Source organism: Liolophura sinensis, chromosome 10 (genome assembly GCF_032854445.1).
Source record: "Liolophura sinensis isolate JHLJ2023 chromosome 10, CUHK_Ljap_v2, whole genome shotgun sequence".
NCBI lineage: Eukaryota > Metazoa > Mollusca > Polyplacophora > Chitonida > Chitonidae > Liolophura > Liolophura sinensis.
In genome coordinates this window covers 12528821-12672999 of record NC_088304.1, presented here as the reverse complement: position 1 = coordinate 12672999, position 144179 = coordinate 12528821, and the positions used below count along the sequence as shown (strand labels likewise).

General features: G+C 40.5%; 3 protein-coding genes across 3 annotated transcripts; 1 reads left to right on the top strand and 2 right to left on the bottom strand.

Annotated features, from left to right (window-relative positions):
• Positions 1 to 44635: 44635 nt before the first annotated feature.
• Positions 44636 to 114442, bottom strand: LOC135476897 (intermembrane lipid transfer protein VPS13B-like). The gene is given in 61 exon segments (XM_064757041.1): positions 44636 to 49112; positions 49746 to 49998; positions 52438 to 52540; positions 53036 to 53212; positions 53850 to 54020; positions 55709 to 55885; positions 56483 to 57811; positions 58930 to 59347; positions 59894 to 60031; positions 60602 to 60775; positions 61226 to 61490; positions 66574 to 66738; positions 67851 to 68026; positions 69857 to 69940; positions 72288 to 72545; positions 73938 to 74090; positions 74648 to 74725; positions 75842 to 75937; positions 77786 to 77887; positions 78288 to 78398; positions 79123 to 79259; positions 80315 to 80496; positions 81148 to 81341; positions 82183 to 82361; positions 83219 to 83372; positions 83889 to 84148; positions 84511 to 84693; positions 85003 to 85080; positions 85927 to 86006; positions 86252 to 86258; positions 86684 to 86763; positions 87008 to 87014; positions 87224 to 87303; positions 87656 to 87662; positions 88196 to 88275; positions 88628 to 88634; positions 89169 to 89249; positions 89494 to 89634; positions 90379 to 90848; positions 90851 to 91176; positions 92242 to 92362; positions 92904 to 93018; positions 93329 to 94212; positions 94904 to 95018; positions 95634 to 95991; positions 97964 to 98181; positions 99478 to 99700; positions 100177 to 100436; positions 101415 to 101600; positions 102955 to 103122; positions 103580 to 103714; positions 105224 to 105402; positions 105999 to 106123; positions 106419 to 106610; positions 107019 to 107203; positions 107836 to 108018; positions 109410 to 109644; positions 110035 to 110241; positions 110666 to 110865; positions 111472 to 112420; positions 114385 to 114442. Coding segments are annotated over 60 exon segments (12609 nt in total). The 5' UTR covers positions 112388 to 112420; positions 114385 to 114442; the 3' UTR covers positions 44636 to 48869.
• A 589-nt stretch (positions 114443 to 115031) lies between these two features.
• On the top strand, positions 115032 to 126592 carry LOC135476141 (omega-amidase NIT2-B-like). The gene is made up of 9 exons (XM_064756062.1): positions 115032 to 115200; positions 115700 to 115818; positions 117029 to 117149; positions 118172 to 118260; positions 119251 to 119344; positions 122455 to 122529; positions 123256 to 123433; positions 124396 to 124451; positions 125075 to 126592. The coding sequence occupies exons 1-9, from the start codon at positions 115197 to 115199 to the stop codon at positions 125188 to 125190; spliced, it is 852 nt and encodes a 283-aa protein (XP_064612132.1). The 5' UTR covers positions 115032 to 115196; the 3' UTR covers positions 125191 to 126592.
• A 6224-nt stretch (positions 126593 to 132816) lies between these two features.
• Positions 132817 to 141796, bottom strand: LOC135476896 (gamma-glutamylcyclotransferase-like). The gene is made up of 3 exons (XM_064757040.1): positions 141680 to 141796; positions 133661 to 133794; positions 132817 to 133090 (listed from the first exon to the last, which is right to left on the bottom strand). The coding sequence occupies exons 1-3, from the start codon at positions 141794 to 141796 to the stop codon at positions 132817 to 132819; spliced, it is 525 nt and encodes a 174-aa protein (XP_064613110.1).
• Positions 141797 to 144179: the final 2383 nt, after the last annotated feature.

Sequence of the window (144179 nt, the reverse complement as noted above, 5' to 3'; positions counted from 1 at the left end):
TGTATAGACCAAGACTTGAGTGCATTGGTTGACGACAATATTGTCCAAAAACAATACATAGAGGAAGTGAGTGAGTGCCTGGGGTTTAAAGTCGTACAATTTTTCAGTCATATGACGACGAAAGAATTCTTAGAGTGCATGCAATGTGCCTCCTTGTTGCAGGACGGATTTCCACCCCTCTTTTATCTAGTGCTGCTTCACTGAGACGCCTTACCGAGGGCAAGTAAGCAGCCCCGACCGAGCCATTATACTGGTATGGGTCAACCTGTCGTTACACTATCGCATTCATGCTGAAAGCCAAGTTACAACTTCCTCTTTTAATGTCTTAGGTGTGACTCGACCCAGCATTGATCCTGGATCTACCACTCCCGAAACGGGCGCTCTACCAACTACGTTATCGGGGCCGGTCAATTCATATACATTAGGAGATACATACCCACTATAAAGGTATTGTTGGTAGTGAATTTGATTGATTTTATATATTTCTAAACCTAGGCAACAACTTGAAAGAGTGAGAATATAGTGAAAGTTTCTGGAGTACCAGTCAAAAAAATAAGAACGTTTTGGGTTTGAACTGAACAATGTAAAACAGACATCGGGAACCTCTCAAACAGAAATAACTTACATTGACGAAAATGTCATTGTTTAGGTCAGGATTCAGCCATCGGCCAGTCCGCGATCCCACATCGAGGTTATTGGAGATGAAGTTCTCCGGGTCCAGGCCGTTGTGGCCGTTCCATCGGTCCGTCTGAAACTGGGTCCGACCACCCTGGGACAGAATCTGCGGGTAGATCGTCACCGTGTAGGTAGAGGTACTGCGAGGGATAAACGCCGACAAGGGTGTAACAAGCAACAGAACGGCATCCATCTCTTCGAACATTTCTATATGTGAGTGCCGAGAGCTTACAGATAATCTACTTAATATATGTAGAACGATTGGAGATTAGTGTAGCTGGAACCAACCACATGGTTTGGGTTAAGATAACGACTTTAAAACGTGTCGTCGTCAAATGGTTCATGGTGCTTGCATCTCGATCGCAGAGAAACATCCAGGGAATTTCTAGATTCCTTTACATTCACTGTTCGTAGGGTGACAATAAACGTTTGTACCAAAAGACACAATGCTCGCGTGCGTTTGCGCAGTCATGTTCTGTAGACCACTTGTCTTCCATCAGTATGGTCTGCATATTTGTTCATCACTTCAGTAACTTGTCGAAGGTGGGTGATTTACGTCGGGCACTGTGGTTTTCTCCTCCCATCAAACTGACCGTAATCTATTGAGTGAAAATTGTTTGAATAAGCCTATGACATTAAGCAACAATCAAATTATCAAATAAATAAGTACATACTAACTTCTTCTTAGTTTAATGTTTTTGTGAGTACAACTTGCGATTCATACGACAACGTTATATTATTGATCGCCCGCATGGGTAACAACATATTTGACTGACTGATTGATGAATGGTTATGGTTTAACGCCACTTCTGCAATATTTACGATTGACTGATTGACTGCATGTTGCTAACGCTATACTGGCGAATTTTCCTCTCATACGATGGTGCAAACACTCCTGAATTACTACTGAAAAGCCTTGGGCCCATACGTAGTATACAATCATGAAGGTGATGACGGCAAAATACAATCCCGACACACCGAGTCATAATAAAGTCTTATCTTTTCGGGATTGTGGTGTATTATGGTAATTTGCATGGGTAGAAGAAAACCTAGTTTCGTGGGTAATCCACCGAACTTTTGGCAAGTCACTGACATACTTCCCTACCTACAGATAAATTTATACATGCACAACACAGTGTTGGAAACAAGCGGTTGTCAACGGGAGTTGGCCACAGGGGCGACATCGATCGAGTTGTTGTCACTAAGGTCCCTATCAACAGTGAGAGCGGGCAAATCTACAAATTCCCTGTTCAAGGCCCGTCAACCTAGTCAGTGGGAAAATGTCTTAATATGACATAAATAATATGGAAAGCCGCTTAAATCTATGCGTCAAAACAGACATTGGTAAGCTAACCATCAACTAAATTGGGCGTTCCAGGTCAATAACTACAAGCCCAGTTCTCAAAACAATGCTCAACAATAACCACTAAAGAAGTAAGAAGACATATGAAGTAAGAAATTAGGATTTATTCATGTAAAGAGAAGCTGTCACCAGTTTTTAATGATGACGGAAGGACACAAGGATCAGAGTGAGTCAGTAAGTGCTGGGGGTTTAACGTCATACTTAATAATTTTTCAGTCATATGACGATGAAGAAATCCATAGAGTGTATGTAATGTGCCTCCTTGTTGCAGGACGGATTTCCATCGCCCTTTTATATAGTGCTGCTTCACTGAGACCACTTACCGAAGTAAAGTAAGCTGCCCGCCGAGTCACTATACTGGCACAGATCAACCAGTTGTTGCGTTATCCCCTTAATGCTGAATGCCTGAATCTCTTAGGTACTGATTGGCCCTTGGGTCTACCCCGGACGCTCTACCAAATGTGCCTTCGGGACTGGCCACAATGACCAGTATTCAAATCGGTTATACATATTCTATGTTAGTTCGTAAGTTGCTAATCCAATTCTTTGTCTCAGTTTCACCAGCTGTTCATGTTTTAAACATGTCGCCTTGTTTCACTAAATGAAGATACGATCCCTAGTTCCAGTTTAAACGAAATTAGACACAGTAAAGAAGCAGAGATTCTGGATACTTTCTCCATATTTACACCAACAAAATCATTGTATAAACATAAGAAACATAGAACTAATCATGAAGCTGCAATGGCGTTTGACGGAATATCATTGACATATTACTTTTAACAGAAATAAGAAATGTCACGGCTGTGTTCACATCACAAAAAAGAACAGATGAATACGACTTATAAAGCCTATTATATGAGCAGCTTTAGACGACAATCTAAGCAAAGATTCATGAATATTGTTTCTGTGAAGCTCAACCAACTTTCCATTACTAGCTTATATATACAAAATAAAACGGATTATATTATTTTATAAATTATTGGAAGGATCAACAGACCTGCAGTGGTCTAAAGGCACATATATGTTTATTTACTTAATTTGATTGGTATTTTACGCCGTACTCAAGAATATTTCACTTATACGAAGGCAGCCAGCATTATGGTGGGAGGAAACCGGGTAGAGCCCGGGAAAACCCACGACCATCCGCAGGTTGCAGGCAGACCTTTCCACTTACGGCCGGAGAGGAAGACGCACATATGAGATACAATCATCATCTCAGCAAAGGTAGGTGCGGATATTTTCTTTTAATAACTCCAGAGATATGGTGATCGCAACGATGAGAACAGACGGCCACTCAGATTGACGCACAAACAAACCGACAATGTGATGACAATATGCCAGTCAAACAATAAAACTCCTTATCTTAGTTTGATTGTTTGATTGGGGTTTAAAGTAGCTTTCACCATTATTTCCGGTGTCTCCTTGGACTCAATTTCTACATATTTATAGTTCTGCCTCACTGCAACGCCTTGCCAAGGACACCAGACACGACGCCTCACGGAGTCACATTATACTGACACTTCGTATGATTCAATTCGGGATCGAACCCCGGATCTACCGTTTACAAGTAAGATGTTCTACTCACTCCGCCATTGCAGCCGGTCGGGCTTGGGAGTAAAAGACGCTTGCCATGACGTCACAAACCTCACCAAATACCACTAAGTCTAATTTGTACGACTAAGGGTTAATGACTGTGTATTATATGCATGTTGTATAATATTTACGTTCGTTAGCACGCCAACGCAGAGTAATGACCTAGGAAGCTCCCACTAATGCAGTCGCGGTGATTTCAAGTCCAGCTCATCATTGCTTCCTTTCTGATCGTAAGTGGGAAACTCTTCTAGCAACCTGCGGATGGTCGTGGACCTGCGGATTGACGTGAACTCACACCGACGGCATTGGTGAGAGGCTCTTGGGTCATTACGCTGCGGTGTGCTCTTACCAACTTAGCAGCTTCACCAAGCACTGAAGATTTTAAACACGGTACCCTAACATAATACGTCTTTATCAACTGTAGTCTTATGTACTAAAAAAAACAAGACGTATGTGAAAGTTCACAGACGAATTCGAGCCCATTCTCAGATATGTTCCAGGTTTTACTCTTTTTCGTAGCTTCGTATGCGCTTCTTGCAATCTGCACACAGATTCTGGCCCAGGGTGGCCGGACCCGGTTTGAGACGGACCGATGGAACAGTCAAAACGGACTGGACAAAGAACTTTACCTGGCCGGCAGTTAATGTAAACGCCAATGTAAACTAAATTTGCATTCTTTGTTGATGTGTTATACCTATGTTTGGTTGATAGAGGCCCATTACATGTCTAGTAGTAAAATGGGAAACCTTTCTGGTGAAAGGTAACTCTTCCATTAGTTGTATATATTTCTATCTATGCGTCTAAAACGACATTCATATATCAGCCGTCAACCACCGTAGACGTTGTTGGGAAATAATCACCAGTTTACAAAAGGACGTTTAACCCAAACCACCAAAGATCTAAAAAAAAAGTATATAAAGTGCAAAGTTAGAACGGAAACATGCAAAGAGAAACAGCCAACAGTTTTCAATGATGATGGGAAAACGCAGTGTACCGCATTGTTCTACCGTGCCGTTGCGATGACAATTTGTAGGCAAACTGGTAACCTGTAACCATGTATCAGAAGAGAACAATAATAAGTCCCGCTCTGACCCAAGACTTCATGGCGCGCAAAAGAGGTACCTCATAACTGAGTTTGTAGTTTTATTGCCCACCGTCCCAGCTAAATCGTACAATTCAACCATAGTTACTCTCATCAGTCAGAACGACCCAAGATTACTGTAACACAGGACGTGGATCGTTGTGGTGTGACAGGTGTGGGGATGGGTGTTACAGATGGAAGAAAACGGAGTGGCCGAGTAAATCGCCACACGTCGATAAAGGATAGAAATAATGTTGCACACATCAAAACACTGTCTTCATTAGTTAGTAATATGAATTCTCCAATAAAAAAAACCAAAAAAAAAAAAAAAACCCAGCTAGTCTACTAACTGACGAATGACGAACTAGGTCTTAAAAACTAAGAGTACAAGATTTAATTTTAGTGCGTGGGAAAGTCTGCCAACAACCTGCGGATGGTCGTGGGTTTCCTGCCATCATAATGCTGGTCGCTGTCGTGTAAGTGAAATATTCTTGAGTATAGCGTAAAACACCAACAAATTAAACAAATAAACAATCTTAGGGCACCGTTAAACCCCAAGCACCCACTCACTCACTCTACTTTCAGTATAACACACATTTGGAACTGACAGCAAGGAGGTAACAGCGAGTCAAACAGATAAATGACGAACGGGATCTTAAAAGTATCGCACACTAAAGGAATATTAGGCTCTGGTTCTAGTGCACAACTGAACAAGAGGTCCTAGAAAATGATAGCAGGTGTAATAAAGTATTCTTTACTTTCAGTATGAAACATATTTGGGACTGCGATAAAGGTATCTATCATACAGTACTTGTGATATTTACCTATTACCATACAGGCATAAAATGTGCTATCGCATATTATAATCTTACAGGCTACAGAATGTCCAAGCAGACCTGGCTATCCTAACCCCAGATATTTTCACAATTCAACAGAAACTCTCGTCGGAATACTTTATGCATGTAAATTTCTACGGCATAAATCGCAGTCATGGAACCAGGCGGTACGGAAAATCATTTAGACACCTGAGAAAGTTTATTCACCTGTTATAAAATCTTATAACTATCTTTATCAATCTTAGCAAACCTTACAAAATGTCTCAAGGTAGTTTTAACGAGATGAGAGAACGAGATCATCTGTCGGTTTTGGATCATTAAAATAGGCAATTATGGTATGTTTTCTTGTTCTTCTAGATTATACACTCAAAATATTAATCTGTGAAATTTAATCGAAAGTTTGTTGTCTGAGTGATGCTACAATGTGTTGTTTGGGAGCGGTACATCCAGGGCCAATCATGGGTCGAGTCACACCTAAGACATTAAAAGAGGAAGTTGTAACGTCCTCGCTTGGCGTTCAGCATGAAGGGGATAGTGCAACGACTGGTTGACCCATATCAGTATAATGGCTCGGGCGGAGCGGCTTACTTGCCTTCGGTAAAGCGTCTCAGGGAAGCAGCACTAGATAAAAGAACGGTGGAAATCCGTCCTGCAACAAGGAGATAATCCATGGACTCGGCCACACATGCATCTGTCCGCATTTAGGTTGATAAAGGTCATAACCTCAGGGTGTCTAAGTAAGGCAGCCCGATGGAGGTGGGCACACTATAACTGGTTTGGTATACGCTCAGGAAATGTGATTAGTTTTCATGAACAAACGGGATTGCCATGGACAGCTGTTGGTTCAGCGAGTTTCACAACAGGTTGGTTAATTTGGTTAGAACATTCGGCTGATATCGCTATATGCTAGCGAAGTTTTATAACGCGCGTGTGACCAGCAGTAAATGTTCCTTAACGTGCTTCCGACACATTTGAGGTTGTTTTACACCGTATCTGATGCAACTGTCTTGCTCAACAACAAAGCCAAATTGAGAAAGATGCTGCATTTCTCCGGTTTGGCCAAAAATAATAAAGACATTTTCCTTACCACCTGGTTCCATGACTATACTATTATTAAACCCATAGAAGTTTATATCCATAACGTGTTCCCAAGAGAGTTTCTGTTGGACTGCTGGACTGTGAAAATAGCTGGGGTTAGGATAGCCAGGTCTGTATGGATCTTCGGTAGCCTGTATAATAGAGATACGTCATCGGTTAAATAATTCATTTTAACTTTAGGCTTGGTGAGTGAAACGCCTATGATGTATAGGACAGATTCCTGTTTTGTCCAGCTCATGCCTTGCTACCTATTCGGCCGTGCATGGGTAGGACTGGCACCAACTTCCGGATGGTCGTGGGTCTCCTCCTCTATACACTGGATATTTATAAACAGAAACCCTGTTTAGATACCGTCCCGTTATGATTCGGGAACAATTCCACAATGATTGTCGCCATTGAGAGATATACCCATGAATGAATTTAATTTAAAACAATTACAATACCTTGACTATAAATAAGAGTGTGTTGACCTTTAATCTTCCTCTCTCTTTATTTTTATTTATTTTTTTGTTTTTTGCAAGATCATACTTGTCACTTTTTGTCCGACCCATTTTAGGTAAGTATTACTCTGAAACTAACTGTTTACCTCTAACGGATACACCGCAAGTGCTAATTCTTTTGCAGTTTTTAACATCTTTGACTATATTCGACCATTTCACCATGTGTATTTCACCCGACTGCTTAAAATTACTCCCGGCTGCTTAAGATTACTCATACATATAGACAACGCTGGGTCATGCTGAAAGATAAGTTATATTTCTGTTTTACAAACTATCGTATGCTAAGTTGAATGTAACTACCGCAGCAACACGCGTTGTAGGCATAAATAGTTATAATCGTAGTTACGATCAAGTATGTATGATTATTGTGACATGCAGGATCCTGCTGATGCTTTTCTTTGAAATACGTTGTACATTATTTGAAATTTCATAAAGACATTAAGTTAATTTAAAACTTACATTGGCAAATATACCATTGTAAAAATCGGGAAAAATCCACCGACCAGTCCTCGATCCAACAACTTTATTACCAGTCAGGTAAAGTTCTTTGTCCAGTCCGTTGTGGCTGTTCCATCGGTCCGTCTCAAACCCGGTCCGGCCACCCTGGGACAGAATCTGTGGGTAGATTGTTACCTGCACAGCTGACTTGTGTAGCCGGCACTGGGATTGTGCTAGGAAACAAGACACAATCGGGAGAAAGAGCCCAAATTGAAACATGTCTGTGAATGGTACACGACGGTCTAGCTGTGGCATTTTTGTTAAGTTGTAAACAAGGTCATTGTTGATAAAACCTGGCAGGTGGGTGCAGATAGATGAAAATCTTTACTTATCATCGGGCTCGTGTGGTAGCCTGTTAGTGCCATTCGAAACTTTTAACGTTTCTAAGGATTTACAGTTGTGTAAGGTTTTTTCTATTGAAAGCTTATTATTAAGGACAAAGAATTTAAAGCATGTGGAAAAAGGCAATTAACGCAAACACAAAAATATTTTGGAAAAGTTGCTAAATTCAGTTGTAAACTTCCAAAAAAAAACCAATGAAAAACGTTTTTTTTCGGCGATGTAATAAAAATTTCACACCGCGGAGAAAACGGTTAACATCCAGGAGAAAAGTTTCTCGGTGTTTATCGAGGTTCATGAATAAATTTAATATTGTCTAAAACGTGTTTTGTGTTTGTGCTAATTCGCAGTTGCACATACACTTTAAATTCTTGGGTTTTTTTAAATGATAAATTTACGTAGAAAATTGTGTGAATCATGTTAAGTTAGAAGAAAATGCTAAAAATGTTCGAATGGCACTAACAGGCCACCTTAGATTTGACACTTTGCACCATGCCTTTTGCGCATGGCCGTGGAGAGGAAAAATCTGATAAAGAGTGTTCAACATTTGATACTTTAAGCTATAAAGCCTTTGCCGCCATAATGCTTGCCGCCATCGTATAAGTGAAATGTTGTTCAGTGCAGCGTAAAACTCTAATCATATAAATAAATAAATTTTTTCACCTGAATTTTCAACTTAAAGACCAGTGATCAAGAGTAGAAAACAAGGAAAATGGCGCTTGAAAACGACTTACAGATATCTTAACTTCTGATTAATTAGACAGCACTCTTTCTAATTCGGCTGCGGCTTCTAGTCAGGACTGTGGGTAATATCGGTTTCGCCCATCCACGTTTATAGGGCACGAGTACTAAATAAAGTCAGTTATGATATTTTCATGTAATACGAAGTAATTCCAGCAATGGCCATATGTAAAACTCAAATGACCATCTTTTTTTCTTCTTCAAAGCATGCATGGGCAGAATGCCTTAACTTTGCACGGGTTTAAGGCTACTGGGTTTGGACTGTTTGCCATGCACAGAAATGGCCTCCCTTTGACAATCACTTGGCACCAACCTGCGTATATACGAGGTTAAGCGGTTGTTTTATTATCTTGTGAATGTGAGAAAACATTTACAGCTCATTTTTTTTTACTATTTTATTCAAATATAAAGTCGATTACATCGAAGTCTATTATACTTACACTTCATCTTATGAATAATTTAGCTAAAAAAAATCAAATCGAATTTTCTCAAGAATAAATAAAATTACGGCCTTTCAGTAATCACCACGCTCCTACACGGACCTGCACCATTTATTCTGTTAAAATGATTCTAAAGTTTGAAAACGTTATTTTTTCAAGCAAAATTTGACAAACATTAATATTTATTTTGAACGGTAACACGTGCACAGAAGGGTATTTTGTGCAGGGTAATTATGTACTATATTCCCAGAAAATACCAAAACTTTAATTGAATTTGGGCTGAACGATTTGTAGCTAAAACGTTGATCTTTCGACTCTTTATAAGCAATTTTGGATATAGTTTTGAATTATCTTACCATATACATATTTTATGCGTACTCCTTCACTTTAAACGTACATTATTTCAGTGATCTTATCTCTGATAAGATCTTTAAGCGGAGTCCAGACGACTTGTATAATCCAGGACTCGATCTAAATACAGGCCCACTTGATCTACATTTAGAGACCTATATACTCGCTGTCACGTGAGTTCACCTGTTTTTGTGGCGATATATGAACTCGATCATCGGAAGTCTTGGTCACAGGTGAAGACACGTCACAGAGATGTTTGCAATTCCAACAATTTTCGCCGTCTTGTTTTCGGTATTAGTTACACATGGAACCTGTCAGTCTACGGTAACGATCTACCCCCAGATTTTGGCTCAGGGTGGCCGCACCCAGTTTGAGACGGACCGATGGAACAGTCACAACGGACTGGATGCAGACATCTACATCGCCGGAAACAATGTGATCGGATCCCGAACTGGCCGATGGCTGAACCCAGACCTAAGGAATGATCTATTCCCCAATGTAAGATCGGAGTTGTTTTTCTCTCCACATGATTGCGAATCTTGAAATGATAACCATATTTTAGGATGTTTTTCACATGCCATATAGGCATTCATGTTCGTTCAGAAAACATTAACAGATCGAGAAAGCTTAAACTCCACAACTTATTTTATTCCTGCTGCGACTTGGAGATTTTTTGGCCACGCTGCTTGGCAGTCTGTCGGTCACTGAATTTGTTTTTCATTCTCTCCTTTGACGTGGGTCATTCATTTAAAAAAAAAAACCTAACTACAATGTGGCAAAAAATGTTTGCCACATGTCGCAGCTATCTATTGCAAATTTGCGCTTTTTTGTTGTTTTTTTTTCTTTTTGTACATAGCTATAACAATCCATTTGTTTGCATTTATAACCAATAATAACAGCAGATTGCATTTCTGACATTTTATTCATTTGATCTGGTTGAAATGTTTTTGAAAATGATGAAGTATGTAAACCGGGAAAAGCATCCTGATCAAAATTATTCCCGCTTTCACAGTAGCCGAAATCTTTGAAAAGTTAATTGAGCAGAGGCAACCTATACATCTTCAAAGTGGACCTTGTTTAACACAATGCATTATGTCCATAAAACGGGTTTAAATTTCCTCCCACCTAGTTTGATAGATTGTTATTGATTTCACCATAAATTCACTAAAAAATACTGTTGGCATGCATGACGTCCATCAAAATGCTCGTATATATCTTTCTTATTAACTGCCCTGAGCATCTTTGTGTCTGTTTCTGGAAATGCGCATGCGTTGCAGCTTATGACACCATATCGGTAATGTTTTCTATTTTTGTTTTGCCAGTGTACAGAGGATCCAGCCAGAAGAGGATATCCAGACCCAGTCTATTTCAACAACCCCGACATTCAGCAGACGCTTTGTTCCATGTATGTCATGGACCTGGATGGCTATGGAGGCATTCGCAAAATTGTCATGGAAACCAAAGGTATGTCGCATACGTTACTAAAGTACTGAAAACAATTTTACTATAAAAAATTTATTAAAGTTAATAAGGTATAAACACTAATCTAATTATTTTAGGCGGTACTGAAGCAAAGAAACAAATAAATCACTTTACATGTGATATGAACTTTGTTAATATAGAATGGTTTTCATGAGGCCCAGATGGTTTTATTCAGCAATGTACATGTATTTTAAGTTGTTAAGGAATGAATCAAGATTGATAGTTGAATTTGTTAATGGTTCTTACTGAATAATTTATTCGTTTGTATAACTTTCCAATAACATTTTTTATCGATTTTACCACACAAGTGTTGGTTAACACTGTCACGAATTTTCGATATAATGTTTGAACTACTTGCTAAAACCATATTCGGACTCTTTCATCATTTTACGTCATTGTATATCATGATTACATCTTTACTCTCTTGTGAGATTTATTTAGACTGAATAGCCATTTCCAACGATAGAACTTAGTTTTAGAATTTGTCTTAACTTTCGATATCCAAACATGTGATAATATCACATGATGTAACCATTTTTACCCATTACCACCAAAACCAATTTCTATTCATCTTTTCAATTCAATTTTGATGCTCAAATACATCCTACACGAAGAACTCCGAGAAGCGACAGAGACTCCATGTTGCAAATATATTTGGCTTTATTGAACTATCTTTAGAAATGATGAGCTATGACCGAAATATTGGCGTTGCGTTATAAATTGTAATCAATCATTAATCCATTTCTTCAGGAATGATGAAAATGGCTCAATAAATCGAATTAAAGAGGCAACATTCAGTGTTTCGTTCCACGTAATCCTCAGGAATGATGCGATTTGGCTACAATTTTATCGGTGTTGCGTTAAGCTATAATCATTCATTAATTCATTGGGAATGTTGAAAATAGTTCAATATAACAAATTAAAGATGTAGCATGCGGTGTGTTGTTGCATGGAACTATGACTTTGATCTAATATCCAACACCATTTTCACGTGATGATCCCGTTGCAGGGCAGTTCTGGCCAAAGTGGATGGACACCTCACAACATGGTGGTGTGTTTCCCAACAATCTGGATGCCGGGGCTGAAATGGTTCTGTTACTCGTAGACGCTGTCAATAATTACACTGGAGGTCGGATACCCGTTTATTTCGAAGTCATCAACGAACCGGACACTTTGTGGCAACATGTTACGTGGGATACGGTGATCGAATATCACAAGATCGTGGCCCAGAAGCTTCACGCCAAATACCCACTTCTCAAGGTTGGCGGACCAACGTACACTGGGGCCGTTGCGGATTTGGATCAGGAAGATTTCCTCATCTGGAAAGCCATACGAGATTTCATGAACATGTCGTTGGAGCACATGGACTTCTTTTCCTTCCATCCTTACAATAGCTTCTACGCTCGCCAGAACGAACATCGGATTAACGGTATCAACGAAGCTCGCCTGGTGGCTGTAATCGATATGGTTGAAAGCTACGCTCTTCTAACGAGAGGGAAGGTTGTCCCACTGATCACCAGTGAGTACGGTTTAAGTGGCGTAGACGTCGACCCGGCGACCCCGGCGTCTGTGGTTGAATGGGCGTACATTTTCTTGCACAATTCTCACATGTTTACGTACCTGAACCACCGTGAGGTGATGGAGCAAGCCGTGGCTTTCATACTCAGTCACAACACCTATAGTTCCAAAAACAGCAGCCTATTCTACCATAACGGGACGGAAAAATACGTAACGAAGGCTTATAGGCTGTGGAAGAATTTCACGACGACTGACCAATTTCTGAGAGTGGAAAGTCAGTACGATGGCCAAGAGAGACTGGTTCCTTCCTTAGCCATTGCAGACTCCACATTCAAAACAGTTACGGTTCTTTTGCATAACTACGCTCAAACATCAACAGGTGTGGAGTTAAACTTTTACCAGGATTGGATTAAAACCAAAACAGCAGAAGCCAAATGTTTGTATCTTGATCAGAACAAAATTCCCATCCTTGTCAATCAAACTGTTACATTCCGAAACTATCTATTCTATTTACCTCCACAAAGCACTTGCTTTCTGACATTTTCTGCAAACTTTCCCTTAGATAACGTTACATTCGTTAACGAATCAACCCTGTACTCTAGAGACATCGTCATATCGTTGGAAAGCAATGTGGCCCAAACCAGCATTAACTTACCCAGTAGCATTACCAGCCTTATTTACGCTCGATTGCGTTTCGCTGTCAGCACCAGCGACATGTCCACCCAAAGTCAACCCACATCAGTGACCATTAATGACCATTCGATCCAAGATTTCTACACCTTGTACGATCCAGACAGAGTCACCGGTGTAACCAAGTGGGAGGTGTATAACTACCAAGTCCCTATAACGGTACTTAAGCCTGGTAATAACACGATCGGGTTTGTGTTTGATCAGACTGAAGGTCGCGTTTCTACCGTGGCTCTTGTGGTTGGAAATACGAGAGATGATAAAATAACACATTAGTGGATGCCATATCTAGTCCATTTGAAAGCCTTTCCAGTGCTTGTACATAAATAAAAGTCTTCAAATTTCCCTTCTTTAATAATTTGTTGTAATTTTAAGATTTAGGTTTAAATCGAGATGTGGAACAAAGTAAGAAACTAATTTGGATAAAAACGTGTGTGTGTGTTTGTTAATATGTGTTAATATGTGTTAATCAGTATGTTAACACATACTGATTATTGTCATCTTTTATCTTAATTTTGAAATGAGGTACCCAATCCATGAGAAGGCAAATTGTTGTTTATGAAAAATCGAAGTTTTACATCAGATTCTTTTAGGATAAAAATTGCTGTATTTTCAACTATGAATCGCAAATCGAGGAAATCAAGAAATCAGCTGAAATACAGGTGCAGAAATGACTTACATGAATATTTAGTTGTCTTAACAGGTAGAGTGACATGTGGCCAAATTTCACCAGTAATATAAACTCTGTCAAAAAAGAAACGCATCCCCTGTCCTCGGATATCAAAAATTCTTTCGAATAAAGTTATTGCTTCCAAACTAAATTTTAGCCAAATGTATTGAAATTATACACGTTTTTAGTGAAGATTACCATCCAAACAACTGCCTTTTCTCTCCTAAGTGTATTTTATTGCTTATGACGTCACAACGCATGGACGCATGGTTATAATGTGGGGGTGTATAAAAGCCCATGTGCTTTCGTATTTTATTCATTTATTTGTCGACGAAAGGCAGTCGATAAAATGCCGCGATTGAGTGCTGCCGACCGAAATATCGCCATTGGTCGTCTTCAAGCAGCAGAAAGTTTTGGTACTATTGCACGACACCTAAATGTTCACAAAACAACGATATCCCGACTTTGGAGCCGTTACAACAACTTTAATTCGACCAACGATCGCCCGAGAAGTGGAAGGCCAAGAATCACGACCCCACTTCAAGATCGGTACATCCGGGTCCTTCACCTGCGTAATCGGCATGCCCTACCAACCGTGACTGCCACACAAATGCCAGGTTTGAGGAGAGTGTCGGCTCAAACGATTAGGAACCGTCTGAAATAAGCGGGTTCGCGTGCCTGTAGACCAGTTGTTGGACCTGTACTACGCTCCTTACATCGACGCCTACGACTACGAGGTGGTGCAACAACGTAAGGATATGGACTTTACAAAACTGGAGGCGCATCTGGTTTTCTGATGAATCCCGTTTCCTTTTGACACGTCACGACGGAAGACAGTGTGTGTCTAGGAGACGTCATGAACGCTTTGCGCCCATCTGCGTCCGGCAGGTGGACAGATTTGGCGGAGGCAGTGTTATGGTTTGGGGAGCCATCTCGTACAACCAGAAATCAGACTTGGTGATCGTTCCAGGGAACCTGACAGCCCAACGTTACATCAGCCACGTGTTACAGCCTCACCTTCTCCCGATTATTGACCGACAGGCACAGCTTTTTCAACAGGACAACGCCAGGCCTCATACTGCACGTGCAACAATGAACTTTCTGCAGGATTCCAACGTCAATGTCTTGCCGTGGCCCTCAAAATCACCAGACCTCAACCCTATTGAACACCTGTGGGATACTCTGGATCGACACGTGCGTCAACGTCAGCCACCGCTACAGACGCTTCAACAGCTTGCCGTTGCGTTACAGGAGGAGTGGAGGGTCATTCCCGAGGAGAGAATCCGGCGTCTTATCCGTTCTTGTCCAAAGAGATGCCGTGCAGTGATTGCAGCTCGTGGTGGTCATACGAGATACTGAGGAAGACGCCCCCTGGTGAGCAACTGGTGTCTGTGAGATGACTTTTGAAATTACAGTTTTTAACATGACCATTTTGATTATTATTCTGACAAATTTCTGACTTCTGTCTTCAATAAGAAAAAAGTTGTGCCGTCCTAAAACTAAATATTAAAATCTCTAAAATGCGGGTTTGAGTTTCTTTTTTGACAAAGTTTAGGTACCTTAACTGAAGTAAACTGACATTTGGCCGGACTTCACCAGTGATACATGTGACCATTTATCAACTAGCACGCTGTCGTCGCTCCACTCGTTTTGCTCTGTATGTTGTAGTGTTTCATATTGCGTTCCAACATAAACGGGGTTACACCCAGTGAACAAAGCATTCCCGACGCCTGTTCCCTTTGCATTGTCCCAACGTTATTGTGTGTTAAATGTAATGGCAATACAACATTTTTTAGTAATTCTAGACAAGTGACTGTCTAACAAATAGAGGCTATTGCACAGCGAAGGTTGAATACCATAAATGTTGTTGGAGTGAGAGGTGGAAATGATAACCCACACGACTCAAAGCTTTAAGGGGGTTATCATTTCTACCTTTCACGAGAACAATATATATAGTATTCAACCTTCACTGTGTAATATTCTATTCACTATTTCTATCCTGACATTTTCTCTACATGTATATAAATGCGTGAAAAAATAAGCAATGTGCCATCTTCGTCGTATTTCGGATTCTATTCATACGCGCTACAATTTCCTTCACGTCCACGCTCATAAAACTTTCACAGTTATAAACACTGTCTGTAAGTACTTATACATTCTACAAAGGTGCTTAATGCTAACGCAATATAGGTATTTACCTAAATTAAGCACATAAAGAATTTCTGCTTTTTTGTGAAATATATATTGCGCGGAATTGCAAAATGTAATAACAAAAGTGATATCGAACCAGTGGAGATATCATTTTTTATCAGTGAAGAAAACACTGGGAATTCACTGATGTATAAATAGTAACTTGAAATTACCATTAATGCATGTTTTTTTTACCTAATTCTACTTTGCTGTGATATTAGTGGCGTGTAATTTGCTACTATTTAAGCATTTGCATGAACAGTTACAGTAAAACCCTAAGTAAGGTGAATACTGACGAGAGGCTGTATTTCACTAATCATGTGGGACTATTTGCCAACTGCCACACTGTCTTAGCTGCTCTGGATTTACCCTCCATGCTGCAGTCTTTTGTATTGGACTCTGGGGCCTCCGTGGCCGAGGTGGTTAGCACGCCAGCACGGCGCATTGACTCAGAAGCCTCTTACCTCAATTTTTTCATCCTTTTTACAACAAGCAGTTGTAATAAACACAAGGTTACAAAACATAAAGTATCGGTGATGTACTTGTAGAAGTTTATTTTAATTTTTATCATTAAAGAGATAATAGGAGGCAAACAGAATGTAGTTGAATGTCATCACCCACCCAAAAACAATTTTCTCTAAGAGCTAAGGGTTCATTTTTCCAAAAATAAGAGCTACGGTTGACACTCTACCATCAGTCTGGGGAAACACAAATCTGATGGTGTTATTGCCTGTCTTTAGTACTGCAGTGGAGACTTGGTAGTTGTACACCTCCCACTGGGTAACACCTGTGACCCTGTCCGGATCATACATAGCGTACGTCGTGGGTCGGATGACCGTTGATGGTCACTGACGTGGGTTGAGTCGGTGCGGACATGTCGCTGGTACTGACTGCAAAGCGCAGATGAGCGTAAACCAGGTCGTTGATAACCCGTAAGTTGATGTTAGCTTGAGCGATATGATTTTCAAAGGAAATAACCATATCTTTGGAGTATACCGTAGATTCGTGAATAATTGCAATGTCACGTGATGCAAAGGTGGTCGATAAGGCAAAGAAGCACGTGCTTTCCGGTGGTACTTCCACGATATTGCCAAAAAGTTTAACGGTTTGGTTTGCGTGGTAAATTGGAATTCTGTTTGGACCTAGATACAAACAAGTAGATTGCGCAGTTGACGGAATGACCCAGTTCTTGTAAAAGTTTAATTCGACGTTTTGCGATTTCTGCATGTAATTGTTCAACAGAACATAAACGGAACCAATTTGGGAGTTGAACAGAGTTAACGGAGAAACCGTTCTTTCTTCGCCGTTGTACTGACTATCCACTCTCAGAAATTGGTTGTTGGCGTCGAAATTTTTCCAGAATCGATAAGACTTTGCTACGATCGTGTCGCTACCGTTGTGATAAAAAATGGTGGCGTTGACAGGCACGTCTGCGAGCAGGAACGCGACCGCTTGTTCCATCACTCCTCGATGGTTCAGGAAAGTGAACATGTAGGAATTGTGCATGAAGGCATATGCCCACCTCACGAGGGAGGTCGGAGTTTGCGAATCGACGAACCTGCGATCTATACCGTACTCGCTAGTGATGATAGGAACAGATTTCCCATCTTGCAAAAGACTGGCGTAGCTTTCTACCATGTCTATCACAGCGACCAAGCGAGCTTCGTTGATGCCATGAAACTCATGTGATTTCCCAGTAGAGTTTAGCGAATTGTAAGGATGGAAGGACAGGAAATCCAGATGTTCCAGCGACATGTTCATGAAATCGCGCATCTGTCGCCAGAGAAAGAAATCCTTCTGATCCAAATTGGAAACTTCCCCTGTCTTCGTCGGTCCACCGACTTTGAGAAGCGGGTGCTTTGTGTGAAGTTTTTCGGCGACGATTTTGTGGAACGCGATAACAGTGTCCCACGTGACGTATTGGTAAAGCGTGTCTGGCTCGTTAATGACCTCGAAAAACGCCGGGATTTGTCCTTTTGTGTAGTTGTACACGGCGTCTACCAGTAACGCGATCATTTCAGCTCCAGCGTTTAGGTTATTGGGAAACACGCCGCCATGTAAAGAGGTGTTCATCCATTTGGGCCAGAACTGACCTAAAAAGAAAAATAGATAATGGTGAATCATAAGTTATCGTAACTTATTAGTTCAGTTTTATTGGATGATGTTTTGGCTCATACATTAGATATATTTCTTACAAAAATCCAGATAACCATGCACCTGATAAGCCTAGGTGGGGGGCTCCTAGGCCGTTATTTATTTATTTGATTGGTGTTCACGCCGTACTCAAGAATATTTCACTTATACAGTGGCGACCAGCATTATGGTGGGAGAAAACCGGGCAGAGCCCGGTGAAAATCCATGGCCATTGGCAGATTTCCGGGGTCATTGCTTTATGCTGCTCTGCTGCAACCCGCCCCTTCCCCTTCCCGGAAAAATCCGAACAACACACTAACATATGATTTCCAGAATCTGTACAATACCACTTACAACGATATCGCTGCAATATTGCCTAGTGGCGTTAAAACTTCACTCATGTTATTTGATTTCAAGGGTCTAACGTTTCGGCCCTTCAGATGTTCGCAGAATTTTGGTAAAATATTTTAAGGTCTTTAAAAATGTTAATTTTTAAAACTTTTTATTACCTTTTATTTCCATGACAATGTTCCGATTGTTTCCATATCCAGCTAGATTGTTGAGGTAGGTTGAGCAAAGCCTCTCTTGTAACGATGGGTCGCTAAAGTAGCTCGGATCAGGATAACCCCTTTTGCTTGGATCCTCTGTTGACTTGAGTAACAAATGAAAATATAAAACGACATTAATGTACCTCGAGTCAGGATAATCCATTTTGCTTTAATCGTCTGTTGACTTGACTAACCAATGAAATGGTAAAACGACATAAAGTCTTCCACTATATATACAAAGAAAAAATAATATAGAACACAGTTATCAAAGAAAAAAAACTTAAATAAATTCTGTAAAGTTTTAAAAAACATGTTCAGCATTGGGGACATGGCACCAACGGACAATTCACTGCGAGTAGCCATGTTGAAAAGGCCCTCATGAGCTTGGCCAATCACCAGCGCTGTCATGTCAAAACAAATATGAACTCTGGTTGGTCAGTGTGGTTTCTTCTAGTGGAGAGACAGATTTCGATGCAATAAATTGCATATTGCGGTTAGTTTAAGTGTGAAACTAATGCATTTTGAACCACACATTTATGAGCAGGGAACTGAGAACGGCTGCCCGTGTCATAACGTGTACATGTTGGGCAGGATATCAGGGGGAGTAGGCAAGAAAACCACCTCGGGAGAGACATTGCTTGAAGAAAAATATTGTGAATTTGCAACACTTTTCCTTAGCAAAGTCAGATTTATTACGAAAATATCTTCCCAAAATCCAAACGAAAGGGTGTACTATCAATAAAATGGCCCTGCTTTGTTCGGAAATTCCTTAAATCGGTACAGCCAGCTGGGCTAAATGCTTACGCACGTGCAAGACGAAGACGAGCAGGGCAGCTGAAACGCGACGCTTGTGTCCACGAACATCGAATTGACTAATCGTCAAACTAAAAGAAACAATCGCCCTTTGAACACGGAAAACAGCTGACACACTTTGGTTAGGTATCAGAAATTTTTGCTTGTATTTTCCCATAGCCATACCTTGATTGTTTGCTATTTACTTTGTCGATTAGCGTGTAAACGTTTTAAAATAATTTTTAACATTTCTTGAACACTACTTTATCAATTAATTCAGGTTTAGTGGCTGAATGTATGCTCACTTTGCAGTATCTTGGATCAAGATAACACGTCTTGCGTGGGTCGTCTGTTAGCTCAAGTAGCCAATTAAATGGTATAATGACATAAAAGTTGTTCGGATCAGGATAACTCGTTTTGCTTGGGTCCTCTGTTGACTTGAGTAGCCAATAAATATGTAAAACGACATTTTGTGATAATTAAAATGTGCCACTATCAGCGAGATTTCCAAGGAAAGACGTTCGTTATCATGGATAAAAGCTTCAGCTATCCTATGGTCTTTGTGGGTTTTGGTTACCTGCCACACGTGTTATACCATAATAAGTCCTTGGTTTAAGCAATATATAGTTACGATGTTTATGTAGGTCTACATTGATTCCACGAAAATGTGGTTGGAATACTTTTTTCTAATTGATAGTGCTGAACACTGTTGTATAGACCAAGACTTGAGTGTATTGGTTGACGACAATATTGTCCAAAAACAATACATAGAGTAATTGAGTGAGTGCCTGGGGTTTAAAGTCGTACAATTTTTCAGTCATATGACGACGAAAGAATTCTTAGAGTGCATGCAATGTGCCTCCTTGTTGCAGGACGGATTTCCACCCCTCTTTTATCTAGTGCTGCTTCACTGAGACGCCTTACCGAAGGCAAGTAAGCAGCCCCGACCGAGCCATTATACTGATATGGGTCAACCTGTCGTTGCACTATCGCATTCATGCTGAACGCCAAGTTACAACTTCCTCTTTTAATGTCTTAGGTGTGACTCGACCCAGGATTGATCCTGGATCTACCGCTCCCGAGACGGGCGCTCTACCAACTATGTTATCGGGGCCGGTCAATTCATATACATTAGGAGATACATGCCCACTATAAAGGTATTGTTGGTAGTGAACATGATTGATTTTATATATTTCTGAACCTAGGCAACAACTTGAAAAAATGAGAATATGGTGAAAGTTTCTAGAGTGCCAGTCAAAAAAATAAAAATAAAAACGTTTTCAGTTTGAACTGAACAATGTAAAACAGACATCGGGAACCTCTCAAACAGAAATAACTTACATTGACAAAAATGTCATAGCGCAGGTCAGGATTCAGCCATCGGCCAGTCCGCGATCCCACATCGAGGTTATTGGAGATGAAGTTCTCCGGGTCCAGGCCGTTGTGGCCGTTCCATCGGTCCGTCTCAAACTGGGTCCGACCACCCTGGGACAGAATCTGCGGGTAGATCGTCACCGTGTAGGTAGAGGTACTGCGAGGGATAAACGCCGACAAGGCTGTAACAAGCAACAGAACGGCATTCATCTCTTGGAACATTTCTATATGTGAGTGCCGAGAGCTTACAGATAATCTACTTAATATATGTAGAACGATTGGAGATTAGTGTAGCTGGAACCAACCACATGGTTTGGGTTAAGATAACGATTTTAAAACGTGTCGTCGTCAAATGGTTCATGGTGCTTGCATCTCGATCGCAGTGAAACATCCAGGGAATTTCTAGATTCCTTTACATTCACTGTTCGTAGGGGCCTCGGTGACAATAAACGTTTGTACCAAAAGACACAATGCTCGCGTGCGTTTGCGCAGTCATGTTCTGTAGACCACTTGTCTTCCATCAGTATGGTCTGCATATTTGTTTATCACTTCAGTAACTTGTCCAAGGTGGGTGATTTACGTCGGGCACTCTGGTTTTCTCCTCCTATCAAACTGACCGTAATCTACTGAGTGAAAATTGTTTGAATAAGCCTATGACATTAAGCAACAATCAAATTATCAAATAAATAAGTACAAACTAACTTCTTCTTAGTTTAATGTTTTTGTGAGTACAACTTGCGATTCATACGACAACGTTGTATTATTGAACGCCCGCATGGGTAACAACATATTTGACTGACTGATTGATAAATGGTTATGGTTTAACGCCACTTCTGCAATATTTACGATTGACTGATTGACTGCATATTGTTAACGCTATACTGGCGAATTTTCCTCTCATACGATGGTGCAAACACTCCTGAATTACTACTGAAAAGCCTTGGCCCATACGTAGTCTACAATCAGGAAGGTGATGACGGCAAAATACAATCCCGACACACCGAGTCATAATAAAGTCTTATCTTTTCGGGATTGTGGTGTTTTATTTTAATTTGCATGGGTAGAAGAAAACCTAGTTTCGTGGGTAATCCACCGAACTTTTGGCAAGTCACTGACAAACTTCCCTACGTACAGATAAATTTATACATGCACAACACAGTGTTGGAAACAAGCGGTTGTCAACGGGAGTTGGCCACAGGGGCGACATCGATCGAGTTGTTGTCACTAAGGTCCCTATCAACAGTGAGAGCGGGCAAATCTACAAATTCCCTGTTCAAGGCCCGTCAACCTAGTCAGTGGGATAATGTCGTGATATGACCGAAATAATATGGAAAGCGGCTTAAATCTATGCGTCAAAACAGACATTGGTAAGCTAGCCGTCAACGAAATTGGGCGTTCCAGGTCAATAACTACAAGCCCAGTTCTCAAAACAATGCTCAACAGTAACCACTAAAGAAGTAAGAAGACATATGAAGTAAGATATTACGATTTATTCATGTAAAGAGAAGCTGTCACCAGTTTTCAATGATGACGGAAGGACACAAGGATCAGAGTGAGTCAGTAAGTACTTGGGGTTTAACGTCGTACTTAATAATTTTTCAGTCATATGACGATGAAGAAATCCATAGAGTGTATGTAATGTGCCTCCTTGTTGCAGGACGGATTTCCATCGCCCTTTTATATAGTGCTGCTTCACTGAGACCACTTACCGAAGTAAAGTAAGCTGCCCGCCGAGTCACTATACTGGCACAGGTCAACCAGTTGTTGCGTTATCCCCTTAATGCTGAATGCCTGAATCTCTTAGGTACTGATTGGCCCTGGATCTACCCCGGACGCTCTACCAACTGTGCTGTTGGGACCGGTCACAATGACCAGTATTCAAATCGGTTATACATATTCTATGTTAGTTCGTAAGTTGCTAATCCAATTCTTTGTCTCAGTTTCACCAGCTGTTCATATTTCAAACATGTCGCCTTGTTTAACTAAATAAAGATACGATCCCTAGTTCCAGCTTGAACGAAATTAGACACAGTAAAGAAGCAGAGATTCTGGATACTTTCTCCATATTTACACAAACAAAATCATTGTATAAACATAAGAAACATAGAACTAATCATGAAGGGGCAATGGCGTTTGACGGAATATCATTGACATATTACTTTTAACAGAAATAAGAAATGTCACGGCTGTGTTCACATCACAAAAAAGAACAGATGAATACGACTTTTAAAGCCTATTATATGAGCAGCTTTAGATGACAATCTAAGCAAAGATTCATGAGTATTGTTTCTGTGAAGCTCAACCAACTTTCCATTACTAGCTTATATATACAAAATAAAACGGATTATATTATTTTATAAATTATTGGAAGGATCGATAGACCTGCAGTGGTCTAAAGGCACATATATGTTTATTTACTTAATTTGATTGGTATTTTACGCCGTACTCAAGAATATTTCACTTATACGATGGCGGCCAGCATTATGGTGGGAGGAAACCGGGTAGAGCCCGGGAAAACCCACGACCATCTGCATGTTGCAGGCAGACCTTTCAACTTACGGCCGGAGAGGAAGACGCATATATGAGATACAATCATCATCTCAGCAAAGGTAGGTGCGGATATTTTCTTTTAATAACTCCAGAGATATGGTGATCGCAACGATGAGAACAGACGGCCACTCAGATTGACGCACAGACAAACCGACAATGTGATGACAATATGCCAGTCAAACAATAAAACTCCTTATCTTAGTTTGATTGTTTGATTGGGGTTTAAAGTAGCTTTCAACATTATTTCCGGTGTCTCCTTGGACTCAATTTCTACATATTTATAGTTCTGCCTCACTGCAACGGCTTGCCAAGGACACCAGACACGACGCCCCACGGAGTCACATTATACTGACACTTCGTATGATTCAATTCGGGATTGAACCCCCGGATCTACCGTTTACAAGTAAGAGGCTCTACTCACTCCGCCACCACAGCTGGTCGGGCTTGGGAGTAAAAGACGCTTGCCATGACGTCACAAACCTCACCAAATACCACTAAGTTTAATTTGTACGACTAAGGGTTAATGATTGTGTATTATATGCATGTTGTATAATATTTACGTTCGTTAGCACGCCAGCGCAGGGAAATGACCCAGGAGGCTCTCTCCAATGCAGTCGCGGTGATTTCAAGTCCAGCTCATCATTGCTTCCTTTCTGATCGTAAGTGGGAAAGTCTTCTAGCAACCTGCGGATGGTCGTGGACCTGGACGTGAACTCACACCGACCGCATTGGTGTGGTGAGAGGCTCTTGGGTCATTACGCTGCGGTGCGCGCTAACCAACTTAGCAGCTTCACCAAGCACGGAAGATTTTAAACACGATGCCCTACACTAACATAATACGTCTTTATCAACTGTAGTCTTATGTACTAAAAAAAACAAGACGTATGTGAAAGTTCACAGACGAATTCGAGCCCATTCTCAGATATGTTCCAGGTTTCACTCTTTTTCTTAGCTTCGTATGCGCTTCTTGCAATCTGCACACAGATTCTGGCCCAGGGTGGCCGAATCCGGTTTGAGACGGACCCATGGAACAGTCAAAACGGATTGGACATAGAACTTTACCTGGCCGGCAGTTAATGTAAACGCCAATGTAAACTAAATCTGCATTCTTTGTGGGTGTGTTATACCTATGTTTGGGTGATAATGGCCCATTACATGTCTAGTAGTAAAATGGGAAACCTTTTTGGTGAAAGGTAACTCTTCCATTAGTTGTATATATTTCTATCTATGCGTCAAAAACGACATTCATATATCAGCCCTCAACCACCGTGGACGTTGTTGGGAAATAATCACCAGTTTACAAAACGACGTTTAACCCAAACCACCAAAGATCTAAAGAAAAGTATAGAAAGTGCAAAGTTAGAACGGAAACATGCAAAGGGAAACAGCCAACAGTTTTCAATGATGTGTAGTGTAGTGTACCGCATTGTTCTACCGTGCCGTTGCGATGACAATTTGTAGCCAAACTGGTAACCTGTAACCATGTATCAGAAGAGAACAATAATAAGTCCCGCTCTGACCCAAGACTTCATGGCGCGCAAAAGTGGTACCTCATAACTTGTAGTTTTAGCTTGTAGTTTTATTGCCCACCGTCCCAGCTAAATCGTACAGTTCAACCATGGTTACTCTCATCAGTCAGAACGACTCAAGATTACTGTAACACAGGGCGTGGATCGTTGTGGTGTGACAGGTGTGGGGATGGGTGTTACAGATGGAAGAAAACGGAGTGACCGATTAAATCGCCACACGTCGATAAAGGATAGAAATAATGTTGCACACATCAAAACACTGTCTTCATTAGTTAGTGACATGAATTCTTCAATAAAAAAGACTGGCACCAACTTGGGCATTGTCGTGGGTCTCCTCCGCGCTCAGCTCTAGACTTGTGACGCTATACACTGGACATTTATAAATAGGAACCCTGTTTGTATACCGTGCAGTTATGATTCAGGAACAAAGTCACAATGATTTTCGCCATGGAGAGATACACCCATGAATAAATTTAATTTAAAACAATTACAATATCTTCAATATAAATAAGTGTGTGTTGAATTTTAATCTTTTTGGCAAGATCATACTTGTCACTTTTTGTTCGACCCATTTTAGGTAAGTATTTCTCTGAAACTAACTGTTTAGCTGTATCGGATACACCGTAAGTCTTAATTTTTCTGCAGTTTTTAACATCTTTGATTGTATTCGACCATTTCACCATGTGTATTTCATCAGTCTCCCGACTGCTTCAGATTACTCATGCGTATAGGCAACGCTCGGTTATGCTGAAAGATAAGTTATATTTCTCTTTCACAAACTATCGTATGCTAAGTTGAATGTAACTGCCGCAGCAACACGCGTTGTAGGCATAAATAGTTATAATCGTAGTTACGATCAAGTATGTATGATTATTGTGACATGCAGGATCGTGCTGATGCTTTTTCTTTGAAATACGTTGTACATTATTTGAAATTTCATAAACACATTAAGTTAATTTAAAACTTACATTGGCAAATATACCATTGTAAAAATCGGGAAAAATCCACCGACCAGTCCTCGATCCAACAACTTTATTACCAGTCAGGTAAAGTTCTTTGTCCAGTCCGTTGTGGCTGTTCCATCGGTCCGTTTCAAACCGGGTCCGGCCACCCTGGGAGAAAATCTGTGGGTAGATCGTTACCTGCACAGGTGACTTGTGTAGCCGGCACTGGGATTGTGCTAGCAAACCAGACACAATCGGGAGAAAGAGCGCAAATTGAAACATGTCTGTGAATGGTACACGACGGTCTAGCTGTGACATTTTCACGTTCTCTGGAACGTTTTGTTAAGTTTGTAAACAAGGTCATTGTTGATAAAACCTGGCAGGTGGGTGCAGATAGATGAAAATCTTTACTTATCATCGGGCTCGTGTGGTAGCCTGTTAGTGCCATTCGAAACTTTTAACGTTTCTAAGCATTTACAGTTGTGTAAGGCTTTTTCTATTGAAAGCTTATTATTAAGGACAAAGAATTTAAAGCATGTGGAAAAAGGCAATTAACGCAAACACAAAAATATTTTGGAAAAGTTGCTAAATTCAGTTGTAAACTTCCAAAACAAAAACCAATGAAAAACGTTTTTTTTCGGCAATGTAATAAAACCTTTACACCGTGAAGAAAACGGTTAACACCCAGGAGAATAGTTTCTCGGTGTTTATCGAAGTTTATGAATAAATTTATTGACACTGTCTGAAACGTGTTTTGCGTTTGTGCTAATTCGCAGTTGCAAATACACTTTAAATTCTTTGTTTTTTTTAAAGATAAATTTACGTAGAAAATTGTGTGAATCATGTTAAGTTAGAAGGAAATGCTAAAAATGTTCGAATGGCACTAACAGGCCACCTTAGGTTTGACACATTGCACCATGCCTTTCGCACATGGCCGTGCAGAGGAAAAATCTGATAAAAAGTGTTCAACATTTTGATACTTGAAACTATAAAGCCTTCGCATTTGTTTCTTCATTGTTTCCTCCCGCCATAATGCTTGCCAACATCATGTAAGTGAAATGTTCTTCAGTTCAGCGTAAAACTCTAATCATATAAATAAATAAATTTCTTCACGTGCATTCTCAACTTAAAGGCCAGTGATCAAGAGTAGAAAACAAGTGTAATGGCGCTGGAAAACCACTTACAGATATGTTCATTTCTAACTAATTACACAGCACTCTTTCTAATTCGGCTGCGGCTTCTAGTCAGGACTCTGGGTAATTCGGTTTCGCCCATCGAATTATATAGGGCACGAGTACTAAGTAAAGTCAGTTATGACATTTTCATGTAATACGAAGTAATTCCAGCAATGGCCATATGTAAAACTCAAATGACTATCTTTTTTTTTCTTCAAAGGATGCATGGGCAGAATGCCTTAACTTTGCACGGGTTTAAGGCTACTGAGTTAGGGCTGTTTGCCTCACACAGAAATGGCTTCGCTTTGACATTGGGTACCAACATACGTATATACGAGGTTAATCTATTGTTTTATTATCTTGTGAATGTCAGAAAACATCTACAGCTCATTTTACAGCCCAACAAATATAAAGTCGATTACATGGAAGTCCAGTATACTTATACTTCATCTTATAAATAATTTAGCTAAAAAAATCAAATCGAATTTTCTCAAGAATAACTAAAATTATGGCCTTTCAGTAAACACTACGCTCCTACACGTACCTGCACCATTTATACTGTTAAAATGATTCTAAAATTTTAAAAGTTTATTTTTCAAGCGAACTTTTACGAACGTTGATATTGATTTTGAACGGTAACATGTGCACAGAAAGGTATTTTTTAAAGGATTATTGTACCATATTCACAGAAAATAACAAAACAAACTGAATTTGAGCTGAACGATTTATAGCTAAAACGTTGATGTTTCGACTCTTTATATGTAATTTTGGATATAGTTTCGAATTATATTACCATATACGTATTTTACGCGTACTCTTTCACTTTAAACGTACATTATTTCAGTGATCTTATCTCTGGTAAGATCTTTAAGCGGAGTCCAGACGACTTGTATAATCCAGGACTCGACCTAAATACAGGCCCCACTTGATCTACATTTAGAGACCTATATACTCGCTGTCACGTGAGTTCACCTGTTTTTGTGGCGATATATGAACTCGATCATCGGAAGTCTTGGTCAGAGGTGAAGACACGTCACAGAGATGTTTGCAATTCCAACAATTTTCACCGTCTTGTTTTCGGTATTAGTTACACATGGAACCTGTCAGTCTACGGTAACGATCTACCCCCAGATTTTGGCTCAGGGTGGCCGCACCCAGTTTGAGACGGACCGATGGAACAGTCACAACGGACTGGATGCGGACATCTACATCGCCGGAAACAATGTGATCGGATCCCGAACTGGCCGATGGCTGAATCCAGACCTCAACGGTGATATATTCCCCAATGTAAGGTCGGAGTTGTTTTTCTCTCCACATGAATCTTGAAGTGATAACCATATTTTAGCATGCTTTTCACACGCCATATGGACATTCATGTGCGTTCAGAAAACATTAACTGATCAGGAAAGCTTAAACTCCACAACTTATTTTATTATAGCTGCGACGTGGAAATCTTTTGGCCACGGTGCCTGGCAGTCTGTCGGTCACTGATTTTGTTTTTCATTCATTCTCTCCTTTGACGTGGGTCATTCATTTAAGAAAAAACCTAACTACAATGTGGCAAAAAATGTTTGTCATATGTCTTAGCTATCTATTGCAAATTTGGGCTTTTTTGTTGTTGTTTTTTTTCTTTTTGTACATATCAATAACCATGGATTTGTTTGCATTTATAACCAATAATAACAGCAGATTGCATTTCTGACATTTTATTCATTTGATCTGGTTGAAATGTTTTTGAAAATGATAAAGTATGTAAATCGGGAAATGCACCCTGTTCAAAATTATACCCGCTTTCACAGTAGCCGAAATCTTTGAAAAGCTAATTGAGCAGAGGCAACCTATACATATTCAAAGTGGACCTTGTTTAACACAATGCATTATGTCCATAAAACGGGTTTAAATTTCCTCCCACCTAGTTCGATAGATTGTTATTGATTTCACCATAAATTTACTGAAAAATACTGTTGGCATGCATGACGTCCATCAAAATGCTCGTATATTTCTTTCTTATTAACTGCCCTGAGAATCTCTGTGTCTGTTTCTGGAAATGCGCATGCGTTGCAGCTTATGACAGCACATCGGTCATTTTTTCTATTTTTGTTTTGCCAGTGTACAGAGGATCCAGCCAGGAGAGGATATCCAGACCCAGTCTATTTCAACAACCCCGACATTCAGCAGACGCTTTGTTCCATGTATGTCATGGACCTGGACGGCTATGGAGGCATTCGCAAAATTGTCATGGAAACCAAAGGTATGTCGCATACGTTACTAAGGTACTGAAAACAATTTTACTATAAAAAAATTATTAAAGTTAATAAGGTGTAAACACTAATCTAATTATTTTATGCGGTACTGAAGTAAAGAAACAAATAAATCATTTTACATGTGATATGAACTTTGTTAATATAGAATGGTTTTCATGAGGCCCAAATGGTTTTATTCAGTAATGTACCTGTATTTTAAGTAGTGAAAGAATGAATCAAGATTGATAGTTGAATTTGTTAAAGGTTCTTACTGAATAGTTTATTTGTTTGTATAACTTTCCAATAACATTTTTTATCGATTTTACCACACAAGTGTTGGTTAACACTGTCACGAATTTTCGATATAATGTTTGAACTACTTGCTAAAACCATATTCGGACTCCTTCATCATTTTACGTCATTGTATTTCATGATTACATCTTTACTCTCTTGTGAGGTTTATTTAGACTGATAGCCATTTCCAACGATAGAACTTAGTTTTAGAATTTGTCTTAACTTTCGATATCCAAACATGTGATAATATCACATGATGTAACCATTTTTACCCATTACCACCAAAAACAATTTCTATTCATCTTTCCAATTCAATTTTAAACATGCTCAAATACATCCTACACGAAGAACTCGGAGAAGCGACAGAGATTCCATGATGCAAATATATTTGGCTTTATTGAACTATCTTTAGGAATGATGAGCTATGACCGAAATATTGGCGTTGCGTTATAAATTGTAATCAATCATTAATCCATTTCTTCAGGAATGATGAAAATGGCTCAATAAATCGAATTAAAGAGGCAACATTCAGTGTTTCGTTCCACGTAATCCTCAGGAATGATGCGATTTGGCTACAATTTTATCGGTGTTGCGTTAAGCTATAATCATTCATTAATTCATTGGGAATGTTGAAAATAGTTCAATATAACAAATTAAAGATGTAGCATGCGGTGTGTTGTTGCACGGAACTATGACTTTGATCTAATATCCAACACCATTTTCACGTGATGATCCCGTTGCAGGGCAGTTCTGGCCAAAGTGGATGGACACCTCACAACATGGTGGTGTGTTTCCCAACAACCTGGATGCTGGAGCTGAAATGGTTCTGTTACTCGTAGACGCTGTCAATAATTACACTGGAGGTCGGATACCCGTTTATTTCGAAGTTATCAACGAACCGGACACTTTATGGCAACATGTTACGTGGGATACGGTGATCGAATATCACAAGATCGTGGCCCAGAAGCTTCACGCCAAATACCCACTTCTCAAGGTTGGCGGACCAACGTACACTGGGGCCGTTGCGGATTTGGATCAGAAAAATTTCACCATCTGGAAAGCCATGCGAGATTTCATGAACATGTCGTTGGAGCACATGGACTTCTTGTCCTTCCATCCTTACAATAGCTTCTACGCTCGCCAGAACGAACATCGGATTAACGGTATCAACGAAGCTCGCCTAGTGGCTGTAATCGATATGGTTGAAAGCTACGCTCTTCTAACGAGAGGGAAGGTTGTCCCACTGATCACCAGTGAGTACGGTCTAGGTGGCGTAGACGTCGATCCGGCGACCCCAGCGTCTGTGGTTGAATGGGCGTACATTTTCTTGCACAATTCTCACATGTTTACGTACCTGAACCACCGTGAGGTGATGGAGCAAGCCGTGGCTTTCATACTTAGTCACGACACCTTTGGTTTCGAAAATGGAAGCCTATTCTACCAGAACGGGACGGAAAAATACGTAACGAAGGCTTATAGGCTGTGGAAGAATTTCACGACGACAGACCAATTTCTGAGAGTGGAAAGTCAGTACGATGGCCAAGAGAGATTGGTCCCTTCGTTAGCCGTTGCGGACTCCACATTCAAAACTGTTACGGTTCTTTTGCATAACTACGCTCAAACATCAACAGGTGTGGAGTTAAACTTTTACCAGGATTGGATTAAAACCAAAACAGCAGAAGCCAAATGCTTGTATCTTGATCAGAACAAAATTCCCATCCTTGTCAATCACACTGTTACATTCCGAAACTATCTATTATATTTACCTCCAGAAAGCACTTGTTTCCTGAGATTTTCTGCAAACTTTCCCTTAGATAACGTTGCATTCGTTGACGAATCAACCCTGTACTCTAGAGACATCGTCATATCGTTGGAAAGCAATGTGGCTCAAACCAGCATCAATTTACCCAGTAGCATTACCAACCTTATTTACGCTCGATTGCGTTTCGCTGTCAGCACCAGCGACAGGTCCACCCAAAGTCAACCCACATCAGTGACCATTAATAACCATTCGATCCAAGATTTCTACACCTTGTACGATCCAGACAGAGTCACCGGTGTAACCAAGTGGGAGGTGTATAACTACCAAGTTCCTATAACGGTACTTAAGCCTGGTAACAACACGATCGGGTTTGTGTTTGATCAGACTGAAGGTCGCGTTTCTACCGTGGCTCTTGTGGTTGGGAATACGAGAGATAATAAAATAACACATTAGTGGATGCCATACCTAGTCCATTTGAAAGCCTTTCCAGTGCTTGTACATAAATAAAAGTCTTCAAATTTTCCTTCTTTAATAATTTGTTGTGATTTTAAGGTTTAGGTTTAAATCGAGATGTGGAACAAAGTACGAAACTAATTTGGATAAAAACGTGTGTGTGTGTTTGTTAATATGTGCGGGTTCAGCAATGCACAGCGAGAGTTCAATCCCGGGCTTGGACAGGAAATTTGTAGATTTCCCCTCTGTCACTATTTGTGGGGACTCGGTGACAAGAAATCTACACCGCTCTTGAGATTAAACATATTTGCACACTGTTATCGGTGAAAGGTTCTTGGCGTTCACCAAGAATACGTGATTGTTTGCATACCACATTTGGGAAAGTTCCTTTGGAAAATCTTGACGTTTAATAACGTTTAACAGCAATCAAAATAAAAAGATAACCAAATAAAGCTGATAATTAAAGATTTTCCAGTTGTCCGAGACAGGTGGTAAAATGCCCACTGTAAACCTCTTTCTTTTGCAAGTAGGAAAAACACCACATATACTGATTATTGTCATCTTTTATCTTAATTTTGAAATGAGGTACCCAATCCATGAGAAGGCAAATTGTTGTTTATGACAAATCGAAGTTTTACATCAGATTCTATTAGGATAAGAATTGCTGTATTTTCAACTATGAATCGCAAATCGAGGAAATCAAGAAATCAGTTGAAGTACAGGTGCGGAAATGACTTACGTGAATACTTAGTTGCCTTAACAGGTAGAGTGACATGTGACCGAATTTCACCAGTAATTTAGGTACCTTAACTGAGGTAAACTGACATTTGGCCGGACTTCACCAGTGATACATGTGACCATTATCAACTATCACGCTGTCATCGCTCCAGTCGTTTTGCTCTGTATGTTGTAGTGTTTCATATTGCATTCCTACATAAACGGGGTTACACCTAGTGAACAAAGCATTCCCGACGCCTGTTCCCTTTGCATTGTCCGAACGTTATTGTGTATTAAATGTAATGGCAACACAACATTTTTAGTAATTCTACACCAGTGACGTCTAATAAATAGTGGATATTGCACAGCGAAGGTTGAATACCAAAAATGTTGTTGGAGTGAGAGGTGGAAATGACAACCCACGAGACTTTAAGGGGGTTATCATTTTTACCTTTCAAGGGAACAATATATATGGTATTCAACCTTAGCTGTGTAATATTCTATTCATTATTTCTATCCTGACATTGTCTCTGCATCTATATAAATGCGTGAAAAAATAAGCAATGTGCCATCTTCGTCGTATTTCTGATTCTATTCATACGCGCTGCAATTTCCTTCACGTCCACACTCATAAAACTTTCACGGTTTTAAACACTGTCTGTAAGTACTTATACATTCTACAAAGGTGCCTAATGCTAACGCAATATAGGTATTTACATAAATTAAGCACATAAAGAATTTCTGCTTTTTTGTGCACTATATATTGCGCGGAATTGCAAAATGTAATAACAAAAGTGATATCGAACCAGTGAAGATATCATTTTTTATCAGTGAAGGGAACACTGGGAATTCACTGATGTATAAATAGTAACTTGAAATTACCATTAATGCATGTTTTTTTTACCATATCTGCTTTGCTGTGATATTAGTGGCGTGTAATTTGCTACTATTTAAGCATTTGCATGAACAGTTACAGTAAAACCCTAATTAAGGTGAATACTGACAAGAGGCTGTATTTCACCAATCATGTGGGACTATTTGCCAACTCCCACACTGTCTTAGCTGCTCTGGTTTTACCCTCCATGCTGTAGTCTTTTATATTGGACTCTGGGGCCTCCGTGGCCGAGGTTGGTAGCACGCCAACACGGCGCATTGACTCAGAAGCCTCTTACCTCAATTTTTTCATCCTTTTTACAACAAGCAGTTGTAATAAACACAAGGTTACAAAACATAAAGTATCGGTGATGTACTTGTAGAAGTTTATTTTAATTTTTATCATTAAATAGATAATAGGAGGCAAACAGGATGAAGTTGAATGTCATCATCCATCCAAAAACAATTTTCTCTAAGAGCTAAGGGTTCATTTTTCCAAAAATAAGAGCTACGGTTGACACTCTACCGTCAGTCTGGGGAAACACAAATCTGATGGTGTTATTGCCTGTTTTTAGTACTGCAGTGGAGACTTGGTAGTTGTACACCTCCCACTGGGTAACACCTGTGACCCTGTCCGGATCGTACAAGGCGTACAAGTCGTGGGTCGGATGACCGTTGATGGTCACTGACGTGGGTTGAGTCGGTGCGGACATGTCGCTGGTACTGACCGCAAAGCGCAGATGAGCGTAAACCAGGTCGTGGATAACCCGTAATTTGATGTTAGCTTGAGCGATATGATTTTCAAAGGAAATAACCATATCTTTGGAGTATACCGTAGATTCGTGAACAATTGCAATGTCACGTGATGCAAAGGTGGTCGATAAGGCAAAGAAGCACGTGCTTTCCGGTGGTACTTCCACGATATTGCCAAAAAGTTTAACGGTTTGGTTTGCGTGGTAAATTGGAATTCTGTTTGGACCTAGATACAAACAAGTAGACTGCGCAGTTGACGGAATGACCCAGTTCTTGTAAAAGTTTAATTCGACGTTTTGCGATTTCTGCATGTAATTGTTCAACAGAACATAAACGGAACCAGTTTGGGAGTTGAACAGAGTTAACGGAGAAACCGTTCTTTCTTCGCCGTTGTACTGACTATCCACTCTCAGAAATTGGTTGTTGGCGTCGAAATTTTTCCAGAATCGATAAGACTTTGCTACGATCGTGTCGCTACCGTTGTGATAAAAAATGGTGGCGTTGACAGGCACGTCTGCGAGCAGGAACGCTACCGCTTGTTCCATCACTCCTCGATGGTTCAGGAAAGTGAACATGTAGGAATTGTGCATGAAGGCATATGCCCACCTCACGAGGGAGGTCGGAGTTTGCGAATCGACGAACCTGCGATCTATACCGTACTCGCTAGTGATGATAGGAACAGATTTCCCATCTTGCAAAAGACTGGCGTAGCTTTCTACCATGTCTATCACAGCGACCAAGCGAGCTTCGTTGATGCCATGAAACTCATGTGAATTCCCAGTAGAGTTTAGCGAATTATAAGGATGGAAGGACAGGAAATCCAGATGTTCCAGCGACATGTTCATGAAATCGCGCATCTGTCGCCAGAGAAAGAAATCCTTCTGATCCAAATTGGAAACCGCCCCTGTCTTCGTCGGTCCACCGACTTTGAGAAGCGGGTGCTTTGTGTGAAGTTTTTCGGCGACGATTTTGTGGAACGCGATAACAGTGTCCCACGTGACGTATTGGTAAAGCGTGTCTGGCTCGTTAATGACCTCGAAAAACGCCGGGATTTGTCCTTTTGTGTAGTTGTACACGGCGTCTACCAGTAACGCGATCATTTCAGCTCCAGCGTTTAGGTTATTGGGGAAAACACCGCCATGTAAAGAGGTGTTCATCCATTTGGGCCAGAACTGACCTAAAAAGAAAAATAGATAATGGTGCATCATAAGTTATCGTAACTTATTAGTTCAGTTTTATTGGATGATGTTTTGGCTCATACATTAGATATATTTCTTACAAAAATCCAGATAACCATGCACCTGATAAGCCTATGTGGGGGGCTCCTAGGCCGTTATTTATTGATTTGATTGGTGTTTACGCCGTACTCAAGAATATTTCACTTATACGATGGCGACCAGCATTATGGTGGGAGAAAACCGGGTAGAGCCCGGTGAAAATCCATGGCCATTGGCAGATTTCCAGGGTCATTGCTTTATGCTGCTCTGCTGCAACCCGCCCCTTCCCCTTCCCGGAAAAATCCGAACAACACACTAACATATGATTTCCAGAATCTGTACAATACCACTCACAACGATATCGCTGCAATATTGCCTACTGGCGTTAAAACTTCACTCATGTTCTTTGATTTCTAGGGTCTAACGTTTCGGCCCTTCAGATGCTCGCAGAATTTTGGTAAAATATTTCAAGGTGTTTTAAAAAGTTAATTTTTTTTACTTTTTATTACCTTTTATTTCCATGACAATGTTCCGATTGTTTCCATATCCATCTAGATTGTTGAGGTAGTTTGAGCAGAGTCTTTCTTGTAACGATGGGTCGCTAAAGTAGCTCGGATCAGGATAACCCCTTTTGCTTGGATCCTCTGTTGACTTGAGTAACAAATGAATATATTAAACGACATTAATGTACCTCGAGTCAGGATAATCCATTTGCTTTAATCGTCTGTTGACTTGAGTAACCAATGAAATGGTAAAACGACATAAAGTCTGTCACTATATATACAAAGAAATAATAATATAGAACACAGTTATTAAAGAAAAAACTTAAATAAATTCTGTAAAGTTTTAAAAAACATGTTCAGCATTGGGACATGGCACCAACGGACAATTCACTGCGAGTAGCCATGTTGAAAAGGCCCTCATGAGCTTGGCCAATCACCAGCGCTGTCATGTCAAAACAAATATCAGCTCTGGTTGGTCAGTGTGGTTTCTTCTAGTGGAGAGACAGATATCGATGCAATAAATTGCATATTGCGGTTAGTTTAAGTGTGAAACTAATGCATTTTGAATCACACATTTATAAGCTGGGAACTGAGAACGGCTGCCCGTGTCAAAATGAGCACATGTTGGGCAGGATATCAGGGGGAGCAGGCAAGAAAACCACCTCGGGAGAATCATTGCTTGAAGAAAAATATTGTGAATTTGCAATACTTTTCCTTAGCAAAGTCAGATTTATTACGAAAATATCTTCCCAAAATCCAAACGAAAGGGTCTACTATCAATAAAATGGCCCTGCTATGTTCGCAAATTCCTTAAGTCCGTACAGCCAGCTGGGCCAAATGCTTACGCACGTGCAAGACGAAGACGAGCAGGGCAGCTGAAACGCGACGCTTGTGTCCACGAACATCGAATTGACTAATCGTCAAACTAAAAGAAACACTGGCCCTTTGAACACGGAAAACAGCTGACACACTTTGGTTAGGTATCAGAAATTTTTGCTTGTATTTTCCCATTGCCATACCTTGATTGTTTGCTATTTACTTTGTCGATTAGCGTGTAAACGTTTTAAAATAAATTTTAACATTTCTGGAACACTACTTTATCAATTAATTCAGGTTTAGTGGCTGAATGTATGCTCACTTTGCAGTATCTTGGATCAAGATAACACGTCTTGCGTGGGTCGTCTGTTAGCTCAAGTAGCCAATTAAATGGTAAAACGACATTAACGTTGTTCGGATCAGGATAACTCGTTTTGCTTGGGTCCTCTGTTGACTTGAGTAACCAAAAAATATGTACAACGACATTTTGTGATAATTAAAATGTGCCACTATCAGCGAGTTTTCCACGGAAAGACGTTCGTTATCATGGATAACAGCTTAAGCTATCCCATGGTCTTTTGGGTTTTGGTTACCTGCCACACGTGTTATACCATAATAAGTCCTTGCTTTAAGCAATATATAGTTACGATGTTTATGTAGGTCTACATTGATTCCAAGAAAATGTGGTTGGAATACTTTTTTCTAATTGATAGTGTTGAACACTGTTGTATAGACCAAGACTTGAGTGCATTGGTTGACAATATTGTCCAAAAACAATACATAGAGTAAGTGAGTGAGTGCCTGGGGTTTAATGTCGTACTCAACAATTTTAAGTCATATGACGACGAAAGAATTCTTAGAGTGCATGCAATGTGCCTCCTTGTTGCAGGACGGATTTCCACCCCTCTTTTATCTAGTGCTGCTTCACTGAGACGCCTTACCGAAGGCAAGTAAGCAGCCCCGACCGAGCCATTATACTGGTATGGGTCAACCTGTCGTTGTACTATCGCATTCATGCTGAACGCCAAGTTACAACTTCCTCTTTTAATGTCTTAGGTGTGACTCGACCCAGGATTGATCCTGGATCTACCGCTCCCGAGACGGGCGCTCTACCAACTACGTTATCGGGGCCGGTCAATTCATATACATTAGGAGATACGTGCCAACTATAAAGGTATTGTTGGTAGTGAATATGATTGATTTTATATATTTCTGAACCTAGGCAACAACTTGAAAAAATGAGAATATGGTGAAAGTTTCTGGAGTGTCAGTCAAAAAAAAAAAATAAGAACGTTTTCAGTTTGAACTGAACAATGTAAAACAGACATCGGGAACCTCTCAAACAGAAATAACTTACATTGACGAAAATGTCATTGTTCAGGTCAGGATTCAGCCATCGGCCAGTCCGCGATCCCACATCGAGGTTATTGGAGATGAAGTTCTCTGGGTCCAGGCCGTTGTGGCCGTTCCATCGGTCCGTCTCAAACTGGGTCCGACCACCCTGGGACAGAATCTGCGGGTAGATCGTCACCGTGTAGGTAGAGGTACTGTGAGGGATAAACGCCGACAAGGCTGTAACAAGCAACAGAACGGCATTCATCTCTTGGAACATTACTATATGTGAGTGCCGAGAGCTTACAGATAATCTACTTAATATATGTAGAACGATTGGAGATTAGTGTAGCTGGAACCAACCACATGGTTTGGGTTAAGATAACGACTTTAAAACGTGTCGTCGTCAAATGGTTCATGGTGCTTGCATCTCGATCGCAGTGAAACATCCAGGGAATTTCTAGATTCCTTTACATTCACTGTTCGTAGGGGCCTCGGTGACAATAAACGTTTATACCAAAAGACACAATGCTCGCGTGCGTTTGCGCAGTCATGTTCTGTAGACCACTTGTCTTCCATCAGTATGGTCTGCATATTTGTTCATCACTTCAGTAACTTGTCCAAGGTGGGTGATTTACGTCGGGCACTCTGGTTTTCTCCTCCAATAAAACTGACCGTAATCTATTGAGTGAAAATTGTTTCACTCAACAACAATCAAATTATCAAATAAATAAGTACATACTAACTTCTTCTTAGTTTAATGTTTTTGTGAGTACAACTTGCATTTCATACGACAACGTTATATTATTGATCGCCCGCATGGGTAACAACATATTTGACTGACTGATTGATGAATGGTTATGGTTTAACGCCACTTCTGCAATATTTACGATTGACTGATTGACTGCATGTTGTTAACGCTATACTGGCGAATTTTCCTCTCATACGATGGTGCAAACACTCCTGAATTACTACTGAAAAGCCTTGGGCCCATACGTAGTATACAATCAGGAAGGTGATGACGGCAAAATAAAATCCCGACACACCGAGGCATAATGAAGTCTTTGCTTTTCGGGATTTTGGTGTATTATGGTAATTTGCATGGGTAGAAGAAAACCTAGTATCTTGGGTAATCCACCGACCTTTGGCAAGTTACTGACAAACCTCCCTACGTGCAGATAGATATATATATATGCACAACACAGTGTTGGAAATAAATGGTTATCAACGGAAGTTGGCCACAGGGGCGACATCGATCGCGTTGTTGTCACTAAGGTCCCTATCAACAGTGAGAGCGGCCAAATCTACAAATTCACTGTTCAAGGCCAGTCAGCCTAGTCACCTGGATAATGTCGTGATATGACTGAAATAATATGGAAAGCCGCTTAAATCTATGTGTGAAAACAAACACTGGTCGAATTCGTACGACTAAGGTTAATGACTGTGTATTATATGCATGTTGTATAATATTTACGTTCGTTAGCACGCCAACGCAGAGTAATGACCTAGGAAGCTCCCACCAATGCAGTCGCGGTGATTTCAAGTCCAGCTCACGCTTGCTTCCTTTTCGATCGTAAGTGGGAAAGTCTTCTAGCAACCTGCGGATGGTCGTGGACCTGGACGTGAATTCACAGCGACCGCATCGGTGAGAGGCTCTTGGGTCATTACGTTGCGTTAGAGATTTTAAACACGATACCCTACACCAACAAAATATGTGTTTATGAAATGTAATCTTATCTACAAAAAAGCAAGACGTCTAGGAAAATTCACAGACGAATTCGAGCCCATTCTCAGATATGTTTTAGGTTTTACTCTTTTTCGTAGCTTTGTCTGCGTTTCTTGCAATCTGCCAGAATCACCTGTGCAGGTAACGATCTACCGGACCCGGATTGAAACGGACCGATGGAACAGTCACAAAGAACAAAGAAGAACAAAGAAGAACAAAGAAGACTGGACAAAGAACTTTATCTGGCCGGCAATTAAGTGGTTGGATCGAGAACTGGTCGGTGGATTTATCATGATTATTACGATATATTCGCCAATGTAAACTAAATTTGCATTCTTTGTGGATGTGTTAAATCTGTGTTTCGTTGATAAGGGCCCATTACATGTCCATTAGTAAAATGGGAAACCTTTCTCGTGGAAGGAAACTCGGCTATTAGTTGTATATATTTCTATCTGTGCGTCGAAAATGACATTCATATATCAGCCCTCAACCACTGTGAACGTTCTGTGGAAATAATCACGTTTCCAAGAGTACAAGATTTAATTTTAGTGCGTGGGAAGGTCTGCCAACAACATGCGGATGGTCGTGGGTTCCTGCCATCATAATGCTGACTTCTGTCGTGTAAGTGAAATATTCTTGAGTATAGCGTAAAACACCAATAAAAAAGATGTACTTGGATAGGATGGTAGATGCAATTAAATACTCTCTACTTTTAGTAGTTTAGTTTACTCTACAGTCAGTTTAGAACTGACAGCATGAAGGTAACATCGAGTCAAACTGATGAATGACGAACGGGATATTAAAAGTATCGCACACTAAAGGAATATCAGGCTCTGGTCGTAGGGCACCGCTGAACAAGAGGTCCTTGAATATGATAGCAGGTGTAATAAAGTACTCTTTACTTTCAGTATTACTGGGACTGCGAAAAAGGTATCCGTCAGACAGTACTTGTGATATTTACCTATTACCATACAGGCATGAAATGCGCCATTGCTTTTTATAATCTTACAGGCTACAGAATGTCCAAGCTGACCTGGCTGTCCTAACCCCAGATATTTTCACAATCCAACAGAAAATCTTTTCAAATACGTTATGCACATAAACCTCTACGGGATAAACCGCAGTCATGGAACCACGCGGCACGGAAAATCATTTAGACACCTCGGCCTGTGAAAGTGTATTCACCTGTTATAATCTTATAACTATCTTGGGGCCTCCGTGGCTCAGTCGGTTAGCGCGCTAGCGCAGCGTAATGACCCAGGAGTCTCTCACCAATGCGGTCGCTGTGAGTTCAAGTCCAGTTCATACTGGCTTCCTCTCCGGCCGTAAGTGGGAAGGTCTGCCAGCAACCTGCGGATGGTCGTGGGTTTCCCCCTATCTTTATAAATCTTAGTAAACTTTACAAAATATCTAAATGTAGTTTTAATGAGATGAGAGAACGAGATCATCTGTCCGTATTGTATTATTAAAATAGATAATTATGGTATCTTTTGTTGTTCTTCTAGGTTATCCACTCAAAAAATTAATCTTCTAAATTTAACAGAAAGTTTGTTGTCTGAGTGATGCTAGAATGTATTCTTGGCGAGCGGTACATCCAGGGTCAATCCTGGGTGAGTCACACCTAAGACTTTAAAAGAGAAAGTTGTAACTTCCCTCCCCTGGCGTTCAGCATGAAGAGTGAGTGAGTGAGTGCTTGGGGTTTAACGTCGTACTCAACAATTTTTCAGTCATATGACGACGAAGGAATCATTAGGGTGCATGCACGTGTAATGTGCCTCCTTGTTGCAGGACGGATTTCCACCGCTCTTTTATTTAGTGCTGCATCACTGAGACGACTTACCGAAGGCAAGTAAGCCGCCCCGCCCGAGCCATTATACTGATACGGGTCAACCAGTCGTTGCACTATCCCCTTCATGCTGAACGCCAAGCGAGGAAGTTACAACTTCCTCTTTTAAAGTCTTAGGTGTGACTCGACCAAGGATTGATCCTGGATCTACCGGTCCCGAAGCGGGCGCTCTACCAACTGTGCTATCCGGGCCGGTTTCAGCATGAAGAGGATAGTGCAACGACTGGTTGACCTGTATCAGTATAATGGCTCGGGCTGGGCGCCATACTTGCCTTCGGTAAGGCGTCTCAGGGAAGCAGGAACTAGATAAAAGAGCGGTGGAGATCCGTCCCTGCAACAAGTCACATTCGGTGTAACATACTGTCAGTCCAATACAAGCGTTATGTTGAATTAACAAAATATGTGTGTTGTATTTAACAGGATAATCTGCTGCAATAAGAATATAGATAATAGAGAGATACAAAACGTTCAATTTGAGCCGCGACAATGGTCGCTTAAAAAACACCAGTATTTTCAACCTGAACTGCACAGTCTCATGTCGCCAAGGCATATTTTTTCTGGAAAAACTTCAAAAGTGCTGACCAATTCCATAGAGTCGACAGTCAGTACAATGGCCAAACGCGAATGGTGTCTCCGTCGGCTGTTGCTGATTTTGGCTCCAACACGATCAATATTCTGTTACACAATTACGACCCCACAGAAAAACATGTTCATTTGAACTTTCACCAGAACATGGTGAAGCCCTCAGCAACCAAAGCAACCTATATCTATCTATGTCCAAACAGAATTCCCATCCTGTCAATGAATCAAGTGAAACCCTCCATTGGGAATATTGTAAATTTACCTCCAGAAAGTTCCTATTTCTTCGCATTCCACACGACTTTTACTAAACACAACCTTGTCACTGTGCATGAGAAATTCATTTACTCAAGCGATCTGGTTTTTCCCGTTACAAACGATATCGCCCAAATTCGGATGAACTTGCCCAATGTTAACCATTTGGTTTACGCCAAACTGCGTTTCGCGGTGAGTTTGAGAGATAAAACTACCGAAACGAAACCAAACGCAGTGAGCATAAATGGTCACTTCGTTAACAGTCTGTACTCTCTCCTCGATACTGACACGAATGTAAGTACATTACATATACATCTACCAAATCCCTGTCAATGCACTGAAGTCTGGGAATAACGCAATTAATTTGAAGTTTCGCCAAACTGGTGGCCACGTGACTACGGTGGCATTATTTGTCGGGAGTTAAACGTGTCAATAAAAGCATTGTTCAAAATGAATATTTTTCAACATGGCATTCGTGTTATTTGTATCTCTGGTACATTTTCATATATTTACTTACTTGAGTGGTCCTACACTATAAAACACATATACATCCTCCAAGTTCTACAATCTGCGTTAAGATTCGTCAATAATTCCGTTAAGTTAAAAATTTTCCCAAAACAGCGGTCATTTGACGATGATGGCTTAATTTCTTGGAAGTTAAATTTTGAAATATATTTTTATATATAAAAAGGCATTTTGACGTAAACCATGAATAACCAACAAAAAGCTAAGAGCAGATGCTTTCCTTTTGATGTAAGCCTACGTCTATTAGAATCATTCGAATTCGTCATTATATTCTTGGCAAATATATATGCAAAATGACCTAACATAGATTGAAATTTCCCGGACACAGATATGTTGACAAAGTTTATGATTATTCGTCTCCTGTGATACAACAGCAGCGGTTAACAGCGGCTGTCTTGGCTTAACTATAAACCAGTGACGCTAAGAATATTTTACAGCATAAATATTTCACTCATACCACGGTTTCTGTAAAATGAAGAATTAAACCTAGCATATCCCAGGTCTTTGAATTCTTTTTTTTTTTATTAACCGCCCTGAAGCGCCCACATTTTAGTCAATATATTTTCATACCGATCCAAAGACCACCAATTTTCAAAGTGACTTTCTTTACACACCTCTGTAGAGGTACATGTAGGAAAGTACCTCGTACACGGCCAACAGTATAGATGCAAAGATTTAGTTATGTCACATACGAGGCTTTCGTGGCCTAGTGGTTAGCGTGCTAGCGCACCATAATGACCGCGGATCCCCGTTGCGAGTTCAAGAACAGCTTATGCTGGCTCCAATTCCGTCAACCGCTTGCTGAGACGTTATTCTATTCAGAAACCGTAATTTTTCCCTGAGTCATTTGTGAGGTGCACCAGCTGACATTCGTACAGCAGCCGGCGACCAGAATGAACGCTCCATGTCAATAATCGCAAAGGCCAGTTCCCAAAACGATAGATAACTCATATCACTAGAAGAACTAAATAATGTATAAAGAACGAAACTACCAGCTTAAAGTAAAAGAAAACTAAAATATGAAGTAAGATTCATCATGCAGACAGCTGAAACTATGCGCAAAAATACTTTCATTTATTTTTTGAGATTTTTTTAAAGTATTCAAAGGCATTATTTGAGTACATTATTTGCTAGGCTTTGAACCATACTGACGGTATCTAGGAACTCTGACGTCATATTGCCTGTTTTTCCTGATGTTCAGAAGGAAGGAATTTATGGAAACACTATTTCAGTAATGCTTTACTCATGAGTAAAAAGAGTTATTTCAAAATTCAGTGTTGTGATTAAAGTGGGAAAACTCCCTATGACGTCAGAGGTACTAAACTCTATTGGTATGGCCCAAAAGGTCCACCTCAGAATTCAAGTGTTCGAGCGCCTTTAACTCTTCTCATAAAAAAACCCCAAAAAACTAAAGTATATTCATGCGTAGTTTTGATTGGTCCATTTAGTGATGCCAACTTCGGTTTTTAGAGGTCTTTTCCTTTAAATGTAATAAACACATTGCCAACACTATAACTGCGAAATCCCCTTAAGCAAAAGCGAAAATTCTTTACGTAAGAACGATCGCCGCTATCGTTACTCGTATAGACATATATACATGTATATATAAACACAACACGAAAACGGCTTACCCAGTAACAATACTTAATTTATTCCAGCGTTTATAAATTAACCAATATATATTTCATGATAAGTTTACATTGGTTTGCCCTTGTATGTATGTACAATGTAAATTTCTCAGTAAAAATACAGGTTTTCCTGTCTGTAAATCCATAATACTTATTTTATATTAAACCAGATCGGAGTCTCATGCACGAGGGTAGGGCCCCCACACAGGCGTTGGGGTTAAGAGGCTAGAAAGTGGTTCTATTTCAACCCACAGCTAATACCTCAAATATGAAGGAAAGTTAAACCAGTAATTTAACAAGTATAGCCCTTTTCTTCAGATTCTTCTATTTGTAAGCATTCTCATTTGAAGGGAAGAGCGTTATGGTTTGATCTATGATCACAACACAGAATTGGTCCAAAAAGCCAACACCAGAAAATCGGCACAAAAATTCCGTCAAAAGAAATCCGCACAAAATCCATACCAGAGAAAACATCACACAAAAAAATCGACACAAAAAACTCACATCGGAAAATCAACTGATAAATTCCATACACATGTACATTGTATCGGCACAAAATCCACACCAGAACAAAAAGTTTCACACCATCACAAAAATTCCGTTGATAGAAATCGGCACAAAACCTCCTACAAAATATCGGCACAAAATTTATACAATTAATTTCTAACTGGTTACCGCCCACGTTTACCACTGGTCTTTTTCCGCGGCACGGCAACCTGAGACTCTGATCTGGCTCAACAACAGATAACTGAATGACAAAGACAATGAATTTACCATGAATTCTTTCATTATAGTTAATTTTCCTTTCATCAAAACTAAATGTTGTTACAACATCACTTAGCTCAGAGAATAGCTTGTCCTTCTACGGCTAATTGTGGTTGATCCTATCATAAGTGCATTAAGAATTAGTAATTGATGGGATAAATCAATTAATGTCTCAATCAATTTCCATTGTCCATACTCAGGTCAGGAACAAACCCCATCTCCCCCCTTACTCTTTATAATGGACATTTATTAGTAAAAAGAACTCGCAAATAGATTGGACATGTTCCACGTTGATGAGGGTATAATGTGGGCAATTGGAAAGAAATGTACACAACTTTAATTTAAAGCACTCATAACCACACAGCATGCATGGCATGCATGGAAAGCATTCGGTATTTGGCAACCATCTAGTTGCACAGCACGACAGTGCAGTGGATTTCAAACATGCATTCTAGTATTGCAGAACATCGGATCGATCAGTAACGTAAGGCTATATAATCTACAATATTCATCACCCATGGATTAACATGTGAATCATCATGAAAATATGGAATATGGTTCATGTAATTTGAAATTCCGCTTTCAACGTCAATTTCCTTCAAAATGATAATACTGACACGTGACCATGAATCTATGTGATAAGCTGCAAAACCGCGCTACAAACGAGATTTCGCAATACATGAATTTCACGCTTAAAATGTGCTTAGACCAATGCGCTATCCCTTTTGGGAGACTAAGCTTTTAACGACGATAATGTTGCTTTGATGTGTGTGGAAACTATAATCACTAAACGTGAAAAGAATGTTTACCACAGCAATATGTATAGAGCGTGTATATCAAGGCCGATTTAATCTATTCAGTGGATTTCTATTCTGGATTTCTTGATATATTAAATGAAATTTGTTGATGGTTTGTGTTAAACCGTTTTTTCATCTGTTTCCATATTCTTTAAAAGAAAATACATCCAAAGTCTCCAGGATTCCAAGATTTTCCCTTAAACTTAGTGGAAGATGACACGGGCATGACGGACATGCCTTCTGACTAGATGGCTGATTTCCATGTACATCAACAGAGACAATTTATTTTCTAACTTTTCAAGTCAGTTATCATTTAAATCTCAGGCTGACATTCCAACAAAATTAAATATTTTTCTTCCACAATTAAAATAATTTTGCTCTTATTGTACAAAGCTGCTAAAACAGAGAATTTCAGCAATAAAAACATCTCATCTGAATGCCCAAATATAGTACAATGGGATGAAAATTACGTTTTATATACGGCAGGATTTTACCATCTTATAGCGCAATTCGGAACTTCAGGAATTAAATAATTTAAAACCCAATGTAAAAAAAAAATACTATTTCCCATATAAAATAAGCAAGCTTAAGACTGATATGTAGCTGGGCAATATCATAACCTCAGAAATAAAAACGAAAGCAGGAACTTGATTTCATAAATATTCACAAGTAGATAAATCGAACACAGGATCGACAGTGCTAAACCACGGACAATCTAACTCAGAAAAAGTAATAAATAGCCATACATATACCATAGTGCACATGAATTTTTCACAATCAAGATCAGCAATGAATGATATGGTAAAATTTCACCGCAATGGGAATGTGCAACTTGAAATACAGTATAAGGTACTTCCCATACATAGTACTGGCGATTTTCCGAATGCTGTCATCTTCCCCAACATGCTTCATGTAAGGCTCCACACCTAGTTCATCTCAAACCAAATGCCAGTGAAAGTGGCCTCGGCCACTATGCTAATATTCACCTGCAATCTTGGTCTAAATCAGTAAACTCCTCACAGTGCATGCTTTGATCCGAACCTTTCCCTTAACATACATCACTGACACCATCAGATACGGGCGACCTTTCAACTCTACTTGGGGTATATTATTTACCCAGCATCATTCATACCTCCTCCTTCAGTATGGATCAACAATTAATGTTTGCCAATATTAAAAGAATTAAAAACAAGAAAAACTTCTATTACAAAGATATGTGTACATGTACTTCGGAAAAGTAACAAACACACACATGCAAGTATCAAGTAGTGGAAGACAAAAAAAAAAGTAGATAAAGCTTTTTTTTCCTGCTGACATCACTTCCTGCCTTACATGCCTTAACACTTCGCTTTGAACAAAATGTGAATCCCCGGCCAGCTAATGGTATCAGTGACGTACAATACATCTATAGGGGATGGAGTGTGCGCACTGTTGGGGGATTTCCTTCGCGTGACCTGTATACATGCAGTTCAAGCGGAGATTTTCTAGGTAACACCAGCATATACAAGTATTGGATCAGATATAGGCAACTTACAAATTACGTGTAATTCAGAGCAGCCTACACACAGCATGGATGTAACATATAGTATTGTTCTTCTTCTGCATGCTCTGCTTTTAGCATAATCTAATTCTTCTGTTTTTAGGGGGACACCTGGTCTGCTCTTTATAGCCATTGTCCATATAATTGTAGCAGGAATATTTAGGGTTGTTTTCCATCTAAGGAACAACATATTCATGTGTACTTTCCCCCAAAACTAGTAGAGAAATGTAAGTCTTTGCTTCCAGCACTACCAATGTATGTCATAAAAATTAGGAGAATTGGGGGTTTTAGGTCATGTGACGCCATGTCAACTGAAATTTAAAGGGTACTTCCATTTTGCTTGAAATCTTACGCATCAGTCCACAATACTTAATTAATGCAAAGAAATTTGGAATGTCAAGTCATTACCCGGCCGCATATAATGGATAGATTCCTCATGGTTTAATTTCACATAAAAATATCATCATTTACATATTTTAACATTCGCAAGCATCACAAGAAATCATCCAAACAGCTATAAAAAACATAAAAAAGACCAAAGCCATGCAGCCAGAAAAGCAGATTTCCCCCAATTGCCCGCAAAAAAAGGTTCTTTAGAAATCATATACCTGTCATTACGACATTGTAAACTTTTAAATAATGAGAACATTCCCTCAGCAAATCAGAATCCAACAACTGCATTTTGATTTGATGTGAGCAATACCTGTTCATTCTCTCTCTTATGACCTTGATCATACACCATGGTCTTTGAGGTCAAGGTCAAAGAGAACCCTCAGGTGACTAAAATCATACCTTAACTTCTTCAGATATATTTTAGTTCCATTATTACTTACATAAAAGAAACAAATCTTCAAATCTGCTCTTTCTGTCCTGTTTCTTTTTCTGTCTCTTAAGTGGACATACCATAAACATTTCATTTTTAAGCACAATAAATTTAGGATCAAATTTATGGTTGTAGTGGTCTTAAATGTTTTTTTTTTCACATACAAATTCAAATCACTTGAATTTGACATTTCATTTAAATTATGTAGTTAAATAACAGCAAGACCAAATTTCAACTTCAGTACAAAAGAATACAAAATTCATACATTTTGGGTAGAGAGTATGCTATTTGCTTTATGTGTATTATCTGACATGCTCAGAATAAAAACCCCTGCCCCAGCTGATGTTTCTTTGTCATCTCAAACAGTGTGATGAACGTGTCCCTATAGTTGGAGTCCACGTGGAATTCGTAACGGGGTGTAGTCACAGTCTCCGTGCTAGGTGACGTGGGCGAGGAATCTGACTGACTGTGTCCATTAGCAACACTCTCCACCCCTGCCAAGCTGACAAAACTGGAGGACTTGTCAATGTATTCTGCAACACGGTCTACTGTTGGATCCTTCAATCAGAGAAAAAACTATCTCCAGTGCATGGCGGAAAAATCCTTCGTATACTTCAAAGATTTCAAATTTTGTACACCTTAAAGATTTCAAATTTTCAAAGGCCCAAAACTTACATTCTCCAGGCTATGTGGAATATTAGGAAAATGTATAAAATGACCTTGATTATACTGTTTTCTCCCTTACACAAAGCAGTGTGCCGAGCAATTTGAAAGACATTTGGAAAACAAAGTTCACAGAGATAAAAATGTCAGCATGTAGCTGCCCAGGTTGGTTCTCTAGTCTCAATTTCCAGGCTCTTTCAGGCTGAACTACAAAATCCCTTAATGTTTCAGGCTCTTCAAAGGCATGGGAAATTATTTTCAAATTCCATGCTTTTCAAGGTTTTCCAGGGCATTTCAAGGTTTTCCAGGCCTCAAAAGAACCCTGTGCATTATGTGTCGCCTAAATGCTTTGCTGATAACTTTGGAAGTAAAAGACTGACAAATTACTGATGAATATTTACACCTGGGTCTGTCAGCAACCTGCGGATGGTCGTGGGTTTTCCCTGGGCTCTGCCAATCAAATAAATAAATAAATAAATACTCACACCTGCACATACAAACTTATACATTGAAATAACAGTGTCTTACCAGCTTGATGGGGTATTGAATTGAGTCCCGCCAGACGAGGGTGACAAGCGTTGGTTCGTTCACACGGTGGACACAGTCAAGCTGGATAAGAGTGAAGGCTTGTTGTTGACCATCCTCCTCACAGCTCAGGACAAATAGGATGTCAGTGGTCAACAGAAGGATGACCGGCATGGCTTGGTCGGCAGCATCGTACTGGGTGGCGGCAAGCTCCATGATGAGGGAGTTCCCAGGGGGAAGGGAGTGGAGGATCTTCCTGCAAGGGTGAAGTCAAGCGATTGACAAGATGACTGACAAGGTGACAGATGGCAGATGGATGATGTATGAATGGATTAAGGGAAATAACTGTGTTATTACAGTCAACAGAAAGCAAGAAGGAAAGACAGCTTAAAAATAGCTGATTCTTAATATTTATCTATTTATTTGACTGGTGTTTTACATCACCAAACTCAAGAATAATTCACTTATACAGTGGCGGCCAACACTGTGGTGTGAGGAAACCATACAGAGCCCAGGGAAAACCCAAAACCATCTGCAGGTTGCTGCCAGACCTTCTCACCCACGCCCACTGAGGGAGCCAGTATGACAGTGACTGCATTGGTGAGAATCTCCTTGGTCATTGCGCCGTGTTGGCATGCTCACCACCTCGGTCACTGTGGCTGTCGTGGATTTCATGTACACAACACAGCGGTGTCCTTTATGATGAAGCTGTGGATTTCACGCACACAATGCAGCTGTGGATTTCATGTGAACAATGCAGCTGTGGATTTCATGTGAACAATGCAGCTGTGGATTTCATGAACACAATGCAGCTGTGGATTTCATGTACACACTGTAGTTGTGGATTTGATGTGAACAATGCAGCTGTGGATTTCATGAACCCAATGCAGCTGTGGATTTCATGTACACAATGCAGCTGTGGATTTCATGTGAACAATGCAGCTGTGGATTTCATGTACACACTGTAGTTGTGGATTTCATGTGAACAATGCAGCTGTGGATTTCATGTACACAATGCAGCTGGGGATTTCATGTACGCACTGTAGCTGTGGATTTCATGTGAACAATGCAGCTGTGGATTTCATGAACACAATGTAGCTGTGGATTCCATGTGCACAATGCAGCTGTGGATTTCATGTACACAATGCAGCTGTGGATTTCATGTATGCACTGTAGTTGTGGATTTCATGTGAACAATGCAGCTGTGGATTTCATGTGAACAATGCAGCTGTGGATTTCATGTACACAATGCAGCTGTGGATTTCATGTGAACAATGCAGCTGTGGATTTCATGTACACACTGTAGTTGTGGATTTCATGTGAACAATGCAGCTGTGGATTTCATGAACACCATGTAGCTGTGGATTCCATGTGCACAATGCAGCTGTGGATTTCATGTGAACAATGCAGCTGTGGATTTCATGAACACAATGTAGCTGTGGATTTCATGTGAACAATGCAGCTGTGGATTTCATGTGAACAATGCAGCTGTGGATTTCATGAACACCATGTAGCTGTGGATTCCATGTGCACAATGCAGCTGTGGATTTCATGTACACACTGTAGTTGTGGATTTCATGAACACAATGTAGCTGTGGATTCCATGTGAACAATGCAGCTGTGGATTTCATGTGAACAATGCAGCTGTGGATTTCATGAACACAATGTAGCTGTGGATTTCATGTACACACTGTAGTTGTGGATTTCATGTGAACAATGCAGCTGTGGATTTTATGTGAACAATGCAGCTGTGGATTTCATGTACACAATGCAGCTGTGGATTTCATGTACACAATGCAGCTGTGGATTTCATGTGAACAATGCAGCTGTGGATTTCATGTACACACTGTAGTTGTGGATTTCATGTGAACAATGCAGCTGTGGATTTCATGAACCCAATGCAGCTGTGGATTTCATGTACACAATGCAGCTGTGGATTTCATGAACACAATGTAGCTGTGGATTTCATGTACACACTGTAGTTGTGGATTTCATGTGAACAATGCAGCTGTGGATTTCATGTGAACAATGCAGCTGTGGATTTCATGTACACAATGCAGCTGTGGATTTCATGTACACAATGCAGCTGTGGATTTCATGTGAACAATGCAGCTGTGGATTTCATGTACACACTGTAGTTGTGGATTTCATGTGAACAATGCAGCTGTGGATTTCATGAACCCAATGCAGCTGTGGATTTCATGTACACAATGCAGCTGTGGATTTCATGTGAACAATGCAGCTGTGGATTTCATGTACACAATGTAGTTGTGGATTTCATGTGAACAATGCAGCTGTGGATTTCATGAACACAATGTAGCTGTGGATTCCATGTGCACAATGCAGCTGTGGATTTCATATGAACAATGCAGCCGTGGATTTCATGAACACAATGTAGCTGTGGATTCCATGTGAACAATGCAGCTGTGGATTTCATGTGAACAATGCAGCTGTGGATTTCATGAACACAATGTAGCTGTGGATTTCATGTACACACTGTAGTTGTGGATTTCATGTGAACAATGCAGCTGTGGATTTCATCTCCACAATGCAGCTGTGGATTTCATGTGCACAACGCAGCTGTGGATTTCATGTGCACAACGCAGCTGTGGATGCCCTGCAGCTGTGTCAATGGTTGTAGCATCATGTGTGGACATGCCTCTACAAATATGTGATAACAGCATTAGTGACTCACCCAAGATGTTTTGCGCGACTGTTCAGGGCAGAGGTCCAGCTCTCCTCCACAGGCCTGTACCTCTGCTCAGCTAACTTCACCAGCCCAGTGCTGTGCAAGAAACCTACAGCAGAGATTGGAACAATTACCATCTTCTATTTCAGTACCACCTCAATAATCCTTCTAAGCTAAAATGTCACATCACAGTCCAGAACCGTTCCGCACAGAGCTGTACTGTGAGGAAAGGCTTGAACTATGAGGTGGAACTGTATGCAGTTTTTGATTCCTTTCGGTTAGTTATTAGACAAAAAACAAAACACATGTAAAATTAAAAAATGTGATGAAAGGAAACTGCTATTACAAAGATCAGATACTTAAAAGTGTTTTATTTAAATTGGACAACACAAATACAGATAATATTCGACATTTAACATATTTACAGCAATGTTGAAAAATAGCAAAAATATAACCGCATGTGTTTTGTTTTATAGAAATGTACATGAAAATTTTTTAACATTTTTTTTTGTACATTTTTACAGATTTACGCGAATACCCTAAAAAAATGTACTTAGTGTTCAAATAATAAACACTCATCTCTCTCTTCCTTGTAAACACCAACCTTGTCCTGTCTGAGACACAAATTCCGCAGCGCCTCCTATTGGTTTGGTCACGACTCCCATCAGGCCTTTCCCAACACCCGAGACAATTCCCGTGGCTGTGGCTGTTGCCCGCGATTCTGCCTGCTGGTTCTGCAGCGCTCCCTGGATCGGCTGATCAGCAAGGCCTGCTACAGCCCCTGTACGAAAGTACAACAGAAAATCTATATTTTAACATGGATCGAAGATTATATACACTCAGTCACTCACACGTTCACACAAACTTTCAGCCTGTAGTTTTAAGATTTATAATGAAATATATGTATATAATGAAAGAAAATAAACAGTCTTGTTTCTGTACATTATTAGGTTCTGAATACATTGTACAAGCATGACACATTCATATGTGGCATGATCTTCTACAACACGCATTGCACCCGCATTAATTAAAATACAACTGTGCAAAAGGAAAAATGTGCGTTGTCAAATTCTACTGCCACAATGCCTCAAGAACAGTGACAACAGAGGAATTTAGAAATTCACCAACCAAGGCCCGAACTGAACCCGAAGAAAATCATCTTTAATAACCGCTTACCCACAGCCAGTTCCCCCTTTGACTAATTTAATACAGTTTTCACAAACAGCCAGCAGAGTCAAATTCAATACAAAGGCTGTATTCACTGTCCAAGGCTGTATTCACTGCTTTTGGCTGGAATTGAACCCGGACCTCCGGTGTCCTGGCTGCTGCACTGCAAGTATCAACCATTAAATCTAGCCCACTTCCCACTATGACTTTTAATAAAATCCTGAACATCCCAGTTACATGTATGAACTCACCCAGCAGGCTGAGGCCAAAGCCTGTGAGTCCCTGCTTGATCCCATGGGACAGCCCTGCCGGGCGGGATTTACGATTCGTCTCCTGACGTGTGAAATGGTCATTGTCCAGGGACAGGCGATCCATATTGCGCGAGACACTGGCGGCAAAGTTTGTGATGGAGGAGATCGTCCCTTATTAAAAGAAATCAAGATAATTTCCTATTTAATTTTTTTTTTAATAATTTGATTAATGTTTATAATCGTACTAAAAGAATTGTGATCGTTAATATGTAATCATCCCTAATAATGGCAACAGAATACCTTCAAATGTATTTCAGAATATTAAATTTTGAATAAATCTTTTCAACACCTGTACAAAAACATGGCAGAACCAAATTAACTGCACCACGGGTTCACTTCTACGAAGCTCATTTAACGTTACGAGCATGTTAACGACCATGGCAACATAATGCTTATAGTGCTCGTTACGATGGTAGTTACGTGCTCGTAACATATTAAGAAGGCTTCGTACAAGCGATGGGAGCCTCAGTGGTCGAGGTAGTTAGCATGCCAGCGCGGCAGAATCAACCAGGAGCCCCTCACCAATTCGGCTGCTGTGAGTTCAAGTCCAGCTCATGCTGGCCTCCTCTCAGGCCGTATGTGGCTGCACGCCTGGCAGCAACCTGCAGATGGCCATTGGTTTCCTCCAGGTTCTGCCTGGTTTCCTCCCAAAGGCCAAAGATGGTTAACTGATGTTGTCGCGATGGTTGTGGGTTCCCCCTCGGCTCTGCCTGGTTTCCTCCCACCACAATCCTGGTCGCCATCGTATAAGTGAAACATTCTTGTGTATGGCGAAAAACAGCAATCAAATAAATAAACTGCACAAGCAGCCCCAGGTATATTCAACCCTTTCATGACTGAAAATACCTTTCGAACATGCTGTAGAGTAGCCGCATTGCAAGGCCTGTCAAAACTCTTTTAATATGCCTCAGAAGTCATCCATGTCCACAACATAATTTAATAATTTGGTAGCAAGGGTATCAAAGAGCTCACATGTAGGAGTCGCATGAATACAAAACTTCAGCTGAATACATACACACATACTTATGTAGTGAAATTGCTAATTTATGGTTATTAATAGGGAATGATGGAACACCCCCCTTGTGTCATTGTGCTTTAATACATGTATGCAAAAATTCAGAAAAATGCATACAGTACATGTACGTTTTGACATGTTTTGACATACCATCCCTAACATTTACTTTTACACTGATTCTAATATGCCACACACTAGAGCAATTCTGTAGTTTACAGTAATTTACCACTACACTGATTCTAATACGCCACACACTAGAGCAATTCTGTAATTTACAGTAATTTACCACTACACTGATTCTAATACGCCACACACTAGAGCAATTCTGTAATTTACAGTAATTTACCACTACACTGATTCTAATACACCACACACTAGAGCAATTCTGTAATTTACAGTAATTTACCACTACACTGATTCTAATACGCCACACACTAGAGCAATTCTGTAATTTACAGTAATTTACCACTACACTGATTCTAATACGCCACACACTAGAGCAATTCTGTAATTTACAGTAATTTACCTTTACACTCATTCAATTACATCACACACTAGAACAATTTTGTAATTTACAGTTATTTACCTTTACACTGATTCTAATACACCACAAATGTGTGAAAGCTGAGCTCAGTACTTGCAGTATTTTATTGAGATACTAAGATACTACCCTTAAACATTTTATACTATAACACTGCTCACCCTGTTATTGGACACAGACTTTTAGAGTATGGCACAAGCTCTGCAACTTACAAGCCAGCTAATAATAAACCTGCTAATTTACCTGCTGAAATATTGCGTAGGAAGGAAGACATTCCACTAGAGATCCCCGACACAAATGCACCTGGGCTGCGCGTGAGACCAGCGTAAGGCAAACGAAAGAGATCAGCCACCCCATTGCCCACGCTCCTGACCAGACCTGTGGGGTTTCCCAGGACATCCAAGGAGCCTACCACCAAACCTGATGAACATACAACACTATGCATCAACGTTTATGTCAGTTTTAATACAGTCATATGTAATACTGTACACAATTTTTGACTCCACTAAATAGATTTTGTTGTATGCAAACAATAAGTTACTATTGCTGTACACAAATTAATGGTGACTGCAAACAGATACTGTTGTACACAAATTAATGGTTACTGCAAACAGATACTGTTGTACACAAATTAATGTTTACTGCAAACAGATATTGTTGTATACAAGTTAATGGTTACTGCAAACAGTTATTGTTGTACACAAATTAATGGTTACTGCAAACAAATATTGTTGTACAGAAATTAATGGTTACTGCAAATAGATATTGTCGTACACAAATTATTGATTCCAGCAAACAGATGTTGTACCAGTGATCCCAGTTAACAGCTATTTTTAACATTTTCCAGCAGCTGTTTTACACCACACCCTCTTCCCCCTGAAGTTCTTGTCACTGTGAGATTATTAAAGAAAAAGATTTTCTTTGGAATTCCATATAGAATGGCCCAGCGGTCAATTCCTGACATACAGCCACACTCGCACACTCACAAACACACATGTATGTGTAAAAATGACTGACCTGCCCTGAAGATGGCTCCAGAAACATAATGCATCACCAGGGTTTTAGACAGCTGGTGTCCTGTAGTGAAGACATTAGCCCGTTCAAACTTCCCGAACGTCAGAGGGGTCTGGTCTGAGGCAATGAAGACCTTGAGGGATGCATGGACACTCAAAAGGAGCCTGATAGGCTGAATGCTGAGATGTCGGAATACTGCAGGGTCTGCACCACACACGGATGCGTTTAAAACGCTGGAAGGCAGCTCGCTGCTGCTGACTTCTCGATGCCTGTCGACTGAAAGTTTTATGGGTAACAGTGCCTCCGTTTCTTTCAAAATTCTATACACAAAGCAGTCGTCAATATAAATACACAATGGCTGCAGAGCAACATCTAAGGAATCGTTCACTAAGCCTCTGCAAAATGGCGAACTTAACTGCACAAGCTGAGCATGGATCAGGCTGCATCTTCGGAGATACGCGTGTTTTTCTATCACAGTAAAGCTGAAGAAATCTTCGTCGATATCTGCAGGGCCGGTTTCTGCTGTTTTGTCCTGCCTGACCAGCATGACTGGGAAGTCGAACTGTCCCTTCTCGAAGCACTGGTTGTCAATTTGCATATCACCTACACACAGCCCTACGCAGTGCTTTTTTAAGCTTTCTGTGAGTGGGGACTGTGGTCTGTTCAGGATCACAGGGTAGTAGGTGATGTACGTATTGTCCATGCTCACCCGCAGAACTTCTCCCACCGTGTCCTCAGAAGAACTTTCGTCTAGCATGACAAAGCAGAAATGCCGCAAGAACACACCAACACTCATCCTCAAACTTCTTTCTGATGGGGCTTTCTGAGGACGAGGAAGCATGTGAAGTGACTGCAGGCTTGGTAATCTCTCGGGGATTGATTTATCAAAAACACCATCTCCTGAACCACCCCCAGTCAAGACAGCTGGCTCCCCCTCTGACACAACTGCTGCACGATCCACACTGACCACAACCGTCTTTTCCCCACCCTTGATTCGGCTGCGGATCTCCTTGGCCGAAATCTCTGCTTTGCTGACAGTTTCAACAACAACAAGAGTCAACATGGCCACCTTTTCCACATGAAGCTTGAGGTCAAGTCCGGACGCTATGCTGATGACTCGGTCCTGCTCTTGACTCAGATCTATCCCGCTGCTCCACTGCTGCTCATTCGGTGAACCAATGAGTGGCTTGAGGTGCATTCTGGGTATGGAAGAAGCCTCGTACATCTCCGGGAACTTGCTGTTCACATACGGAAAGGTGTAGTGAGCATGGTGATTAGGCTGGACTGTTGGTACGCTGGGACACAGCTCCGTCTCCTCCTGAACTGTACAATCTGTATTCACAACAAAAAGATTGTCAGTCAGTTTAAAAGGATGAATAATAGAATGAATAATGAGGGTACGGTTTAACGATGGTAGAAAAGTTTGAGAAAAGGGTATTAGTAACTCATTTACAAATTTATTGTACAAATGTATTAACAAAAAAAACCCTACTATTCTGTGAGATTTTCCAACATTCTGGTATAAATTATATAAAAAACAAAAGACAGCCACTTTTGGTGTTTTCAGGCACACACCCAACAAAGTTAAATGCGGAACACACCATAAATTCAAAAGCTTCAACACTGGATGAGAGATGAAGAAGAAAACTGACATCTTTATTCTTTTATTTATTTTGTCTATAAATAAACAACTATGTCCCTTTTCTACTTTTAAGTCATAACTAGTTGAAATAGCTAGTATACAGTGTCAAGCAGGGTAGAGGTACTGGGTGGCATGCCATTAATGAGCCAACAGCGCACCTGTACCTTGCTTCTAGCATTCCACTGTGTTTCCAAAGGTCTGGATTGAACATCTTGTAATACATCATACATCTTGTAGCACAACATTACCCATTTGCTCACAACAACTAAATGCAGATCTAAACAGTATGATAACGCAGGTTTGCCTTGAATTACTTTTGGTGGGAAAGGTTTCTCACAAGCCTTCAGTCGATAATTCGATGTATTTTCTCTTCTAGAAAAGGGCAGCTTTAATACTTACTTATACATGTATAAACCATCCATAAATTGATGAAGACAACAATAATTCACAAGAGTGCATGGTCACTCCAATCATACATATACCCCCACATGACCTAAAATTTACCCCACAAAAAAAATATGTTTTTACGGGCAAATAAATGTCACTAAATATTATTTTTGGTGCTGAAATGTACAATTTTGCAGTAGAATATCATCTCAGGTTGCTAGCAAACCTCAAAACATTCTAAAATCACTAGACCTAGATCAGAATCAGGAAAAATGGCCAAGTTTATTCTTGGACAAAATTTGTGGTCATTTAGGGTATTTCAATCTTTTTTTCTTATTCCTTTACAATGAAGAAGTAAATCACCACCAAACTAAATATCTCCTCCACCAGTGGCTGATACAAGTGAAACAAAACAGCTTACCAGTGGAAGACAAATTGACCACAGCCTGTCCATAGCTCAAGGGGAATGTACAATGGTTGTGAATTACAAAGGAAGGAGCTTTGTCTTCTTGGAGAACAAGGTAGGTAACTCCGTCTTTCAGATGTCCTGTCATCACTAGAGGGATAGTATGGATGCCTGATTGACAGTCGAGAGGTTTTGGTAGCGTCACTGTTGACCTTGTCCCATTTTCTGTGGCTGTGACTCTCAACGGACATGCCCATTCGGCTTTGTCTCCATTCCTCAGGCATATATACTGTACAAAGGACATGTCTTCTTCCTTATTTAACTCCCCTGGAAGAACTCTCCAGTAAAGGAGAGGAGAAACTATTGGTTTGGAGGTTTCACCTGATTTGAGACTTAATACTGAGGTTGCCTCTGGACTGTTATTAAGAGAAACCTACAAAAACAAAGCAGTAAACATTAGTATAAAAAAACAGGAGAAAAAAATGAACTTCATGTGAATTTTATATTTCTTAGTACTGGTATATCAATGCTGTGATTAAACCTTAAAAAAATGATATTCGAGAGCACAGACATCGGGGCACTTCACTCGTACGAGGCTGCTGCAAGCAGATGAGGTTAAAGATAACATGGGAAGGTGTAGGAAAATGAACAACACTGGACGATATTCAGAGAAGTGAGATGGATAATACCCAACGTTTTGTATTAACGCCCATGTTATTTAGACATGGTTTCCACCACCTTGGAGAGAGCAAGTTAGCGTGCTGATACAAGTGAAATGGCAAATGCCAGGATGACCATTTTTCTCGCATGGGAAAACCTCTTTTCAAAACAAAAATCAAGAATTAATTCTGATAAGTCACATGACACAGCAAGAGTCTTTTTTTTTTTTTTCCTTTAGCAACAAAAAACTTCAAACTCAAAACTCCCTATGTAAGCACAGAATTTGGCTTGTAGCTGGGTTAGTCTTTGTTATCCAAACCTGCTGTCCCAGAGGAATGGTGTAGCTTAAGACGTCCACAAGGACCCCCGTGGTAAGGCTGCTAACCGCATAACGCTCCCTGACAGTCAGAATCCTCATGCCCTGATCAAGCCTTGACCTCACCGTTAGCATGCACATCTGTGAAGATAAACAATAAGGTAAACAGGGGTTGTCGAGAGAGCACCTAATCGTGTAAATGGTATCAAACGAAGGCAAAACATTTATCATGTGAAAGTGCATACGCATGGTGAAATGTTGTGATTAAAACATTTTATTTAAATAATTCCCGATGTATTCTGACATCGAGTTGACTTTAAAAATGCTAATGTTTAAATAATTTAGGACTTTTTAATTTATATGATTTATACGTCAATATCACCACATAAATACAAACTGGACAACATTTTATAATTACAAGTAGCTAACACTATATTCCAAGTATTTGATGACGTTTATCAAATATTTGTTTGCTGGCCAAAGACTTAATAAGGTCTTGAAAGAATTTTTGATCACAAACTTCTCATTTTAGCATTTGCGTCTCCCGATTTATGGGAATATATTGGGACTGGATCGCAGATTCCCATTGAAAACTGAGCCCTGTCACTTTTGTGTGTTGGGATAACTCTTCAAGCTTTGTGAATTCTCCCAACAATCTCAAAATAAAAAGAAAATCCTCAAAGAAGAATTTGGTGAAGTGTCTCACTTTACCTGAGTGCAGCCATGTCTGACCGTCATGATGGACAACTGGACATACCCATCCATGTAGAGGGTGTGGCTGGAGTCTGACCGATGCCTGCGTACTGACCATTCCTCCTCTGAGAGCCTGACCGGTGAGGACATGGCCAAACCCTGGTCATCCTTCACCCCTAGCCTCAGGCCAGTCTGTGTGCGAGATAAAATAAAGTAGGGAAACAATGAACTTTCTTTTCTTGTGGACAATGCCTAGTGTTGCAAGTACATGGTTGGTGCTCTAATCCCCTGGAGGATATCACAATTTCTAATATGCATATTAATTAGCTTATTTAGTCATTTAGTGACACACAAAGATAGTAAAGAAGCTATATGCCTTACATTAGTTGGGCTAGATAATATAGCTAGATAATATAGGTTTCAATTCAGGGAGAAAGCAAATAACACAGCTAATAAAATGATTGATCAAATGAAATTACTGATTTACAACTGTCATAGCAAATGTGCATGTATGCATGTCAAATGTACATGTATACAAACACATTATGGCTTCCATTTACCAAGCAAACTGATTACCATGAGACTAACTGAAATGATTATTAATTAATCAAAATTCTCTGCAACATGTACATGTGCAAGTACCTGAAATTTAGGAGGGGCTAACACATTGCCATTGGGAACATCCCAGCAATCTCCGTCTTCTTCAGTTGTCATGACAACTATGTCCAGCCCACTATGATTGACTAGTAGACAGGAGGGTGCTACAGTGACCAGCAGTGTGTTACATCCTGGCCAGTACTCCAGAAGGCTGACATTCAGGTCAATGTTAGGCTGAGGGCCCCCACGGACAGTAGCAGACGTGTTTCCTGGCTGTACTGAGACAGAGGGGTTCAGCAAAGACAGCTCTCTGAATAAGACACATTAACTAAAGATGAAACCAAAACACTCTTCTATTTGGTTTCATGTCGCCAACAAAATACTGGGGGCAACAATGCTGGTGAGGTCCAAAATTGCAACAGCCACACACTGCACTGGTACCAATAATTGCTTTCACAGTTTGTTTGTTTGGCTTGGATTTTAACTGTGTTTAAAAATCTTTTTTACCATAATTAAAACCATCACAAATGTATTAAAAAGTTTCTACCAAGGCATCAGTTCACCTATCCATACATACATTCAGAAGCTTTAGTGAAACAAAAACCTGCAGATTATTTGAGTGAGTGAGTGAGTGAGTTCTTGGGGTATAATGTTGTACCTAACAATTTTTCAGTCAGATGATGACGAAGGAATCCTTAGAGTGCATGCTTGTTGCAGGACGGATTCCCACCGCTCTTTATCTAGTGCTGCTTCACTGAGACGGCTTTCCGAAGGCAAGTAAGCAGCCTCGCCCGAACCATTATACTGATACGAGTCAACCAGTCGTTGCACTATCCCCTTCATGCTTAACGGCAGGCAAGGAAGTTACAACTGCCTCTTTAAAGTCTTAGGTCAGATTATTTGCTTGAGTATCATGTAACTAGTCAATCCAATCCAGGGTACATATGACCAGGAAATTTTCACTAATGCGGTTGATATGAGTTCAAGTCCAGCTCATGCTGGTTTTCCTCTCTGGTCGTATGTGGGTGGATCTTCCAGCAACCTGTCGATGGACATAGGTTTTTCCCTGGGCTCTGTCCGGTTTCCTCCCACCATAATGCTGGCCACCGTCATATAAATGAAATATTCTTGAGTATGGCGTAAAACACCAATCAAATATGTAAGAAAATAAATATCCAGCATCAATCTGTGTTCACTCCTATATTATATAGGTCACAGGCTGTGGGTGAAAACCAAATGTCACACAATATGTACCAATCATAACGCCATTATACAGGTGAAATATGCTGGAGTACGACATGAAAACTTTTATCAAGTAAATAAATAAATAAATTAAAGCTGTTATCCAGCGTTGCCGGGGTCCACTTGACTAGGCTTTTACCACTCCTGGTAGCCTGATGTCTATATAGTTCATGATAATGGTAAAAAACACAAAAAAAGTAAAGGAATGTACTGGATTTGAACCCTACACTGCCAAGCATCATTTACAATTGGCCAAGTACTGAAGACTAAAATAGAGATCAGGCAGCTTTGATCTTCTGCTGATACCCAAGGACAAAAGACAGAAAGAACATATTGTTGTGAAGTTGGTGCACAGAAAACAGAAAAGAAGAAAGAATACATTGTTGTGAAGTTGGTGCACAGAAAACAGAAAAGAAAGAATACATTGTTGTGAAGTTGGTGGACAAAAAAGAAGACAGAATACATTGTTGTGAAGTTGGTGGACAAAAAAGAAGAAAGAATACATTGTTGTGAAGTTGGTGCACAGAAAACAGAAAGGAAGAAAGAATACATTGTTGTGAAGTTGGTGGACAGAAAACAGAAAAGAAGAAAGAAGACACTGTTGTGAAGTTGGTGGACAGAAAACAGAAAAGAAGAAAGAGTACATTGTTGTGAAGTTGGTGGACAGAAAACAAAAAAGAAGAAAGAATACACTGTTGTGAAATTGGTGGACAGAAAACAGAAAAGAAGAAAGAAGACACTGTTGTGAAGTTGGTGGACAGAAAACAGAAAAGAAGAAAGAACACACTGTTGGGAAGTTGGTGGACAGAAAACAAAAAAGAAGAAAGAACACACTGTTGTGAAGTTGGTGGACAGAAAACAGAAAAGAAGAAAGAATACATTGTTGTGAAGTTGGTGGACAGCAAACAGAAAAGAAGACAGAATACACTGTTGTGAAGTTGGTGGACAGAAAACAGAAAAAAAGAAAGAATACATTGTTGCAGAGCTAATGATCATTCCCACAGTAAACTGCAGTCAATGGTTTCATGCAATCTACCACGAATCTGTCATTTTATTTACAAAGGACGATTTTGTCAAATTTTTGTTAGTTTTTTGGTCATAAGGTGAAAACAACACAAAGTACAAAAATAATTCTTGCAGATTTGTAACTGTGATATCAAGGAGCACCAGAGAATGTTTTTGTTTAAAGATTTTAAGCAATTTTAAAAATTGTCCTACTTTCATATTTTCAAGCCAAGTTCATTGGTCAGTTTTGGCCTTATTTGCATATCAAACAAAAAGTTTTTTACAACATGGGTAGGGCAATACACCTAAAAACTGAAAACGAGAAGTTTATCTCGATAAGTCTAGGCATTTTGGAGAAGATTCAAAATGGCCGCTAAATCATGTGACTGCAAAAACAGCAGAAAACAATGTAAAAAAACATGGTCCATGTAACAGCAAGTTTATACTTCCACATCTAAATGCATGCACTGCCCTGTATGCAGACTGACTGCTTTACTGGTAGCTCAGTCCTTGTCACATAGAGAACACCTGGACCAGGGCACATGTAGATATCTGTCAATCATCGGGGCCTGGTTAGCGTATAGTAAAGAACACAAGGCTTGCGCAAAACAAAGCTAACTTTTGGAAATACATGCACAACATACATTGGGTGAACCAATCACAACTGCAGTGCAAACCAGATAATTAAGAGAACATATACATGATATATATTCTTCGTAGCCATCCATCATCCATGTATTACACTATATAGAATGTGTATGTAAATGTGCCAAATTTGGTAAATCTGCATTTGGACATTATTTAAAAGGGTGCATGTCCTGTGTTTTTTGACACCGGTCAACAATTTTCACCTTACATACAGTACATGTGTAGTCCTTTATACACAGCAATTTTCAACTTTACGGCTGTAACAATTTTCTGTCAAGTGACCTGCAAAAATGCGGGAAATTGCTTTATTTCGCGTTTCGATCGCAATTTGTGACAAAAATATACATAGCAGTACAAAAAGTGATCAGGACGTCAAACTATGTCTGGTAACATGTAAAGAATTACATGTAAAAAATTAGTTCAAATTTTTCGTTTTCCGATGACGTCACATCATATGTATCAGTCAAAGCCTAATTTGCATACACACTGCATCCTTTCCTGTCCAAATAGCCTCCATGGAACGCTTGTTAAGTGTGCTAAATTTAAAGTCAATCAGACGTTGCGTTTTGGAAAAAATGGCTGTCACACATTTTTACGTCAACCCAAAATGGCCGCCAGATCACGTGACTCAGGTCACCCAACTTTTTACTCATAATAGCCCATTTCCGGGTATTTCACCTACCTCAGTTTCATGCACTTCTGTTAAGACATTTTAGCTGTAGAACTTTTTCAATTTCGAAAAATGAAAAAATGGTGATTTTTGGGGGGCATGTACTACTTCCAGCTTGCTGACGTCACTTCTGACTATGTAAATGTTATCTGCCTGCCTTGGGATGATGTTAGGCCTTCAGATTGCATCTCTAGCTTCATTGATTTAGGAGATATACCCATTTCAAGTTTTGATGACGTCACTTCTGGTTTTGCAAAAATTGCATATTTGGCATCAGTGTTCAAATCTGCATCAGAAAGGACTATTTGCTCGACATCACCTTTGAAAATGTAGAAATTATTACTAAAAAATGAAGAAAGTACACAATCACACCTTGAATGTACCTAGGCTTTGTGCAACTGTAGTTCAAATTTCAGCTCATTCGCATTAGTCGTTCTGGAGAAGAAGATTTTTTTAAAGTTTTCATCAAAATCCAAGATGGCCGCCACATCACGTGACCCCATCTGCCCAAAAGGTAGGAGGCACAACAGACAAATATACTAAAATTTCAAAAACTTCGGCTTAACCGTTTTCTCTAGAAAAGCGTCACAGTTTTGCCAAGAATAATACTAAACACATATAACCCTAACAGATAAAATGAATGGCTTGAACCCTTAATAAATATAGCTGCTAAAGCAGCGATTCCGGGGTTCAAGTCGACAGTGCCCACCTATGCGGTGTTATCTTAATGGTGTCCATGTATAGATACATGTTGAGACATTTTCGCCGTAGAAGTTTTTCAATTTTGAAAAATGAAAAAATGGCAATTTTTTGGGGAATGTACTACTTCAGGTTTGCTGACCTCACGGCTGTGTAAAGGTTTTCTGGTTGCCTTGGGATGATGTTAAGCCATGAGATTGCAACTCTAGCGTCATTGGTTAAGGATATACCCACGTACGGTTTTGCTGACATCACACCCATTTTTATAAAAATTGCATTTTCAGAATTAGCATCTAAACTGCATCAGATGAAACAATTTCCGCCAGTAAAATTCTGAACAGTTTAGAAAATATTTTGAAAAAATCAGTTTTTCGGTCACATGATAATTTCATCCCATAGAGAGCTTGTACAATTTTCACTGCAGAAAGTTTCCATTATCACCCTGAATGTATCTAGGCCTTGTGCAAGTGCTCTTTGAATTTCAGCTCAATTGCATCAGCCATTCTGGAGAAGAAGATGTTTAAAGGTTTTCATTAAAATCCAATATGGCCGCCAAGTCACATGATCAAATATTTCCAAAAGCTTAGGTGCAAAACTTCAGGTCTGTAGCTAATACACACAGAAATTTCATAACTGTGCGACTTGCCATGGTTTATCGTCTACTTTCACACCATATATGTTCAACTCTTTTACATTTACATACATTGTACACCTTAGTCCTCTCAAATCTTCAGGGTTTTTTTCCAGGGTTTCCAAGATAGAAAAATTCCCATTTTCCAGTCTCCTTGGAATAAATATTCTATAGTGATACAAGCTTCAAGCAATGTAAAATTAAGCTTATAAGCCATTTCAAAGATGCCAAAGAACAAATTTCTTCAAGAAAGACTAAAACTACTATATACAGTCTAAGATCTGGGCGAACTGGTTGCCATTAAAGTTGCATGCTCGCAGCATTGTGAATGCTTTGTGAAACTGGCCCCAGGTTGCTTCTGTAGTCTGTCTATAAAACAACTGGTTCTCAGTTTGAAGACTTATCAATGCCCAACCACAAAACCCCCTTTTTCCAGGCCTTGAAGAGTTACTTTCAATATTGGAAGTTTTCAAGGCTGGATACGACCCCTGTACATACCTATTGCTGTCCTCATAGCAGAATGGCCAGGTGCCATTGTGCTTATTCTTACTCCTCTCGTAACACAGCCTGTCAAGGTCCACTGTGTCCAGCTTGGTACGTGTCACCTGTTCTATCAGACCAGTGGACAGAGATACAGCAGGGCTGGACTTGGGCAGGGTGGGTCTGTAAACAGCAATGGTGTTAAAAGTTTATTTCATTTACTATTCAAGACAGGTGCATTCCATTTGTCCTTTGTTGTTCCCAGGAAGAGGAAGTGGCCAGTGTTTGTTGAATTTCACTTGCCATTATTTACCAGCCAAGAACAACAATGACAATATCTCAATATAGGGGGTCAGATCACCACAAACATTTCTTTTTTATTTCTTACAATAATATTGAGTCCAAATCATACTGAATGGAGATCTGAATGGAGATTAGATTTAGACATGGATTACAATGAAAGTAATGTGTGTAGTACCAAAACTTACGACGGTGAAGTAGACAATGATGAAAGAAGGCTGGCTATGTTCACACATTGTTGTGTTCATTGCCAGATATCCAGATGCTACCTCGATATCTGGGTTTGAACCTATACCCTTAGTGTCCTACAGACTGACGCAGTCCTGCTCCCCCTTACAACTCTATGGTACCATATCAGATACAGAGCTACAAGCATCAATAGAGTCCAGAGCCGAGTGTTTCATTTCCTGGGTATATAATATATTGAAAAATACTTTTCCAAAAGGTGACTGCCCTTTAAATTAGAAGAAATTGTCACCATATGTAAATATTGACCTAATTTCCCTGATGATGGCAGTTATAAGGGCACCTAGCTCTTTTCTTTGGGGAGGGGGGGGGGCAAAAAAAGTTATCGCATTTGTTGGCTCATAAAGTTTTAGTGGCTGAACACTTATGCCATATGGTTTTATTATGTTTCATATCTTGCATTTTGTTTATTTATTTGATTGGTGTTTTATGCTGGACCCAAGAATATTTCACTTACATGACTGCGGCCAGCATTATGGTGGGAGGAAACTGGGCAGAGCCAGGGAGAAACCCACAACCATCCGCAGGTTGCTGGAAGACCTTCCACTTACGGACAGAGAGGAAGCCAGCATGAGCTGGACTTGAACTCACAGTGACCGCATTGGTGAGAGGCCCGCTCATATCTTTTATCATTTGTGCTATATTTAAAGTTTCATTCAACCGGCAGAAAAAAGGCTGGCCTAAAAAGTGAATTCATTCGCAATTAAAACAGCTTTTTTAGAATGCCATCACTAATTAGGTAACCTTACCCGAGCTGGAATGTGAGTTGGTGAGTGAGATCTCCTCCCATACACTGTAACTCCAGTTCTCTCCCCTGGCCTGGGGCCTCCACCTGTGACTGAGACTTGAGCTTGGTTGTCTCTATGTTAATGTACACAGGGTGTGGCAGGTGACTTCTTACCACGTATAGCGGAGACAGTAAAACCTGGAGAAAAATGAACTTTTTCAACATTTTAACCCACATATATTTTGTACTGAGGGCAAAAGTAATTGAATTAGGGCCGGATTGAAAAACCTGTCATAGCACTTTCACCATGGTGATGTATCATGGCTGTTCAAGGCTGTTCATAAGGTGGGTGCAAGTTACTGTGACTGCCTAGCACAGATCTAACATAGATGTGTTGATATGGTAAAGGCAATCCTATTGCTTACAACCTGTCCATGCACAACCATTCCACCGACTCACTAACTGTGCACCACAGGCTCACTACAGGCACATCACACTCACTACATGTGCACCACAGACTCAATACATGTGCATCACAGACTCACTACATGTGTGCCACAGACTCACTACCTGTGCACCACAGCCTCACTCATGTGCACCAGAGACACACTACATGCGCACCACAGTCTCACTACAGGCACATCACAGACACACTACATGTGCACCACAGTCTCACTACAGGCACATCACAGACACACTACATGTGCACCACGGTCTCACTACAGGCACATCACAGACACACTACATGTGCACCACAGTCTCACTACCGGCACAGCACAGAATCCCTACATGTGCACCACACACTCACTACAGGTGCACCACACTCACTACATGTGCACCACACACTCACTACATGCACATCACAGATGCACTATATGTACACCACAGTCTCACCACAGGCACATCACAGAAACATTACATGTGCACCACAGTCTCACTACAGGCACACAACAGACTCAATACATGTGTACCACAGACTTACTACATGTGCACCACAGACTCACCACAGACACACTACATGTGCACCACAGTCTCACTACAGGAACATCATAGACACACTACATGTGTACCACAGACTCACTACATGTGCACCACAGACTCACTACAGACACACTATATGTGCACCACAGTTTCACTACAGGCACACCACAGACACACTACATGTGCACCACAGTCTCACTACCGGCACACCACAGACTCCCTACATGTGCACCACACACTCACTACAGGTGCACCACACTCACTACATGTGCACCACACACTCACTACAGGCACATCACAGACACACTACATGCACACCACAGTCTCACCACAGGCACATCACAAACACATTACATGTACACCACAGTCTCACTACAGACTCAATACTGTGTACCACAGACTTACTACATGTGCACCACAGACTCACTACAGACACACCACAGACACACTACATGTGCACCACAGTCTCACTACAGGAACATCACAGACACACTACATGTGTACCACAGACTCACTACATGTGCACCACAGACTCACTACAGACACACTATATGTGCACCACAGTTTCACTACAGGCACACCACAGACACACTACAACTGTACTTCTGTGAAAGAACTTGTACCCTGGATTATACATGTGCTGTACAGTATTTTATAATGTGACAGGCCAGTTAAGTTTAGTTTATTTATTTCTTACTCACAAAGACCCATTGGGTCCATTCACAGATGAGAACAAACAACCTTTGTCTGCACTAGGCCAACACTTCTACAAAGGGCTTAAGTACCAATCATCCTGCTTGTAGCACTGAATTGTGATCGGGTTGAATACCTTACTTTGGTTTGAACTAGGATCTTCGGGACTGTAGCCTACACTTCCAATTGTGCCACTAATCATCTTACAGCACCTGAATTGTGATGGGGTGACCATGCTGGGGTTTGAGCAAACAACTTTTATATTTTTGGACTACAACCTGCCCTTCTACACTATATTTACCAACAGGCGAAGTCGTAGTCTTGATAACATTCCAATGTAATGCAGAAACTTACCAGTGTCTGCCTGATTCCGTCCACATTCTGCTGGTAGGTGTGGCACCATACATGTATACAGCTGCCTCGGTCATGCAACGGGATCTGAAACAAGGTATATCAAGCATCTGACAAAATACTCCGTTTTCACCCGATAGCAATGGTCACAAGGGGGCATATAAAAAGACAAAATCCCTGTTCCTCAAATAGCTACAAAATTATGGTGAAGCTATCAGTTAAATTAACACTGGCTCAAAACGATAAAGCAATGGTTTACGGGAAATTCAGGTTGTGTGTTAGAATCCAGCTTTTGTTGTTTTGGCTGTGGATATACAGTACAGCTGGATCTTAACCATCAATCCTACGCCCACTGTGGTCGGATGACCTGTGTATCATACGCCCACTATATGCTGACCCTGGCCAGACCCTGATGAAACACTCCATCATCTTCCGCCTCCCATCCACAAAGGGTTCGCCGATATGGCGGCACCATGGTCAGCATATCATATTACAACATTCATTTGATTGCTGGAGTTTGATGTAACGACAATGGCTATACACTGTAGGCCCTGTATTATTCGCGAGACTTTCTCTATACATTTTTAGAATTTTATTTCTGATTTTGAACAGGAGACATGTGCACAGACGAGTCTTATATTTCGTGAAAGGTTATTATTTGGGCTATTTTAAAGAAGAAGTAAAAATTGGAAAGGATGTGCACTAATAGACGTCTTTTTACCGCTACCGAAAATCTCCGGTTTTGATTTTTACTTCCTTTGCTGTATTTTACTTATTCACACATGGATAAGTACAGGAATATTCTCAAAATATGTATAACATGTTATAGCTTGATTTTATGCAAGGTTTAGGATCATATATATATATATATATATATATATATATATATATATATATATATATATCTATATATGGTATACTCTGGTTTATACTATAGTGTATACATATGTACATATATATATATATATATATATATATATATTTATGCCTGGGACCTACACTGCATGTCTTCACATGTATATACAGGCTACATATGGTTGTGCTTGTCTTATAATAAACATGTTTTTTTCCTTATAAAAAATAATAAATATGACAAGATCAGCAACTGTGAATTTGGGGATACCATTCAGGAACTCAAGATTAAAGGGAAAAACATTAAAAAGCTGACCTTTATACTTGTCAGTGGTTCAAATTTTATAAATTGTAGGCCTTGTTGGATGTACTGATATGACCCATTACATATGTATTTTCAACAGAGGTTTTTTTTAAGTGTATATAAGCATGCAGTCTGACACACATCACACAATAAAGTCAAATATTCCTGCAAAATTTTGTATCCAACATGAAACTGTGACAAATTCACTGATAAGCCAAAGACCTTGAGTTCGTTCCCAAATTCTGAAACATCGCCATGGTTGTATAGAACTGTCATTTACAGTGCGGCGGACTTCAGAGAAAGCAATATTTTACATATACATGTATTTGTTGTCACATAACTCTGCCATAAGTACGCTCTAAGTAAGTTTGTTATTTCAAAATTAGTAAAGTAGTTTTTATAAAAACAAAATATGGTATACTCAAGGGAATGGTGTATACAGGTGGTTGACCCAAAATAGTAGGGAAACAACACAGTAAATGTGCTAGGACTCGTCACTGTGTTCGTAACAGATGTGATGGTTTACAGGATATTGGACCATATTTAGCGTTAAAACATTTGATGATCACGGGCCAACGGTCCGCTGACGGCCGAGGGTCCCTATTCTATGATCGGAGGAGCGAGTCACGGACGGCGTATAAAGCGCATGATCGGCGCATCCAGCCACAATAGGCGTAGGATTGATTATTAGGATCGGGCTGTATTGTACACGTAAGTAGTCCAGAGGTTTCTCATGTACCTGGTAAGAACAGGTGCCCTTCAGCGGGCATTCCAGTATCCTCCATGCCATACAAGTACAAAATTCTTGAGCAGAGCTCAAATTTAAAATCTTTCAAAATCTTGGTTCGAAACGTTTTCAGATGAGTAGTTTCCTGATCCGAAATCTCATCACAGTCTCAAAGATAAAGCGGTAAACCCCAATTCCTTCTCGACCCTTTCGCACATGAAAGAGCAGTTTTCAGTGCAATCCATGCACCCTTATAATTTGATTTTAGAGACCAAACTACATTAGTTGGATTGGCCAATTTCAGGTCTTCACGAAAAGTATAATTTTATCAGCCCACAAAGAATAATGACCTCAGAATATACCTGAATAAACATCTTGCAATCATGTGAAAAAGTTGAAGAATTACAGTAATTCTAAGCCGGGTTTTTCAATTCAGCATCCTCTCTCTCTAAGATCAAGCACAAATTTTTCACGCTTCTCATCCACTGAGCATATTTTACATAAAATTTCAACATCCCGTAATAACACAAAATCTTGTTTTCAACACTTACCTTAACCAATCGTGCGTCCTTCATCCGGTCACCTGACACAAACACTTCCTGTGACCACATGGTTTTAATACTGGTTAATCTGACCCTGAAAGACCTCATGTCGCTCTGCTCCAGCACCCACGTGGGGGGTGTGGCACCCGGTCCCAACATCACGCTGTTTTCTGCGATAGGTGTTGCATCTGCGGGGCCTGTGGACATCTTTAGCTCCAGGGTGTGGGAGAGTCGACTGGACACCATCAACTGACCACTGATGATGACCTGTAAAAGTACAAGTGCATAACAAAGGCTCTTTGATGAGAACTAAACACTACCATGCCAAAAAGGATGCAACACATATCTGTAATTAAACAGACAGATGTCTTTTATTGACCTAAAAAAATATCTGATCATAGTTTTATTGCAATTAAAAAGACTACGGTATTCATGAGGTAAAAAAAAGACTATGCCTTTTCTAAAGATGAAAACATCATATGCCAATGATTGCTTCACTGTGCATTACCCTCATAAAGTATAGATCTAGTCCTTATATTGTCACATGTGAGAAGGTCTGCCAACCTGCGGTCATCATGGGTTTCCAAGCTCTGCCTGGTTTTCTCCCACCATAATGCTGGCGGCAGTTGTGTAAGTGAAATATTCTTGAGTACGGCGTAATACACCAACCAAATAAACAAATAAATAAATCAATGTATTGTCACATGACCTCTACTCACATAACTTATTTTAGCAAAAAATTCTAAAATATCATTGCTTTGAAGCAATCTGCAATGTTCACTGGAATCCAACAAACTTGACAAAACTCAAATGATATTCTGGTAGACTACTCAACCTGTGTGTGAACGTTGGACAGGTGTTTGACCATGATGACCACAATATACATCTGTTCTGCTGTGTTCACTCAATTCACAAACTCAAGATCGTGTGTTATTTACCTGTGTGTGTACGCTGGACATGTGTTTTATCTTGATGACCACCGTACACCTCTGTTCTGCTGTGTTCACTCAATTCGCAAACTCAAGATCGTGTGATATTTACCTGTGTGTGAGTGTTGGACAGGTGTTTCACTTACATGACAACAGTATACATCTGCTCTGCTGTGTTCACTCAACTCACAAACTCAAGATCGTGTGATATTTACCCATGTGTGAATGTTGGACAGGTGTTTCACTTGGATGACAACAGTACACCTCTGTTCTGCTGTGTTCACTCAACTCACAAACTCAAGATCGTGTGATATTTACCCGTGTGTGAATGTTGGACAGGTGTTTCACTCAGGTGACAACAGTATACGTCTGTTCTGTTGTGTTCACTCAACTCACAAACTCAAGATCGTGTGATATTTACCTGTGTGTGAATGTTGGACAGGTGTTTCACTCGGATGACAACAGTATACGTCTGTTCTGCTGTGTTCACTCAACTCACAAACTCAAGATAGTGTGATATTTACCTGTGTGTGAATGTTGGACAGGTGTTTCACTTGGATGACAACAGTATACGTCTGTGCTGCTGTGTTCACTCAACTCACAAACTCAAGATCGTGTGATATTTACCTGTGTGTGAAGGCTGGACAGGTGTTTCACACGGATGACAACAGTATACATCTGCTCTGCCCTGTTCAAACGCCTCACAAACTCAAGATCATGTGATAATTACCTGTGTGTGTACGTTGGACAGGTGTTTGACCTTGATGACCACCGTATATGTCTGTTCTGCCGTGTTCACACGCCTCACAAATGTGCGCTGATTGGTCACACTGAAAGGTTCACACCACTGCCACTTGGAGCCGTCTAAACACAGGTGGAGTCTCTGGAAACAAACATCAGTTTTACAATCTCAATGTGTAATAGCTGACAGATGTTTTTGGATTTTAACTTAGAACTCTACATCAGAAATCCAACACTCAATCAACTGACATGAAAGCAGAATTCACATGCCTTAAATTTTTAAAATTTCCAGACGTTTGTAAAAACTCACTGTAAAAATTTACAAAAGTTGTACAACAAATTTGCTAAAGAGAATATCAACATACGACACACAGTTGCTCAGACTGGTCCCGCAGTCTCAATTCCAAGGCTTTTCCAGGCCCAACTACAAAAAACACCTTATTCTCCATGTTTTTCCAAGGCCTGGAAAAGTCTTTTTCAAATTTCAGACTTTTCCAGATCTCCTATTACACTCCTCCCCACTTAACTTCTCCCTTCTCTCGATCAGGGCACACCCACTTTCGCAAAATGTGCAATGTTCATGTGCATCTTGAAAACATCACACATAAAAAAAAAAATAAACTCAACCTGAAGTAACTATTATTTATTAATAACTGTCACTTGAGATGATATTTCATAAAACGGTGACATGTCAGTTACCTGTGGCAGTGTCTGTGTCCTCCAGCTGTACAGGTTCATCTCTCTGCTCTGCACACACACATTCTCATCACTGCCCACCTGAAACACAGCACACACATTGCCATGGACAGACCAATTCAGTTATAAAAGTTATAAAAAAAATTGTTTATTCTTAGGCAAATGACACAATGCTCAGACTTTAATGGTGGAATGGCAGGGAAAATCAGATTCACAGACAAAGGCTTCAGTCATTTCTATTTTTAGGCTTTGTTAAGCTAACCTGCTAACCATCTGCTAACCTGCAAACCACCTGTTACATGCTAACCACCTGCTAACCTGTTAACCACCTGTTAACCACCTGCTAACCACCTACTAACCACCTGCTAACCACCTGCTAGCCTGTTAACCACCTGCTAACCTGCTAACCACCTACTAACCTGCTAACCACCTACTAACCACCTGCTAACCACCCGCTAATCTGCTAGCCACCTGCTAACCCCCTGCTAACCACCATGGAGACCTCATATATGTACATGATATACTTTATTCAACTGTTATTCAACTCAAAACAAAAAAAAAAAAACATTTTCAAACAGCTTGGTTCCAGTAGAACTTTCTTGAACACAATGGTTGATTTTCTCAAATCTTGTAAATGAAAATCTTCCCTGGCAGAGAATGTAACAATCATTTGTGTATGTGTACTATTATAAACTTAGATGTGCAACTAGCACCCAGTTCTATAGAGATTAATCAACACACCAGATTTGCCATGTAATTCTGTGTTTTCACAGACATGTCGTTGCATTTGCAATTACTTGTCTGTAAAGTTTTCCTAGAACGGAAATACTTGGCCGCTCATCCACAGACTCCGCTCGATTCTTTAAGAAAAGCATTAACATAGATTAAATGGGAAATGTCCCATATTTAATAAATCGGACATGGTATTAGTACAGCAAGTGGATCAGTTGAGAAGAAGAATTGAAGTTGTCAACACATGGGCCAGGGAAAACATTGAAACACTGTAACAAATGCGTCGAGTAACCACATGGCGTAATGCAAACGCACTTATGGAAACGTGGCACAATGCATCCTAGAAAAAGGTACTCACTGATCATGCGAATCAAACTATGTTTCATATGGAAGTTAAAATATGACAATTTCACCATACAAAGTATTTGTAGCTATTAAATCTGTGATCAGATAAAGACTCCTCACCTGTCCAAAGCGAATGCTCTGCTGAGTGTTGTTGCAGATGATGTAATGGTTGAAGATGATTCTCGGTGAAGGCTCTCCTATGTTGTCAGTCAACATCTAGAACATCACATAACAAGAACATGAGTGTATAATTATTCAAATAACATTACTTATCTCACTGTGTTATATTAACCAGTGTAAAAATAATAATACATATGTAGGAAAAACATTTTTCAATAGGACATTTCAAAGGATATTCTGTAAATGTATGTTTGACAATATATATATACCTTGCATATTAATTTTCTGAATGTTTCATGGGTGTTTTTTTTTAGCAATACATGGGTTCACAGATGAAAAAAGTCCTTTTATACATAAAATACATTAAAGAAAGGAAACACACTTACAATAGTCTGACCACTGTGTGTACAGCATCTTTACCCAGCCTCATTAACATCAGCATCCAGTCCACATTCAAATCTACTCACCTGTGAGAACACCTGAGCAGCACAGTCCAGTGTGTGTACAGCACCTTTACCCAGCCTCACTAACATCAGCATCCAGTCCACAGTCAAATCTACTCACCTGTGAGAACACCTGAGCAGCACAGTCCAGTGTGTGTACAGCATCTTTACCCAGCCTCATTAACATCAGCATCCAGTCCACATTCAAATCTACTCACCTGTGAGAACACCTGAGCAGCACAGTCCAGTGTGTGTACAGCACCTTTACCCAGCCTCATTAATATCAGTATGACAGTCCACAGTCAAATCTACTCGCCTGTGAGAACACCTGAGCAGCACAGTCCAGTGTGTGTACAGCACCTTTACCCAGCCTCACTAACATCAGCATCCAGTCCACAGTCAAATCTACTCACCTGTGAGAACACCTGAGCAGCACAGTCCAGTGTGTGTACAGCATCTTTACCCAGCCTCATTAACATCAGCATCCAGTCCACATTCAAATCTACTCACCTGTGAGAACACCTGAGCAGCACAGTCCAGTGTGTGTACAGCACCTTTACCCAGCCTCATTAATATCAGTATGACAGTCCACAGTCAAATCTACTCACCTGTGAGAACACCTGAGCAGCACAGTCCAGTGTGTGTACAGCACCTTTTCCTAGCCTCATTAATATCAGTATGACAGTCCACAGTCAAATCTACTCACCTGTGAGAACACCTGAGCAGCACAGTCCAGTGTGTGTACATCATCTTTACCCAGCCTCACTAACATCAGTATGACAGTCCACAGTCAAATCTACTCACCTGTGAGAACACCTGAGCAGCACAGTCCAGTGTGTGTACAGCACCTTTTGCTAGCCTCACTAATATCAGTATGACAGTCCACATTCAAATCTACTCACCTGTCAGAACACCTGGGCAGCACAGTCCAGTGTGTGTACAGCATCTTTACCCAGCCTCACTAACATCAGTATGACAGTCCACAGTCAAATCTACTCACCTGTGAGAACACCTGAGTAGCTCAGTCCAGTGTGTGTACAGCATCTTTACCCAGCCTCACTAACATCAGTATGACAGTCCGCAGTCAAATCTACTCACCTGTGAGAACACCTGAGCAGCTCAGTCCAGCGTGTGTACAGCACATTTACCCAGCCTCACTAACATCAGTATGACAGTCCATAGTCAAATCTACTCACCTGTGAGAACACCTGAGCAGCACAGTCCAGTGTGTGTACATCATCTTTAAACAGCCTCGCTAGCATCAGTATGACAGTCCACAGTCAAATCTACTCACCTGTGAGAACACCTGAGCAGCACAGTCCAGTGTGTGTACAGCACCTTTACTCAGTCTCCCTAACATCGGCTCAACATCAACAGCATAGACCACAGTCAAATCTATTCACCTGTGAGAACACCTGAGCAGTACAGTCCAGTGTGTGTACAGCACCTTTACCCAACCTCACTAACATCAGTATGACAGTCCACAGTCAAATCTACTCACCTGTGAGAACACCTGAGCAGCACAGTCCAGTGTGTGTACAGCACCTTTACCCAGCCTCACTAACATTGGCTCAATATCAACAGCACAGTCCACAGTAAGACTCTGAAAAACAAATAGCATAAAGTCACGTCAACTCTGATAAGTTTTTTCAACAGTGGTAATTACAATCTAATAATAATTATTGTTTTTCTTAATTCCTAATGTTACTTCTTGAAATTTCATCTCAGGTTTATGGGTGAAGGAATCTGTGGGCTCATAGTCAAGGCCATCACAGTTCTTAGTGTACCTGACAAACCTGGCAACTTCAAGGGACTCATCAACTGAGGCGAAAACAAGACTTCCATTGAACGGAACACCTGGGCCTGTTTCTTGTTCTGCACAGGACAAAATCTTACAAACATACATGTGATGTGAATACTGATTTCAACAGACACAGAAATACACAGGAACTATTTTGACGTACAACTGAACCTCGTGTTAAAACCTGTAAATCTAAATATACCTGATCTTCAGGAAAGATGGTCAGGTTGCCGTGGAAACTTGTGGATTCTATGACAGTCTGTCTGGTCAGAAACTTATATTCCACTACATCCAGCTGCGCGGCTGCTGAAATCTGCAAGTGATTACTTACATTACTTCAATTTATGGTCATCTACAATATTTCAGTTACTTGCCACAGGCCAGTGGTTTATTCCAGGTACAAGCTGGCTTCTTCTCTGGCTGTAAGCAGCCTGCGGATGGTTGTGGGTTTCTTCCGGGCTCTGTCCGATTTCCTCCCACCATAATGTTGGCCGTCACCATGAAATATTAGTGAAATATTCTTAAGTATGGCGTAAAACACCAATCAAATAAATAAATAAATAAACGTGTCAGGTACGACAGTTTCCTCTGCCACACTGACTGCTGTTGTATGAGTGAAACATTCTTGAAACATTCTTCGCCAACAATTCATCAATGAATCAATCATGTGCTCCTAAAACGCAATAATGCAGACCTCAAAATTTAAAGATTATGACAGAAACTTTATCCAGGCACCATTTTTTCTTTTTTTTGTAACAAGATTTTAGAGAATATCAAAAGATATTCAAATCAATTCACTTTAAAAAATACATGTACCATTAAACCTTGTCGATGGTTATCTCTGTATCTGATTTCACCTTTTGTAGTTCTCACGTGATTTATTTATTTATTTAATATTTATTTCAATGGTATTTAAAGCTGTGCTCAAGACTTTTCCACATACATACATGTATACACAATTTGTCTTGCCAGAAAGGTTTATGGGTGGAGGAAACTGGAATGCAGGCCCTGTAACATGTGTATTGTGAAATACTTACTCCAATGGTAGTTCGGGCTTGCTGGCCCTGAACCCTGGATATAATAACACCAGGGTTGTCAATGATGATCACACCAAACTCTTGGTCAAGAGGGGCCAAAGAATCAGCAAAGTATGGCTGAAGTTTGGTGGGTATGACTGAAAGATACAAAATATGTATTTCCCCAAATATAAAAAACACTCAAATACTCTACAAAATGTGAGTACAACAGAAAACACATTCCTTACAATGACACTATTAAAAAAAAAGATGTAGTGGGATATTCTACATGTATAACAATGAGTCACGACTAGTTTATATTCAATGGCTTTAATTCAATAAACAGTTTAGCAACAACACCTAAACAAGTGATAACTGAAACAACACACAGACAACTTTTAGTCATGACCTAGCCAGACAAACATACTGAGACTGATTAGTATTTAGTATTTATTTACTTTATTAGAGACTTACACGCTGCTCAAGAATTTATCACTATCGCTTCATAAATACGGCAGCAGCAAGCATTATTGTGTGGGGGGGGAGGGGGGAAGGGGGGGGCACATTGGCAGGAATGGGGTAAAACCCATTTTTATGCCTAGATCCCGTGGCTGGCTCACAGCGACCACACTGGTGAGGCACTTTTAGGCCATTGTGTTGTGCCAGCTCACTAACCACTAGGCTACTGAGACCCCTTATTGAAACTGAATAGGGGGCCTCCGTGGCTCAGTTGGTTAGCGCGCTAGCGCAGCACAATGACCCAGGAGTCTCTCACCAATGCGGTCGCTGTGAGTTCAAGTCCAGCTCATGCTGGCTTTCTCTCCGGCCGTACGTGGGAAGGTTTGTCAGCAACCTGCGGATGGTCGTGGGTTTCCCCCGGTCGTGCCCGGTTTCCACCCACCATAATGCTGGCCGTCGTCAAAAAAAAAAAAAAACATGAATAACACTAGGCTACAGAGACCCCTTATTGAAAATGAATAACACTAGGCTACAGAGACCCCTTATTGAAAATGAATAACACTAGGCTACAGAGACCCCTTATTGAAAATGAATAACACTAGGCTACAGAGACCCCTTATTGAAAATGAATAACACTATTCTAAACTCTCATATATAAATTTAGACTGTGTGAGCTTTCTGCGTCTCTGATGCTGCTACAGTGGTGTGACCAATGAGAAAATGAAATGATAACCTACTGCACTTTCCTACTTACCATCACCCATTTGCTGCAGATGGTTGCTCAGATGGACCTCAATGAGGGAGACAGACAGAGAGACCTGTAGGGTGGGGATGAGACTTGGGACAAAGCACGAGTCCACCCGGATACACGCCGCCAGGGACATGGGCAGTACCATACAGCTGCTTCTCACTGAAGAACTGGTCGATGTCCTCTCTCTGTAACCACGGTAACAATGGGGACAGAAATGAACCATAGGATTCTCCTGAGTAATATACACGTGAGTCTGGATTAACTGAATGAATTGTGAGCTGATGTGAGTTCCAGGACATCAGGCCAATGCTCGTCACTAAATTACTAGTACTGTTTGTTTTCCCACCCATAACCTAACTGCTGAAGTGAACCTGAGAAAAATATCTGCTTATTTAGTGGATTGCAAATAGAATGCAATACTCAAATTTTTCACTTATACAACGATGCCCAGTTTTATGCATGGAGAAAACTGGGGTTAAAAAAAAACCAAAAAAAAAAAAAATAAATAACACTTCTCCAGGTACATGTACCTGATTTATTCACTCAAATGCATACAGTGGTTGTCTCATAAGGAGGAAACCTTAATGTTCACAGTTAACTACAACCCTTATTCAGGAAACTGAGAGAACTTCCAAAGAGCTGGATTTGAGCATGCCTTGAGTCCATCAGGTGTGATGAGAGCTGTGCTTTAGACAGATGACACCACCTATTACCTCTTTTAGTTGGATTTTTTTTAGCAACTTTTTGATGTTGTCTAATTTGTCAAAATTTTGTGTGATGGGAAAGATGGGATCCAGACAAATAGAAGATTTACAAGGGGAGATAACCATACTTACTCAGCCTCTTCTTCCTCCTGATCCATATGACCCGACATAACCACCCTCCACATCAGGGCCACCACCAGATTATTGACATGAGGCTTCACCTCTGGCAGAGACAGCAGACATGTTTTATCCTCTGACAGGAAAAACTCTTGATAGTCCACAAACTCTCTCCCCATCACATCCCAGTATTGAAGCGTGCATGGGATCTGTAATAATACGGGGCAGAAATCATTAAATGTACTTGAATATTAATGAAAGGCACGCTGGTAGCTTAATGTGATAAATGCAAAAACATATAGTGGAATATCTGTCACTGTTTGGTCCATGTCAGAGGGCAGCCATACTTAGATTTGGTTCATGACCAAGATGCCTACAGTCCACAATTAATACTTCTGGGTCAGGAACTATGAAATTAATCCCTTCCTTCTTTAGATATAAATGTATTTTCTTTTGCTCCTCTGGGCTCCTTTTTTCGTTTTTTCTACTTGTTAAGAGATACCATTTTGTAGCGGAGGCTTCAAAGTTTTATTCTAGGCATAAATCTGTGAGTTTTTTAGGAAATGCTGGCGGATGCACACTGGGCAAAAGTAGTGAAAAATCCTGTTTCAGGGGCCTATGACAGGATGTGACCCCTATCAGCTGTTTGTCAATTTTGTAAAAAAAATTTAACCAGTCAATCTCTATCAGGAATTTGACTAGAGCTGTCTCAGGGGACAAGGATTATCTTGCCCTTGTACATCATCCAGGTGTCAATATTCCTATCTTGGTCATCAGTCACAGCTGAGTACTGTTTCTCACTTGCTATTAAAATGGATTTACCTACCTCTCCCCAATAGATAATTAAAGAACAAAAATCCAGAAAACTCCTTTTTAAAATTAATCACCTGTGTTTGAAGAGTAATTGATGCCATAAGCCAGCTGCCTGAATAAAAATTCCTATATGCCACTACATGTAAATATACATAATTCTGTTTTCATTCTAAGTCAACTAATTTAAGAAATGGCTACTTTTTTTTTTCTGGCTTTCAACATGTCCTTAAATCTAACCTTAGGCGAGGAAGGACTTTGACCTGACGTTTCGTCTTCTGAGATGTTAAATGGCACAGGACTGACAGAGAAATGGGAGATAACTCTTGGTTGGTGATAACTCCATGTCATTGTGCTGTCACCGGCATCAGACTCCACCCCAAACACAATTTCCCCAGGGTTAGGGTGAAGACCCTCACCTACGGATAGGCAGAACATGCACAATAATGTACTTATTCATTTTTGACTACATGTACCACAATGTAGAATCCAAATTTAATATTACAGAATGCCAACTACTGATATCAGAAATCCTTGGAACAAACAAATTATTTATACTAGTAAATAAATAATAAACAAGACAATATGGCGCAAACAATTAAATTTATGTGAAAACAGTTTGAGAAACCTTTAACTTCTTTCACATTTTAGGGCAACAATCCAGGAGCTGTGTCGGCGTGTGGTCAGTAATGCAGTTGACACTCTTCATAACGCTAACGGTGGACACATTCTTCACTGAGTACTGTAAAGCATGATTACCAAACACCTTGTTTTGACGCTGCCATAGCGCCTTCGATTTATTGCCCTAAAATGTGAAAATCTGGAGGAAATTGATAATGAACACTTACCCTAATTGTTGAATTAAGTGCTTTAACCCATACATCTTACTGACTCTACCCGTATCAAATTGCAAACATTGGGAAGAATTTTCTGTTACTGTAGTAAAAAGGTTTCTCAAACTATTTAGTTTTTACATAAATTTATCTGTTTGCACCATACTGTCTTGTTTATTTATTTGCATGATTTTATTGTTGTCTGCGTTTATGTAGTTGACTGACACGTGAGATGAGCACTCGTGAAAACACAAATAATTCAATAAAAGGACATCGAAAGTGGTGACCTGAGTAGTGTTCCGAAGCATGTACCATTTACTTGGACATCAGAGTTGTACTCAGGAGGAAAATCCAAAGTGTAACAGAGTATCAATAACACCTAGTTTTTATACAATACACGTAATAATACACGTACAAAAAGAACTCTGACAGAAAAAGCAAACCTTCGTCTACGATGTACTGGAATGTCCCTGTCTTCAGGTCATCTTGAGTCTGACTGATGATAAAATCCTCTGATAACTTCACTTTGACAGGCACCTGAGGACGGTCATGTGACGGCAAGCTGGCAGAGGATTGGTCAGTTCCTTGACCTTCAGGCTAAGTAGAAATATACAAAGACAACGTGATCACAGAATCAAACAACATGTGAACCAAATCATAAATCTGAATTTGGGAAAGGTAATGACTAGAATCAGCCAAATTTTACATGATTTTTTACAAACTTTGGTACAAAACTTGGCCATTAGTTGGCCCCTAAAAATTCCATTTTATGTTGAAAAAATCCAACATAAAAAAAAGTCTAAATGCATGTCACTTACACATGTCAAATTAATGCAAAAAGCTAAAAATCTGAGTCCAAATGAGGGGCACTAAGCTTTTCCTAAAAGGCAAGTTCATTGATGACACTTTTATTGAAATTTGAGCAAGAAATACAGAAGTTATTATGAGTTAAAACATATGCCTTTTTTCAGAACTGTCATTTTTTTAGCAAAATTTTCATTTTTCATAAAAACGTAAACATTGCTTTAGAGGGGTTTTTTGTTGAACCAGTAGCAATATCTTTAAATTTAGCCAAATTTGTGCCCATCAAATGTGCTTTACAACGACATTTACCTGCAGAAATTCTACGATGTGTTCTTGCAGCATCTCCATACAGAGAATATGCTCCTGACCTATCTCTATGGTTACCAGTCCCATATCTGTAACCATGGTAACTTTTGGCAGCCAATCAGGGCCACTGTGGTCTCCCCATTGGACTACACAATCAGAATTCACTGTAAATGGACCAATCAGAGGTCTGGCCTTGCTTTCAAACCCAGTCTTCACAAGAATGTCTTTTGCGAACAGATTGGCAGCGATTTCTCCAATTTGATCTGAAATATATATTAAAAAAGATACTAAAATGATTTACTTATTTGAGTGGTGTTTACGAAATACCCAAAATATTTCACTTGTATGACACTGGCTAACGCTATGGCGGGGGGAAACTATGCAGAGCCTGGGGGAAACCCTCGACCATCCGCAGGTTGGTGGAAGACCTTCACACATACGCCCAGAGAGGAAGTCAGCATGAGATGGATTTAAACTCAGTGGCTGCAGTGGTAAGAGGCTTATGGGTCACTGCACCATGCTGGCGTGCTAACCTCCTCGGTCGGAGAGGCTCCCTTTCAAAATGAACAAACTGTCTAAATTCAATGGTCTCAACAGGTCAATTTTTCTTTGGTGTATACTGTACCTTTGTCATTAAGATGAAGTTCAGCATCAGCGCTGATTGAGCCCAGTGCGACGAGAACAAAGGGTGTCTGTTGGTCTGTAAGGGTCTCTGCGTATAGCACAACCTGTTCAGTCTGTAACTCTACGCTTTTCACTCTGTGGCTGAGGAAAGTCATGAGAGTGGACTCTGATGTCTCAGCATTCCCTGAATAATGCAAGCAGTAATAATGCAAACAGTAATAATAATAATAATAATATGAATGATCAACAAAGGAAAGAATGAATGAATGAAACATTTATTTAAAGGCGAACGGCATCATTTTCAATTTTCATAAAAATTGTTGTCAAGAGGCTATTCCTATTACATGTATTTCACAAAATTGTGGAAGCTTTCTTTGGGACAGTACTTCATTAGGTATTTTTAATATAAAAATTTACAATTATTACCCAATGTAATGTGGTATGTAAAATTTAAAATTTAGAATAATCTAATAATCACATCTAAATGACATACCTGACACTTTCCTTGGCATGTCAATCTTGGAGTTGTCTTTTCCTAGTTCAGAATCAATCCTCCAGGTGGCAACGCTGTCTGCCATGAATTGATTTACCTGCAGAAGTTTGGACAGACTTGCACTCAGTCTTCACTGGTCTTTCCAATTCCACAGAAATTTGAGCTGCAATAAAAAAATTCCTTTTATTATCCCTAAAGTCAGCTTCTCAGAAATGTGAGACTTGCAAAGTGCAAGTATTACAACAGCAAGGCCTGTGAACAACAAGCCCATAAAAAGCCATATTTACGAGGACAAAGTCCTATATGTATATTTAGATTGGTTTTAAAGTTTATGGATGAACCTAATGTCTACCCTAATTCCTCAACGTTTTCAACCTCCTCAGTGACCAATATTTTGAACCATTCTGAGAGAAGTATGGGGTGTAGAGAAATAATCTGGACAGTTTTATGAAACTTTCATCTTTAGTGACACAAACAAATCATTTTTGGTGTTATTTTCATAAATTTCATGCAATGCAATTGTACGTACAAATTTCACTGAAAAAAGTGCTTTAAACCGATGTACAGTAGTTTAATATTTATTCAGAAAATTTCATTTCATTTCCAGAATATTTCACTTGCAAGGCATCAACCCGGTTCATAAAACATTCCCTGAATCAAAACAGTCTGAGGTACAGAGTTGGATAAAACGCAGCCAAAATAGCTAGAGCTAAATGTAGTTACTTGTATAAAATATAAAAAAAAAAAACTGTTGAAAGGTCCAAATACACATTTCTTGCCTTTCCCGAAAGTGTGCGATAAGAATGTTTATAAATTCCATTTCTGTAGCAACCTAGTAACTCTTACAGTGCTGAGGCTGGTGGGTAATCCTGTCTTCAGGTTAGGGCTAGCCCCCACCGATGAACAAGTAACAATGTCACCTACCTGGTCCCTGTAGCAGGTCAGTGACCCTCACAGTGATGAGGCTGGCAGGTACACCTGTCCTCAGGTTAGGGCTAGCCCCTCTGATGTACAAGTAACAATGTCACCTACCTGGACCCTGTAGCAGGTCAGTGATCATTACAGTGATGAGGCTGGCAGGTACACCTGTCCTCAGGTTAGGGCTAGCCCCACCGATGAACAAGTAACAATGTCACCTACCTGGTCCCTGTAGCAGGTCAGTGACCCTTACAGTGATGAGGCTGGCAGCTACACCTGTCCCTCAGGTTAGGGCTAGTCCCTCTGATGTACAAGTAACAATGTCACCTACCTGGACCCTGTAGCAGGTCAGTGACCCTCACAGTGATGAGGCTGGCAGCTACACCTGTCCTTAGGTTAGGGCTAGCCCCACTGATGTACAAGTAACAATGTCAGCTACCTGGACCCTGTAGCAGGTCAGTGACCCTCACAGTGATGAGGCTTGCAGGTATAGCTGTTCTCAGGTTAGGGCTAGCCCCACCGATGTACAAGTACCAATGTTACCTACCTGGTCCCTGTAGCAGGTCAGTGACCCTCACAGTGATGAGGCTGGCAGCTACACCTGTCCTCAGGTTAGGGCTAGCCCCACTGATGTACAAGTAACAATGTCACCTACCTGGACCCTGTAGCAGGTCAGTGACCCTCACAGTGATGAGGCTGGCAGCTACACCTGTCCTCAGGTTAGGGCTAGCCCCACTGATGTACAAGTAACAATGTCACCTACCTGGACCCTGTAGCAGGTCAGTGACCCTCACAGTGATGAGGCTGGCAGCTACACCTGTCCTCAGGTTAGGGCTAGCCCCACTAATGTACAAGAAACAATGTTACCTACCTGGTCCCTGTAGCAGGTCAGTGACCCTCACAGTGATGAGGCTGGCAGCTACACCTGTCTGCAGGTTAGGGTTAGCCCCAATGATGTACAAGCAACAATGTCACCTACCTGGTCCCTGTAGCAGGTCAGTGACCCTCACAGTGATGAAGCTGGCAGCTACACCTGTCCTTAGGTTAGGGCTAGCCCCACTGATGTACAAGTAACAATGTCACCTACCTGGACCCTGTAGCAGGTCAGTGACCCTCACAGTGATGAGGCTTGCAGGTATAGCTGTTCTCAGGTTAGGGCTAGTCCCTCTGATGTACAAGTAACAATGTCACCTACCTGGACCCTGTAGCAGGTCAGTGACCCTCACAGTGATGAGGCTGGCAGGTATAGCTGTTCTCAGGTTAGGGCTAGCCCCACCGATGTACAAGTACCAATGTTACCTACCTGGTCCCTGTAGCAGGTCAGTGACCCTCACAGTGATGAGGCTGGCAGCTACACCTGTCCTCAGGTTAGGGCTAGCCCCACTGATGTACAAGTAACAATGTCACCTACCTGGACCCTGTAGCAGGTCAGTGACCCTCACAGTGATGAGGCTTGCAGGTATAGCTGTTCTCAGGTTAGGGCTAGCCCCACCGATGTACAAGTACCAATGTTACCTACCTGGTCCCTGTAGCAGGTCAGTGACCCTCACAGTGATGAGGCTGGCAGCTACACCTGTCCTCAGGTTAGGGCTAGCCCCACTGATGTACAAGTAACAATGTCACCTACCTGGACCCTGTAGCAGGTCAGTGACCCTCACAGTGATGAGGCTGGCAGCTACACCTGTCCTCAGGTTAGGGCTAGCCCCACTGATGTACAAGTAACAATGTCACCTACCTGGACCCTGTAGCAGGTCAGTGACCCTCACAGTGATGAGGCTGGCAGCTACACCTGTCCTCAGGTTAGGGCTAGCCCCACTAATGTACAAGAAACAATGTTACCTACCTGGTCCCTGTAGCAGGTCAGTGACCCTCACAGTGATGAGGCTGGCAGCTACACCTGTCTGCAGGTTAGGGTTAGCCCCAATGATGTACAAGCAACAATGTCACCTACCTGGTCCCTGTAGCAGGTCAGTGACCCTCACAGTGATGAAGCTGGCAGCTACACCTGTCCTTAGGTTAGGGCTAGCCCCACTGATGTACAAGTAACAATGTCACCTACCTGGACCCTGTAGCAGGTCAGTGACCCTCACAGTGATGTGGCTTGCAGGTATAGCTGTTCTCAGGTTAGGGCTAGTCCCTCTGATGTACAAGTAACAATGTCACCTACCTGGACCCTGTAGCAGGTCAGTGACCCTCACAGTGATGAGGCTGGCAGGTATAGCTGTTCTCAGGTTAGGGCTAGCCCCACCGATGTACAAGTACCAATGTTACCTACCTGGTCCCTGTAGCAGGTCAGTGACCCTCACAGTGATGAGGCTGGCAGCTACACCTGTCCTCAGGTTAGGGCTAGCCCCACTGATGTACAAGTAACAATGTCACCTACCTGGACCCTGTAGCAGGTCAGTGACCCTCACAGTGATGAGGCTGGCAGCTACACCTGTCCTCAGGTTAGGGCTAGCCCCACTAATGTACAAGTAACAATGTTACCTACCTGGTCCCTGTAGCAGGTCAGTGACCCTCACAGTGATGAGGCTGGCAGCTACACCTGTCTGCAGGTTAGGGTTAGCCCCAATGATGTACAAGCAACAATGTCACCTACCTGGTCCCTGTAGCAGGTCAGTGACCCTCACAGTGATGAGGCTGGCAGCTACACCTGTCCTTAGGTTAGGGCTAGCCCCACTGATGTACAAGTAACAATGTCACCTACCTGGACCCTGTAGCAGGTCAGTGACCCTCACAGTGATGAGACTTGCAGGTATAGCTGTTCTCAGGTTAGGGCTAGCCCCACTGATGTACAAGTAACAATGTTACCTACCTGGTCCCTGTAGCAGGTCAGTGACCCTCACAGTGATGAGGCTGGCAGGTACACCTGTCCGCAGGTTAGGGCTAGCCCCGCTGATGTACAAGCAACAATGTCACCTACCTGGTCCCTGTAGCAGGTCAGTGACCCTCACAGTGATGAGGCTGTCAGGTACACCTGTCCTCAGGTTAGGGCTAGCCCCACTGATGTACAAGCAACAATGTCACCTACCTGGTCCCTGTAGCAGGTCAGTGACCCTCACAGTGATGAGGCTGGCAGGTACACCTGTCCGCAGGTTAGGGCTAGCCCCGCTGATGTACAAGCAACAATGTCACCTACCTGGTCCCTGTAGCAGGTCAGTGACCCTCACAGTGATGAGGCTGTCAGGTACACCTGTCCCTCAGGTTAGGGCTAGCCCCACTGATGTACAAGCAACAATGTCACCTACCTGGTCCCTGTAGCAGGTCAGTGATCATCACAGTGATGAGGCTGGCAGGTACACCTGTCCGCAGGTTAGGGTTAGCCCCCACTGATGTACAAGTAACAATGTCACCTACCTGGACCCTGTAGCAGGTCAGTGACCCTCACAGTGATGAGGCTGGCAGCTACACCTGTCCTCAAGTTAGGGCTAGCCCCACTGATGTACAAGTAACAATGTTACCTACCTGGTCCCTGTAGCAGGTCAGTGACCCTCACAGTGATGAGGCTGGCAGGTACACCTGTCCTCAAGTTAGGGCTAGCCCCACTGATGTACAAGTAACAATGTCACCTACCTGGTCCCTGTAGCAGGTCAGTGACCCTCACAGTGATGAGGCTGGCAGGTACACCTGTCTTCATGTTAGGTGATCCAGACCTAGTCTCCAGCCAGTGGGTGGCATAATCAGAACAGTCAGGTAAAAATTTGTGGTCATCAACTGTCAGAAAACAAAACAGGCAAATGTTTTATTACATTTAAAACATGGAGTACTGATCAGATAAAATGTCATCAGAATAATGCAAAGCACTGATAGGGGCCTCCGTGAGTGGGAAGGTCCGACAGCAACCTGCCGATGGTTGTGGGTTTCCCCCGGGCTCTGCCCGGTTTCCTCCTACCATAATGCTGGCCCCCATCGTATAAGTGAAACATTCTTGAGTATGGCGTATAACATCAATCAAATAAATATATAAATAAATCAAAGCACTGATATTCAAAAGAAAACTTGAAAGGTCGCATATTTGACATTTATATGTTAAAACACATTTTTTTCTTCTGTGCTTTTGTGCTGTGTTTTTTGTTTTGGTGAATCAACAAGAAAAAAAAAGTACCAAGGGTTATATGGACTATAAAACAAAATAAAAAATGTAAATGTATTTATATTTTATTTAGTTTTTTATTTGACTTGTTTAACACTGTACTCAAATGTATTTCACTCATATGTCAGCATTATGGTGAGAGGAAACCGGGCAGAGCCCAGGGGAAACCCTTGACCATCTGCAAGTTGCTGACAGACCATATAAATGTACTTATGCAAGTTATGAATGCCGTGGTTTATAGAAAATGACTCTCGACTTCCATCTGCTGGGAAAAGTTTTAAACGTACAAGAATCACTGCCTGTGTCCAGACGATGTGACCCACTGATGAATTATAGGACACTTTGGTTTCGGGGTATACCAGTACCTTTAATGATGTGATCCACTGCTGCTCCTTTCAGCATGACATCATAACAGGACAGCTCCACCTTCTGGGTGTCCGGTTGAAGGGAGATAACTGCATGCGGCTGTGAGAAATAACTGTATAGAAATGGTACAATGACAATCCCTGTCTCCTCATCACGTGAGCTGTGGCTGTCCGACGTTGCATGAATATTCATAAAGCGCAGGTGAGTAGCTGGGTCATAGTTCCCTTCAAACTCGTCGCTGGATTCGTCTGCTAAATAACCACAGCTCGACCACGCCTGGATGTATGAGCTTTTCTTGCCGCTGTACACTCCAGTTTTCTTGTCTCGATCAGCCCTCTTCGATTTGGAATGAGCCAGTTTTGACTTTTTCTTACCCACAGACAATTTCACTCCGTCCGTTTGTGTCTTGTGGCTGTACAACATGCATGTGATTCGACCGGCTGTCAGCAAAACATCAAGCGGAGTTATCTCCTTGGGCCCTGACCTTTAGTAAAGGCAACCACTTCTGGCTGGTGACCAATGGCAATGGGAAGGGCCTTGGCGCGGGATTCTATTTGAGCATGTGTGTTGGCTGTTGATGCGTCACTTTCAACGCCACTATCGATCAAATGGTGCTCTCCCCTGGATTGCGATGCATTAGCAGTCAGCATGGCCACACCACTGTCTTCAGCATTTTCATTAGGTGCTGTAATGTTTGCCACCATTTTGTGGAGGAGGTTGATTTGGCTGGTACTTAGGTAGAAGTCTAAGTCACTTATGATATTGATTTCCACAGCATGGCCACACACCACTATAGGCTGAAAGGAAACCCAGGTTACAAAACAATTATTTATTAACAAATTATTAAAAACCAAATTTACGTGTTTAGGTATCATCCTTGTTTCACTCTTAACTCACATTTTCAAATATGAAGGTAAATGTAGCACTGCAACCTGCACAGGCTGTCTAAAAGTAACTTTCATTTCTTTTTCAAATTTTAATCAGCCAAAAGCTGAGGACAGCCAATATTCATGACTGAGGATAGTCGGCATACAAACTTGCTTTATCACGTTCACATCGTTGCGTTATCACGTTTAAAAGCCTGTTTAAAATACAAAAGTTGACTAAAGCAAAGTTTGACTTATTAGCCCTGGCAACCATCACAAATACAACTCCAATCAAAAAGGTCAGACATGTTAACATGTCATAAAATCCACAAGTTTTTTGGCAAATATTACGTTCCCATGAGCTTATAAATAAAATATGAACTATGACCCTTGATTTTGATTGGTTCTTGCATGATTCCGTATTCAACAATTTATCATTTGTGAATTATGGATGGCCAAAAGCGAATTAAACCACCAACCCTGGGCAGGCTATACTAGTGAACTAGTGAACTTGTCTTCCACGCATGACATGTCATGCGTGAAAGACAAGTGGTCTTCAGCAAAACTTTGTGTAAGATTACATGAAAAAGCATTGTCGATCACTTATTGCCGCATCGAAGGGGCGCCGAGGACAGGGGAATCTTGACAGCCCTAGCTGAGAATGACATTAGACTCGCTTATCGTGTGATAGACAAGTACATGTACCTTAAAAACTAGGACATGATTAGTTCTTTCTACTTTTGACCCTTGAGAAAATGCTAAAATTTAAATATTTATTTATTTGATTGGTGTTTTACGTCGTACTTAAGAATATTTCACTTATACCACGGCAGCCAGCATTATTGTGGGATGAAACCAGACAGTACCTGAGGGAAGCCTGCGAAAATTTGCAGGTTGGAAAATACTAAAAGCGTTTCTGCACACTTTAATAGTATTAACGATGAACCACAACATGTAAAATCAAGTCTACATCAAAATGACCATATGATACTGCACCTCCTGGTTGACAGTTTTCTTCTGTACACCTGATGGAGGTGTGTAGACAATGGCTGGAGCAAGCACCACTTTGAAGTCAAACCGGGAAGCAAGGGGAATAACTCTGATGTCCTTTTCCTTCCTAAAAAATATATTTATTTATGTGATTAGTGTTTTATACCATCTTCAAGAATATTTCACTTATACGACGGCCACCAGCCCTATGGTGGGAGGAAACCGGGCAGAGCCCAGAGGAAACCCACAACCATCCGCAGGCTGCTGACCAACCTTACAGTATGTGCTAAAGTACTTGTATAAATCTGATCTTCTGATACCAATGTGCTCTTTATTTGAACTAACAATGGCTTTTGTTCTCCTGACCTAATAATGACTTTTCTTTTCCTGGCCTAATAATGCCTTTTGTTCTCCCGACCTAATAATGACTTTCTTTTCCTGACCTAATAAAGCCTTGTGTTCTCCTGGCTTAATAATGACTTTTCTTTTCCTGACCTAATAAAGCCTCGTCATTCCTCATTTAATAATGCTTTTGTATTTCCTAGCCATGTAATCCCTGTTCTTTTCCTGGAAATTTGTTCCCTCCTTCCATGAAGTGATTGTGGACTCCAAAATGTCAAGATATAAAAGAAAATTATCATTTTCTGATCTTTTTATTCCACACTTACTGCACAGGTATCATCAAGTTATTCCACTCCACGGCAGGGATCTGTACCGAAGGGTTGTGGGCCACAGCACTACCCTCAGGACGGGAGACCCTTCGTGTAAAGTTTTCCCACACACCTGGTAATACACAAGTTACACATCTGTATTTTGATTCACTTAAAAGTCAGCACAAAATAATTTATGATGTAACCTTCATAATTTGGCACTGCCCACATCAGCGGAATCTTTGTGAAGAGTCAATTTATGTTGTTGCCTTCATAATTTGGCATTCCCCAAATTCGCGGAATCTTTGTGAAGAGTCATGTCATGCATTATTATTTTTTTTTTTTGATTTCACATTTGATTTGCAAAATACTGTACATATGATTGGCTAGATCCGAACTTCTTACATCTTGTATCTACATGAAAAGACGAACGTGTGACTTACCTGAGCAGAAGGTGAGAGCCTTAATGTCTAGCTGATATTGCCTGTCTTCCAGCTGTGAGCCTGGATGCTGAGTAACCCCAGCATGAAGTGCCCGTCGATACAGCTCTTTCTCCATCACACACCTGGACAAAGGATTCTCCGCTTGTGGGTTAAGTGACAAGGACGAAAACTGAAGCAGAAACATGTCATGGTTCTGAGTTGATGTTTTCTTCCGTATTGAATCATCTATTGAGTCATTGGGGTTATGAGTCACGTCTACGACAGGCACGAAAACCCTCATGCCGGAAATGTTCACATACATCAGTGGAATGGACGCAGAGGACAAAGGCATTTTGGATGAGCTTTGAGAGTTCTTTAGAGAGCTGGCAGAGTTGCTTCCCCTGAGGCTTGATAATGGGTTTGGGCCAAGCTGGAGCTGTGGCTTCACCGAGGGCCTGGAGAACTTCACCCCGCTGAGACCGTCTCGCGGCAAACTGTAGCTGAAGACGTTGACGATAAGTCCAACAACTGGTTTGAAGAGGAAAGTATCACACGGCTCTAAAGTGAAGCACACTTCCGAGATGTACTTCCTGTAGTTATTTGCCAGTAAATCTTGCATGTGTGAGTTTGTGTCCTCGTGGAGCCCTGCAAGCTCCACATTCAGTTTCCGCATCCGTCGCTTCACATTCTTGCACAGGGCTCTGGTGAAGGTGAATGACAAGAGCCCATGATTTTTGTCCCGACCAACCACATCACTGACAGTGTACAACGACCCCATCGGTGACGGAAGGCTGTCATTGGTCCATAGTTTATTTGATACAACCTGGATGTTGCGAGGCAAGCTGCTCGGCCCAGACACAAGGAGACCTTCATTTCCTCCAAGAACCCACGAGTTCTCCCCAAGTCTGTAAACAACAGCTTACTGATAGATCAATGAATTTCATTAATGTATTATTCAAGATTTATTCCATGTATGGTAAATGACATAAAACATCGCACCCAAAAAAGGTGGGTTTTAAGAAGCAAATAAATGTCATTAAATATTATTTTGTTGTTGACACATTTTTTTATCTCAGTACATATCAACAGAACTATTAAAATTCAGGCTAAAAAATGCATCTTTGTTATTGATGAAATTTTATGTAATTTGTTTGTAATGATGATAATACTGAACATTTTAGTTCCATCTTTAGTATAAGTCCATGCCATATTTTTCAGCTTTGTTATTCTTACAAAAGTACATAAACATAATATGTGTATGAACTAATATTTGTGATATTTCAAAACATCGATGCAAAGACGGGCTAATGTATGAACTTAGGAGTTCTGTACAATTATGTTAACAATAATAAAACTAATTTTGACAAAGCTAGCTAATACACCTTTTTTGTTACATTGTATTTTTTTCTTTTTTGACAGCCTCTAATACACAACCTATTCTTTTGCAGTCAAATACTGAAAAATTGCCCTGGTAGAGTAACAAAAATAGAAAGTTCCCCTCCTGCCACACCTCTCAGATCAATTCATGTGATTTAGAAATATTATAAATTCTCTTTACAAGAAGTCCAGAAACAGCAGATATTTTTGTCAGCTCACGTTTTGACATAGTGACGGATTCCTGCCATTCCGACCTTGGCCTTGACCTTGCCATATACTTCCTGCAGGTCAATGGACATGATCAGCTCTTCTAGCTGAACAGCCACACACCTCTCTGGGAAAAGTGAAAAGATAAGTAACAAATTACAAAGATTTCAATGCTTGCCCCATGTAAAGGTGAAAGAAGGTGTTCAGTTTTATTATAGGCATAGTTGCATTTTCAATAGCCTAAATTCCCAATAAATGCTTTCCTGGGAATAAAGCGGCTTTATCAGGCAGACAATTGAAAAATCAAGATCCTTAAGTGGTAAAAAAAAAAAGATGTCAATTACCATTACAAACAAAAAAAAAGAAGAAATTGACGTGTCACATACATGGAATTGTGACTTCATCTGAAGTCGGGAGAATCCAAACAATGTTTTGTTTTGGGTAATTGCTTGAACGTGAAATCTTAGCAACATTTATACATTTATCAAGACTTCATTAACATGATCAATCTCTCTGTGTGTCCTTGCCAAAGCTCTAAACAGCATAACCTCAACAAAAAGTCTTCAACTAGGATTCACTCAAACTTGTTGTGAGCACAAAACATTTTACTAGATTTTCCATTCAGGTAAAAACTCGTTGAATACATAGATAAACCCCAATATTTAAACATGTATAAATGTATTCGACAAGTACCAAACAAAATGGTAATATTGCACAAGTTTATTTTAACGCCTTTCCCTACCCAGTTTATTCCTCTTTTCTTCTCCATACAACAAAAGCTCAAACTTCGGCAGGGTCCACTGCAACCAGAAAGACAGCCTCACACCTGACGACTGCACCTCCTCGATCTCCAGCTCCCGGTTAGGAGTTGTCTCCCTTGACAAGTCTTCCGACGTTTCTGTGGTAACACCCTCAGCACCACTTGTGGAAGGCTCCACTGGTGGTGCGTGATGTGGGGTGGAAGGAGGTGGGTCAGTCCTGACCTCCACCCCCTCTGGAGAAGGTTTTTTGCCCTCTGTGGACAGAGACGTCCCCCAAAAGCCACTGAGTTCCTTCCCCACGCTGGTAATTTGGGTCAACAGTAAGGCTGTTGTCTGAACCTACAACAACAGTTTTTCTCTGCTAAAATCTGCAAATATCAAACAATGCTAAAGATCTTCTGATTTTGTCACACTCCTACGAAGCCTTCTTGATGCGCTCACCTCCCCCTCCCCCCCCCCCCCCCACAACTTCCAACTTCCATTGCTACATGTATTCCCTACAAAAAGCCACACGGTACGATTAGTTGTTTTCACTCGTCCAGTGAATACAGGTCTTATATTTTACAACCCACATTCACACAATGCGATTTCTCAAAAGCTATAAATCACATAAAATTTTCATCTGACGCATCAATACATAAAGTCAAACTAAGCAAGACTTGAAATATTTTAGATTTCATCTTTGTATGTTTTATATTTTATGTTTAAATGTTTGAGCTTTAGTGCTGCTGAGAAAAATTTATTTCGAAACATTATCAAAACTCGATAATTTGAATGTGATGTATAAGTATCCCATCAACAAAAAAAAAAAAAATGAAAAAAGTTTTCATAATCGCTAGCCATTTTGGGAAAAAAGTCCGGAAAACTGTCCAAAACAAAACAAAACAAAAATCACATTTTCAATAATAATAATTTTATCAAAGACGGACAAAATGTCCCGAAGCTCAGACTTGATTTGTAATTTGGGAAGGTGAAGCTATTAATCAATTTTTACCTTAACGTAATGCACAGTTTTAAGCAAAAGCAAGTCTGGAAAATTGTTCAAGAGTGAAAAAACGGTCTCATAATTTTGTTGGAAATGGAGTGAGTGAGTGCTTGGGGTTTAACGTCGTACTCAACAATTTTTCAGTCATATGACGACGAAGGAATCATTAGGGTGCATGCACGTGTAATGTGCCTCCTTGTTGCAGGACGGATTTCCACCGCTCTTTTATTTAGTGCTGCATCACTGAGACGACTTACCGAAGGCAAGTAAGCCGCCCCGCCCGAGCCATTATACTGATACGGGTCAACCAGTCGTTGCACTATCCCCTTCATGCTGAACTTCCTCTTTTAAAGTCTTAGGTGTGACTCGATCAAGGATTGATCCTGGATCTACCGGTCCCGAAGCGGACCCTCTACCAACTGTGGTTGGAAATGGACAAGACAACCCAAATTTCAAACTTGATCTGTAATTTGTCATAATGAAGGCACATACTAAAATTTACTACATTATAATTAGGGATTATGAAAAAAAAGAGGTGGAAAACTGATTCGGAATCAGATGTATGTTACCATTAAGAGAGTAATACATGATACAGCCTTTAATATGGTCAGCCTTTTATTTAACTAATTTGGACTAATGTTTTTTCAGATTTTAAGAAACCTTTAATAAAAACCTTCTTTCATGCCAAATCACAATGAGTGAGAGAGGGAGTGAGTGTTTGGGATTTAACATCGTACTTGACAATTTTTCAGTCATCTGCCGATGAAGGAGTCCCCCAGAGTGCATGTATGTGTAATGTACCTCCTTGGTGTAGGACAGATTTCCAACGCTCTTTTATCTAGTGCTGCTTCACTCAGAAAACTCACCAAAGGTAAGTAAGCCACCCTACCAAAGCCATTATACTAATACGGGTCAACCAATTGGTGAACTTCCCCTTAATGTTAAATGCCAAGTGAGGTAGCTACAACTTCCTCTATTAAGCTCTAAGGTATTACCCGACCAAGGATTAACGCTGGATCTACAGCACCCGAAGCAGACACTCCATCAACTGAGCCACTGGGCAGGTCCAAATTATAATGTACAGTATCAATATTACTGTTAAAATAAATCTTTTAAATGAAAGTTTAAAGTTTTAAATGAAGAATATAAGGAACTTTCCAATTTAATTTAAATTTATCATGCAATATTCCCCATAATTTGGGCATTTATAGGTTATGACAGGCATTTGGGCACCTCTAAAGGGTATCAAAGTAAGTGTCCTTACATTTGGCCCTGAAGATTGTTTAAAAGCTGACGCCTTGGTGAATGGAGGTTGACTGTACATACCTGTTGAGCTGAGAGGCAGAGTTTAATCCCTGTCATGTCCAGGTGTATACATGCCCCCAGGGCAGAGATACTGTCAGAGGTTGGGGGGCTGTATTTGCTGCTCACGGCCACAGTACAAGAGAAGTCTGTCGGCTTCAGGATGGGGTAGGCTCTCCGCATCTTATGAAGGGTGTACATAGCAGCATCAGCAACTTGGACTGACCATGGCAACTTCTCACCTGTTCAGGTAATACGAGTCATGTGTAGGCATTGAGATGTCAGTGACATGGAGAACAGTGCTATTGATTTTGGACATATCACAGTTACCCAATGGCAATCTGTGCAGAAATAGATACACTGTAATTCTTGAACCTTTTCACATGTTTGCAAGGTGCTCATTCAGACATACCCTGAAGGCACTATCCTGTGTAGACTGATAATTGGCCAATGCAGTCAATGCAGTTTTGTTTCCAAAATCAAATTCTAAATGTGCATAAATTGCAATGAAGGTTGCTCTTTCATATGCGACAAGTTTGCGGAATTAGGGTAGATGAATAATCTAACCTTCCTACAGAAGGGGCACATGGATCTGTTTCTAATAAATCAGGGAAGACATGTGATTTTCACCAGATCAGGTGATAATTTCACCAAATCTGCCCTTAAAGCATTATGGGGCCCATGATGACTTTAATGTGATTAATTAGGCCTTGAAAATCGGGAGTTTGTTTCACAAAGTGCTTATATCTTTTATACATACAAATACATGCTGCTACAGATATACTACCTCCAGTACTATATGCACACGTAGTTGTCAAGGTAAGTACACCTTTGCACTTTAAATTGTGTATCTGACTGGAATCTAGCACTGTACTGAAGAATATTTCACTTATACAACTGCTGCCAGCATTACAGTCATGATGGTCAGAGGAAACCAGACAGAGCACAGGGGAAAATCCACAACCATTTACAGGTTGCTGACAGACTGTCCATAAGATACAACCAGAAAAAAAGCTAGCATAAGCTGGACTTGAACTCAAAGTAACTGCATTGGTGAGAGGTTCCTGGGTCATTGCACTGCACTAGCAGTCTAACCACTATGCCATGAAGGCCACCAATCAAGAAGAAAATAAAAGTATTTATAAACACTAAAAAAAAAAATGTAAGCGCTGATCAAGCTGGTTTTTTAACTTGACAAAATCAATCTGCGCACAAAATTTATCAAAACTGGATAATATTTGAGGCTTTTATTGCACAGAAACCAATGACCAATCAGAATCAAGTATATGTAAATCAACAAAATGAAACTGCACCAAATCATCTACGATTATTTATAAAATTTTATATGCAATTTGATTTTGCATTAAAAATGTGACATGTCCTATTTGCTTTGTGTCAATGTCTGTGTTAAAAAATCGCATCGAGTTCATGGCAAAAAAAATAATTATGAAATTCTCGTTATGAAATTATGAGTAATAAAATACCAATCGAATTAAAAAACACAGCATTTAATAGCAGGGTTCAATACATAGCCTCACCTCTAAGCGTCCCCTCCAGCACCGGGATAGGGATTTCCTGAAGCACGGACAGGGGCTTAAACCCACAGCTGTGAAGCCTGAGGGACGGGAGAGACAAGACAAGGGTGTCGGGTAGGGTGCCACTACGATACACACCAAGCAGATTCTCAGCGATGTCCATCCCAGCATCCCCTATGATCACCGTAGACTTGGGCATGAACAGGCAGAAAGATGACACCTCCACCTATAGGGCAATCAAGTATTAGTGATAAATACAGCAACGACAAATAATTTTATTAATTTTATTTAGTTTTATATTTTAATTTTATTTAGTTTTATATTAAGGTTATTGATGAATACTGCACGGGGCGTACAATGTAAAAAACCTATTTTTAAAGGCAGGGTAAGGTAAGAAAATATCACTCCTGGTGCTGGAACATGCATTCTCCGGTATTCTACCTTCTAAAATGCAAACTACACGTGCCTTTCTAAGATCACTAGAACTCTAGGAATCAGACAAAATGAGTAACTTAGTAAGGGACAAAATCGTTAGGTCAGATACAGTCAGAGTGGCTTCCCTTTGCAGGACAATTTGTTCACTATATTAATGCAAATGATAATAAGCAGAGAACATTCTTGGGGGGACGGAGAATGAAGCGGGGGGGGGGGGGGATTAGGAAAAAAGCAAAAATGGAAAACATGTTTTTACTCTTTCCTCACCTGAATCTGTAGAATTCTGACCAAAGGAAAGATGTCTGCACATTTTCTGCCCCAAAGATCCTCACTCTCTTCACTGCTGGTATATCCCTGTTGATCACTGGCTGAGCCTGTGTGTCTGTGGACTTGGCCTGGTGTGGACAGTGCAGGGGTAGGTTGGGAGGGGGTTGGTTGTGTTAAACCCTGGGTGGGAGTCTGGGTGTTAGTGGGAGTAGGGCAGGAGTCGGATTGATCCTTCACTGAGCTCTCTGAATGCACCGACACTGGAGAAAATGAAACAAATTATACCTCTTGAGTAGCATGCTAGAGTAGCACAGTGACCCCAGGGGCCTCTCGTCAATGCTGTCCCTGAGGGTTCAAGTCCAGCTCAAGCTAGAATCCTCCTTGCTCCCATGTGCGAAGGTCTCTCAGCAACCTACAGACAGTCGTGGGTTTCCCCTGCGCTCTGCTTGATTTTGTCACACCATAATGCTGGACACCGTCATATAAGTGAAATATTCTTGAGCAAGGTGTACAACATTTTGCACAGAAATAAAAAAAATATATATCATGACTGTTCCAAAGATTCAGTGCCTACTTCTACAACTATTCGTAGTTCGCATTTCCAGATTAAACTAAAATGTTCATCACATGACAATATGTCAATGACAACATATTATATGCAATACACTGTACTCACATGTGTACGTATTTGATCAGACCTTTTAGGGCTTCACTGATGGCCCTCAAAATAGCTCCTCAGCTTTCATAATTTTCAAGGTAAATCACTTTGAAAAGAACAACACCTTTTGCCATCATGTATCAATCTTGGAATACCTTATTAAGGTAGAAAGTAATTCTGTTACAGTGATATAGAAATGAACTATTAAGACTAAGATGTTTATTTACGCTATATTTGTGTGATTAATGTTTTATGCAGTACTCAAGAATATTTCACTTCTGCGACAGTGGCCAGCACCATGGTGAGAGGAAACAAGGCAAAGCTCACGACCATCTGTAGGTTGCAGTCAGACCTTCCCATGAATAGCCGGAGAGGAAGCCAGCATGAGCTGGACTTGAACTCACAGTGACCATATAGGTGAGAGGCTCCTGGGTCAATGCGCTGCGCTGGCATCATGGATGCCCCCTTTTGTATTTCTAAGACTAGGTACAACTGAAATCAGGTCAAATGACAGTGGACAACATGAAGACGTTGAATGGTTTGAGAAACACTATTCTGTCAAAGGCATTGACGAACTTACTTTGTGATTGGTTAAGAGGTGAAGCAGCATTGGCCAATGCCAGATCCACAAAGATCTTAGACTCCTCCCCTGCAGGCTTTGGGATGGAGGATGTTTTGAGGCGCGGGATGTACAGCAGCCATTGGTAGATCATTGGGTCCAGGCAAAATGTCAGCCCTGTAACCTCAGCCAGAACAACAGCAGGCACTGGCAAAAAACAACAATTAACTTACTGATCTTTCACTGGGTGAATTTTGCCTCTCATTTTACATTTCAATGTTAAATGTACACAGGCAACACCAAGTTGAATTTTTGTTTTATGGGCAGAATAAATAATTTTTTTTTAATTTCAGAGGGGGATGTAAAAATAAAAATTTGAAAATCATAAAAAACATGGAGATAGAACAAAACAAAAATAAGGGATTTTCTGTGTTTATTTTTATTCCTACTTTGATGTGTCTAGGGTCAGTTTGCATGTAAACCACAAAATAAAATTGGTGTCATCTAAACAAAAAGATACCACAAAACTACACTGTATTTTAAAAGTTCTAGATATGTTTTGATTCCTGACGTGTGTGCATCACGACGAGTACTTCAATAGTTAATTGAAGAGACTATAAAATGAAAACTATATTTTTTTGTTTTCATAATGTAGACTGATAATTTTTGTTGTCTTTCCCTTTAATTTGTTTATTTATTTGATTGGTGTTTACGCCATGCTAAAGAATACTTCACTTATACGACGGTGGCCAGTATTATGGTGGGAGGAAACCGGGCAGAGCCCGAGGGGGAACCCACGACCATCCGCAGGTTACTGCCAGTCCTTCCCACCCTAGGCCGGAGATGTTCACAATTTACCTCATTTATCACCTGTAGAAAAGATTTCTACTGAAGACTTATTGGAGTTCCTTTTTCTTTCTTCCTTTCATTGCAGATATGATTGCAAGAATACAGTCAATGAAACAGGTTTTTTTAGTTCTTTAAGAAAAAAAAAAAAAGACAACAAAAAAGTTAACCTTAGTTATTTCTGATGAGATATGAAAACAGACATAAACAGCCATAGCAATGGACTCATTTGACTCATTTGACTAAAGAAATGGGTGAATTCTTGAAATAATTCACGTCTTACTGGTTAAAAATGATAACATGACCAAAATAAAAAGTTAAATTTAATGTGGGATATTTTATCGATCTCTTCTGTTGTCTTTTCTTTCACTTTTTTATTTATTTTTTTCATTGGTGTTTTCTGCCGTACTCAAGAATATTTCACTTATCCAACGACAGTCATTTCTTTTAACTTACTTGTACAAGTATGTGGTTAATTATAGCCTGACAGTATTGAAAAAAAAAACAATACAAAGTCATAAAGAAGGCAAGCTATCAACTGTATTATCTCACCTGTACATGGGAAGGTCTGCCAGCAACCTGCGGATGGTCGTGGGTTTCCCCCGGGCTTTGCCCGTTTTCCTCCCACCATAATGCTGGCCGCTGTCATGTAAGTGAAATATTCTTGAGTACGGCGTAAAACACCAATCAAATAAATAAATAAATATTATCTCACCTTCTGCAGTACTAGTTGATGACGGCACCTGGTATGTAAAGGTGATCCAGTCTTGTCTGTTGTCTGGTATCTCCATGGGCGTCTCCGAGGTGAAGTAGGCGGGGCTACGGAGGTGCTGAGTGGTGGCAGGGGCAGAGAGGATGGGTATGACACAGTCTCCGCCTTCCGCTGCAGGTCGATAATCACATGGGAAACACAATATAAGCAATGACAAATCCTCATTAAGGCTATGGTGATGGGGGAATTAGGTGTGTGGGATTCATCAATTGTATGGCAATACCACCCTTTGCCACAGGTTATGAAAAAAAAAAAAATGCTCAACGGCACGTCCTCTTTGTGTTACTATAGAGTGTTATGTATTGATTTTATTGGCATTTGATCCAACAGGGGACTCGCAAATCTGCAGCCACATTGGATACTTAGCAAAAGAATATCTTAGTTTTTCCCACAGTGTGCCTTTCATTATGTGCAATGGACCAGGGAATTCTTATATTTAATACAAGACATCATGGTGTCCTGTAGTATTACTATACTATAGACCTATTCACATCACATATCTTCCAAGAGCAAACTTTATCTGATTTTTGTTGTGGGTCATAAAACAAATGCATCTTTTGCCACTCACCATTAGCATAGAGGATGGCCTGTAGAGAAGCCAATGTTCCCGTGGCAGAAAACCCCACAGGGGTGGTACACTGCTTAATCTCCAGTCCTGACCCAGTCACCTCTAGGAGGGGCTCACGGTACACAGTTCTTCCTTCTACAAACACAATAACAAATTAAGTATGGTAAAGTTTCTGCGTTTGTGTGTGTCGACTGGGGTGGAGTGGAGTGTGGTGGGGTGGGGGTGGGGATTTAATATTAACCTTAATTTCATTTAAATCAGAACAGGTTTCTGACAAAATTGCTCCTTAAGTATATAAGTGCTGTCTCACTGAAATGTCCAACAAAGACACCAAATAAGATGCCTGGGTGGAACAATGTGTTCCTCATAGGCTGGCTGGCACTCTACCTAGCCTGCGCATGTGCCTACCCTTATGATATTGTACTTAGCCTGCTGATATTGTACCTGCAGCACTATGAGCTGATATCGTCGCTAATCAACAGATACAGAGCATCTATCTGGCATATTGATGCTGTATCTCTAAGCCTGGCTAATACCGTATCTATAACCTGGCGAATACTGTATCTCTAAACCTGGCTAATACTGGATCTATAAACCTGGCAAATACTGTATCTCTAACCCTGGCTAATACTGTATCTCTAAGCCTGGCTAATACTGTATCTCTAAACCTGGCTACCACTGTATCTCTAAACCTGGCTAATGCTGTATCTCTAAACCTGGCTAACACTGTATCTCTAAACCTGGCTAATACTGTATCTCTAAGCCTGGCTAATACTGTATCTCTAAACCTGGCTAATACTGTATCTCTAAACCTGGCTAATACGGTATCTCTAAACCTGGCTAACACTGTATCTCTAAACCTGGCTAATACGGTATCTCTAAACCTGGCTAATACTGTATCTCTAAGCCTGGCTAATGCTGTATCTCTAAGCCTGGCTAATGCTGTATCTCTAAGCCTGGCTAATACGGTATCTCTAAGCCTGGCTAACACTGTATCTCTAAACCTGGCTAACGCTGTATCTCTAAACCTGGCTAATGCTGTATCTCTAAACCTGGCTAACATTGTATCTCTAAACCTGGCTAATACTGTATCTCTAAGCCTGGCTAATACTGTATCTCTAAGCCTGGCTAATACTGTATCTCTAAACCTGGCTAATATGGTATCTCTAAACCTGGCTAACACTGTATCTCTAAACCTGGCTAACACTGTATCTCTAAACCTGGCTAATACTGTATCTCTAAACCTGGCTAATATTGTATCTCTAAACCTGGCTAACACTGTATCTCTAAACCTGGCTAATACTGTATCTCTAAGCCTGGCTAATACTGTATCTCTAAACCTGGCTAATACTGTATCTCTAAACCTGGCTAACACTGTATCTCTAAACCTGGCTAATACTGTATCTCTAAGCCTGGCTAACACTGTATCTCTAAACCTGGCTAACACTGTATCTCTAAACCTGGCTAACACTGTATCTCTAAACCTGGCTAACACTGTATCTCTAAACCTGGCTAATACTGTATCTCTAAACCTGGCTAATATTGTATCTCTAAACCTGGCTAACACTGTATCTCTAAACCTGGCTAATACTGTACCTGGTTATACATTTTCAGCCACAGACATGAGATTCACATGTTACTCACCCTGAGGTTTGAAGGTATCCTCAAGTAAAGAGTTGCCCATTAGCAGCCAGGGTTTGGGGTTTTTCTCCCGCCATGAGGTAATTATGTGGGCAATCAGCAAAAGCTGGGGTTTTGTGGTGCTCACAATCACAGATGGTATCTCGTACATCCATTCCACATGAGGAAGGTGAAGATTTTGCCTGAAAAAAAAAAAAATCCAAAAACTGTTCACATCATGCCGACTTAATAAATGTAAAGCTAAAATCTAGTTTGGTGACATCACATGAAGCGTCACTATTTGACTTTATGTACATGTTGCTGGAGGCAACTGTGAAAAAGGGTCAAGAAATTGTCCTACCCAGCTGGCTTCTGATGTGAAAATGCTAGCTCACTTAATATAGCCTAATTTCTCTTGAAAGTCAATTTAGACTCTAAACAATGTATTTTTACCTAGATTTTGAACAGAATCTAGCTAAGTGACACCAAAGCGTATGGTGATGTGTTTGCTATACAGTACAGCGGGGCAACATGCCTGCATGATGGCTTCCCTTTCATATAACATGTAAAAATTTGTACTGGCAAAGTATCATTATTTTTGCAATACTTGAAACCCAGGCCATTACGACAACAAAATGCAGAACATTTATCTAATCCTGTTTCTATATCCTACATACCATCTGAAGTTAAATCTGGCAAAATGACACCTCCAGGTCGTACAACAACTACGTTGCATGGTACACAGACATAACTGTTATCATAATGTCACGTCTTGAAACATGTCATTGAGTATTTTTACCAGCTGTCAGGGCTGAGCAGACTTCTCCTATAGAGGGCACCACTGCAGGCTGGTATGACGGTGAGCACTGAGTCACTGGTGCCAGATGAGTCAACACGAGTAAGGCCCATCTGAAAACTGAACAACTGAAAAAAAAAAATACAAAAAACAGGCACGTTGAATAGCAAGGCAATAATCAGTTTGTGCAAATCTGGAATATAGGTGCACTGTCCGAAAACCAGAGCAAAGAACAAATGAAACTGATGAACAGACAGAGTTGCATGGCACTGGAACAAAACTGAATAGCTTATAGGTGCTCTGCCTGAAAACCAGACAAAACGTTAAAAACTGAACATGGAAAACAGGATTATACAAAAAGGAATGACAAAAATGTTGACGAACAGTGGTGGGGAAGATAACTTTGGTCGTGTACAAACTCACCTTGATCTGTGTGTGAGAGTAACAGTGGTGGAGAAGGTTGCTTGATGGACCCGCCATCTTGCTCACCATGGACACCAGTTTATTGCCATACATTGGCAGAGAGATCTGAAGGTCAAAGCGTTCAGCAGAAGCCCTGAGCGTTGGTAATGAATACTGAGTGTGGGAAGCCCCAGAGTTTGTTGAAGACTTGGTCTGTCAAAAAAAAAGAAAAAAAAATTTGACTTGTAAATAATAACATATTAATAATTGAAATGATCAACTTCCAAGCTAAGCCATGTTTTATGAATTAAACACTGTACACGTTTCATAAAAATTTTGATCACAGAAAATCACTGATAAATAATGGAATATTCCAGAAATCTATTTATTAATTCAAAAGGTCAATTTTCAAGGTATATCTTGTTTTTTCAAACAAGTAATATATAATTTTCTTGCAATCTTACAGTCAAGAGTATCATATCTACAAAAGCCAACACTTTGAGGTAAAACAAACTAACAAGAAATTACCAGAAATGAAAAGTTCAATCAACTCAAATACAAACATAAAATTGAACACACACATATATACATATCTTTGTAATCAGATTCATCAAAGCAAACCTTTTGGGATTTCTTGGCAGAGCTTGGGCGTTTTCTTTTCTTGACATCACAGTGACTATGTTCTGCAGACAGGACATTTATTACTGGTTTAACAAAAGTCAGATGGTAAGTTCTGGTTGGAATGAATTCTTCTAAAGCTTGGACTTGCTGGTCACTAGGGGGCGCTCTATCCTCATCAGCTCGATCTGAAAATATGCATGTCACACCAACAGGTTTACAAGATAACAAATTTATGTACATCTTACCTTATTCTGATCATTATACTTTTCATATTGGATCACATGTACACTTAAAAACAGCCTCATACAACAATCGTTAAAAAGTTCTTGGAAGTCAATTTCAGTTTATTCATTTATTTGATTGATGTTTTACGACAGCGGCCAGCATTATGGTGGGTGGAAATTTCTATTTATGTACAAACGTATGTATGTTTGGAGTTTTATGTCATGCTTAACAATGCTTCTGTCAGATGACGATGAGGAGTCTTGAGGTGTGTTTACATCCACATATGCTGTGTCTTCTTGTGGCAGAGAAAGTTGCTGCTGCCACTGAGGTATCATGCCGAAGACACCAGGCATGACACCCCCACTCAATCACATCATACTAAAACTGGGACAACTATTCCTTTTTTTCTTGCTCTTTCCTTCCTGTGCTGAATAGCAGCAAAAGTACCACTGTTAAAGTCTTTGGTATGACCCAACCAGGATTTGAACACAGTTGTCGCAGCTCCAAGGCAGACATTCTAACCATTACACCTTAATTTCTATGAATCTGTTAGATGTACATGCATAGAAGAGGGACAAGAACGCACACTCACCTGGCACAGGTGAGGCATATGGTTCGTACTGATGGTTTCCAGCACAGTACAGGAATTTCCTCACACGATGTACAAGGCTGCTGCTGATGTTTAGCGTACAGGAACCAAACAAAAACCTGAGAGATGCCTTTTCTTTACTTGTCTCAAAGTCGTCAACATCACCGCTGGCCGAGGATTTGCTCCCTGGAAAGAAAGGTTCATGTATAAGTATGACAAATGAAAGGCTTAATTGATCTTTATTGGAATGGTACAAGAAAAATGACTACCCTAATTCCTCAACCTTTTCGCATTTGACAACTTTCAGTGCAATTTATGTAATATGTAATTTTTATATCCGATTTTGGAGACAAAATTACATTGGTACTGGTTGGATTGACCAGTTTCAAGGCTACAGAAAAAGTATAACTTTATGTCAACACAGAAAAATCCCTTAGAATACCTTGCAAAAAGGTTGAGGTTGAAAAGGTTATCTTAGCTTAGCTTCCTTCAACCATAAAACTAATGGCTATCATACATGCATATGTTAAAAAATTTTTATGGCACTTTTAATTAATACAACACATACGTGGGAAGGCTCTGCCCGGTTTCCTCCCACCATAATGCTGGCCGCCGTCGTATAAGTGAAATATTCTTGAGTACGGCATAAAACACCAATCAAATAAATAAATAAATAATACGACATTCAAATACCATACTCTATTGTTTCGAACATAAAATTTAATTTCAGAATCATATGAAGGCCTTAAAATAATACTCTAATAACAACACTTAAGTTTTGTCTGATAAGAAATTAATCAAACTCTTTAGGGTGTCTAAGGTGGGTAAGGTGGATGGATTAATTGTAATCAGGCAAAACGTGTCACTTGAAAATTGCTCAACTTTAGGTAAAATGCTGCAACGTAAATATATCCAAAAAAGAAAAATCCATACCATCCCCAGAGGTGTTGTTATATTAAATGATTAGTTTAACGAATTAATGTAAGGTAGTGTGTTTCCCAAAATTAATAACATCTAATGTAATAATTACTCACATTTCTTCCTGTTTTTTTTTTTTTTTTTTTTTTTTTACCATATTTTAGGCATTACAAGTTTTGGTCATATCATTGATTTCGGACACATTACATTGTCACCCAATGGCAATCCGGTATCTATGTGCAGAAATAATCATACACGTGTGCCGCCTAACTTACATGTAGATGCTATGGCAAAGACACCAAACACCAGTCAGTGTACACTGACAACAACAACATCATTTTACACACAGGGTTTGTTCCATCTGCTTCCTGATGACGACTTGAGAAGACAGTGTCATTCCACTGGCCACAGGATGAGACTAGCGGCGCCAGTGAGTGTGACATCAGTGGAGTCTGCGGTGTGTATTGTAGTATCTCAACTCACTCAATTTGATATGCCTTTCTAAATATTGGGACGTGGACACGGAACCTACCACCAGTCACATACCCTAAGTATCTGGTAAGCTAATACGAAAACTGCCATTAGTAAAGCCTTTAATCCTCCTGGATTAGAAATAAGCATCTCTCTAAAAACCCAAGCAAATACACTAATAAATTTACCATGTCGGCTTTGCTCCGGAATCTCCACTGTGTAAACGTAATCAAACCAGAACAGACCAAACTTGTCCAGGCCAAATGTTTCTGTGCACACCTCCATGTGTTTATCAAAGTTGGTGACATACTCAGTTGTCTTCCCCTGGTTTTCTGAGCTGAGGGGATCGAACAGTGAGTCACTGGTGTAAGAAAGGGCCCTGGGCTCGGAGAGACTAGATCCCCCGGTCAGCAACCTGGAACTCTGGAATGGATCAACTTATATATTAAAATAACATTTCAATGTCTGATATTTAGGAATATTGGCATCATACAAGGTCAACTGGCCAATGAATTTTTCCTTTTCATCATTGAGTTCTTACAAAACATTTTCATCCCTGAACTATACATGGTGTCTTGACACGTATATTGGTAATGCATGTTTGCAAGGTGTTTTTATTCAAGCATATTCTGAAGGCATTATTCTGTGTTGACTGATAAAATACTACTTAAATACTACTCAGACTGGCCAATCTAACCAACTGATCCAGTTTTGTTTCCAAAATCAAATTAAAAATGTGCAAAAATTCCACTGAAAGTTGCTCTTTTGAATGCATAATGGTTGAGTCATTAGAGTGGCTGTGCTTAACCCTACCCTTGGGTGTACACTGTCCTCCTGGCCGCATACACACTCGCCCTGCCCGCTCAGCGTGAGATTTGTTACCCCACACTGGACACTGAAGAACTTGAGCCCTTCCACCAGGATTTCCAGCCCCAGCCCCTCAGCCTCCAGGTATAAGAGTGGTCTGAAGGTCACCTTGTTAGGGCCGTAGTGGATTGATTCACGGATGCTCTCTGTCAACTGCAAATCATATCAGGTGTAAAGGCAAATTGAAATTTTAACCAATCAGATGTACACAATGGTTGACTGGTTTGATGAAAATGTCATCAGGTGTTCAGTCGAATCAATATAACATCACTAGAAAATGCGACATCAAACAGAAATGTCATCAAGTGTAAAGTCAAATGGAAAAACCATTACGATCAAACTTGGGCATAAGCACTGACAAATGAACATACCATCACAACCAAGCCACGAAAAGACCAAATTAAAAATGATATGGCTTTGAAGGGTTTTATTTAATATAAATAAATCATTACCGCTATTAAGGACAGATTAGTTCTTTCCTGCATAAGACTAAAAGTCATATGTACAAGTATGACAGCTTGAATAATGCACATGTGTGTGCAGCTTTAACAGAAGCCTCAGCTGTACTCTGACTCACCTTGAATGTTACAGAAGCCTTAGGAATGTAGATACCAATGGTGAAGATAGGGGAGACAGGTTTGGTCTTAGCCCTGGACTCCCCATTTTCATCCTCCTCCTCTTCCCCCTCAGGCAGAATTTGTGGGACAAATGACCATGCCCACTCTCCCCACCCTACATCCGTGTCTGTCAGAGGACTCAAGGCAGCTCCAGCTGAATCTGAAGTGATTTATTGAGTGGTTGATTTACTGACTGTTGTTTAATGTCTCAAGAATGAAACTGGAGGGTCAGGTGTAATCCACCAACATTTGGCAAATTACTGATGAGCTTTTTTATGCTTGCAAACTGTCTTCAGAATGCTTTTGTACTGATTACCAAAAAGTTGATGTGGCAAGGGCTGAAAATGGTCACTCAGTTTACTATTACCAGTTCTGCTACAGTGTTCAAATAAGTATGACCTTAATATTATAGCTCCCATATGTCTACTTTCAACTCTGTGATTTTGCAAAGCGAGAAGCTAATGAAATAAAATGCAAGGATGATTAAAGTGAAAAACCAGCAACATTTGACAGATGCACTTCAAAGTTATGCTTTGAATGTGCTTCAGAGGGGGCTTCCAGGGGGTTAGTATGCTAGCATAGCGCAATGACCCAGGAGCCCACAAAGTGGTCACCTTGAGTTCAAGTCCAGCTCATGCTGGCTTCCTCTCCAGCCATATAAGAGAAGGTCTGACAGCAACCTGCAGATGGTTGTGGTGAAATTTTTTTTACCTGTCACCTAAGACAGGTAAATTTTCTTTAACATTTCAAGCCCCGACAATCTCACCTGTCCTCTGGACTTCCTGACTGACCGGCTCGACAGTCTGATCTCTCTCCGAGTCTGACCGTCCCAGTGTCCCGTAGTAAATAGCCAGACAAAGCTCCACCAGACGGATACACATGGGCAGCTGGGTGTCGGTCAACGTCAGCTCCACCTTGTCACAAAACATGTTCAGTTTGGTGACTGATGGGAACTTGGAGTGCAGGGATTCGTAGATTGTGTGTAATCTGCATGTGATGGAACTACGGTACAACACAGGGTCCTGGTACATTTCAATTTTTCCACTTGCATCGCTTTTGTCCAGGCATACTGTCAAATCACAGAAGCTGACAACTTTCCTCAGCACTAAATCCAAGGGAGACAACTCCACAAAAGCCCTGGCCCAGTCTTTGTCTACGCTGTAACACTCTGCAGACTTGACATTGATGGACAACACAATGTCGTCCTCAACAAATTTCAGGATCAAGTTGTTGACAACAATATTGACATTGTTGACAACTTTGTTGACAAGGCTCTGCAGGTAACCGGGAGGAAGATCTGGAGCATCTGGTTTTTGTTTCACTTTCAGTTTCTGTTGGGAGGCAGAACGATGGACATCAGAGCTGCTAGATTTGCTGCTGTCATTGTCATAGCCTGTGTCGCGAACTTTCAGGATGCACTCGATTGTGTTAATCGTGATGACCACAGGTTCTGAGCGCAGCTTTGTCCACGGAACGTGCATGCGAAGCTCGTGAATGTGACCACTCTTGAATATGATTGGCAGTTGGATGGCTTCTTCAATGACGTCGAGGCGAAGGTCCAGATTGTTAAGTACCACATCTCCTCCCCAGAGTGACAGTTGAAAATCCTCTGTCCGCAGCTTGACATACTTGTCAATGTAGCCCATCAAAAGTGGGGCGATGTATGACTCGATTTTAAACATTTTGGCTGGTCAGCTGTGCAGTCTAGCCTGCACCTGTAAAATACAAGACATGAAACTATATAAGGAACAAAGGCTAATACAAAAACTGAGATGTCTGTTTCTTTATGTCTGTTACTGTACTAATAATCTGTTAGCATTTCATTTACCATGATTAAATACATCATCCTGAGGACGAAGCAATTAACAAGGTGAAACATAACAGGGGAAATCAACGTTGCTATTCAAAGAATGATACCTGACAATAAGTGGAAATTATTGTATGATAGACAACAGAACAATCTGCATAGCACATATGTAAATTGAGCATGTCACAACACATATTTTTTTTGCCAAGAAACACAGTTTCGTATTAACTTCCATGTTTATAATTTAACAATATTTTCCCAAGCTGTTGCAAAGTCTAGGATGCTGTCATGTGGTAGAGTGACATCAATGCTATGTATCACAATGAACATCTGAGAAGTGGATCAGAGAACAACAAAGGTATGAACCTCGTCTCGCTTGTGGAAACAACAAATGCTTGAATATGCATAGAATATCCAAATCCAAGAACTCTGCCAAAGTAATGCCATATTAACTTACAGCCTGGCAGCTTGGCTAATTCTAGTCAGCCTTTTTAAATACAAAGGGGCCTCCATGGCTCAGTTGTTTAGCGCGCTAGCGCAGCGTAATGACCCAGGAGCCTCTCACCAATGCGGTCGCTGTGAGTTCAAGTCCAGCTCATGCTGGCTTCCTCTCCGGCCGTAAGTGGGAAGGTATGCCAGCAATCTGCGGATGGTTGCGGGTTTCCCCCCTGGCTGTGCCCGGTTTCCACCCACCATAATGCTGGCCGTCGTCGTATAAGTGAAATATTCTTGAGTACAGCGTAAAACACCAATCAAATAAATAAATAAATTTTAAACATAAGACACACTAACTAGAAGTACTAGCCAATCTGTCAGGCAGTATGGCATTAGTATGGCAGGTCTAGGTAAATACTTGGTAAAATATACTAGGTAAATATCTTGAATAATTTATTACCCTCATTCCACAACCTTTTCAAACATGAAAGAGCAACTTTCAATACAATTTATTTACATTTTTAACCCAAGTTTGGAGACAAAACTACATTAGGTGGATGGGTTCATTTCACAGCTTGACAAAAAGTATAACTGTATCAGTCTTCACAGAATACAGCTATGCCTTCAGCCTGTGCTCGAATAAACACCTTGCAAATAAGCAAAAAGGTTGATGTATTTCAGTAGTTCATGAATGACGTTCTTTTCAGCCAGTATTCAAAACCACAAACATCTGGTCATCTGGGCACTCATATGAGGTAGCGGCAAGCAGACGACAAGTTGAAAGATAACATGCATGGGCAGATGGGAGGGTATAGGGAAATGAACAACATTTGACAATATTCAGATAAGTATGGTTGATAATACTCGCCAAATTATAGTATGTAAGACAACACAACAATATGCACAGCATACATCACAGCATATACATGTGAAAGTGAACACAACCTGGTTTTTGGACTTATATGAGGCCGTCAAACAGAGTTTGTATGAATTCCCATGTTACTTAGACTGAAATTTCTGTGTATTTGAACACTACAATACCCATGAAATATAAATCCAGCTGCAAGTTTGTCAAGAGTGAATAACTGAATGAAACTGGGATAGGAAGCAAACGTGCAGTAAACAATGGATATATATGTACCGTATTATATTGGAAATATAACAACTGAAACGATGAAAAGTGAATCCCCACAGCTTTAGAAGTATCCTTGTCTTTGATGCTTACTTTCAAATTACACACAACGTCCTACGTAAAACTGACAAGAATCTAAAATACATGACACAAGGCTTTTTTGTTCATCCTAGGCAAATGGCAACTTTGTGACAGTTGTTGACACAACAACAACGTGTCATTCCGATCGACGAACCCACGTGAATGTGGTATTTCACGATCGTTCAATGCTATAGCTTTTGTGTTCACCGTGAAAGTAGACTTACAGATGCAGTTGAATAAATTAATCTAGGCCAGTTTGATGGTGAAATGCTGTCATTTTTGCCACACACACAGGGGTCTCACAGCTGCCATCGTCACAACCTCGCGCAAGAGCGGATTCTGTCGCGCGACGACAGCCTGTGTGCGCGCGACAACATGACATCAAGCCAGCTGGCCACATACCCCCATTAATTTTCCATAAGCGACAACGTTAACGTTTAGCGCTGAAGCTCAGTCCCAAACATTCCATGGCCAATAAGCTTTGGTGCATATCTGGCCCAGCTTGTGAAAAAGAAGCCACACAAATCTTGACATAGGTTGACCGTTAAAATCTGGACTTTCCTATGCCGGCAGCTGGGAGGGGTGCCCTGCAACGCCAAGGGGACGTCACTCGCAGCCTCATCACCACCTGTCTCCTTGTGTCCTCTCGCCCAGAAGTTCAAACTCTCATTAAAACTCATACCTGCCCTTAGACAAGCTTAGACAATTTCCATCATTTTGATACCAAGCATGCACCTGTACACCAAAAACGGCAGGCTGGCAGCAAAAAAGACTTTACACCCTGAAATACACAGAATTACATTACAATTACATACTGCCGAAAAACGGAAGTTGTAACGGGGGCCTCTGTCCAGCTATGGCGGACGCAAGCTGTAAGCTGAAAAACTGTTGGAAATAAGACCAAAAACACGAGCTAACCAAGAGCATGTCATCTAACATTCTGTCAATATTTAGATTAACCAGTTTGATTTTAAACTAACGTCAGTAAGCGTTATTGTCTGCTGTGTTGTGATTCTAAACAGTCTTCACCCATTCGATGGGTATGTTTTGCCTTGTCAGTCTTGTCAATCTCGTCAGTCTTGTTGTGGAAATGTAAGATCTCGAATACCATGGTTCTCTTCACCCGTAAATTTATTTATTTATTTATTTGATTGGTGTTTTACGCCGTACTCAAGAATATTTCACTTATACGACGACAGCCAGCATTATGGTGGGTGGAAACTGGGCACAGCCAGGGGGGAATCCCACGACCACCCGCAGGTTGCTCTTCATTGTAAAGGGACCTCAAGGTGTATACCAGCTGTTCAGCCTTGAGAGCGATAACTGTTCTCATTTCCCCCATCAGAGATAATGTCTCGCCTCGATAATAACAACTCTTATCGTTTTCCTCTACTCCAGCATTGTGTATTGGCTTTTTTCAGCTGTTCGTCCTTTGTAATGATAAATGTCATTTTCCCCCACTCCGGCATTGCATGCTGGCCTGGTGTAACCGTTCATCCTTGATAACGATGTCTCTTCTCATTTCCCCCCCTGCCCCAGCATTGCGTATTGGCCTTGTCCAGCTGGCAGTGACGGCTTCTAAACCTGACAACCTGACACATGCTTCCAGGCTAATCAAGGAGGCAGTAAGCGGAGGGGCCAGACTGGTTGCTTTACCTGTAAGTTAATTATGGTCCTTATCATGGCTTATGTCTATGTGTACCTGCAGATCAAGCCTGGAGATAAGCTCCAGGACAGGGACAAGATCTTGCTCCAAATGGTATACGTGCATTTATCGAGTCCAAATGTTTAGCACTGGACAAAAGTGCAAAAAAACATTGTAACTTTTTTTAAATTTGCCAATATTTTAATGAAATATTATATTTTTATATGAAATATTATATTAATAAATATTATTTCCAGTCTTGGAATATTGTGGAGAGCACAAGGACATGTACCTACATACATGCATATGGTTCCTTTCATGGTTCGTATACATGTACATGTACTTTGGGCCAGTCACACTAGATTCCTAGTTTCCCATCACTGCCTGCACACTAGTTTACCCCCCACATAGAAACTTAAATTCTTCCTTTGTCATTTTCTGCCAGAATTTGTCACAGCGAGTGAGATTTCCTATCATAAAGGAAAGGCCAAAATAATGATAATGAAAATGGAAAAATATTCCGCCACTCACATCAATTTTCTAAAATATTGTGACCTTGAAACAAGGTATCAAGTGCCATTGGCATGATAGGGCTTTAATAACTACACTAGGTTGGTACATTTTATTTAGAAGGTGGATTTTAAGATTTGAACTGCCCAAACATTGATCAGTAATTAACATTAAAGCTCCGACATTGTTAGACTTTGGACTGTCATGTGTGTATATAAAGTGCATTTATTAATATTTTCAAGTAATCTTTTCATAATTGTTTAACACATATAACTGGATTTTGTTTAAAACTTTGTACGCTTCCTTCTTATAAATAAGAAGTAAATAGATTGTCTAAAGTTGGGTTTAAGGGACAAAATTAAAGATGTTTTGTTGAAAGAACTTTCCGGAAAATGTAGAAAAAAAGCCTTCAACAACCCACAGGCCTCCATGGCCAAAGTGGTTAGGGTGCTTATGCATGATTCAGGAGCCTCTACTAATGTGATTGTTGTGAGTTCAAATCCAGCTCATGCTGGCTTCTTCTTCGGTCATAAATGAGAAGATCTGCCACCAACCTGCCTGTGGTTGTGAGTTTTCACCCAGTTTTGCACTTATTAAAGAGAAATATTGTGAAGTAGGGTTTCAAACACCAATGAAATAAATAATAGCCCACAACGTTGTGATATCTACCCAAGATTTCTGTGAAAATGGCATATTTTATTTTCCATCAACAGGAGTGTTTTAATTCTCCATATGGAACAAAGTATTTCCCTCAGTATGCAGAAGCTATTCCTGGAGAATCAACAAACCACCTGGCTAAATTAGCTGCGGAAAATAAAATATTTCTAATTGGAGGTATGTTATTGGTTACTAATGTAAATATTCCACCTGGAATCTGGGCATGCATGCCTAAAAGTTCGCCTACCTCACTTGGGCTATTCACCATAAGAACCATGAGCCAAGTATTTATTGATTGACCTGATGTAATTTACGATATCATGTACAGTGGCAGATTTTTTACTCTTGTATACTCCTGTATACTCCTGTTTACTCCACTCTTAAAACTGATCGTGGCCCTGGATCACAAAGCAGTTTTAGACTTAAGGCAAAACTTCAGTCATTAAATTTGGCATGTGCCTTTCCATTATATTGCCTAGCTGAAATTTGTTGTACAATAACTTACCCAGAATGGTCATTGACAAGCAATATTTTGACCTTCTTACAGAAGAAATAACGGTTTTAGAATGGTTTGAAATTTTTACTTAAGTGTAAGATCTCTTCGTGACCCGAAGGCCATATTATCATACATGCAAAGTGATATATATATTGTTGGGGACCAGTGCGTGTTTTTTGTTTAAACATCAGGCAAGATGATAATAACTTATTTTGAGAGTTTATATCCTTGCATTGTTTTTAGCGTTTTTTAGGCACTGGTTTCCCCCTTACCAGATACTGATTTCCTCCTGGTCAGGCCCTGGTTTTTTCCTGGCTACTTCATCTCCTCCTTGTCATGGACTAGTTTCCTCTGGTCAAGTACATGTATGTGTTTTCAGATAACCAGGTACTGGTTTCTTTCTCGCCAGGTCTTGGTTTTCTCTTAGCCAGGCACGGCTTAACCTCTGACAACACTGGTTTCTTCCTGGTCAGGTCTTGGTTTCCTCGTTGCCAGGCACTGCTTAACCTCTGACCACGCACTGGTTTCTTCCTGATCAGGTCTTGGTTTCCTCCTGGTCAAGCACTTGTTTCCCCCTGACCAGACACTGGATGCCTCATGACACTGGACATTATGTACTTGACACCATAATAATATTGGCGTCATAACAATTTCATCATTACTACCGTCCTCCAAGATTGAATGCACGCAAATTGTTTTGCAGGCTCTATTCCAGAAAAGGAAGGTGATGCGTTTTACAACACCTGTACTGTGTATGGCCCTGATGGAAGCTTGATTGCCAAACACCGCAAGGTACCACAGCTTTCTTACTTCATACTACATATACTTGTACTTTGTATGATTTTCAGTGTGACCTTATTTGGTCTGTGGACAATATATGTACATGTATTTACAACTTTAAATTTTGGTATATATTTGATTGGTGTTGGTCAAGAATATTTTACTTATACAACAACGACAAGTATTATGGTGGCAGGAAACCAGGCAGAGTCCGGCTGAAGCCCACGACCATCCACAGGTTGCTGTCAGACCTTCCCACCTACAGCCAGAGAGGAAGCCAGCATGAGCTGGACTTGAACTCACCGTGACCGCATTGATGAGAGGCTCCTGGGTCATTGCACCTTGCAGGAGTGCTAACTACCTCCTCCACGGAGACCCCCTGCATGGTCATCTGGGTTAATGTATTCGATCACTTGGTTCATTCGATGGCACTTCTGTTATAGGAGCCTTGTTTATAATGAGCGATTGACATACCAATTTCTACACAACTGATCACTCTCCCCTGTCATCTCCTTGCACAACTCAGATCAGCTAAACTTTACATGTAGAAATTTTCAGATAAACTCTACGTCATATACGATATGGCTTAAGTGTAAATCACTAAGGCACTTTTTAAAGTGGATTTATGCATATAATTATTATGAAAACGATGCCAAAAATTATTTGTTTGTGTCAGTGAGGATGCAAGCTTCAGAAAACTGTGCAAATTATTTCTGTAACACCTCATAGCTTATAGTCGGGGTAACTGCTGCTTGAAAGAGAGACATTTGTTGTTGATGTTGACATTGTTCCAAAATAGATATGGTTCATATTGACATACATCTGTTTGATACTGTTACATTATTTTGTTTGATATTGACAGGTACATTTGTTTGAATCTCCTGGATACAGCTGTATGAATACACTAGTACAGCTGTTTAATATTGACAGATATAGTTGCATTTGTGTAAACATGACATCTATGTGATATTGACAGCAGCACCATCTGTTTGACGTTGACAGGTACATCTCTTCGATATTGACATCCCCGGAAAAATTCGTTTCCAAGAATCAGAAATATTGTCTCCTGGTGAAAAGCTAACAGTTTTTGAAGCTTGTGAGTTGAACATATACACGTCCTAAATATTGTTGTGTGGGAAGGTCTGGCTGCAACCTGCAGATGGTCGTGGGTTTCCCCTGGACTTTAACAACAACATCCTAAATATTGTTGTTGTAGATTTGATTGTTCCTTATGGTAGGGCAGTTTTGAGTTCAAACTCTGTAGTCGTTCAAGGTCAAAATACATGTAGTCTTTCTGTATCATATGACTTGTCAAAAATGTTAATCAACTTTTTTTTATATTAATTACATGCTGATCACCTGTCTCACCATGTTCCAGAAGCAAAAAGACACCTCTTTCCTTCAGGAACATCTTTAGTTCACAAATGTTGAACACATCAGTTTTTTCTCTCCTTTGTCTACCATGTCAATTCTAAATAACTTTTTGTGAAACTTTCTTAGGTCCCCATATTTTATAGTAAGTGTTAGATCCCCATATTTTATAGTAAATGTAAGGTCCCCATATTTTATAGTAGATGTAAGGTCCCCATATTTTATAATAAATGTTAGGTCCCCATATTTTATAGTAAATGTAAGGTCCCCATATTTTATAGTAGATGTAAGGTCCCCATATTTTATAATAAATGTTAGGTCCCCATATTTTATAGTAAATGTAAGGTCCCCATATTTTACAGTAAATGTTAGGTCCCCATATTTTATAATAAATGTTAGATCCCCATATTTTATAGTAAATGTAAGGTCCCCATATTTTATAGTAGATGTAAGGTCCCCATATTTTATAATAAATGTTAGGTCCCCATATTTTATAGTAAATGTAAGGTCCCCATATTTTACAGTAAATGTTAGGTCCCCATATTTTACGGTAAATGTTAGGTCCCCATATTTTATAGTAGATGTAAGGTCCCCATATTTTATAATAAATGCTAGGTCCCCATATTTTATAGTAAATGTAAGGTCCCCATATTTTACAGTAAATGTTAGGTCCCCATATTTTATACTAAATGTAAGGTCCCCATATTTTATAGTAAATGTAAGGTCCCCATATTTTATAGTAAATGGTAGGTCCCCATATTTTATAGTAGATGTTATCAATAATACTTTCTAACATTTCTGACAGTTTAAATGGTAGTGATTTTTACCTTTAGTGATGAAAGAATGCAAATGCAAAACTCCAATTATCCGATTGGTATAAATGATATCAATATATTGTATAAAAAAAGATATGTTTTAGGCCTGCCTATAGATGGCCACAATTATTTTCCAATGGCTTAACTATGGGAAATATGTTTATTTATATATTTTTTAATATTTTGGATGAAAATTTATAGAGCATGTGTGATTAAGAGGAAAAAATATATCTCAAAGAAAATGATATTGGTAAATAACATGTAGCTACATGTACATGTAGGTTTATAATCATGATTGAGCTCTTAGCTACATGTACATGTAGGTTTATGATCCTGATTGAGCTCTTAGCTACATGTGCATGTAGGTTCATATTCATGATTGAGCTCTTAGCTACATGTGCATGTAGGTTTATAATCCTGATTGAGCTCTTAGCTACATGTACATGTAGGTTTATAATCATGATTGAGCTCTTAGCTACATGTACATGTAGGTTTATAATCATGATTGAGCTCTTAGGTTCATGTACATGTAGGTTTATAATCATGATTGAGGTCTTAGCTACATGTACATGTAGGTTTATAATCATGATTGAGCCCTTAGGTTCATGTACATGTAGGTTCATATTCATGATTGAGGTCTTAGCTACATGTACATGTAGGTTTATAATCATGATTGAGCTCTTAGCTACATGTGCATGTAGGTTCATATTCATGATTGAGGGCTTAGCTACATGCATATGTAGGTTTATAATCATGATTGAGCTCTTAGCTACATGTACATGTAGGTTTATAATCATGATTGAGGTCTTAGCTACATGTACATTCAGGTTCATATTCATGATTGAGCTCTTAGCTACGTGTACATGTAGGTTTATGATCCTGATTGAGCTCTTAGCTACATGTGCATGTAGGTTTATAATCTTGATTGACCTCTTAGCTATATGTGCATGTAGGTTTATAATCATGATTGAGGTCTTAGCTACATGTACATGTACGTTTATAATCATGATTGAGCCCTTAGGTTCATGTACATGTAGGTTTATAATCATGATTGAGGTCTTAGCTACATGTACATTCAGGTTTATAATCATGATTGAGCTCTTAGCTACATGTGCATGTAGGTTCATATTCATGATTGAGCTTTTAGCTACGTGTACATGTAGGTTTATAATCATGATTGAGCTCTTAGCTACATGTACATGTAGGTTTATAATCATGATTGAGCTCTTAGCTACATGTACATGTAGGTTTATAATCATGATTGAGCTCTTAGCTACGTGTACATGTAGGTTTATAATCATGATTGAGCTCTTAGCTACGTGTACATGTAGGTTTATAATCATGATTGAGCTCTTAGGTTCATGTACATGTAGGTTTATAATCATGATTGAGCTCTTAGCTACATGTACATGTAGGTTCATATTCATGATTGAGCTTTTAGCTACGTGTACATGTAGGTTTATAATCATGATTGAGGTCTTAGCTACATGTACATGTAGGTTTATAATCATGATTGAGCTCTTAGCTACATGTGCATGTAGGTTTATAATCATGATTGAGCTCTTAGCTACGTGTACATGTAGGTTTATAATCATGATTGAGCCCTTAGGTACGTGTACATGTAGGTTTATAATCATGATTGAGCTCTTAGCTACATGTGCATGTAGGTTTATAATCATGATTGAGCTCTTAGCTACGTGTACATGTAGGTTTATAATCATGATTGAGCCCTTAGGTACGTGTACATGTAGGTTTATAATCATGATTGAGCTCTTAGCTACGTGTACATGTAGGTTTATAATCATGATTGAGCTCTTAGCTACGTGTACATGTAGGTTTATAATCATGATTGAGCTCTTAGCTATGTGTACATGTAGGTTTATAATCATTATTGAGCTCTTAGCTACATGTGCATGTAGGTTTATAATCATGATTGAGCTCTTGATTTCAGGAAGCAATCAATTTGAATAATCAACAATATTTTATTATGTTAATCTGTTATAATAATAATCCTTGCCAGCTGACTGTATGATTGGAGTGGGTATTTGCTACGACATGAGATTTGCCGAGATGGCTCAAACTTATGCCAGGGCAGGTAAGTGACGCAAATTATTTACATATTTATGCAATATACTTAGTTTAATGTACGTGTAATATTATTATTATGCAACCTAAATTTATGCCAAATAACTAAGTTACTCACTTTGCCTGATTCTGGGAGTTCCATTAGAAAGGTGTTTTGTTTGGAAAATAAGATGATATCGTGTTGGGAAAGTGTAAGCGTCACCACTAACAGTAAGGGGTTATTGTTTGCATTTGGCTCTCATCCCCGGCCGTACGTGGGAAGATCTTCTAGCAACCTGCGGATGGTCGTGGGTTTCCCCCGGGCTCTGCCCGGTCTTCTCCCACCATAATGCTGGCCACCATCGTATAAGTGAAATATTCCTGAGTGTGGCATAAAACACCATTCAAATAAAGAAATGAATAAATGTTATTTGGCTCTAAAATGCAATGTATTGGCATTACTCTGTTTAGGCTGATAAAATTATACTTTTGGCAAATCCAACCAATGTAGTTTTGTATCCAAAATCAACCTGAAAATGTATGTAAATTACACTGAAATTTGATTTTTCATATGCGGAAAAGTTGAGGGAAATAGAGAAGATGAAACATTTTTCTCTATGGCATTAAATAATAAGGTTTAAATACATGAATTAAACAAATCAAAGTGAAAATCAAGTGACGTTTGGTGTAGGGCATTGATGGTATAAAGTCGCAGTGAGAGTTGGTTTAAATGGACTTGTCACTCACTCTGCTTCAGGTTGTAAGCTATTGGTGTATCCAGGGGCCTTCAACATGACAACAGGCCCCGCCCACTGGGAACTTCTTCAGAGAGCTCGTGCCCTCGACAACCAAGTGTACTTTGCCACGGTGTCTCCTGCAAGGGATGAGAATGCATCTTATGTGGCATGGGGCCACAGTACAGTTGTGAATCCATGGTTAGTGAAGAGCTGCATTGTTTTAGCTCTGTAGTCAAAATACATCTGTACATCGAAACAGACATTCATATATCAGCTGTCAACCAAAATGAGATGTTTTGGGTCAATAATTTCAAAGCCAATTCCCAAACTATGAAAGAACAAAGAAAAATTTATTAAGTTAGAAATCAGGATAGAATCATGCAAAGAGAAGCAGTCAACAGTTTTAGATGGTGTTGGAAAGATGCCAGGATTGTTCTAGGTGAATGAGTGAAATCATTATTCAAATCGCTTACCATGATAAGTTGTAAGTTGTTGGTAAAATATGTATCTCTGTTGTGTTTTGATTGGAACTGTTTTTATGGGCAATATGACAGTCTAATTGAACACAGTGTACATGCACATGTACATATATCTATGTGTGGGAGGCTTTCATGGCCTATTGGTTAGAGTGCTAGTGCAGCATAATACCCTAAGAGCCTCTCATCATTGCAGTCCCTGTGAGTTAAAGTCAGCTTATGCTGGCTTGATCTCAGGTCGTAGGTGAGAAGGTTTGCCAGCAACCTGCAGATAGTCATGGGTTACCGCCAGGCTCTGCTTTGTTTCCTCTCACTGTAATGCTGACTGAAATCAAGTGAAATATTTTTGAGGATGATCTATAGCTCCAAAGAACAATTCAAAATAAATAAATCACCAGGGTTTGAGACTTTTAATCTCTGACTCCGCTCTGAAATGTAAAAAGGTGACTGAATTTTACTTGATATTTTGATGGAGATTTTCCCTTTAAACATGATTGATTGACCTTCAAATGTCGTTGGTATCTAAAGAGATCAGCATTACCTTTTGTTGTCTTTTAAAACTCAAAAATAACACCTCTCAAAAATAACGAGTGTTGATCTGGCATTTAAATATAGATACTAGTTGCATACTAAAACGGAACAGATAGAGCAGGATTTTATCAGTAATCTATGTTATGATTACAGGGGAGAGGTGATATCAAAGGCTGGGCCTGAAGAAAAGGTTATTTTTGCTGACATTGGTAAGAAAATGCACCTTTGAAGTTATGGTCACAACACTAAAATGTCAGCCATGTAATTATAATGGAATTAATGAACACGTGATAAAATCAAAATAACAACTGAATGTAAAATTAGACCCCATTTTAGACCCAAAGTTTAATCTGCAATGTTCCTGCAATAGTACATTTATTATTTTGCAAGATTCAAACCATCTGCCCATTTTACCAGTATTCATGTATCATTTATGTTAACGTTATAGTACATGTATATGACGGTAGCATGAACCAAAATTTTAGTAAAACATTTAAGTTTTTAGTTAAAGATCTACAATTGCTGTTGGTGACCTCATTTATTATTTGAAACAGTCTTAAACACAGTCGGTTGTATACATTTACTGTCAGTGGAAAATTCTTCTGTATGACATTAAATGACAGTCACATAGAGAGAGGAATAAAATGTCTGTAAATGCAATTGACCAAACTTTAATTGGTTTATTTTCCCTTACATTATGTTGCAACTGTTCACAGACAGACAAGTCAGCAGACAGACAGAGAGAAGAGAATTCATAATTTCATTTTTAACAGACCAACAGAGACAGATAAAGAGTTGTAAATAAGTTTTGAAGTCATTTTTTTTTTTTCAGACCTTAACTATCTGGATGAGGTGCGAAATCAGATTCCTGTAACCAAGCAGCGGAGAGACCACTTGTACAAGATCGGAGGTACCTGTAACGAGTCTGCTGAAAAGGCCATTTGTTAATTAACCCCTTCCGAACCCACACTCCTAACAGGAGAAGGGTTAGGGACATATGCCCCAGGGCAAGTACGCTGCCCAGAAAGAACCTGTTTGTTAACCTGAAGATATTCTGTGTTCGTTTAGTTTATTTATTGATTTTATTGATGTTCTATGCCATACTCAAGAGTACATGTTTCATGAATGTGGTTGAAAGAAAACTGACCATTGCCCAAAAACTTGACCGTGGTCGAAAGTGATCGGATGGAGCCAAAAGTAACCAAACTGAACCCATGAGTAGCCCGACAGATCCTGAAAGTAACCTAACAGAACCTAAAAGTAACCAGATAGAACCCAAAAGTATCCTGGCAAGGCCCTAAAAGTTACCTGACCGATACTAAAAATTGCCCTGACAGCCCAATAGTGACCTGACAGAGGCCAAAGTAACCGGACAGAGGCCCTGTAGTAACCGGATGGAGTCCAGAAGTAGCCTGACAGAGTCCAAAGGTAACCTGACAAAGCTCAAAGTAACTTATGGAGCCCAAAAGTGACTTCACATAGCCTGACATTAATCTGATGCAGCCCAAAAGTGACATGACAGAGCCCAAAAGTAACCCGATGGAGCTCAAAAGTAATCAGAAAGAGCCCAAAAGTAACCCATTGGAACCCCCAAATTACCTGACAGAACCAAAACGTTACACAATGGAGCTCAAAAGTGACCCAATGGAGCCCAGAAGTAACCCAACAGAGCCCTAAAGTGACGTGACAAAGCCCAAATGTAACCAAATGGAACCCAAAAGTAACCCGACAGAGCCAAAAAGTTAAGTGATGAAGCCTAATAGTAACTCAATCGAGCCCAGAAGTGACCTGACTGGCCATAAAAGTATTGAACTTCCTCCCCAGCTGTATGTGGGAAGGTCTGGCAGCAACCTGCGGATGGTCGTGGGTTTCCCTCGAGTTCTGCCAGGTATCCTCCCACCATAATGCTGGCCACCGTCCTATAAGTGAAATATTCTTCAGTTGGGCAAATAAATAAATAAATAAATAAAAGTATTGAAATCAGATTATATTTATACACTTTACGTTTTTTTTTTCAACGATTCATGGGTTTTTCCTGCCATGATGATGACTAAATATGAAATTGTTTCTTCAATCCGTCTAGTTTAGTAGTTTGGTGTTGTTGCCAAGATAGTGTCATTGGTCAGTTGTTCATTCCATTTAAAGTTTGAAGGGTTGTGTTGAAGGTCCAGTCTCTTAAATTTGTCCATGTATAGATTCCTTATTGCTTTCAGTGATTGACCCAGATTGATTATTTGGTGCATTTCTGTGTAAGAATGTATTTGTAAATCTAAATATTATTCAGAAACCGGCATTTCAGGTTCTTTGGAAAATGTAAAAGCCTGATGTAAGAAATATACATTAAAATTTATAGCTGGATTCGAGTTTGTTGTCACTATATATTGTACATGAATTGCATGCACTACCTGTTCCATATGATTAAGATCATAAGATAAAGATGATTAAGACATCGATCTTAATCCTAGCCATGAGTTGGGTATAAATAATATTATGTGTTTATATGTGCGAGTAAGCAGTTCTTATTAGTCGGTCGCTTTCTCTGACTTACGACCGGCCCGGATAGCACAGTTGGTAGAGCGCCCGCTTCGGGACCGGTAGATCCAGGATCAATCCTTGATCGAGTTACACCTAAGACTTTAAAAGAGGAAGTTGTAGCTTCCTCGCTTAGCGTTCAGCATGAAGGAGATAGTGCAACAACTGGTTGACCTGTATCAGTATAATGGCTCGGGCTGGGCGGCTTACTTGCCTTCGGTCTCAGTGAAGCAGCACTAAATAAAAGAGCGGTGGAAATCCGTCCTGCAACAAGGAGGCACATTACACGTACATGCACCCTAAGGATTCCTTCGTCGTCATATGACTGAAAAATTGTTGAGTAAGACGTTAAACCCCAAGCATTCACTCACTCTCTGACTTATGGTTAAATTTTGGAAGCCTATCTTCTACCATGTGGCCTGGGTGCATGACGACACGAAACGCTCGTCTGCTCGAGTTGACTACTGAACGCAAAAACACTGAAGACATGGGTCCGTGGAAGGAGGTGGTTAAGTTTGTACATATGCACAAATTTGCATATTTTTCGTCAGTATCTTGCTCGACCCGTATTTCAGCGGTTGACTTGCTGCGGGATCTGGCAGCTTCTGTCGGTTTGCGTTTGTTGAATACTGGTAACCGTAAATTTATATGAGAAGCGCAAATTCGCAATTCGCGCAAAATCTCGACATTTCCTACAGACATGCTTCTCGATCGTTAGGTGCATCATGGCCGATGTTAAACGGCAAGGTGGGTCAAAAATGTAGCGGACAAACATAACATCGTGTGGTGTGGTTTGATTTTATTTTAAGCTCTGAGCTCTCACCCAGAGCAGTCGTTGCTCTCACCCAGAGTAGTCGTTGGGTTATGTTCACGATTCCCACTATACTTGTTCATACCCGTAGCAGCAGTATTTTGTCTCCGACCAGCAGTTGCTTGTCGCTTTGACTGCCCGTATGTCTGTTTACCGGTCGTCCTGTCGGCTTGTAGGACGGTTGCTTGTCTGTCGGTTGAGATGTCGGTTGGACGTTCAGTTGGTTGCATGGTTTGTCGGTCTGTTGATCGGGCAAAATTTTCGACAGCATTTTGACAAGGGCCATTCTGATTCACTTAACGAGAGACCTGTATGTAAAACGGCACACACAAATAGTCACAAAAAGAGGAAGTTGTAACTTAGCGTTTCTGGTTGACCCGTATCATTATAATGTCTCGGGCGGGGCCGCTTACTTGCCTTCGACGTCTCGGTGAAACAGCACTAGATATAAGTAGGATGGAAATCCGTCCTCTAACAAGGAGGCACATTGCATGCACTCTTAAGAATTCCTTCGTCGCCATATGACTGAAAAATTGTACGATTTTAAACCCCAAGCACTCACTCACTCACTCACTCACTCACTCTCTCTATGTATTGTTTTTGGATAATATTGTCGTCTTGGTCTGAAATCTTGGTCTATACAACAATGTTTAACATTATCAATAAGAAAAAGTTTTCCAACCACATTTTCTTGGAATCAGTGTAGACTTACATAAACATCGTAACTATATATTGTTTAAACCAATGAGTTATTATGGTATAACGCGTGTGGCAAGTAACCAAAAAACACAAAGACCATGGGATAACTTGAGCTTTCACCCATGATGACGAACGTCATTCCTTGGAAAACTAGCAGATAGTGATACATTTTAATTATCACAAAATTGTACATATTTATTGGTTACTCAAGTCAACAGAGGACCCAAGCAAAACGGGTTATCCTGATCCGAACAACTTTAATGTCATTTTACCATTTAACTGGCTACTTGAGCTAACAGACGACCCACGCAAGAGGAGTTATCTTGATCCAAGATACTTCAAAGTGAGCATACATTCAGCCACTAAACCTGAATTAATTGATAAAGTAGTGTTCCAGAAATCTTCAAAAATATTTTCAAAAGTCTACACGCTAATCAACAAAGCAAGTAACAAACAATCAATGTATGACAGTGGGGAAATACAAGCAAACGTGCCTGATACCTAACCAAAGGGCATCAGCTCTGTTCCGTGTTCAAAGGGCCAGTGTTTCTTTTAGTTTGACACTTAGCCAATTCGATGTTCGGGGACACAAGCGTCGCGTTTCAGCTGCCCTGCTCGTCTTCGTCTTGCACGTGCGTAAGCATTTGGCCTAGCTGACAGTACCGACTTACGGAATTTACCGAACATAGAAGGGCCTTTTTAATAATAGTAGACCCTTTCGTTTGGATTTTGGGAAGATATTTTCGTAATAAATCTGACTTTGCTAAGGAAAAGTGTTGCAAATTTACAATATTTTTCTTCAAGCAATGACTCTCCCGAGGTGGTTTTCTTGCCAGCTCACCCTGACAAGTTACTGCACTATCCTCCCCAACATGTACACATTATGACACGGGCAGCCGTTCCCTGATTCCTGCTCATAAATGTGTGGTTCAAAATGAATCAGTTTAACACTTAAACCAACCGCAAAATCCAATTTATTGCATCGATATCTGTCTCTCCACTATAAGAAACAACACTGACCACCTACAGCTGATATTCTTTTTTGACATGACTGCGAATTATCACGTGACAGTTTCAGCGCTGGTGATTGGCAAAGCTCATAGGGGCTTCTACAACATGGCTACTCGGAGTGAATTGTCCGTCGGTGCCATGTCCCCAGTGCTGAACATGCTTTCAAAACTTTACAGAATTTATTTACGTTGTTTTCTTTGATAACTGTGTTCTGTATCATATTTTTTGTGTATATACTGTGGCAGACTTTATGTTCACTTTAATGTCGTCTTACCATTTCATTGGTCACTCAAGTCAACAGAACACTAAAGCAAAAGGGGTTATCCTGATCCTAAGTACTTTAATGTTTTACCTTTTCACTGGTTATTCAAGTCAGCAAAAGAAGCACGCAAAGGGGGTTATCCTGATCCGAGACACTTCAATGTCGTTTTAGCATTTCATTGTTTACTCAAGTCAACAGACGATAAAAGCAATATGGATTATCCTGACTCGACGTACTTTAATGTCATTTTATATTTTCATTGGTTACTCAAGTCAACAGAGGATCCAAGCAAAAGGGGTTATCCTGATCTGAGCTACTTTAGCGACCCATCGTTACAAGAGAGGTTCTGCTCAACCTACCTCAGCAATATAGCTGGATATTGAAACAATCGGAACATTGTCATGGAAGTAAAAGATAATAACAAGTTTAAAAAGTTAACTTTTTAAAAGCCCTTAAAATATTTTACCAACATTATACGAACATCTGAAGGGCCGAAACGTTAAAGACTTGAAATCAAAGAATATGAGTGACTTAGGCAATATTGCAGCGATTGTGAGTTGTGAGTGGTATGACACAGATCGGGGAAATCATATGTTATTGTGTTATTCGGATTTTTCTGGGGTCTGCATGGCCAAGGGGGTTAGCACGGCAGCATGAAGCAATGACCCAGGAAACCTGCGGATGGTCGTGAGTTTTCACCGGGCTCTGCCCGGTTTTCTCCCACCATAATGCTGGTCGCCATCGTATAACTGAAATGTTCTTGACTACAGCGTAAAACACCAGTCAAATAAATAAATAAATAATGGCCTAGGAGTCTCCCACCAATAGCTGTGAGTTCAAATCCAGATCATGCTGGCTTCCTCTCCGGCCGCACATGGGGAGGTCTCTCAGCAACCTGCAAATGGTCGTGAACCCGGTTTCCTCCCACCACAATGTCGGCCGCTGTCGTATAAGTGAAATGTTCTTTAGTACTGCGTTTATCATTATGACGCATGTGCGTTATGTATGTGAAAGTTCATTGGTTACTTGGAAAGGGCCAGTGATTTACTCTGGATACTAGGATTCTTTGCACAAATTATGGATGGACAGAGGTCGTCAGAAACGAATTAACGAAACGCTCGATTGAAAATACTAAAAGATAAAAGTTTTGGCATTAAAATAAAATGGGTCATCTTGCATGCTGTGTACTTTACTGTCAAAACATTCAATTTAATGTATTTTGCTCAAAATAAGGTCATAATCTAGGCTTATCAGGTGGTTGGTTATCTGGATTTTTGTAAGAAATATATCTAATGTATGAGCCAAAACATCATCAAATAAAATTAAACTAAACAAAAGTTACGATGACTTATGATGCACCATTATCTATTTTTCTTTTCAGGTCAGTTCTGGCCCAAATGGATGAACACCTCTTTACATGGCGGTGTTTTCCCCAATAACCTGAATGCTGGAGCTGAAATGATCGCGTTACTGGTAGACGCCGTGTACAACTACACAAAAGGACAAATCCCTGCGTTTTTCGAGGTCATTAACGAGCCAGACACGCTTTACCAATACGTCACGTGGGACACTGTTATCGCGTTCCACAAAATCGTCGCCGAAAAACTTCACACAAAGCACCCGCTTCTCAAAGTCGGTGGACCGACGAAGACAGGGGCGGTTTCCAGTTTGGATCAGAAGGATTTCTTTCTCTGGCGACAGATGCGCGATTTCATGAACATGACGCTGGAACATCTGGATTTCCTGTCCTTCCATCCTTACAATTCGCTAAACTCCACTGGGAATTCACACGAATTTCATGGCATCAACGAAGATCGCTTAGTCGCTGTAATAGACATGGTAGAAAGCTACGCCAGTCTTCTGCAAGATGGGAAATCTGTTCCTATCATCACTAGCGAGTGCGGTCAAGGTCGCAGGTTCGTCGATTCGCAAACTCCTGCCTCCCTCGTGAGGTGGGATATGCCTTCATGCACAATTCCCACATGTTCACTTTTCTGAACCATCGAGGAGTGATGAAACAAGCGGTAGCGTTCCTCCTCGCACACGTGTCTGTCAACGCCAGCATTTTTTATCAAACCGGTAGGGACACGATCGTAGCAAAGGCTTATGGATTCTGGAAAATTTCGACGCCAAGAACCAATTTCTGAGATTGGATAGTCAGTACAATGGCGAAGAAAGAACGGTTTCTCCGTTAACCCTGTTCAACTCCCAAACTGGTTCCGTTTATGTTCTGTTGAACAATTACATGCAGAAATCACAAAACGTCGAATTAAACTTTTACAAGAACTGGGTCATTCCGCCAACCACGCAGTCTACTTGTTTGTATCTAGGTCCAGACAGAATTCCAATTTACCACGCAAACCAAACCGTTAAACTTTTTGGCAATACCATGGAAGTACCACCAGAAAGCACGTGCTTCTTTGCCTTATCGACCACCTTTGCTTACAACTTCCTCGCTTGACGTTCAACATAGTGTATCGACTGGTTGACCCGTAACAGTATAATGGCTCGGGGGCGGCTTACTTGCCTTCGGTAAGTCGTCTCAGTGAAGCAGCACTAAATAAAAGAGCGGTGTAAATCCGTCCTGCAACAAGGAGGCACATTACATGCACTTAAAGGATTCCGTCGTCGTCATATGACTGAAAAGTTGTTAAGTACGACGTGAAACCCAAAGCACTCACTCACTCTATAACGACGGTCAGGTTTATAGATTGGCTACAAGAAAACAGAGTACCCGTAGTAAACCACCGACCTCCGCAAGATACGTAGCAAACCTTTTGACTTAAAACCCAAAGTCGAAGCAGCCTGGAAGTAATTTGAACATCTGATTTAGAGCGTACTCTGTGATAATATGTACCACGCCAGTGGGATGTATTTGCAAAATTCACTGTTTCAGTGCGTTCCAAACAAGAACATTCTCCAGCTGTCCGTGGATTTATTTATTCATCATCGGCAGGTTGCCGGGAGACCTTCCTACGTACATTTACGACCTGAGAAGCCAGCATGAGCTGGATTTGAACTCACAGCCACAACATTATTGATCCTGAAAGTGCTGCCTTTAGTTAAAATGACATGCGTGACAAACCGACTACAGGAGACTTAACTACAGCAAAAACGAACACGGAAATACGAATCGTATTCGGTGGAATAAATATAGGCATGCGTTTCACACTTGCGTCGAACAGACCCGTAGTCATTTGCCCAGCGTGAGGTACGACGCATATCATCACAACGGGACAGACTCATAGTCTGTAGCTCTTCACTTGGCAATAGATTGAAGAATCTCTTGGTATATTTGCACATGACCAGAATATCCGTTGTCCGGTTTCAGCTTTAATAGATTAATATATTCCTCCGGAAGACCTGCTTGTCTTGCCCCACGAACGATGACGTCTTTGTACTGAGGGGATGGTAAACCATTGGCGTCCATTATCTCACCCAGCTGATAGCAGAAAGACCGATAGGTGTCGCCGTCTGGTGTCGTGACATCAACCTCAATCTCGCGATACTTTCCGAGATACACTTCTTCCGCTCTGCAATTAAAAAACAATTCGTATATAGGTTAATTTGACAATGAATACGTTTTAGGCCAGAGAAAATCGGTGTGACGTCATTGACGACGTACCTAAGAACTATATTGTCCATAATTCATGCGTCAAAACAGACATTCGTGTACAAGCCGTGAATCAAAGCAAGACGTCACAAGACCAATTCCCAAAACACCACCGAAGACAAACCACCGAAGAACTAAGAAAGCCCACCTTGCAATTTTAACATTTAACTGCAAGTAATTTGGCAAAAAAAAATTTTAAAAAGTAGGTGAAAATATTTCATTAATAACATGATATGTCGTATACAGATTTACGTATGTTTGTTTGATATCGTTGTCATATCACCAGACTATACAATATGTGCTTGCTTAGAATATGTGTTTGAAACTTTGCGCTGTTAGAACTGAATGTCTAGCTGTATCGTTGTTTTCTGACCATTTCTGAGCTACACTACATTTGTATAAGTTAAGATTTTTGGTTGCACCTTAAATATGCTTGACGACGATGCAACTACGCAAAGAATCAAACCTCTGTGATGCTACTGATTCTTACCGTGCCAGTAGCGCCTTATCCTCGGCCGTCACTTCCCACAGTACCCCCCAGAGCACCTTCCTCGGGGCTGAGTGGCACGTGGCTTTGCAACCTTTCCATTCCTCACTGTAGTAGTCGAAGCACAAGTCATAGTCCTAAAATAGCGAACGTTTCCCGCCTATAGAGTAATGCATGGATCCAACACATCCCATTAACCCTTCTCGTGACAACGTTACTTTTCATTTCATTCTCGGTGACAGTCATGATTGACCATTTGCAACCAATGTGTGGGACATTCGGTTGACCTATTTGCAGCTATACTGCTTATGACTGATCAGTTGCGTGTTCTTGATTGAGAGTTCGGGTCTAAGCTGCAGGTGTAGTCTGGTGTCCATCGCTGCCTTAATTTGCGATGACAATAGGCCCATATGGGCAAACTGGTAACGTATCACTCGTGTGCTTCAAAAGAACAACGGCTAATTCAGTTTCGGCTCCAACCGCCATAATGTCATGTCACGGCCAACAATTAGTCCATTTTCCGCATTTTGTTTGTGCAACGTTCAGTTACGCTTTTAGTACGATTTGGATGTCTGTCCGATACCGAATATGCGAAAGAAGGTGCTCTGAGTTCTACCAAAGTACAGCTGTATATGTCACATGTTGCAAGACATGTCCGAAGAAAATTGAATGTACATATGATGCTGAGTCCATGTTGTTACAGTCACAACTAAGTACATTTTCTTTCACTGAAGATGTTAAAATGAAACAAGATGTGTGTGAATTAAATCCACAGGCCAGAGAATATTTCCTTTTAGTAGTAAAGAAGAGCAATATGATGTACACAATGTTAAGCCTGGTGAATGTGATTTAAATGCTATGTCTTCACATAAGTATGGTTATGTAACTGATGTAAAAAACAGAAATTCTGCTTCACCCTGTTCCCCTCCACCAGACAATATGGAACAGAATGCTATCATGTTTGTTGTTCGTCACTTCAGAAAACTAGTATGTGACAGTAACAAATTCTCCGGTTATCCATTCGAGAACAGAAAGTTTCTGCGCCAATTCATTTTAAAGGTGGTCAAAAATACTGACACTGACGATGAGCGTATGAATTATCTGGAACAATTTATTAGTGGGGAGACAAACAAAATTTTGACTGGTTTCAGTTATTTGCCTGCCAATCAGGGCTACTACACAGCTTTGAAAGAGCTAGAAGAACGCTGTGGCGGTGATGAGGTAATTGCGCATGCGTTCGTCAAGAAGGCCTTAGATTGGTCACCTGTGAAAGCGGACAACCCAGCCGCTTTAGACGAATTCTCCATCTTCTTGTGTGAATGTGAAAACGCTGTGACAACTATTCAAGCCGTTCAAGTACTGGAGTATGCTGACAATATGAAGAGGATTGTGGTAAAACTACCCTTTTACTGCCACGACAAATGGCGAACACTTGTACTTAAGCTGAAATCTGAGGAGATCCCTGTTAAATTCCACCATCTTGTGAATATGGTGAAAGATGAGGCAAGAAAAACCAATGATCCGACATACTGATGTGATGCCATGCAGATTGACAAGGGACATGCGGCGAACAATCCCCAACGCTCAACCCGTGGCACTACGAACCGCAGAAAAGGCAGCTCCCGCACAAAGACATCAGAGACTGTAGACATTAAAGAAAGTAAGGATAATGGGAGCCAAACTCAAGAAAGCCATTCAGGGGAGATAACTAAGGATTGTGCATTTATCATTGGATATTTGTCATAAAATTCAACTATTGCCACCCCAGGAAAGATCAGCCTTTCTGAGAACCAAGGGTCTTTGGTTGCTTGAGACGAGGCCACAGGAAGAGCGACTGCTGTAGAAAGCTCACATGTGAAAAATGTCATGGGCAGCACCTACTATATGTCACCTTGACGAAAAGGATCTGAAAGAAATAAAGCAAGAAACGTCAACCACAAGCGAAAATTCTACTGTCAGTTGAGTCGTGTATGGGGGCCGAAGTTTTTGTTTGTTGAATGGCTGTGATTCCCGTCAAAGAAAAGTCAAAGAACAGTTCAAAAGCTATAGAAATGTACGCATTTTTTGACCCGGGAAGTAGGATTCCCTTTTGTACGGAAAAGGGAATCGTAGGATCAAAGTTTCGGACTTAATAGAAATGGAGAACTTTGTGGAACTTCCTAACACTTCCCAAACTTTATACTGTAGACAGAATTCCGGTGTCGAGGGAACACATTCCTACCCATGACGATGTATTTGACTGGCCACATCTAAGGGTATCGAGTATCCCCGAGATTAATGCGGAAGTAGGGCTGTTGATTGGTAACCACATCCCTGATGTCTACTCACCATACGACATCAGAACAGGCCCAAGTGGAAGTCCACATGCCATACTGACACGTCTCGGTTGGATTGTGTGGAATGTGGTATGTGACGAAGAAAGGCCCTAGAGGAATCGATCTGTAAACCGAGTCGACGTGGTGGGTATCCAGGAACCAGAACGCTTGAAGGAGCTCCACATCTTGCTTAAGCAGTCTATTAATCTAGATTTTCCGGAAAGAACCATTGAGGACAAAAGAGAAACCTCAGTCGAAGACAACAAGTTCCTGCAGCAGGTCAAAAACTCCATCAAACTCAAGAACGGTCATTACCAAATTGGACTGCCATTCAGGCAGCCAAATGTAAAACTACCTGATAACCGCGTTCAAGCCCTCCTGAGGTTGAGAAGCACAGAGAAACGCATGAAAAAAGACACCAGGTTTAAAGAGGATTATTAAGACTTCAAGTCTTCCAAGATGCAAAATGGCTATGCAGAATGAGTTCCAGAGAAGGATCTCAACCGTGACGATGGGACCCTAAAACCCTAAAAAACCAGGGAAAATGCGGATAGTATTTGATTGTGCTGTTGTGTTTGATGGGGTCTCCTTGAACAGTTTGTTGCTCCAAGGGCCAGATCTTACGAACAGCATGATTGCAGTTTTGATCAGATTTCGAAGACAGGATCGCCATTATGGCGGACGTGGAGGCAATGTTTCAGCAAATGAAAGCCCCACCAAGTGACTGCGACTGTCCTGTGGTGGCCGGACGCAGACCCTAGAACCAGTTCCTTACAGAATGGCGGTACATCGGCGCTGTGTCATCCCCCCGCTGTGCGAACATCGCCTTGAGAAAGTCAGCTGAGGAAAACGTCCGACAGTGCAGTGAAATTGCCGTTGAAACCTTTCTGAACAACTTTTACGTCGACGATTGCTTGACATCCACAGAGAATGAAAAAAAAGACGGTCAAGTTAATCCAAGATACGAGCAGTTTGTGCACCAAAGGCGGTTTCCATTTTAATCAAATGGAAAAGCATCAGCCCTGCAGTGTTGGATGCTGTCCCAGTCGAAAACCGCGCTAAGGGAGTCAAAACCATTGACTTGGACAAAGACGACTTCCCTAATGAAAGAGCACTCGGTGTGTATTGGAAAGTGCAATCTGACACGATGAGTTTCAAGGTATTTCTGAAAGACCAATCTGCTAACATAAGAGAAATTTTATCAACCGTCAGTTTGGTGTACGATCCCCTAGGATTTGCTTCACCCTTTGTTCTGTCAGCCAGAGTGATTTTACAGGACTTGTATCGCCAACGCCTGGACTGGGATCAGGAGATTTCAGGGGACAACCTGCAAAAGTGGAAACAGTGGTTGAACGACTTACCTCGCCTGGAACAAGTGGAAATGCCCTGCTGTTACCAGCGGGGAAGGTTCGGTCCTCTTTCCTGTCGACAACTTCACAATTTTGCCGATGCCAGCGATGTTGGATGCGGTGTCGTGTCGTATCTTCGAATAAGTGACACTGACGGCAGGATCCACTCTTCCTTGGTGATGGGAAATCAAGAGTGACCCCATTGAAGAATAACACCATACTGCGTTTGGAATTGACAGCCCAAGCTCTAACTGTCCGTATCGGCAAAATGATTCCCCGAGAACTTAAGCGTCCTATTGATAAGGTGTATAACTGGACAGACAGTATGTCCCTACTGAGGTACCTGGCGAATGAAACCAGCCGTTTCAACACATTCATCTCCAACCGCGTCACAAGAATTCGAGATGCAACAAAAACTGACCAATCGGGATATGTCGAATCGAAGATAAATCGAAGATAAGTTCTTGCAAAGTGACACTTGGTTCAGTGGTCCAGAATTCCTTTAGAAAGAAGAATGTGAGTGGCCACAACTCCCTAAACAGTCTCACGTTCTGCCTACGGATGATCCGGAAGTGAAGAAAACTGTAATGTCATTAGTGACCAAGCCCTGAAGTGAAATAATGGACCATCCCTTAACATACTTCTCCTCGTGGACCAAGCTAAAATGTAAAGTTGGATGGTTCCTGAAAGCCATGGACAACCTGCACAGACTGAGACAATTGCGGAAAGATCTGCGAGAGAAAGTTGCAAACAGCGGGCCCAATGCTGACAGACAGGAGAAAATGGTAGATGCCGAAATGAAAAGGCTCCACAAAGAAAGGGTATCAAAGGATAAAGGAAAGACAGAGACATTGAGTGTTGAAATTCTTCAAAGAGCAGAGTCTGCCATCTTGCGTTTCGTGCAAAGACAGCACTTCCAACCAGAGATCGATAGCCTTCTGAGGAATCCACCAAAAGCCAAATCTGACAGACTTCTTGCTGCAAGCGCAATTTACAAATCGGATTCATTTGTAGCTGAGGGACTTCTCCGTTTCTGCGGACGACTGAGTCGCGCTGAAATCTCGTATGACGCACGGCATCAGATTATAATACCTAGATCTCCTATCACCCAACTTCTGCTCCAGCATGCCCACAAGTCTGTCGGCCATCTTGGGAGAAACTCAATATTAGTCTTTCTACGTGAGAGGTATTGGATCATCGGTGCAGGACCAGAAATAAAGAAGCTCGTTTCAAAGTGTGTATTATGTCGGAAGTACCGAGCACAGAGAAGTGAACAACGCATGGCAGACTTAACAAAAGACAGGCTTACTCCTGAGACCACACCATTTGCTCATGTTAGGGTTGACTACTTCGGACCTTTCGAAATTAAGCGTGGTCGAAATATAGTCAAACGATATGGCGTGATCTTCACCTGCCTCACAATTAGGGCAGTTCATCTTGAGATTGCGCACTCTCTGGATAGAGACTCTGTATCAACACCATCAGGCGATTTGTGGCGAGACGGGGACCGGTTAGGATCATACGATCGAACAATGGGTCCAACTTCATTGCCGGTGAAAATGAACTCCGTGAAGTTATCAGTCACTGGAATCAGTCCAAGATTGAGAAAAATCTATCACAGCACGTGATAAGTGGATATTTAACCCACCATCCGCCTCAGATTTCAGAGGAATTTGGGAAAGAATGATTAGATCCGTTGGGAAGGTACTTCATTCCCTGCTGCATGAACAGGTGATCAAAATGAGTGATGAAGGTTTGCAGACGATATTCTGCGAAGTAGAGGCCATCCTAAATGGACGTCCAATCACGAATGTTCCAGACAGTGCGGATGATCTAGAAGCCCTCACACCAAATGACCTGAATCGATGAATCGACATGGCGAAAGTCTCCCTGTTGGGTTATTCGACAAGAAGGACAACTATATGCAGAGTAAGTGGCGCCAAATGCAACACCTTTCTGACACGTTCTGGAAACGATGGGTTAGACAATACCTACCACTACTGCAAGAACGGCATAAATGGAACGTTGCCCAAAGGAACCTGGTGTATGACCTTGTGCTTGTTGCAGACGATCAACCCAGAAATTCGTGGTGTTTGGGACGAGTTATCAGTGTTGTCGAGGACAGAAAAGGCTTTGTAAGAAGTGTAATCCTAAGGACGAAGTGTGGAACTCTTCGTCGTCCCATCAGCAAATTATGTTTCCTCCTTGAAGTTGATGGACAAGTATAAGCTTAATGCTTAGAGTAAAATTGTTAATGTGTCAGCATGAATGTTATCAGAAACTAATTGTTGGTCTTGAGATAATGTGTTATTGATAATTGCGTTCGTGCAGAACATTAATTAGGGGGCCGGAATGTAACGGCCAAGAATTCGTCAGATATCTGTTGTCGAAAATCAAAAGTTGCGCTTTGATTGCAGCTATTCATATTCTAACATGACAATATAATTCATGTCACCATGTGTTTAAAACCAATATTGTAGTAACTTATGAACAATGATGTTGTAACCAAGTGTTTCTAATCGAGACTGTAGTAACTTATGACCGATAATGTTGTAACCAAGTGTTTCGAATCGATACTGTAGTAACTTATGACCGATAATGTTGTAACCAAGTGTTTCGAATCGATACTTTAGTAACTTATGACCGATAATGTAGTAACCATGTGTTTCTAACCGATACTGTAGTAACGTATTGTCGGTTTCTAACCGATACTGTAGTAACTTATGACCGATAATGTAGTAACCATGTGTTTCTAACCGTTACTTTAGTAACTTATGACCGATAATGTAGTAACCATGTGTTTCTAACCGATACTGTAGTAACTTATGAACGATAATGTAGTAACCAAGTGTTTCGAACCGATACTGTAGTAACTTATGGCTGGTAATGCAGTGAGCATGTGTTCCTAACCGATACTGTAGTAACTTGTAAACGATAATGTAGTAATCATGTGTCTCTAACAGAAACTGTGGTAACTTATGACCGACAATGTAGTAACCATGTGTTTCTAATCGATATTGTAGTAACTTATGAACGATAATGTTGTAACCAAGTGTTTCGAATCGATACTTTAGTAATTTATGACCGATAATGTAGTAACCATGTGTTTCTAATCGATATTGTAGTAACTTATGACCGATAATGTAGTAACAATGTGTTACTAACCCATACTGTAGTAACGTATTGTCGGTTTCTAACCGATACTGTAGTAACTTATGACCGATAATGTAGTAACCATGTGTTTCTAACCGATACTATAGTATCTTATAAAGGATAATGTAGTAACCATGTGTTTCTAACCGATACTGTAGTAACTTATGACCGATAATGTAGTAACCATGTGTTTCTAACCGATACTGTAGTAACTTCTGACCAATAATGTAGTAACCATGCGTTTCTAACCGATACTGCAGTAACTTATGGCCGATAATATTGTAAGCATGTGTTTCTAACCGATACTTAGTAATTTTCAGTCGATAGTGTAACCATGTGCTTCTTACCCACACTGTAGTACCTTTCAATCGTTAGTGTATAATTACAACGAGGTCTACATGTATGCCGTTACTGTTGCTTACATGGATGCCAACAAAAACGCTGGAATTGTGTACAGTACAAAACTTTGGGACCATTTTGTAAAAATTCCCATGCCATTTCTTGAAGCCTTCGTGAAATTTAAGTGAAATTTGTACCGCTTGATCGTTGTAGAAACAGTTTGTTTTTCTCATTGCGATAATGGGATTTATGTTAAAATAAATTTGAATAAATGCTCATTTAGAACAAATACAGAAAGGTTACTTTGTTCGGTACTTCTGCTGTCTATTTATTGTATACAGGCCTACTGGGGATTGAGGGTAAAAAGGTATATTTAGGTATTGGGATATAAAGGTGGGGATTTGAGAAAAAACGAATTATGCGTAGCCAAACTGCAAAACTTCCATGTGGCATCTCAATATACTTATGGCTGGTTGTCCAACAAGTCTAGCCAGGCAGACTATCTTATCAAATCGCTAAGCACACATCACTACGGCGACGCATTCTGAATACCTACCGAGGAAATCTTAAAAGAGGTCGTATTTCACGGGATATATATACGTGAATTTTTTTTACTACCGGTATACTAATTTGTTAGTGTTTAAGCATTTACACGAACAGTAGAATAAAACCGTAACGGAGTAAAACTGAGCTGTATTTCACCGGTAATACGGGTGACCATTTGCCAGCTATCACACTGTCGTCACTGATCTGGTGTTACTCTGTATGCCGTAGACGTATTTCACCGGTTACGTGTAACCATTTCTCTGGTTTTATTCTTTGCTATGGTATTTTATATTACATCTCAGTCTCTCGTGTATGCTTACCTGTAACTTAGCAGGACCAATCACTTTAGCAGAGGAATCATTTCCCAAGGTGTGGTTCACCCGTTCCTCTAGCAGATTACTGGCGTAAGCAAAATATCTCAGTTTGATGTCAGCCATTTTGCTGCATGTATGAACGTTGTAATAATAACCTTCACATGACCTCCTCGAGATATTTTAGTCTCTGCTGGCCATGTATTTATAACTTTATCACCCCTGTAAGGCTTTTGCCATACTGGTATTTTCAGCAAAAGTATAAGTTATATGCTAGTCATACTGGCTGGGTAGTCTGGGGTTTTCGTTATGAGAGACCCCTACTGTCTCTGTGACGTAGCACTGTAATAGATTCCTTATTGCAACTAGATTGAAAATTCTGCTTACAGTGCCAGATCCTCTGCAGAAGGACGCGAGGGCTTCTCAGATATGTGCGCTTGAAGTTGTTTTAAAACAGGTGTAGCCGATGAAATACGCCAGCTAAAAATATTGGTTACCAACCATCGGCTTTGGGTAATTCTAAATCAGAGATGCCTAATAAATTGCCATTAACATCATTGCATTGCTTTACCCAATTCTGCTCAGCCAAGGCTCTATAGAGGGCATGTAATTTGCTACTGTTTACTCATTTGAATGAACAGTTAGAATAAAACGCTCACTGAGGTAAATTGACAGGAGACACTTCGTGTGACCGTTTGCCAATTATCACACTGTGGTCGCTGTGCTGGTTTCACTCTGTAGGCTGTAATTCGTTTATTACTCTGTGCTTACAAACAAAGATATGATTACATAAACCAACATTGGTTCGTGCATTGTTTGATATCAGGTTAAAGACTGTTTATCCTCGGGGAGAACGAGTTTCTTATTGCCTTTCAGACACAATACGTTCATGAAAGTAACGAGTAAGATAGACTGAAGTTAAGGAAAAATGTGCATGTGCGACACCCTGATTTCAAAGTCTGGCATAATCTAGGTTTTATCAATTATCATCTTGGTTTACGCATATTTTTAGTAATCAATATATTTTATTCAATATAAAACATTTTCTAAGCTCACTGGAAGTGTACATTCTGCAAACTACATGTAGTTCATGGATTGTAACCCGTTGTACGGCCCAAGGTTCATACAATGTTGTGTAAGGTAAGCCCCCAACATCCTGTAAAGGGACCTCAAAATGCATACCATGTTGTGCAAAGTAAGTCATCTAAATCCCGTAAAGGGACCTCAGGGTGTATACCGTGTTGTCTAAAGTACGTCATCTACACCCCGTAAAGGGACCTCAAGGTGTATACCGTGTTGTCTGAAGTAAGTCATCCACATCCCGTAAAGGGACCTCAAAATGCATACTATGTTGTGCAAAGTAAGTCATCTACATCCCGTAAAGTGACCTCAGGGTGGGTACCATGTTGTGTAAAGTAAGTCATCTACATTTCGTAAAGGGGCCTCAAGGTGTATACCGTGTTGTCTAAAGTAAGTCATCCACATCCCGTAAAGGGGCCTCAAGGTGTATACCGTGTTGTCTAAAGTAATTCATCCACATCCCGTAAAGGGACCTCAAGGTATATACCGTGTTGTCTAAAGTAATTCATCTACATCCCATAAAGGGACCTCAAGGTGTATACCGTGTTGTCTAAAGTAAGTCATCTATACCGCGCAGAGCATAACCACGTTGGTGTAAAATAAGCCATCTGCAAACGGCAGAAGGGCCTCAAGGTGATTTAGACGCGACTTAACACAGTCGCCAATGGCCACAAGAGTAACGCTTTGAACACAACGGGCATCAACTTTTTTTAACGACACAACGGTTAGGCTGAGATGCCATAGGTTTTAAGCTCTCGTATTATGTTGAGCTTTCACTTGACACAACTGTGATCAGTTTCTTGAGGGAAGTGTGTGTGTGTGGGGGGGGGGGGGGAATTAGAGGGGTGAAGGAAACCAACGGATTTCGTGAGGAACATACAAACACTTGGATAGAGGCTTGTTGAGCATAAACATCAAAGAAAATAAGCAAAGAAAATACACATTAACCAACAATCAATTTATCAACCAATGAATTAAGACTAAAAATAATGAAACATATCAATGTGTATTTGTAATATATGAAGATATATTTACGCTCATCATACAAAATACACTGGACGGACAAAATGCAGGGAAATTAACACATTACATACACTATCACATTGTCGCTTTGATGAATATTTAGCTCTTCGCTCCAGTTAAATATCAAAGCATCCGTATACATGAAAGTTAGAACTTTAACATCTCCATGTAAAAAAACCTGATGTAAAGCTTTTCTGGAATGTACACGAAATGGCCTTTCAGATGATGTGTATACTTTGGTTAAAGGTTCGCGGCTCCTTCATATAGTTAATTTAGTTCTATCCTTTAGGTTAACTTCCAAAGAAATTAAATCTCAGACTGAGTGAACTTGGTGTGGGGGCTTTCAATTAATGGTCCATAAGGTTTTTTTTTTTTTTGATTGTTGTTTTACGCCGTACTCAAGAAT

Coding starts and splice junctions, on each gene's coding strand:
- LOC135476896 (XM_064757040.1), bottom strand. CDS start 141,796: ATGGCTGACATCAAACTGAGATATTTTGCTTACGCCAGTAATCTGCTA. Junction 133,795..141,679: donor TTGGTCCTGCTAAGTTACAG/GTAAGCATACAC, acceptor TCGCTATTTTAG/GACTATGACTTGTGCTTCGA. Junction 133,091..133,660: donor GATAAGGCGCTACTGGCACG/GTAAGAATCAGT, acceptor TTTTAATTGCAG/AGCGGAAGAAGTGTATCTCG.
- LOC135476141 (XM_064756062.1), top strand. Junction 117,150..118,171: donor TAAAATATTTCTAATTGGAG/GTATGTTATTGG, acceptor ATTGTTTTGCAG/GCTCTATTCCAGAAAAGGAA. Junction 119,345..122,454: donor GCTAACAGTTTTTGAAGCTT/GTGAGTTGAACA, acceptor AATCCTTGCCAG/CTGACTGTATGATTGGAGTG.